The sequence below is a fragment of the Podarcis muralis genome, chromosome 16 (assembly GCF_964188315.1).
Source record: "Podarcis muralis chromosome 16, rPodMur119.hap1.1, whole genome shotgun sequence".
In the NCBI taxonomy this organism is placed as follows: Eukaryota; Metazoa; Chordata; class Lepidosauria; order Squamata; family Lacertidae; genus Podarcis; species Podarcis muralis.
This window is the reverse complement of record NC_135670.1, coordinates 21081854-21226032: the sequence shown is the minus strand read 5'-3', so window position 1 is coordinate 21226032 and position 144179 is coordinate 21081854. Positions and strand designations below refer to the sequence as shown.

Sequence of the window (144179 nt, the reverse complement as noted above, 5' to 3'; positions counted from 1 at the left end):
ACTTAAAGTACGTGATTGGCTCCATTATTATCAAATAATGGAGGTTTATAAACAAGATAGGAAAGTTGGCTTCCAGGTGGAGAAATCAAAATTAGAAACTGAATTGTTAGAACCCAATACTAAGAACTTGTCAAGAATGTACAATTTGCTGCTGAAATGGAATACGCAAGATGAAACAGTTAAATCGGCTATGATTAAGTGGGCACAGGACATCGGTCATAACATAATGTTTGCTGACTGGGAATGGTTGTGGAATACAGGTATAAAATTTACGGCCTGTAATGCTTTAAAGGAAAATATTATGAAAATGATCTATAGGTGGTATATGACCCCAGTCAAGCTAGCAAAAATTTATCATTTGCCTGACAATAAGTGTTGGAAATGTAAAGAAACTGAAGGTACCTTCTACCACCTTTGGTGGACGTGCCCGAAGATTAAGGCTTTCTGGGATATGATATATAATGAAATGAAAAAGGTACTTAAATGTACTTTTCCTAAAAAATCAGAGGCCTTTCTTTTGGGCATTGTCGGCCAATTGGTGTCAAAGAAAGATAGAATTTTCTTTATGTATGCTACGACAGCAGCAAGAATACTCATCGCAAAGTACTGGAAGACACAAGATCTACCCACTCTGGAAGAGTGGCAAATGAAAGTGATGGACTATATGACACTGGCTGAGATGACTGGCAGAATCCGCGATCAGGGGAAGGAGACAGCGGAAGAAGAGTGGAAGAAATTTAAAATTTATCTTAAGGACTATTATAAACTTGATGAATGCTAGAATGTTGAGGTTATGAGAAAGAAAGGGTGACAGTGATATAAGATTAGACTGAAGGAAAGATTAAAAGGACAGAGGCTTGACAGAAATATTTAGAAGTTGCTAAAAAACTTTGGACATTGGGATGCAGAAAGGGGAGGTATGGGGGAGTCTGTGAAATAAGGTTTAGGAAAAAAAGGTTACGAAATTATACATGTTTGTATGTCTTTTTATATGTTTGTTTTGTTTTAAAAAATACTGTAAAACCAATAAAAAATTTTATAAAAAAAAAAAAAAAGAATTTCCCACCTTTCCCTATTTTCATTGGAGGAATGTTGGAGGATATGGAGTGATCCGACCCCCGAGGTGTCTGAAGGCAATCCTCCATAGGGAAGGTTTTTTAAAATGTTTTATTATGTTTTCATATACTGTATTTTTCGCTCTATAAGACGCACCAAACCATAAGACGCACCTAGTTTTTGGAGGAGGAAAACAAGAAAAAATAATATTCTGAATCTCAGAAGCCAGAACAGCAAGAGGGATCGCTGCACAGTGATCCCTCTTGCTGTTCTGACTTCTGGGATAGTTGCGCAGCCTGTATTCGCTCCAGAGGACGCACACACATTTCCCCTTACTTTTTGGGAGGGAAAAAGTGAGTCTTATAGAGCAAAAAATATGGTATGTTGGAAGCTGCCCAGAGTGGCTGGAGGAACTCAGTAAGACATGTGGTTTAAGACCAGGGGTCAGCAAACTTTTTCAGCAAGGGGCCGGTCCACTGTCCCTCAGACCTTGTGGGGGGCCAGACTATATTTTCTCGGGGGAAATGAATGAATTCCTATGCCCCACAAATAACCCAGAGATGCATTTTAAATAAAAGGACACATTCTATTCAAGTAAAAACACATTGATTCCTAGACTGTCTGTGGGCCAGACTGAGAAGGCGATTGGGCCTGATCCAGCCCCCGGGTCTTAGTTTACCTACCCATGTATAAGACTATGTTATTCCAAGATCATGTTCAAAATTAGGGGTCATCTTATACATGGGTAGTGCAATGTGGGGCCCTGGGATAGGTTGCTGCTGCGAGTTGGAGATTGTTATTGGTGGCTGCTGCAAGGACTGTTGTTGATTGGCTGTTGTTGCGGCAATTGGACGTTCAATATGCTGCTTTTTTCGGCGATGGGATAGAGGATAGGCTGCTCTGGAGACAGGCATTGTTGGTCTGGCAGGTGAGCGTTTTTTGGCATTTCCACCCCCCCAAGATAAAGCTCAACAATTCTGTGCAATCCTCCCCCAACAAAGCTCAACAACTTTGGGGGATCTCCCCCCCCCCATTTTCCTAATTTTGAGTCCCCCAAAATAGGGGACATGTTATACATGGGGGTGTGTTATACATGGAAAAGTACATTAGTAAAATTATCATTATGGAATGGGATGTCCCTTTTTATTGGAGAAATGTTGGAGGCCTCTATGAATTGACAACAGAGACGTTGTCTGTACGTGTGTTAATTATGGAAATCCTTCAATAAAAAGAAGACTCTGGCTTAACATTAGGAAGAAAAAACTGAAAGCAAGAACTATTTGATAGTGGGACTCTTATTCATTGGGTTTTTAAACAGAGGTTGGAAGCGATTCTTTAGCTGTGAATCCTGCATTGCAAGGGGTTTGATTAGATAACCCTCGGAGGTAACTTCCCTAGAAGCCAACTCCTAGGGCTTCAACCCCCCAATAAAATATTTGAGCCCCCCCCCCCAATGGATGGGCAATGCCATTCAAACACTGTTTGTGCACCATGTCATGTGATCGATTATGTAGGGTGGGGATTACCTGCCCCCCCCCCAATATTTTATTCAAGTTTGCACCCCTGGCACATTCTGAGCTTACGGTTCTATGAAACACAACCATCTTTTCTTTTCTTTGTTGGGATTTTAAAAGAGTTATAGATTTATTTTCTTATTTTTAAATGTTTTTTATTTGGTTTCACAAATTCATTCACGCTCAAAATCACAAATAATAAAAATTACCCAAGATTCTTCCGAATCTCTAGACTTCCCTCCTGCCCTCCATGGGTTCTTTAGTTAATCTTTCCAGCTGCATACATTACTATAAATCCTCCTAATTTTTCAGTCCTCCATTGTGTCCAAAGTCTATGCAACATTACAAGAGTTATTTAAGACCTGCCAAAGAGTTCAAATGTTTACAGTGGTCTCTCAAATATAATATAAATTTCTCCCATTCTTCATTGAAGTTTTGATCCTCCTGGTTTCTGATTTTCCCAGTTGTTTTTTCCATCTCTGCATAGTCCATTAGTTTAATCTGCTAGTCCACTCTGGTAGGGATCTTATCTTCTTTCCAACTCTGGGCAAGCAACATCCTTGCAGCTGTTGTAGCATACATAAACAGTCTTTTCTGTTCCTTCAAAGGCTACATTTTTCTGAATTCTGCAACACAGTTCTGCGATCCTGTAACTGGAAAATGGCAGAAACTGGCAGAAGCCGCAATTGGCAAGTAGGCCTAGTCCTAGTGACAGATGAGACCCTCCTTTCCTGAGGTTCTGTTATTTATTCCCCAATTTCTGAATTCTGCAATGCAGTTCTGCAATCCTGTGACTGAAAAAATGACAAAAACCGCAATTGGCAGGTAGGCCCAGTCCTAGTGTCAGATGAGGAAAAGAGCTCCTCCACTCCTTCGCCTTCAGACCCAAGAAGATCCTTTCCTGAGGGTCTGTTATTTATTCCCCAATTTCTGAATTCTGCAATGCAGTTCTGCAATCCTGTGACTGGAAAAATGGCAAAAACCGCAATTGGCAGGTGGGCCCAGTCCTAGTGTCAGATGAGGAAAAGAGCTCCTCCACTCCTTCGCCTTCAGACCCAAGAAGATCCTTTCCTGAGGGTCTGCTATTTATTCCCCAATTTCTGAATTCTGCAATGCAGTTCTGCGATCCTGTGACTGGAAAAATGGCAGAAACTGGCAGAAATCGCAATTGGAAGGTAGGCCTAGCCCTAGTGTCAGATGAGGAAAAGAGCTCCTCCACTCCTTCGCCTTCAGACCCAAGAAGATCCTTTCTTGAGGGTCTGTTATTTATTCTCCAATACGTATGCCCCCCCAACACACACTCTAGAAGTGACACAGCATCTCCCTTCTTCCCAGTTAATCCTGCTGGGGTCGATTTCCTTCACTCAGGTGGTTCTCCTGACCTGGGATTCCCTGAACAATCTCCGCCAGCCTGATTAAAGAGAGCAGAGGGAAAGGGCTTTTGCCACACGTAATGGCTGCCCCTTCACCATGTGCCTGCAGGAGAGGAGCCCAGGGCAGCCGTTCGCCCGCCTCCGTCCCCGCCTGTGTGATTTTGAACACACAGCTGGGTGGAGAAATTGCAGGCTCCCAGGCACGCTTTGCAGAAGCCGGCCGAGGGGGAAGGGGAAGTGAAGCCTGGATCGAACTCTTCCTGATTTGCACCTTTTCAACAGAAATCTGGTGTTTTACCACCCCCTAAAAAAAAAGGAAAGGTGGATAGCAAGAGAACAGCATTTCTCCAAACACTGAGAGCTGAAAGGCATTGTCCCCTTCCACTGAATGAAATTTGAAGGCACCCTCTCCACTTACTCGGAGCTGTTCTGCGTAGGGATGTAGGAAGCTGCTTTATACAGAGTCAGACCACTGGTCCATTTAGCTCAATATTGTCTCCACTGACTGGCAGCAGCTCTCCAGGATTTCAGGCAAAAAGGATCCCAGCTAGAGATGCTGGGGATTGAACCAGGGACCTTCTGCATGGAAAGCAGAGGTTCTACCACTGAGCTACAGCCCTTCCCTTAAGCCAAAGGAACACAGAAGGTTGCCTTATACAGATTCAGATCATTGGTCCTGCTTGCTAATACAGTGGTACCTCGGGTTACATACGGTTCAGGTTACAGACTCCACTACCCAGAAATAATACCTTGGGTTAAGAACTTTGCTTCAGGATGAGAACGGAAATTGTTCAGCGGCAGTGCAATGGCAGTGGGAGGCCCCATTAGCTAAAGTGGTGCTTCAGGTTAAGAACAGTTTCAGGTTAAGAATGGACCTCCAGAACGAATTAAGTTCTTAACCCGAGGTTCCACTGTATAATCATAATCATATTGCTTGCTCAATATTATCTACACTGACTGGTTCTCCAGAGTTCTCAGTCCTACCTGGAGATGCTGGGGATTGAATCCAGGACCTTCTGCAGGTAAATCTGATGCCCTAACACTGAGCTACAGATCTTCTATTAAGATAGGAATTGCTGCCTTTTGCTCAGTACTGGCTACACGTTCCCAGCCCTATCTGGAGATGCTGGGGATTGAACCAGGGACCTTCTGCATGCAAGGCAGAGGCTCTCCCCTTGAGCTACAACCATACCATGCAGGAGGACTTCTATAAGGGCATACATAGCTAGGCTCTCAGCAATTTAGGAACAGAGGAAGCTGCTTTACACTGAGTCAGACCATAGCTAACTTCTGTTTATGCTGGCCGGTAGTAACTCTCCAGAAGTGCTCCTACCTAGAGGATGTTTGGGACTGAGCCCAGGATCTTCTGATGCACAACCACTGAGCTACAATGGCTGAGAATATGTCTGCACAAGAGTTCTTCAGGTTTCTCTCACAGCATTCCTCCCAAGTCTCTAGATATTAACTCTTCCTCTCTCTGTCTACATGTCTTAAGAGTATGTATGCTTTATTTCCAGCACCCAGGGCTGGCTCCAAAGGGTGGCAAGGTTGACCATTTGCTAGGGTCCCAGGAGCAACAGTGTGCCCACTCCCCTGATAGTGCAACCATTATCGCTTTGCACAGAGTGTCCAAGAAGATTGGATGCAGCCAAAGAGAATTTCAAGGAGGACGTGGACCAACTGAAACACACCTACAGGAGGTGATATCATAGTGTCATCATACAAATCTATGGTGCGGCTGCATTTGGAATTATGTGTACAGTTCTGGTCAGCTCACCTAAAAAAAAAGAGAAAAGATACTGTAGAGTTGGGGAAAGTTCATAAATGTCATGGACTGGTTGGATGCAGAAGAATGGTGGGGGTAGCCAGCTGGGGAACCACCAAAGGAAGAAGGCTCAGAGCCAGGGGAGTGGTAGTGGGACAACGATGAGTTGTTAGAGGGTGAAGAGGGAGAAGATTGGGAAGAGGAGGTGTTGGAAGGTGAGGAGGTAACAGGGCGTAGTGAACGGGGAGAGTCTGTGCCAGAGGGAAGTCCAGAATCGGGGGCAGAAGCTGAAGCAGGAGGGTGAGAGGTGGGAGGCCAAGAGCCAGAGATGAGTCAGGCTGGTGAAGAGTCTAGGTGTCTCCCCTTCCTGCTACCATAAGCTCCCCTCCCCACTTCTCTCCCAGAATCAGAAGAGGCATGAAAAGGGGAGAGGAGAGACGTGCAGACGCAGCCTCTGATTGCTGGGCGGGAAGCCTAGAGAGGAGAGAATGTAGGCAACTGTGGGGAGGAGAGGACCTTTGGTCTCAGCAACTGTTTTGTGGGAGCAAGACCTACTAGAGATGGATTTCTGTGCTCATCGGGCATGAAACTCCTGTACTGATCGTGTTTTTGCTAACAAAGAGTTAACTCCATGTTGCATGGTGTGATTTACTGCTGGCTCGCTCCTGGCAATATAAGAGCAACCAAAATGATCAAGCGGGTGGAGTGACTGAGAACAAGATGGAGGGGAGGTCACAGCCCTGCGGGGCTCATCTTATGTTCTTATAAGTAACCGCAAAGGTGGGTGAGGCTGCTGCTTTCATGCCCAGCCTGTGAGCTTCCTGGAGCCATTTGACCGGCTGCTGAAGGATTCAAGACGTTGGACTGCAAGACGGGTCTTTGGCCTGATGCATCAGGGCTTATATATTCTTATCCCAGACCATCGGCCATGCTGGCCGGGAGTCCAACTGTTGGTGGCCCAGCACCAACTGCAAGTGGAACCAACCCAGTCTATAGTTTTGCCCTTCTCCCCCACCCTGCCCCTACAAGCAGCAACACTGAGACATGGCAGGAGGAGCAAGCAGGTGGGCAGGGCCACCTTCTAGACTGGTTGCACAGAAGAAGGCAAGCAGGTGGGGACTGGCTGATGGCAGCCTGAGGTTGGTGGATCTGTGCCCTTTTGCCCCAATGCACCAGCCTCTCATGTGTGTGTGCATGTGCATGTGTGTGTAAAAGAGATACAGTGGTACCTTGGGTTACATACACTTCAGGTTACATATGCTTCAGGTTACAGACTCCGCTAACCCAGAAATAGTACCTCGGGTTAAGAACTTTGCTTCAGGATGAGAACAGAAATTGTGCTCCAGCGGCGCAGCAGCAGTGGGAGGCCCCATTAGCTAAAGTGGTGATTCAGGTTAAAAGCAGTTTCAGGTTAAGAACGGACCTCCAGAATGAATTAAATACTTAACCCGAGGTACCACTGTATTACCATACTTACTGGATAATGTGTGGGGGTCCTGCAACAAAATGTTGCAGCAGTGAGAGCTCCCTGTTCAGGAGCCTCCCCTGCTGAGTTCTGCAAGGGCAACACTGAGGAAGTGGGAGAAGCTGATGGGCAGAGACACCACCCTCTGGGTTGTTGTACAGAGGAAAGGCAGGCTAGCAGGTGGGGGCTGTCTGCAGGCAAACTGAGGTTGATGGGGCAGCGCCCTTTTGGCCCTGGCGGACCAGCCTCCCTTGGATCATGTCCTGGGTAATAGCTTTGTCGCTATCTTGACCTGCCTGCAGGCCTGTGACCCTCTGCTCCATCAATTTCCTAAGGAGTATAAGAGGCGGTTTATTGCAGCTACAGAAACCCACTCCCCCCATCCCCCGCAACCTTCCTCCTGCTTCTCCCACCTCCCATACAACCCCGAGTCCAGCCTTGTTAAGTTTATGGCCCCCTCCAAAGGCCATAAAAACCCACACTCAGCGAAACCCACAGCTCCTCAGGCTGCCGGTTTCCACCATGGGTAAAGGGAAGGGGACACACACACACACACACACACACACACACACCGACGCGCACGCCCCGGCGCGCGCGCACCCTCCCCCTTCCCCCCTCTGCCAGATCAATACGGAGAGCACGAAGCTGACACTGAGTCTCATTAGGGGTTAGTTTTCATCTCTCTGCTCCCTGGCAGCCTTCACATTATCCCATAAAATTTATTTACTATTTCATGAATACATAAGCAGCAGGCAAACGCTGGCTTTTTATATATTTACACTGTATATATTTCACCGGAGAGTTATGTATGTCTCTGAGGCAGAGCAGAGGGAGGAGGCAGGGAACTCAAGCAGACGGGGAGAACAGCTGTGAGAGAGAGGGAAAGGAGAGAGAGAGAAAATGGGGAGGGAGGGGAAAGGTAAGAGATGGGTATCTGGGCACGTTGGTCCAGTGTCCTACCTCAGCGTGGAGAAATGGCCAAATTCGTGGAGAAGGAGGCTATCAGGTGCTACTGGCCATGGTGGCTGTGCTCTGCCTCCATGGTTGGAAATTTCAATTTCCTGGAAATTGCAGGTGGGGAGAGGGCTCTTGTGCTTGGATTCTGTTTGCAGGTTTCCCATAGGCATCTCAGTGACCACAGGATCCTGTCCTAGATGGGTCACTGGCCTGATCCAGCAGGCTCTCCTTATGTACCTTCCAAGACCTTCTGACCACATTTGTCCATGTCCTTGGTGCCAGCATGCACCATGACCTCTGACTACTGTAAAAAGGTAACATTTGCATGTCATTGCTCCACCCACTTTCCCCTCTGGCCCTGCCTATCACTGGCATGTGGCCTTGGAAGGTTGCTTAGAAGGGAACGTGCCCCCCAACCCTGGGCTAAATAAAGTTCCTTCTTCTCCTGAGCTTTAATAGAAGCTCAGGCATCCAGCAAGGCTGCAGATTACAGACCATCTGAAAGATGGCTTGCAGCATGAAAGGAAGACACACATAGACATCTCTTGGCTATCTCCAAGGTGCGGCAAATGCAACAAAACAGAGGCACATTGTCCTTCATGCTGGAGGTAGTGATAAGCCATTGGTAGCTCTTTCCTCCTTGAATTGGCTGAACCCTCTTTGAAAGACATCCAAGTTGGTGGCTCCATGAAAGCTCCTTTATCATTTCTGGACACAATTCCTTTCCTTGTCAATGAATGGAGAAGATTCATGGGAGGGGTTTTCAGCCCACCCCTGGTAGACAGAGAGGAGCAAAGAGCTCTGGCGATCTTCTTGATGGAACCCAAGAATGCTGAATTGCTTTTGTCTTTGCATCGGGAGAGCAGGGCCAGACGCCACTGGCCACTTCTTCCTCCTAACCGGAGGTCTTGCCATTAAACCATCAGCCTGATGGAACGACACAGGCTTTGTGGTGAAGGGCTGTAGCTCAGTGGGAGAACATCTGCTTTGCTTGCAGAAGGTCTCAGGTTCAATCCCCAATGACATCTCCTGGCAGGGTTGGGAGAGACTTGCAGAACCACTGCCAGGTAGTGTAAACCATGTTGAGCTATGGGCCAGCAGTCTGACTCAGGATAAGGCTCCCTGCCTCCCTAGTGGCACGTTCTTCCCATGACCCATCAACTGTATCTCACCTGCAAGCCTGCTATCTTCTCCACTCGCTGAAATCAGTCTGGTCCCCTTCCAGATTGTATCTATCCTGCCTGCTCTTCATCTGCAGTCCCTGCTTCTCTTCCCAGGCCTGCCTGCCTCTCTCTCTGCTTTGCTAACCCAGCCATCGTCCATCCATCAGCCTTCTGGGCCAGCCACATCTTTTATCAATCAACGTCTTCCTCCTTCCAGGGAAAACGGATGGCTGTGTGTAAGCTACATAAAAGCATTGGCCCACATGGAGCAATGTATGTCTGAAAGGAAGCAGAGGAACTTGCCTTACACTGGCTATTTGCCCAGTATTGTTTAGAAGGGACGTATCTCAGTCTGCTTTGCAAACAGAAGGTTCCAGGTTCAATCCCTAGCATCATTCCCAGGTAGGATTGGGAATGTACCTTTTTGGACCTTCTGGAGAGCTACAGTCATTGTGGACAATACTGATCTAGCTGGAGCAATGGCCTGAATCAATATAAGGTAGCTTACCTGTGTCTTATGTCTATTGGCAGTGGATCTCCAGAGTCACCTGCTAAAAGATCCCTTAAACTGGAAATGCCAAGAATGGAACCTTCTGCATGCCAAACACATCCTTTAGCTAGCTACCTGAGCTGTGGCTCTTCCCCATGAGCTCCAACACAGTTGGGAATCGGGTTGGGATGGAGGACTGCACTTGAGAGTGTCAGCAGAATCCAGGGAGCAGGTGTGCCTTGGGGGGGCATGGGTGGGGATGCAAGGTCAAAGAGGCAAGAGGATGGAACAACTTGCCTCTGAGGAAAAGTATGCAGTGTTTGGGGCTTTTTAGTTTAGGGGAAAGGTGAGTCAGGGATGGTATGATACAAGTCTATAGAATCATACCTGGCACAGAAAAAGTGGATGCAGAAATGTCCCCCCCCCCCTCTCATAACACTATAACATGTGGACATTCAATGAAGTTGAGTGTTAGAAGACTCAAGAAGGGCTTCTTTACACAGCCCATCGTTCAACTATGGAACTCCCTCCTGCAGGGGAGGCAATGATGGACACCAATTTGGATGGCTTTAAAAGAGGACTGGACAAATTCACAGAGGATAAAGCTATCAACGGCTATGCTCTGCCTCCTTGGTTGGAAGCAGGAATGTTTCTGAATACCAATTGCTAGAAGTTGCAGGAGGGGAAATTGCTCTCATGCTTAGATCCTGCTTGCTGGCTTCCCATTGGGGTATCTGGTTGGCCACTTTGAGAACAGGATGCTGGACTAGATGGGCCACTGGCCTGATCCAGCAGGCTCTTCTTATGTTCTAGGAGGGTGGCCGGCAGGACGACCAACAACCAGAGGCAGAATATGGCCAATTGAAGACCAAAGAGTGGCCATTGCCCAAGCCTGACTTGGAAACATTATAGTTCAGCCAGGTCAGGTAGAAACAATGTGCTCTCTGGAGAGTGTCCCTATGGTGTATCAATCACCATATTTTTCGCTCTATAAGATGCACCAGACCACAAGACGCACCTAGTTTTTGGAGGAGGGAAACAAGAAAAAAAATATTCTGAATCTCAGAAGCCAGAACAGCAAGAGGGATCGCTGCGCAGTGAAAGCAGCAATCCCTCTTGCTGTTCTGGCTTCTGGGATAGCTGTGCAGCCTGCATTCGCTCCATAAGACGCCCACACATTTCCCTTACTTTTTAGGAGGGAAAAAGTGAGTCTTATAGAGCAAAAAATATGGTAGTTTTCTTTCTTTTATATTCCACCTGTCAGGGAACTGCCATCAGTGCCGGAGGGAGAGAGCAAAATCCAGAGGGATTCCAGAGAGCGTCCCGGGATTGGGAGAGGCAGCCCATCTTCTGGGGAAGAGAACCAGCGTAGCACCAGTGGAGAAGGGGGGCAGATGGGGGAAGCAGTGAGGTGGTCCCAGGACTCCTTGCCGGGGACCAGCGGGGAGAGTAGAGGTCCTCCGCTGCCTACGCCCTCCTTGCGCAGAAGGCTTTCGCGCAGAGAGAGTAGGAGGAGACTAGGCGTCAAAGAGCTTCTTTGCTGGAAGAAGTTTAAGAAACGCCCACTGACGGATTCTGCCAGCGATTGAGACAGCCACGGGAGAGTGGCTTTCCGGACAGAAAAGGTTCACTCAGGCAACCCAGCCAGGTGTTTGCACCGGCTTATGCACAAGCAACCCCTAGAACCACTACACCACCTTCTTCCATTGTCAAACTCAAGGCTGTATACATGTGGTCTCCAGGCAGTCACCCATTTTTCCACTGACCAGGTCCAGAGCTATTTTGCTTCAGTAAATTTCCATTTGTTGCTCTGCTCCCTTTCTACCTCTGGCATTGTTCACCACTCACTCCCGCATGGCCCCTGGGAGAATGCCCAGAAGGGAATGAGACCCTCAGGTTGAAAAAAAACAGCATCTTTCTTGGATCATGTCTGCACCATACATTTAAAGCCCATGGCACCCCCTCCAATGAATCTTGGGAGCTGTAGTTTATGCCCCATACAGCTGGAATTATCAGCACCCTTAAAAAACTACCACTCCCAGGATTCCCATGGGGGAAGCCATGTGGGTGATGTGGATGTGACCTTAGAGCCACCGTACCTGATCACCATTATGGTGCAGCAGTGAACCTTAAGAAAATAGTAAGACTCCAGCAATCTCACGGGTAGGGCATGGAGGCAAAAGCCCTCCTTTACTGAACATAAGTAGAGCCTTGCTGCTGGGTCAGGCCAAAGGCCCATCCAGTATCCTGTTCCCACAGTGGCCAACCAGTGGGAAGCCCACAAGCAGAACCTGAGCATAAGAGCCTTCTCCCCTCCAGTTGCTTAAGACCATCACATAAGAGCAAAAAGAGAGCCTGCTGGATCATGCCAATGGTCCATCTATTCCAGCATCCTGTTCTCACGGGGTCAGCCAGATGTGCCAAAATTGCCTTGATTGAGGAGGAGGAGGAGGAGAGAGAGAGAGATGCTCAGGGACCACCAGTGAGGAGCATCCTGCCTCCTGCCCCTCTGAGCACCGGCCGTTTGACACTCGAGCCGCTCGGCAGTTTGATGGACGAGGAAGTGCTGATACAGCCAGCACTGTCTTCCGACTAACATCGCTCGATACTTTGCCGAATGCATCCATTTATACGCCGTGATATATAAGGCTATCAAGCGGGTGCAGTAATAGCTCCTGCGAGGATTGGGTTGGGCTCCCCTCCCCTCCCTTCCCGCGGTCCAGGGAGGAGGCGTAAATTTAGCAAAACAGCTTCACTAACCTTTGCCTGTCTATTATGCCCAAGCCTCTGGGGCCTGGTTGGAAATTCACATGTTGCCTAGGCTGGCCAAGAGTAGAGATGTTGGGGCCTCTGCCTGGCTGTAGCCAGCACCACATTGCATGGAGGACTGGTCTGCTAGGAAGAATGAGGCACTGCCCGCACCAACCTCACTCTGCGCTCAGCCAGCCTCCACCTGCCTGCCTTCTTACACAAGCAGTCCAGAGGGCGGCCCTAGCTATTAGCACCCTCCCCTTTCCATGCCCTTGTAGAACTCAGCATGGAGGAGGGGGAAACTAGAATTGGCTCTGCCTGTCATTGCCTCTGGCGCCACCTACTGTTGGCCTCCTGCCTTGCACCCTGCTTTTCCCAATGGATGCCAGGCCATGGCCTTCACTGGCCCTACTGTGCACCCTCCTTGAGTGTCTTTGGCTTGCTGGTTGTGTCCTTGAGCTCTGGTCTTGCCTCCTGCTTGTGTGAGAGTGTGCCTAGAAACCAGTCTGCTGTCTTTCTCGCTCCGCCCACTTTTGCCCTGTGACTGGCATGTGGCCCCCTGAAGGTTGCCCAGAAAGGAATGCGGCCCTCAGCATGACAACTGTCCTCCACTTCTGCCCTTTGTCAAAGGTAGAATCTAGTTCCACACCATCATCCTTTCTGCTGAGTAAGTTGCTAAGGCTCTTCTGGAGAGATGGCTCTGTATTGTTGCACCAAGCTGGCTCTCAGTCCATTCAATCAGTCAATGACTCAGTTCAATGACAGGCGCGGGGGGGGGGGGAGAGATTAATTGGACTTTTTAGTGTCAAGAAAAGGCAAGTAGAGTCTTAATCTCAGGGGGGGGGGTGTTCGAGCCCCACATTGGGTGAAATATTCCTGCATTGCAGCGGGTGGGCTAGATCAGCCTTTCTCAACCTGTGGGTCCCCAGATGTTGTGGAACTACAACTCCCATCACCCCTAGCTAGTAAAGCCAGAGCTCAGGGATGATGGGAGTTGTAGTCCAACAACATCTGGGGACCCACAGGTTGAGAACCACTATGCTAGATGGTCCTTGTGGTCCCTAACAACTCTGCAGTTTATGACTGTAAAATTATGCATGAAGAAGAGTTTGGAAGAAGAAGAGTTTGGACTTGATATCCCGCCTTTCACTCCCCTTAAGGAATCTCCAAGTGGCTAACAAGCTCCTTTCCCTTCCTCCCCCACAACAAACACTCTGTGAGCTGAGTGAGGCTAGGAGACTTCAGAGAAGTGTGACTAGCCCAAGGTCACCCAGCAGCTGCATGTGGAGGCGCGGGGAAGCGAACCCGGTTCACCAGATTACGAGTCCACTGCTCTTAACAACTGCACCACGCATGGTGCAGAGAAAATGGATAGAGCAAAGTTTTTGCTCTTTCTCTCAAAACACTGGGACTGAAAATTGGAACAGTCAGGACAAATAAAAGAAAGAACTTATTCAGGCAGCACAGAGTTAACTCACTCCCACTGGAGGCATCTATGGTCATCAACCTGGGTGGTTTTAAAAGAGGATTGGGCAAATCTGGTGGGGAATAAGGCTATCCATGCTGGCTATGCATTGCTTCCACAGTTGTGGAGATTATGCATCTGATGACCAGTTGCTGGAGCCCTCAGGAGGGGAGAGTGGCTCTTGTGCTCATGACCTGCTTGCAAGATGGGGACGCTTCCCACAGTCGTCAGGGTGGCCACCATGAGAATAGGATACTGGACATGTGGATAGCTCAGTTGGGTAGAGCGTGGTGTTGATAACGCCAAGGTCACAGGTTCGATTCCCTTATGGGACAGCTGCATATCCCTGCACTGCAGGGGGCTGGACCAGATGGTCCTCAGGGTCCCTTCCAACTCTATGATTCTGAGTGCACTAGATGGTTCCTAAGTTGTTGGACTATACGGAAATGGCAAAAATGACCAGGAAAATCAGGAGGACCAAAACTTCAGCAAAGGATGAAGGAGATTTATATTATATTTGGGAGACCACTGTAAACAGTAGAACTCTTTAAAGGTAAAGGTAAAGGTACCCCTGCCCCTACGGGCCAGTCTTGCCAGACTCTAGGGTTGTGCGCTCATCTCACTCTATAGGCCGGGAGCCAGTGCTGTCCGCAGACACTTCCGGGTCACGTGGCCAGCGTGACAAGCTGCATCTGGCGAGCCAGCACAGCACACGGAACGCCGTTTACCTTCCCGCTGGTAAGCGGTCCCTATTTATCTACTTGCACCCGGGGGTGCTTTCGAACTGCTAGGTTGGCAGGCGCTGGGACCGAACAACGGGAGCGCACCCCGCCGTGGGGATTCGAACCGCCGACCTTTCGATCGGCAAACCCTAGGCGCTGAGGCTTTTACCCACAGCGCCACCCGCGTCCCAGCGCAGGTCTTAAATAACTCTTGTAATGAAACAAAGACTTTGGACATAATGGAGAACTGGAAAATTAAAGTGACTTATAGTATGCAGTTGAAAAGGTTAAGTAAAGAACCTACGGAGGGGAGGAAGGGAGGCTAGAGATTCGGAAGAATATGGTGCATTTGTTATTATTTGTGATTTTGAATGTGAATATTAATTTGTAAAACCAAACAAAAACTATTAAAAAAGAAGAAGGATGGGCCACTCTTCTTATGCATATTAGTCGGTTTAATGATTAACCACCTAAAGCCCTTGACTGGCCAACAGTCCTCACTTTGACAGATGAGTTAAACCACAACCCTTCTGGTTTCTAATTGGCTCGCAAAATTGGCAGAGAGGCACGGCTTAACCTGGCCTTTGTGGACACCTCCCTTTCAGGCACAGATTACCCTGCGGATGTAGTCAAGAGTTTCCCCTGTTTAACCAGCCCGGCCACCGTGGCTTTTTTTTTTTGTGATAGGCGTATAACGTCGGCGGCTCCATCTCATCCTCCTTGCGCGAGAGCAGATAACATTCTGGGGTCAGTTTGCCCGGTGGGGTGTTTTCCTTGGGGACAGTCTTCGCCGGCTGCCAATATTGTTCTTCTCTTCCAGAAGTGAAGCTTCCCTCCGCCCCCAACCTTTGAAGTCCCCAAGGTGGTGGTGGTGGGACGGTGGGAGGGAGGGAGGGAGGTGTGATTCCAGAATCAAATATTCTGATTGTTTTGCGGGGAGACGATGCCATGCCACCCCTGTCCGAAACAAAAGAGGAAATCACCATAAAGTGGGGGTGGGGTGGGGGTTGCACACAGCTGAGATTAAAATGCAGCAAATGACTCGGGTCCCTCTCAGCTGTGGGGCAGGCCGAGTGGGATTAGATCTGATTCACAAAGGAAGGAGATTGTTTTATCGGGGGCGGGGGGGGGGGAGAAGGAAGCAGGGCCAGGAAGGGTCTGCTCAGAACACATGTCAAAACCCATCTTTACATTCCAGTGTCAAACCGTTTTGCTGAGAGAGAGAGAGAGAGAGAGAGAGAGACGGCAAGGCGAATGGCATTTACCGTAACTGCCTGGTGAGAAGAAGGAAGAGGCATTTCGAAATCAGCTGCATTTGGGGAGCTGGGAAGAAGGCAATGCAACAGCGAGAAGGCAGTAGCTGAGTTACTTGAAAGGCTATGTAACCCCACCATGCAGGCGGGTCAGGATTGGTGGTGGTCCTACTCCAGGAGCCCTAGCTCGAGGAAATTCAGGAAGTATCCTCTAGGAACTAGGCTTTTCCACAATTCCTTACTAGTAATACATACCCTCCAACATTGCTCTGATGAAAGTAGGGGTTAATAATAATAATAACAACAACAACAATAATACCCTGTCCATCTGACTGGGTTGCCCCAGACACTCTGAGTGGCTTCCAACATATATAAAAGCATAATAAAACATTAAACATTAAAAAAAACACCACCTTCCCTATACAGGGCTGCCTTCAGATAACTCGGGGGCTGGATAACTCCACACCCTAATGATAAGAGACGCGTCCTAAGGAAAAATGGGACATTCTGGGATCAAATCAGAAACTGGGACAGCTTCTGTAAATCTGGGGGTGTCCGTGGAAAATAGGGACACTTGGAGGGTCTGGCCATATCAATATACCTCCCTCAGCACACCTACATTCCACTTCTATTCAGCTGACATTCTGTGACATCACAGCAGCTCAGCGAATTGGTTTTGAGCATGGGAGGAACTTGCCAATATCTGCTAGATGGCAAACATTTTCAAAGCGCGCTCTCTCTCTCTTACCCACTCTCTCACAATATCATAGCTCAGTAATAAGAGCACCTACTTTGCATGCACAAGGTCCCAGGTTCTAGGTAGGGTTAGGAGATACTCCTGCCCGAAACCTTTGGACAGCTGCTGCCACTCAGCGTGGGCAAGACTGAGCTGGATGGACCAATGGCCTGACTCTGTACAAGGCAGCTTCCTCACATCTGTGTTAAAAAAAGGCTTCTGAGTCTCACGGCACAAGGCAGAAATTGGAAACATCTGAAATGTATGGACGAGCGTGGAGAATATCTGGCCGGGGTTCCATGGCGAAGAGCTTAAGAACAATACAGGACAAAACTGCCTGTGTCTCTTTGCAATTGGATGTGCAGCTAAACAGGCCCCTGCAATTCTAGCTCCTTGCCTCCCGCTAGCTCAGATGGAGAAGTTTGCTCAGGCGGCCTGACGCTGTGCACCTCAGGATGCGCAAGGCTGTTAAACAGCTGCCCAGCGTCCTCCAGGCCACGTGCCCTGCAGGCAGCAAGCCTGCGCCTGCGACAGCTTTGCAGTTTTATCAAGTGCCCAATTAAAATACTCTCACTCTGGTCGGAAGACAGCTGTGTCCTGCAAAGGCTGGGGTGACTTGACGTGTCCAGTCCAGCCTCTCACACTCTCCCATTTGCAGTAACAGGGGCTGCCCTGTTCCGAGACGAGGGTCCCCTCCTTCCTTCTTTCCCGCCCTGCTGAGTTTTCAGCTTTGCACATCAGGTACCATTTTTGTCTGAACTGCATGCGGCCGTGACGATCGAGGCTGGAGGTTTCGCTCCGCGGGATCATCGCCGACCATTTACATAGCCCCTTTCCCCCCACCCTCCAGATCATTGCTGCATCTCCCCTGAAGTAGAAAATGAAGCCCTGCAGAGGCAAACCAGCCTTCTGATATATTGGAAAATATTCCAGCAAAATTGCAAGAAGGGAATATAAGAAAGAGCTCTGCTGGATCAGAGCAACGGCCCATCTAGTCCAGCATCCTGTTCTCACAGCAGCCAACCAGATTGCTCTCCCTTATTGTGGCTTCCAGCAATGATCAAAACCTGTCCTGCTTTCATCAGACTACCAAGCCCATAATGCAGTGCGATTGTGAAGGACAGACCCCCCCTACTGCAAGAAACTGCTCAAGCACTGTACCTGCACACATGCCATACATTTCAAGCACATGGCTTCTCCCAGAGAATCCTGGGAACTGTAGTTCACCCTTCGTAGAGCTACAAACCTCAGCTCCCTTAACAAGCTACAGCTCCCAGGAGTCTTTGAGGTAAGTCATGTGCTTGAAATGTATGGCAGGCGCATGGCCTTAGATAATCATCTGAGGCTCTGCTCCAGATCTTTTCTTCCCCACTGTCTGAGATTAGATTCCTGGTAAGCAAAGGCAGTGTCAGGAGTCCAGCCTACACTCGAGTAGGACTCTGGCAGAGACACATGCCCGACTGGCATGTTCCCTCCCTCCTGGTCGATCGTTTGGGAGCTTCAAAAGCTTTCTTCAGCCTGAACATCACAGCAACTGATGCCAACTGACACTGGCACACTTAAGGATCTGCAGAGTTTGCGCATCTTGCGTGACAGACCTCAGAAACTCAGCTTATTGGCTGATCTACTTTATTTACATATAAACACACACGGAGCACTGCAACATGGCTCCCTCTCTCTCTAGCATCAGACAGCAAAGAGAAAAACAAAAACAAAACAAAGGACAATAGTCCCACTTCACAGAACACAGCAACACAAACATCCTGTCTCTGTCACTTCCCACTCCGTCGTGTGAAAGACAAAAATCCCATGACTGCAATCATAGATCAGGAATTCTAACAGGCAGGGCCTCCTCAGAGGTGGCACCATGCTTATGGAATGCCCTTCCCAGGGAGACTTGGCTAGTGCCAACTGCGTTATGATTCTGGCACCAGGAGAAAAACGTTTTTATTTGCTCTGGATTTCCAGCATGCAACGTTTACTGGTTTAAATGACTGTTCTATCCACCTTGCTGAATTTTTATCTGATCTGCAGTATTCTTTTAATAGTGATTTTTATCTATATTGGAAGAGTGTGTCCTCTTAGCAGATGGCACTTTTTCTTATACAGAGTGTGCAGTGTTTAGCTAGGGAATCTTGTCTAGAGAGCAGACTTTAGTTGTTACAAGCACACAAACACTCAGAGACGCTTGTAGGTAAGAAAATAATAAAGTCGTCTGTTGTAGGAAGTGCAAGTTGGATAGAAAAGTTTCTAGTTCTCACCGAACTAATCTAGAGAAGGACAGGGAGCCATGCTTGTGCCTTTGTTCTCTCAGATGATAGCTCCTGAGTGACCTCTCATCCTGAGATTCAAGAAGAAGTTGTAAAATAAGATGCCTCCTAAGACCTATCAGTCTAAACAACAAAGAGACAGAGAGAGAAGTCAGCATAGAGATCAAGATACGGAATTAGGCTAGAAATCTGGAGGTTCCTCACCTTCTCTGTCTTAACTCCATGCATTCCCCTCTTTTGAAAGGTGAGTTACACCCTAATTTCTAACCATCTACCTATTATTCATTCATTCTGTTGCTTTCTCTGTTTTTAATTCCCCAAGTGCTGTGCCGTGGAGCTCCTGATATAGCTCGATCTCTGAGCAAATATTGAAGAGTCCTGTTAGTCTTCCTCCATGTTACGGAGGCCTGGCTGGCCCCATCTACGTCAGGCATGTAGTGTTGCTGGTGTTATAAGAATTCTAAGGTCCCAAATATAAAATAAATGTTCATAAATGTACAAGGCAAACACATACATAAGTATATAAACCACAAGTGTCTGAAATAGAACAGGAGAGCAATCCTGAAGCTATTTTTACTCTTCCAGTGACCTCAAATATTTCTCTGTAAGGAGGAAGGAAATGGGAAACCCTCCTCATTGTCTATTGCTTACCCGTCTAAAAGGCATATGTGTGTGTGAATAGGGTGATCCTGTGACCTGGATTCAGGAATTAGAGTATTTACCATCACAAAAGAATTGCCAGGCTGCCCAGGTAAAGCAATCAGTGACCATCATCAAGTATCCTGGCAAACAGGATTTCTGCTGGAGACCACCTCTTTCTGTGATGTATGTATGATGTTTCGGAGGGTGGTCTTGAGTTACAGGGTGGCAATTTCAAGTCTACATAAGGGCTTGCACTCTATTGTTCTGGGTCCCTCCTGCCTCCCGTGTGAGGTAGTGAGCACCCTGCTGCAACAGTTAATAAAGATCAGGCTTACTAGCTGCATTGCTTCTCAATATTCTCTGGTTGGCCTCTGTTATTTTCTCCTTCTGATAGGGGACCTACTTATGAACTCTATACAGGCTCCTGGATACCCCATAAGGGGAAAGGAGCAGTATTTTCTTATAACATTGGTCTCATGCGATGGAATGCTCTCCCAGCAGAGATTCAGCAGGCACCCTTGCTTCTGACTCCCAAGAGACTTATTTTTATGTTGATCTATCCAGTCTTCCTCTCCCCAGTCTTATGGGTCCACTCTTTTGTGGATTTGCTTATTTCGTTTATTTATACTCACTCGTGAGAAAGGCTTCAGGAGCAAACCCTGAGGGGAAGTCCCAACCCATTGCCTTGCAGAAATCTTCGGGAGAGTAGAGTCCCTAAGGCGGTTGCACACCTCCTTCCAGCAACTCCTGCAGCCAAGCTGGTGCCAGATGTATTGCTCTGCTTTCCTTTGGACCAAATCTGTGAGGCTGAGAGGCGACAACCCAGGGCCTCCATGCACACTGCCCAGGCTTGCACCCCAGAGAGGTCATTTTTGGTGCTGATGATGCAGGAAAAACAATGCAGGAGGCAGCAGTGACGAGTTACTGGTCTCTGCAGCCACAGCAGGCGCTGTGATTCTCCAGCAGTTTGAGTTCACCCCGGAGATGCACTCAATTGTCTCTCAAGACAGATGGACACCAACATCACCACCAACAATGTATTTGTGAAATATTGTTGTACACTGCCTTGATGTTATGCATGAGATGGGGGTCTATAAATATTTTACAAATAAATAAATTTGATAACAAAAACCAACAGCCTTGCCGATTCTAAGGGGGGAGAAGTCCGGTAGTTTTGAGATTTTTTTGGGGGGGGATGTTTGGAGGAGGTGGTGCAACCTTGGGACCCCCTGTGTACATCATCCAGTGTTCCATATGTGAAATATTTATTTCCTGAATTTTATATTCTGCTTGATTGTAAAACGACGAAATTATCAGTAAAAACGGTGAAAAATATATTTTTTTTTATAAAAAAAAATCATTCAATTTTTAAATGAATAAACTGAAATTCAGATTAAAATATTTGGAGAGGCTTGTGTAAACAAAAATAAGAACAGAAGAACAGCCTCCTAGATCAGGCCAATAATCCACTTAGACCAGCATCCTGTTCTCACAGTGGCCAACCAGCTGCCCTTAATAGGAAACCAGTAAGCATAATTTGAGCACAAGAGCACCCTCCCCTATGTGGTTTCCAGCAGTTGGTATTCAGAAGCATTGTTGCCTCCAGCTATGGAGGGTGGAGCATAGCCATCGTGGCTACGAGCAACTCATGGTCTTCTCCACCATGAATTTGTCCAATCCTCTTTTAAAGTCATCCAAGTTGGTGACCATCACTGCCTCCTGTGGCAGTTCAATAGTTTAACTATGTGCGGTTTGAAGAAGTGCTTTCTCTTGGGCAGAGAGAGAGGTTTGGAAGAGATTCTTACTCTCTGGTGAGAGCCAGTGTGGTCTAGTGGTTCAGAGCGGTAGACTCGTAATCTGGTGAACCTGGTTCGCTTCCCTGCTCCTCCACATGCAGCTGCTGGGTGACCTTGGCCTAGTCACACTCAGTCTCTCAGCCTCGCTCACCTCACAGAGTGTTTGTTGTGGGGGAGGAAGGGAAAGGAGAATGTTAGCCGCTTTGAGACTCCTTCGGGTAGTGATAAAGCGGGATATCAAATCCAAACTCTTCTTCTTCTTTACTTGCTCATAGCAGAGTTAGCCCAATGGCAATTCCTCCGAGCACATTAAAAATTGGTTAGATTTTCATCTGTCCTCATCCACCTTTAAACAAATATTCAACACCAAAACATTTAGGTTAGAATAAATCACAGGCATTTAGCTTTGTAAACAGGTGAACTTTTTCACTTCCAAAAGTTTCAGAAGCTACAGCAACCAAATCTCCATCCATTGGCCGTAAAATAAGAAAAGGGGTTCCAAGTGACTTAAAAACAAAGGATTTAGTTTCTTTACAAAAAATTAAAAATAAATCATGCAGTTGTTGCAAATGCAGACAGTAAAAATATCATTTTAGAAAGATTCATTCACTTGTCTTTTCTCTACAGCTGGGAGCCATGCTGCAGCTCCAGCTTCTTTGAGGAAGCTCAGAGAAAGGGAGGAAGTAAAGCCTGCTGGAAGCCTGCTAAGTCTCACCCACTGGCTACTTGAGCTCAAGGCTCAGGTTAACCCTTTCATGAATATGAGCTAATAACTAGCTGTTACAACATTCCTCCCCACCAGGTGCCAAAAAGAGTAAAGTGAAGACACCTGCCTGGCGTCAACAGGCAGGGAGTGGGTCAACAGACAAGTGTGGGTGCTGCCACCCTAAAATCTTGATTTCATTATATATATGTAACATCACTAACAACAGAAAGTGTGGGTCTTTGCTCTGAGGAGCTTGCAATCCAAATGTATACAGTAAAGGAAACCAGAGAAGAAGGTGACAGGTAAGAAGGATCAGAATATTTTTCATTTCTGTGGGGGGAAATTTTGCAGATCCGTTTTTGCCTGAAGGCTGCTTTTATACTTCAAATACATCTGAATGACAAAAATCTCAAACGAAAAATCTTATTTGAATGTGTTTGCATAAAAATTGACGCTGTATATAACACGTTCTTTCTCTGAAAGTTTTTGATATTCCTATTATAGGTATCATTGGGTTTAACAGTTTTAGGAAAAGAACTGCATCTTCTGCAACTGAATATGTTAAATATCATTGCCTTAAATCTCAGCACCTAACCTCACCAAGATAAATTACAAGAGCAAAACTTGGAAGAGTCATAAAGTTGGAAGGGAGCCCCTAAGAACCATCTAGTCTAATTCCCTGCAATGCAGGAATCACAGCTAAATAATCCCTGTTTAAAAAACTCTAAAGTTTAGGTAGTTAATTTAAAAAAAAATCCGGATGAGGGATAAGGAAATATTTTGAGAGGCATTTCAAATTTCATATTTCATATTTTGAAAGACACACACACCACTCATAGGAGAATTGAAACTGACCATGTGGAGAAACTTTACGCACCGTATTGCTGATGCGAAACTTCATTCAAAAAATCAACCATGAATCAGACCATTTCAACAAACTTCTCATCTTATTTCAGCTCATTTCTCAACCTGCCTTTGGTGCTGTGGGTAAATATATGTCCCTGAAGTTCAGATTTTTGGGTTTGTTTGTTGGGTCACATAATCAAGAAACTGGGTTCTTGGCTAGCAAACAATAAACCTCCAGTGTTCGGCTCTCGGTTTCACTGTTTGGATTGTGTGTCCTGGTGAATCAGTGAAAGAGACTCCAGTGGAAGTTTGCTAGTTTAGACCACTGGTCTTCAACTAGTAGGTCAGAATCCTCTCCTGGGTCACGGCCTGATCCAAGGTGGGTCACAACAGGAGCACTACCACCAAGCAGATACAGTGGAACCTCGGTTTTTGAGTGTCTCAGAAGCCGAATGATTCGGAACCCAAATGCTGAAAACCCGGAAGTGAATGCTTCCATTTTCAAACGCGCCTTGGAAGTCAAACAGCTTCCGAGGCGCATTTCTCCATTTTCTCAATGGACTTTGCCAACCGCCCATTGCGCCTCAGTTGTCAAACGTTTCGGAAGCCAAATGGTCTTCCAGAACGGATTACGTTCAACAACCAAGGCTCCACTGTATAGGGCAAAAGAATAAGGAATGAGTCCCCAAATGCATAACTGGGTTTAAGGCAGGTCCTTGGTCTGAAATGGTTCAAGTCTAATGGTTTAGACTACCTTTGAATCTGGATCAGGGTTTGATTTGACCCCTCCCCAGAGGTTTAAACTCCAAAACCCACAGCTGGACAACACCTTTGTTGTTTAGTATGCAGACCCTCAAAGTGTCCCTATTTTCCAGGGACAGTCCTTGATTTACAGAAGCCGTCCCAGTTTCTAATTTGACGCAGGGGCATGCATACCCCAAACATTTTGTGAATCTTTGTACTTTTGTCCAGTTACTGTATTTATTTCCCCCGATTTGAACTATAAAGTGGTGATTTTCTTTTCTTTCTTTCTTTTTTTTATATTAATATTTATTCATTTTCACAAACAGTTTTATACAGCCAATCGCATTTTATCACACATTCTTTTTTTTTTACTTCCCTCAGTTTCTCTGCCAATCTTCTGTTTACATTTATAGTTTTAACACATTTCTAAACTTAATATTGGCTTTAAATATCTCCTCTCCATCTTACTCTCTTTTTTACAATATTCCTTGTTTTTTCACAGAGTCTCTTGAAAACCAACAAGCGTTATCTGTTCATCACTTATACTAAAGTGGTGATTTTCTTGAGTCAAAATGAGAGTACCCCTTAACATTTTTTTAAAGACAAAAAAGCACTGGATGTCCCTATTTTCATCCAAGAAAAGTTGGAGGGTATGGAGTTATGTGACCCCTGAGCCATAGGTAACTATACAACCTTTAGTAACTCTGTCCTCCAAGGAGATAAGTACTGGTAACTATACAACCTTTAGAAGACATCTGAAGGCAGCCCTGTACAGGGAAGTTTATTTTAATGTTTTGTGTTTTACAGTGGTACCTCAGGTTACAAACACTTCAGGTGACAGACTCCGCTAACCCGGAAGTAGTACCTCGGGTTAAGAACTTTACCTCAGGATGAGAACAGAAATTGTGCTGCGGCGGCGTGGCAGCAGCAGGAGGCCCCATTAGCTAAAGTGGTACCTCAGGTTAAGAACGGTTATAGGTTAAGAACGGACCTCCGGAACAAATTAAGTTCGTAACCAGAGGTACCACTCTATTATGTTTTTATATGTGTTGGAAGTTGCCCAACACATATAAAAACATAGTAGCCACGGTTGGAGGTAGCAATGCTGGTATTCAGGGGGAAACCAGGGAAGGGGACTCTTCAGCATCAATTTGGTCGCTGTGAGAACAGGATGCTGGAATAGATGGACCATTGGCTGGATCCAGGAGGAATCTTCTCATGTAGAGACATTCTAGGAGGGTGAAGGCAGGACAACCCACAAAGTCTTGATCGAGGGTGCAAGGGGCTGGTCACCTGAGAGCAGGATGCTGGGACATATGGGCCGTTGGCCTGATCTCGCAGGCCCTTCGTGTGCGCTCATGCATTCCCATGTATGGGCTCGCGGTCCTTCACCCCAAGATATTCACAGCCTCTCCCCCGCCATAGCCCCAGATGGAACCATCGCCCGGAATGGAGAGGTCACTGGAAATGGCAGGCAAGGCAGGCCAGAAGTAATCAACCCGCCGGGCGACCCTTCACCCCTTCCTCGGCGTTACACATGCCCGGGCTAATACACTTGAGTCCAGCTGCTTGAGCAGCTGACCCCCCTCCCTCCCCCCCCAAAGGCCCCCTTGCTGACAAAAGGCCTATCTTCTCTCCACCTAAATGATTTAAATTCTAATCAAACATCATTTATAGTACATCTCGCAGCCGTCTCCTGGGAACGGCTCCCACGTGAGCTGTTGCCAGGGCAACCAGGGGGTCTCATTTCAGAAATGTCAGATTGCATTATTGTCTTCACACTTCTCTGATAACCTGGTGTCTCTCTCTCCTCCTCTCCACCATCCCTGTGGTTTTCACTGTCTCCCCCCCCTTCAACTCCTCCCCGCACCAATCCGCCGCCCCCCCCCCTTTGCAAACCCCTGCATCCCAGGAGAAAATTACCAGCTCTATTTCATTACCTGCTCTAGCCTCCATCATCACCCCTCCTCTTACACACACACACACACACACACACACACTTCTCCCCTTTGGGGCTTGACTGTGTGGTCTGGTGTCATTTCATTTCACTAGATATGAAAATGAGACATGGATTTTGTGTGTGCGCGCGCACTGGCGATGATAGCACAAGCACAGTTGTTCCTGCAAATCTCCCTGGAATCGGGCTGGTTTTTGGTGGTGGGAGGCTACAGGTTCTAGACCTAGTCCCTGTCACCCACGGCTATGAGACCCAGGAGAAATCTGGGGCTATAGGAGCAAGGTGCCTGCCACAGGCCTCTCACGTGGCTTTTAAAGATCCTTTCAAAAGAGAAAACATATTTTCAGCAAGGAACAGGGCTGTTCCTTGTACACCAAGGCTGTGCATGTGTCATAAAACACACATATTTCAAAGACTCCAGGGAACTGTAGTTCATTAAAAGTGCTGGCAATTGCTGCTCCATGAGGGGTAAACTATAGTTCCCATGGTTTTTTTGGGTGTATGTGTGTGTGGAATGTGCTTTAAATTTGCAAAAGAGTAGTCTCTGTATAGGAGTAAGACCTCAGAGCAAAAGAGCAGTCTCGTCTTGGAGAAAGACCAGTCAGTCCCTCACTTTGATTTAGTCTGACACCTCATTGCATGGGACTGTCCTTTGGTTTGAGGGAGCCCAGAGCAAAATGCCCTCTGCTGAACGCCTCCTACATCAATGAAACAGCAGTGGGTGCCCAATTTTGCCTCACCAAAGAAGGATGCACAGATTTGAATGTGCTATTTCCCCCCCCCCCAGATGCAAATTTAGAAAAAACTCCCCCAAATTTAAATAGAAATACAGTTCAGCTTGCTGTGCTGAGGAAGGTTGTGGGTCCCTCCAGATGTCCTTCATTTGTGATGATTTGTGCTCACAGCAGACACACACGAACCTGCTTTCTTTTCTTTATAATTTTTTCAACATATCATTTTCAACAATAATTAAACGTACTTTTACATCTTATACATTTTTTTTACTTCCATCGAGTCACATCTGAAAATTTTCCAGTCTATTCTCTTAATTCACATTTCTTATTTTCACTATTACAATTAAATCTCATAACTAATATCTCTCTTCTTTGCAATATTTCATATATTTCTCCTTACAAAACTTCTTGTAGTCCTACTAGCGTAATTTGTTGATTACAGTTGCTCTTTAAATAATTCGTATATTTCTTCCAATCTTCTGTGAATCTCTGGTCCTGCAGGTTTCGAATCCTTCCTGTCATTTTATCCAATTCTGCGTAGTCCATTAATTTTGTATGCCATTCTTCTTTCATCGGTATTTCTTCTTGCTTCCATTTCTGAGCCAACAATACTCTTGCCGCTCACACGCGGACCTGCTTTCAACACCGTTGGTGCCCACAAAAGTTTGCACACCCCATTGCTTCTTGCTGAAATCCGGTAACTTTTTAACACCACAAATGTTCCAGTTATTATTGATGACACTGATATCCTGCCATTCCTCTAAGTTGCTCAAGGAGCTCTCCTCTTCCTCCCCCTTTTAATCATTATGACGACCCTGAGAGGTAAGCTTAGACTGAGAGACAGTGACTAGCCTAAGCTCAGCTGGTGAGTTTTGTGGCTGAGCAGGGATTTGACCCCTAGTCTCCTAAGTCCTAGCCTGACACTCTTAACCACTATACAACACTGCCTTTCTCTTGTTGCACTGGGGCACCAGGGTGTCGCTCCAGACAGCAAGAATGTGGTAACGCTGGAGAAGCGTGGCAGAAGAATGTGCAGCAAATCTTGCATAAATTCACACTGAGGCATTCTTATTGCATCTATGACATGTTTCATGCTACACCTGCAAAATACAGTGGACGCTCGGGTTGCGAACATGATCTGTGTGGGATGCATGTTTGCAATTTGCAGTGTTCGCAACCCGTGTCTGCATGTCTGCGCATGCGTGGGTTGCGATTCGGTGCTTCTGCGCATGCGCAAAGAGCGATTTAGCACTTCTGCGCATGTGCGACCGCCAAAACCTGGAAGTAACCCATTCCAGTACTTCCGGGTTTCGGTGGTCCGTAACCCGAAAAAACGCAACCTGAAGTGGCTGTAACCCGAGGTATGACTGTAATCATAATGATACCATTCTTCAGGGTCCTATGACCAGGAGGTCTATGGCCCCATTCACAGCTTGCATTTAAAATGCTATGATATCACTTTAACAGTCATGGCTTCCCCCAAAGGATTCTGGGAGACTTAGTTTGTTAAGGGTGCTGACAGTTGTTAGCAGGCACACACACCCCATTCCAATCACAGAGGTAAAATTCCCATAGTTCCCCGGGAAGAGGGATTGATTGTTAAACCACTCTGGGAATTGTAGCTCTGTGAGGGGAACAGGGGGCTCCTCACAATTCTCAGCACCCTTGCCAAACTACAGTTCTCAGGCTGTTTTGAGAGAAGCCATGTTTAAAGTGTAACGATTCTGCTTTGGATGCATAGTGTGGATGGGGCATTAAAGATCAACTTTGTTGGACTGGTCATGTTGTTCGGATGTCTGATTATCATCTTCGAAAGCAACTACTCCATTCCAAACTTTAAAATGGAAAGCGTAATGCTGGTGGTCAACAAAAGAGGTTTAAAGACTCTCTCAAGGCAAATCTAACAAAATCTATAAACACCAACAATTGGGAAACACTGGCCTTTGAGTGCTCCAACTGGAGAACAGCCTTTACCAAAGGTGTCATGGGCTTTGAAGATACTCGAACTCAGGACACAAGGGAGAAACATGCTAAGAGGAAGGCACGCTTGGCAAATCCACACCGTGATCAACTCCCACCCGGAAACCTATGTCCCCACTGTGGAAGGACGTGTGGATTCAGAATTGGCCTCCACAGTCACTTATGGGCTCACTGTTAAACCCGTGTTTATTGAAGACAATCTTACTCGGCTACGAGTGATCGCCAAAGAAGAAGAAAGATTTATAAAATGCCATTGCAGGGCTTGAAGTTGCCCACCCACAGGTAGCACCTTTATAGCAGATCAGGCACACAGGTCATCATCTTCTCCAGGATGGGGAGATATTCCATGTTTTTATTGCCTCCCCCCCACCAGCCATTATTTCTAAATTTGCATCTATACTTACACTCTAAAAATTTTGGGCACACACACATAGCATATTCCACAGAAAGCCAATCCTTTGCCCTTCAAAATTTAGGAAATGTTCCCTGAGAAAATTACACATTATTTTAGCACATAGAACGATCCCATCTGTGGGCTCTCTTAATTACTCTAAATATTTCCTCTACAGAAGGAAATATCTTGGAGACCCCTTTCCCAATAGTTCTTTCCCTTACAAACCCTACAAATCCTAAGGGTGTGTGAATAGGGTATGCCTGTGACCTGGATTCAAGAACCGAAGTATTTGCCATCTCAAAAGAATGGCCAGGCTGCCCAGGTAATACAATCAGTAAAACCTTATCAGGTATCTTGACAGACAGGAGAGAAGCTACACTCTCAAATTTCTGTGATAGACCGCCTATTTCTGTGATGTATGTATGATGCTTTTAGGGTGGTCTTTGGTTAAGGGGTTGGGCAATGTCTAAAGCTTTTAAAAAGACTTGCAAGGTGGGAGTGGAGGGTGGGAACTCTGTTGTGCAACAGAAAAATAAAGACCTGCCTTGCTTTTTCTGGATCCTGCCTCCATTTATTCTTCTCTGACCAATCATGGACGTAGGGGACTCAGAGTCCCTTGGTGAGTTGAGCAGCAAAAGCCATCCCCTCAGTTTTTCTACAACACATATACATTAGATTTTGTGCAGCTTTCCTGCAAACTGGTCTCCTTTTACTTAGTGAGGCATAAGCGGCCAACCTGTTTAAAGGGCATCCCATTTATATCTTCCCCAGGGACAAAATAAAGACACTGTTTAATCAGGGGCAGGGACCAGGGATTGTCCTTGGTTAGGGATGGGGGCAGAAATTAGATCCGGTTTGCATTCAAAGGCAAGCCTTCCTGATTTGCACATTCCAGAGCAAAGCGAAACCGCAGCCCACCTTCAAAATTTGCCTTTCTCCAAATTCTGCAAGGAAGTTCCTCCAGCTAAGTAAAGTGTGCAAAGTTGCATGGGTGCAAAAGTGTGCGTAAAAAGGCATGCATTTGTGAAAAACGAAATGCAAAAATTCATTGCATTGGGAAAACTGCTTTGCAATTTTGCAAAGTGTGTATTAGGCAGAAACCACACACAAAAAGGGTCTGTTTTCAGCACAGTGAACACTACAATTCTGATGATTTTTCAAAAGGACTGTTTTTATATATTTTAAAAATTTCAAACTGCTTGAAAATGTGGTGAAGTGAGCTTAAGTGTGGGTAAATGAGCTGCTGAAGGAAACTTGGTAAATAGGATGCCTGGATTTTGGGCAACCCCCCTGTTCTTTGGTTGCCCTTGATATCCAGCTCCTTCATTGACAACCCTTTCCTCCTCCCTCCTCTTTCCTTTACCTTGTGTGTCATGTGCTTTAAAATGTTGTCCCAAAGGGCAGGGCCCTTATTTACACATTGTGTGTGTGTGTGTGTGTGTGTGTGTGTGTGTGTGTGTGTGTTAAGAAGAGTTTGGATTTGATATCCTGTTTTATCACTACCCGAAGGAGTCTCAAAGTGGCTAACATTCTCCTTTCCCTTCCTCCCCCACAACAAACACTCTGTGAGGTGAGTGGGGCTGAGAGACTTCAGAGAAGTGTGACTAGCCCAAGGTCAGGGAAGCGAACCCGGTTCACCAGATTATGAGTCTACCGCTCTTAACCACTACACCACACTGGCCCCCTGAGAATCTTTTTGGCAAAGGGGTGTGGGGCATTATTATTACTTTTTTAATGCCACTAATACAACACATGCCCCCTTAAAATCCCCCAATGCTTTTGGTTCCTGCCTGGCACCTGTGTGCGCCTGGGCACATTAGAAGGGAACACGTCCACTCGCAGACTGGCACTGCCAAGTCAGAGTGGGTGGGCTCTCTCTGATGAATGTGTGCGCCTGTAATGAACCTTCTCTGCGAAGAATAAACCCGCCCTGGCCCAGGCGGTTAATATTTAACTGAATCAAGAGCCATAAATATGGAAAATGGGACTTTTAATTAAATAAGCAGCTTTTAAAAAGACCCTTGGGCCGGAGAGGCTTTTGTTTAAATATGATTGATTGGTCTCCTTTTCTCGTCTGCTTGTTAAAAGTCCAACGAGAGGGGCTGCTCGGTCCCTGTCACACTCCAGAGGCCTGGCTGCTTACAGGGATGTCTTCCAGGTGGGCCGGGCACAGGGGGGCAGTTTCTGAAAGAAGGAGGGTTTCGTATTTTAGTGGGGAAAGGCCTTAGCTTGTTGGTTGGAGAATCTCCTTTGCGGGCAGAAGGTTCACAGGTTCAATCTCCAACATCTGCAGGTGGGGCTGGGAATATCACCTGCCTAAAATCCCAGACAGCAGCTGCCAGTCAGTGCAGATGATACTGGCCTGAATGGACCAATGTTCAGACTGATATATGAGAGCCTCCTATGTTCCTATTTAATTCAGCACTTCGTTTATAACACTGAGGACTAGAACCTCATTTTTTTTCCTTTAGAGGAAGGGCTGCAACTAATTTCATTTCACTTTTAATTTGTATACAACCTTTCTATATTACTAAAAAAGGTAAAAGGGTAAAGGACCCCTGGATGGTTAAGTCCATTCAAAGGTGACTATGGGGTTGCGGCGCTCATCTCGCTTTCAGGCCAAAGGATCTGGTGTTTGTCTACAGACAGCTTTCTGGGCCATGTGGTTTACAAGCTGAAGAAATGACAAAATATACAACCATCACACACCTTACAACAATATGATCCAATGCAAATAACAACAACAACAATGTAACTTTAACAACTTATATCAAAGTAATATTCAATAATCCATTAGAATATAATTCAGCGGTACCTTGGTTTCTGAACGTAATCTGTTCTGGAAGAGTTAGTTTTTTGAATGTTTCTGCTTCCGAAACATTCAAAAACTGAAGCATTTTCTTCTGGAAGCATTTACTTACGGAAAACTCAATGCAGAAGCCACTTGGCACATTCGACTTCTGAAAAGCGTTCAAAAACCAAAGCAGTTACTTCTGGGTTTCCAGCGTTCGAAAACTGAAATGTTCAACTTCGGAGACGTTCAGAAACTGAGGTACCACTGTAGTATGCAAAAAACAAATAATAATTAGGCATAAAATCACTCTTAAGAATTACAGCAATTAATTACTAAATGATTAGCAATGTAAATAACAGCAATAAAAATAATGCAATAAATAGAACAATACAGGGAAACCACATTAAAGGATCAAATTGAGAAACAAAGAGACATAACTTGCAAAATTAATGCTTTTTTTCAATCCCTGAACTCCTCCTCTCTCTCTTCCCAGCTGAACCAATGAACTTAGGATCCATCTTGGTTTGAATTATGCACACAATAAATTTTGTTGGGTCAAAGTTAGGACTCATTTTCCAGAGGTACGACCATACAAAGTTTGACTTCCAAAGCAACTAATTTTGGATCTCAGAAGTACACTGGTACCTCGGGTTAAGTACTTAATTCTTAACCTGAAACTGTTCTTAACCTGAAGCACCACTTTAGCCAATGGGGCCTCCTGCTGCTGCCGTGCTGCCGGAGCACAATTTCTGTTCTCATCCTGAAGCAAAGTTCTTAACCTGAGGTACTATTTCTGAGTTAGTGGAATCTGTAACCTGAAGCGTATGTAACCCGAGGTACCACTGTATCTCTTAGTCAAATGACCAGGACCAGCCCAACACATTTTGCTGCCTGAGGCAAAGGTCAATATATCCCCTCTCTCCTGTTTCCATGTGCAAAAGCCATCCAGTTTGGCAGCTGCATCTTACTTTGGCACTGTAACTGGGTCAGGATCCCCTGCTGCACCTGAGAGACGCTGGCTAGATTAGGGCTGTCCATGTGACATATGCTTAAATGTCTCCCTATTAACTTGTCAGCTATTACACCTGAGCTCAGACAACTGCACTGGTCATCGTTTTGCTACCAGGATGAGCTCAAGGTGTTACTATTAGTATGTAAAGCTCTCAACATTATGAGACCAGTTTACCAGCAAGATCACCTTGCCCACTTCAATCAGGATACAGGTCCCACATAACACCATCTTTTGGTATAGCAACACCTACAACTTTGGAACTTCTTGCTTGTTGACGTGAGGCAGACACCTTCACCATATTCTTTTTGGAACCTGCGCAAAGCATTCTTGTTTAGACAAGACTACCCAGATGTTTACAAAACTCATGCGAGTTTTATTCTGTTTTTAGTCTATTGCCATTTTAACTTTTCATTATTGCTCATTTTTCTTAGGTACAGTCATACTTTGGTTTTCAAACAGCTCAGGTCTCTAATATTTCGGCTCCCGAACGCTGCAACCCTGGAAGTGAGTGTTTTGGTCTGCGAACTATTTTTGGAAGCCAAACATCCGACAGGGCTTCTGTGGCTTCTGATTGGCTGCAGGAGCTTCCCGCAGCCAATCAGAAGCTGTGTTTTGGTTTTTGAATGTTTTGGAAGTCGAACGGATTCCGTTCAACTTCCAAGGTACGAGTGTGTGTGTGTGTGTGTGTGTGTGTGTGTGTGTGTGTAAACCGCTTTGAGGTTTGTTTTCTGCAGTCAAGCGGTGTATCCCTTTTATGATATAAAACAAATTGCTGCCCACCCTGCAAATTATGAGGCACCCATTGAAACCACCCAAATAGTCACAGACAGTAAGCTGCCTTGTGATTGTGCTCAGGTCCTTCCTATTGTGTGCCCTGGGGAGACTAGGACAAACCCCTTCGCCGCATGAATCATTTTGAAGCGGACAGTGCCCTCCAGATGTGAAAAGGAAACTCATGTCAAGTTCAAATGGCTTGATGAGGAGTAATTGCCTCCAGCTGTTTTAGGAATAACAGAACTGATAGCACAGAGGATGGAACTTGCGGGTTTGATTGGTTGGGTGGGTGGATGGATAGACAGATACACAACTAAGTTCTACTTAGCAGAAGTGTACCTAGGACGCGGATAGCGCTGTTGTCTAAACCACTGAGCCCCTTGGGCTTGCCAATCCGAAGGTCGGCAGTTCGAATCCCTGTGACGGAGTGAGCTCCTGTTGCTCGGTCCTAGCTTCTGCCAACCTAGCAGTTCGAAAGCACACCAGTGCAAGTAGATAAATCGGTACCGCTGCGACGGGAAGGTAAACGGCGTTTCTGTGCCCTCTGGTTTCTGTCACGGTGTTCTGTTGTGCCAGAAGCGGTTTGGTCATGCTGGCCACATCACCCAGAAAGCTGTCTGTAAGCAAACGCCGGCTCCCTCGGCCTGAAGTGAGATAGGCGCTGCAATCCCATAGTCGCCTTTGAGTGGACTTAACCGTCATGGGGTCTTTTACCTTTTTCCTGGGGTCCCTTGCACCCTTTGGCAAGGAGGTGTATCCGCACACCCCCCCAAATCACTTTGCTTGAATAGACGCATTAGAAATTCCTACATTTTACACAACCCAAGGGGAGCGGAGGAGGAAGGGCGGGAAAAATTCACACACCTTTGTGTCACAGTACAAGGAGGACATGAAGCTTCTTTTGCGGTGGAATCTACACACATATAAAAAACTGTTCCAAAAATGCTTTTTTTTAAAGCGTTTTTAAAAATACATTGAATTTTCCATAAGGCTCACCATCGCCATCTAGTGCCACATTGTATATTGCACTAAAAACACACTATAAACATTTTATTTGCGGCTGTATAGCTGAGTCCACATGGGTCTGATCCCGCTGAGATAGCAGGCTGTTTTGTCATGCAGTCCTGCGTCATACACTCCATAGGTGATTTTGGAGTCCCTCCCTTTGGCGTGCACCCGCAGCAGGGGCCGGTTTCGCTGATCCCTACGCACAACTCTGCTACTCAGAGTAAATCTGAAGGAACCTCAGCTCATCACATCCATTATTTTTTATGGATATGCTCTGAGCGGGATTAACGTTGGATACAAATCCAGGTGAGGGTGAACTATTGATAGCCAACAGCCATTCCCAACGAAACCTCCACACAGGTAGGAAACTTTAAGGTCACATTCACGCCTGTGATGCCACTTCAAACAGTCTCAGCTTCCCTCAAAGAATTCTGGGTGCTGTGATTTGCTAAGGGTGCTGAGCATTTTTAGGTGACCCCCTTATTCCTCTCAGAGAGCTACAATTCCCAGAGTTTCCTGGGAAGATGGATTGATTGTTAAACCACTCTAGGAACTGCACAAGGCAGTGGTTCCTAATGAGCGAAGTTCTTCAAAAGCCAAGGCTTTTGAAACTATTGACATTTCTACAGTAGTTTTTGTTATGTGAATGGTGCCATGGAACACAAACTGGGAACCACCGGTATATGGTACAGTGGTGCCTCGGGTTAAGTACTTAATTCGTTCCTGAGGTCCGTTCTTAACCTGAAACTGTTCTTAACCTGAAGCACCACTTTAGCTAATGGGGCCTCCCGCTGCCACCGCACCGCTGGAGCACGATTTCTGTTCTCATCCTGAAGCAAAGTTCTTAACCCGAGGTACAATTTCTTGGTTAGCGGAGTCTGTAACCTGAAGCGTATGTAACCTGAAGCGTATGTAACCTGCGGTACCACTGTATAAGGTTAGCTTCCTATGTCTTAAAAGAAGGACTGGAGAGCCTCTCTTCTATGTGCAGAAGGTCCCAGGTTCAAATCCCCAGCATCTCCAGGTAGGCCTGGGAGACACTCCTGCCTGAAACCCTGGAGAGCATCTGCCAGTCAGTGTAGGCAATATTGAGCTCGATGGACCAAGGGTCTTACTTGGGATAAGCCAGCTTCTTTTTGCTCCCTTTTCAATCAACCTTTTGTTCAGAACAATGAGGGCTAGAATCTTGCATTATTTTTGAAGATTTTGCATATCCGTATCAGAGCTTTGTGTGCAGAAAGTCCCAGGTTCAGTCCCCAGGTAGGGCTGTGAGAGACTCCCTGCCTGAAACCACTACCTGTCAGTGTAGACACTGCTAGTCTAGATGGACCAAGGGCTAGGCTCAGTAAAAAGCAGCTTCCGAGGTTTCCTCTTGGGCAGCCGATGTGATGGAGGTGACTGTAAGTTGCCTCTGGCTCAGCTAAGGTGGCTGGTCTTGCTGCAGCTGTGTGTGTGTGTGGAGTGACATTGGAGCTTAGATGCGAGACGGTTACACACACACACATACACACACACCCTCCGTGGCCCCCTCCTCACACACTGCTCATCTGTGGTGGTTCGCAGCTACCTGAGCTGAGAAAAAAGAGATAAGAGGGGGGGAGAGAGGCAACTCATCATCCGAGGGGTCCAGCTACTCGCCCCGTTGCCATGGCAGCAGCTGTGGCTTGGCGGAGGCAGGCATGAGTGATGGCGCAAGGATGTGCCCCAAGGCTCTCTCCATAAAGCCGGGATACGGCAGCTGTAAATCGCCCTCCTCGGAGCCGGTGGGCCTGGAGGAGGAGGCAGCCTCGGCCATTCCTGCCAGGAAAGAAAAGAGGGAAGAAAAGCGAAAAAGAAAGGGATGGGGGGAGAACGCAGCGAGGAAATATTGAAGGCTGTCTGGGCCCTTTTGATGGAAGGCACATGCCATCCCTGAGCATCTTTGGGGTGTCCAGGTGCACGCATGGATTGTGCAACAGACTGAACGCTGGCCTTGGATCTGGGAAGGAGGGGCATTGTTAGATTGCAGCTCTCTCTTCTGCCAGGAATCAATTGTCTTCACTTTCCCCCTCCTCTTCCTCTTCCTCATCCAATTTCTTATTTCTTTCTCTTCATATGTGGCCATCAAAACTGGGCTATTATCGTCCCTCCCTCCCTCCCTCCCTCCCTCCCTCCCTCCCTTCCTTCCTTCCTTCCTGCCTTCCTGCCTTCCTGCCTTCCTGCCTTCCTTCCTCTCCTTCTCTATCCCTCCCTCCCTCTGTTTCTGCTTCCTTCCTTCCTTCCTTCCTTCCTTCCTTCCTTCCTTCCTTCCTTCCTTCCTTCCTTCTGCCCATGCTGTTTCCAAAGACCAATCCAACCCTTCAAATCTCAAATTGTGGGACGAGCCCTGGCTCAGTGGCAGAGCATCTGCTCTGCATGCAGAAAGCCCCAGGTTCAATCCTCAGCATCTCCAGTAGGCCTGGGTATCTCCTCTGCCCAGAAACAAAAGCGATTTGTTGGTCAAAAGGTTCATCAACCTAAAGCAGTAAAATGAATAACCGATGGGGTAATGGTGGATTCGTGGAAGCTCAGGTCATCTCAATTGCAGATAAAAGTGAAACTGAAAGTGTTAACCATGGGCTGCCTCTGAAGCAGACACACTGAAATCGACAGAGAGGATTAATTTTGGCCCATTGATTTCAATCAATCGGCCAAAACTAGATGACGCCTTGTGTGTCTCCTTCCAGCAACTCCTGCAGCCAAGCTGGTGCCAAATGTCTTGCTCTGCTTTCCTTTGGACCAAATCCGTGAGGCCGACAGAGGGAGCGTTGTCATCGGGGCAGCCCAGGACCTCCATACACACTGCCCAGGCTTGCACCCTGGGGAGGTCACTTTAGTGCTGCTAGTGCAGCGGTTTGGCCTCACCCCTGGAGGTGCACTCCATTGTCTCTTGAGGCAGATGGGTGCCTAGAACAACAACTTCTGAGTAGAACTTAGGCTACAGCCCTCTGTCTGCTATAGGACCAGATCACGTTTCAAACCATCCTCCAGTTGATTTGCAACAACCGGATGGCCCAGTTCAGTCTTTCAGCCTAACCTACCTCACAGGGCTGTTGTGAGGATAAAATGAGGAGAATTGTGTGCACCAACTTGAGCACCTTGGAGGAAAGCTGGGGTATAAATGTAATAATCATAATAATACAGAAGGTCACAGATTCAATCCCTGCAATCTCCTGGTAGTGCAGGGAATCTTCTCTATCTGAAACCCCAGAGTACTGCTGCTCAGTCAGTATAGCTGGCGGCTCATAGAATCATAGAACTGTAGAGTTGGAAGGGACCCCACAGGCCATCTAGTCCAGCCCTCTGCAACGCAGGAATCTCAACTAAGGGAAAGGGATCCCTGACCGTTAGGTCCACTCGTGGCCGACTCTGGGGTTGCGGCGCTCATCTCGCTTTATTGGCCGAGCGAGCCAGTGTACAGCTTCCGGGTCATGTGGCTAGCATGACTAAGCCGCTTCTGGTGAACCAGAGTAGCACATGGAAACACAGTTTACCTTCCCGCCGGAGTGGTACCTATTTATCTACTTGCACTTTGACATGCTTTCGAACTGCTAGGTTGGCAGGAGCAGGGACCAAGCAACGGGAGCTCACCCCATCGCGGGGATTCGAACCGCCGATCTTGTGATCAGCAAGTCCTAGGCTCTGTGGTTTAACCCACAGCGCCACCTGTGTCCCAATCTCAACTAAAGCATCCGTTATATGCATACTGCTACCCTATGACTCAGATTTTCAGGAGCTTCAGTGTGACCAGTCTTCCCTATTCCGTAGAATTAGGAGACTGTTGGAGAGGCACCTTTCAGGGGAGGCAGAGCTTGCTACTGGAATACAACTTACCCAGGGATTGGTCCGAGTGTGTGATTGTTGCTGAAACTTGCCCTCTGTTAGTATTCAGCCTGAACCTTGCGAAAGGTTGCCTCGCCAGAGAGCAGAAGGGAGGGGGGGGGAGAGATCTTTGCCTTTCATTCCATAGATTTATTCTGCATTCTCACTCCCGCATCGTGAACCCAAGGCATCCTCAACAGACTGACTCAGTAGAGAGCAGCTTCCAGGGTAAACTCATGATCCACAGATTGTGGTGCTAGTGCTTTTTGCTCTAGTGGTTTCCCTTCGGTCAAGGCACCATCCTGAGCTTCCTGGTTTATTTATTTTTTCCGTTTGTTGTGTTTTAGTGGGGTTTTAGGATGGTGCTCATACAAAGTGCTTTTTTTCCTAAATAAAAATGTTTAGGGGTACTCACTTTTTCCTACTCATATTGAAATGCTGCCCCTCATTGAGGCCAAACTTAGATTCAGGAAATATTTAGGGGTCTGCGTCCCTCTCCCCCAGAAATAAAACACTTCTTGTTCCTTTGCCTCTTGGCTCTGATTCTCTGTGGCACAGCTCCTGGCTCCCCTGTGCCTGAAGGCTCATGCCTGATGGACAAAAAACAAGCAAACAAGCAGAATCTATCCCAGCTGCTGGAGTAAACCTGCCCCCCCCCAAAGGTACTCCAAATCACTGGGAAGAACTGCAAGGGGAACAACCTCCTGCACACGCCCCCCCCCCCCCAATCTCTAGGTTAAGGAAGAGGAACAGAAACGGCACCCTCTGGTGGCGAGAGAGAATACTGCTAGACGTTCCTAGGAAGTGGCGGCTCCATATTCTCCAGTTAATGTCCCATTGCTTAGCCAACTCTAAATTATCACCTCTTCCTGTTGCCACAGGGAACTCCAATAAGAAGGCAGCGGACACAACCATTCCACCTCATATATGCCGCTTACTTTTTCTTTTTTCTTTTTTGTAAAAAAAGAGGACTTAATAGCTCTGGCATTGTTTGACATTTGGGTTTTACTCACTGTAGAAAGCAGCACTAATTACTTCTGCGTCTCACTGCAGCGGCAGCAAGCTCAAGGCTTTTTATGGAGTGCCAGAGACAGCTGTGGCAAAGTCCTACCTGCCGCCTGGCGTGGAACTGGCGAGATCCACATGCACCCCGATCCTACATCTCTTGTGCTATCAATACTTCAATCAGCCCAGAGGTAGTGTGGTGTAGCGGTTAGTGTGTCGGACTATGACCTGGGAGACCAGAGTTCAAATCCCCACTGGGTGACCTTGCCCCAGTCACCTCCTCTCAGCCCAGCCAACCTCACAGGGTTGTTATGAGGACGAACAGCTCTGGCAGTAAGTCAGAGGGGAGCGGTCTCCTGCAGGAGGCTGTGGGCTCTCCTTCCTTGGAGGTTTTTAAGCAGAGGTTGGAGGGGCCACCTGTCATGGATGCTTTAGCTGAGATCCCTGCATTGCAGGGGGTTGGACTAGATGACCTTTGGGGATCCCCTTCCAACTCTACAATTCTATGATTCTATGAAATGGGGCAGAGAACCATGTACACCACCTTGAGTTCCCTGGGCAAGTAGGCGGCACATAGATGTGATAAATGTTGTTGTTTAGTCGTTTAGTTGTGTCCGACTCTTTGTGACCCCATGGACCAGAGCACGCCAGGCACTCCTGTCTTCCACTGCCTCCCGCAGTTTGGTTAAACTCATGCTGGTAGCTTCGAGAACACTGTCCAACCATCTCATCCTCTGCCATCCCCTTCTCCTTGTGCCCTCCATCTTTCCCAACATCAGGGTCTTTTCCAGGGACTCTTCTCTTCTCATGAGGTGGCCAAAGTATTGGAGCCTCAGCTTCAGGATCTGTCCTTCCAGTGAGCACTCAGGGCTGATTTCCTTAAGAATGGAGAGGTTTGATCTTCTTGCAGTCCATAGGACTCTGAAGAGTCTCCTCCAGCACCATAATTCAAAAGCATCAATTCTTCGGCGATCAGCCTTCTTTATGGTCCACCTCTCACTTCCATACATCACTACTGGGAAAACCATAGCTTTAACTATATGGACCTTTGTTGGCAAGGTGATGTCTCTGCTTTTTAAGGTGCTGTCTAGGTTTGTCATTGCTTTTCTCCCAAGAAGCAGGCGTCTTTTAATTTCGTGGCTGCTGTCATCATCTGCAGTGATCATGGAACCCAAGAAAGTAAAATCTCTCACTGCCTCCATTTCTTCCCCTTCTATTTGCCAGGAGGTGATGGGACCAGTGGCCATGATCTTTGTTTTTTTGATGTTGAGCTTCAATAAAAACACATCTCAAGTAGGGGGCTGGGGAGGAATAAAAGATTGAAATATTTAGGGCAGGGATGGGGAGCCTGAGAGCTGGGGAGCAATGTGGCACTTCAGATCTCTTTGGCCCTTGGGAATCCCCTCAGATCACACTCTTCAACATCCCTTCTTTCACCTGGGTGGAATGTGCCATTGAACTCTGATGGAGGGTAGAGGGGGCCCTGCTGAACCAAGGGTCATGGTTTTGAGCCCCGCTTTGGGGAAATATTTCTGTATTGCAGGGGGTTGGATTAGATGACTCTCACAGCCCCTTCCAACTCTTGAATTCTATGATTCTATGACCTGGCAGCTGGATCAAGCCAATAGCCCATCTAGTCCAAGACCCTGTTCTCCCTTTTTGCATGCCACAACTGCAGCTATAATTTTGTTGGCCAAAAATTGGAAATCACAAGAAGTACCAACAGTGGAGGAATGGCAGATGAAGATGATGGACTTTAGGGAGCTAGCCAACCTGACCACAGAAGAATCTGCAACCAGAAGGAGGAGTACCAGGAGGAATGGATAAAATTTAAAGGCTACTTAGCTAAATATGCTAAGATAATTTAAATAGAAACACTTGCAAGTACCAGATTGGCTTAGGATTTAAATATGTGAAGTTATAGAATAATATATCTAAAGTTAAAATGAAAAGAAAGAAAGATGTTAATTGAGTAAGTAAATTTTATGAGAAATTAGTTTTGGAAAACTGTTACAATGATATACATAGAAACTCAGCCAGGGGGATTTGAGGAAGTCACCTAACAATGTTAACAAAAGTGGAATTATTATAGTTAGGATTTATGTTTGTTTGTTTGTTGATGTTTGTTATAAATTTGGAAAATCAATAATTTTTTTGAAAAAGAAAAAGATCCTGTTCTCCCAGCAGCCAACCAGATGCTGCAATGGGAAGCCCCACAAGTAGGACCCAAGTGCAAGAGCTTCTCTCCCCTCCTGAGGTTTCCAGATTCAGAAGTATTGGTGATTCTGGCAGTAGCCACTGACTTGTAGCCACTGATCAAAGGCAACAGGGTGAGTCAGTGGTCCCCCAACAAGGAAGCCTCACCAGCATCAGCGGCCTGCTCAGGAGGACAGCTGAATGGACTTGATGGGCCACTGGCCTGATCCACCAGACTCCTCTTATGTTCTCATGTTTAATTACAACTCCCGTCAGCTTTGGCCCCTGGCCATGCATGCTAGGGCTGATGGGGTTTGTAGTTCCGCAACATCTGGAAAGCCAGAAGTTCCCCCACTTTTGTCCTACAACAACAACAACAATTTGTTACTTATACCCCACCCATCTGGCCGGGCCTCCCCAGCCACTCTGGGCGGCTTCCAACAAAATATTAAAATACAGTAATGCATCAAACATTAAAAACTTCCCTAAACAGGGCTGCCTTCAGATGTTTTCTGAAAGTCTGGTAATTGTTGTTCTCTTTGACATCTGGTGGGAGGGCGTTCCACAGAGCGGGTGCCACTACAGAGAAGGCCCTCTGCCTGGTTCCCTGTAACTTGGCTTACGCAGTGAGGGAACTGCCAGAAGGCCCTTGGAGCTGGACCTCAGTGTCCGGGCAGAATGATGAGGGTGGAGACGCTCCTTTAGATATACCGGACCAAGGCCGTTTAGGGCTTTAAAGGTGAGCACCAACACTTTGAATTGTTTGGGACCTATGCCAATTGCATTCTTGATGCATTCTGCGGGCTGCAGAAGGACTCCCGACCTCCTCACTCCTTGTAAGATGCCTCCCTCCTCCGGCTCCTCCTTTCCCCAGCCAGGAAGCCGACAATGAAAATTCACACCTCCGGAGGAAATTATCTCCTCCTTGCTTAATTCTCAGGGCCGCAAGAGCTGCCTGGACAAGCCTGTGCAAGAGAGAGCGGTGGCAAACCATCCCCCGCTTCTTCTTCTTCTTCTTCTTCTTCTTTCTTTTTTTTTTTTAAAAAAAAGGAGGGGAGGGAGCGAATCTTTCAAGGAGAAAATCCCCCACTGGCTCCACAAGGCAGAGGTGGGAATGAGATGCAGCTGTCTCTGGTGGGGCCCAGTGAGAGCTGCCGATTTCACGCTTCTGGATGCAGTAACTGGATTCGAAAGACGGCCAAGCGGATGCTCAAACGCCTCTCCTCTCCCAGCCCCTCGGCGGCTCAAAGAGTGCTATCAAATGGGGAGCAGCCTCTCCTCCCCACACCGCAAGGAGTGAAGGGCACCCATTGCAGCTGGACCACAGCCAAGAAGCCACAGCCAGCTTCCAGCAGAGATGAGCTAAGCTGTCCGTTTTTGTTCGTATCAATTATTATTATTATTATTATTATTATTATTATTATTATTATTATTATTATTATTATATCCCAAGGTGGTGCACACAATTCTTCTACTCATTTTATCCTCACCACAACCCTGTGAGGTAGGCTAGGCTGAGAGAAGGTGACTGGCCCAAGGACGCCCACTGAGCTTCATGCCCAAGTAGGGCTTGAACCCTGGTCTCCCAAGTCCTAGTCCAGCACTCTAACTCAGGCTTCCTCAACCTCAGCCCTCCAGATGTTTTTGGCCTACAACTCCTATGATCGCTAGCTAGCAGGACCAGTGGTCAGGGATGATGGGAACTGTAGTCTCAAAACATCTGGAGGGCTGAGGTTGAGGTAGCCTGCTCTAACCACTACACCACACGGGCTCCTGTTAATGCAGGTGGTGGTGGTGGGGAATGTTTTGCCCTTCGGACGTTGTGGAACCTTTGGCCCGCCATGCTTGCTAAGGGGTTTCTGGGAGTTGTAGTTCCACAACATTCAGAGCCAACGATTCTCTACACCTGCATCAGCGCCAGACATTTACAGCTCTCTTATCCCATAGTCACAGATTCCCACAGAGAATCCTGGGAGATGTAGTTTGTGAGGGATTCTTGAGATCTGTTAGGAGACCCATATTCCCCTAACAGAGGCACCATTTCCAGAGTTCCCTGGCAAGAGGGACGGACTGTCAAATCACTCTAATATTGTGTGTGTGCTTTCCACACATTTCTGTGAAATGCAGAAACAGGATACTGAACTGAGTGAGCCACTGGCTTCATCCAGGAAGGCTTGTCTTGCCTATCTTTGGGTGAATTTCTCCAGCTGGGCCCGTCTCCCATTTTGGACTCTTCTGCAGGGAGACTTTCCGTGATGGAAGGTTGCAGCATTTGGGACTTTTGAGTTCAGAGGAAAAGCAAGGGAGAGGTGACCTGGTTAGACAGCAATAAAATTATGCATACTATGGAAAAAGTGGATGGAGAACAGTTTCCTTTCTTTCTCTCCTAATGCTAGAACTCATAGATAACCCATGAAGATGAATGTTGGAAGAACGTTGGAGCAATTTCTTCACGCAGCACATAGCTAAACTGTGGAACTCCCTCCCACAGGATACAGTGATGGTCACCGGTAGATGGCTTTAAGAGAGGACTGGACAGATGCATGGAGGAGAAGGCTGTTGATGGCTACTATCCCAGATGGCTATGCTCTACCTCCACAGCTGGAAATAGTAAAGTGCTTCTGAACACCACTTGCTGGAAACCACAGGAGGGGAGAGGGCTCTTGAGTTCAGGTCCTGCTTGTGGGTTACCCAAAGGCATCTGGTTGGACCCCGCGAGAGAACAGGATGTTGGACTAGATGGGCCATTGGCCTGATCCAGCAGGTTCTTCTTAATGTTTTGATCTATTCTGGTGCCCCACACAACTCTGGTGCTTCAAACCCTACCAGGATTCCTATTTTTGCTCTTACATCCCTGGCTGCAAATGCTGGGAAACTGGTGGGAGAGTAAAATAATTGAATAGTGAACACTAGTTGGGAGTAAGACAGAGAAACCAGGCAGTGGGAACAAAGGATAGGTTGTTTTATATTAGGACATGTTCCTTAGAAATAAGTTATGTACACCTTTTCTCTCTTTCAAAACTATACAAGTTATTAAGGAAGGACAAAAACTGAACTGCTGATAATCTTTTTCTTCCTTTTGCTGGTTCATCAAGCCGAGTTGTTGCTTTTCCTAGCCAGGAAACGGCAGGCGAATGAAAGTGATGAGTGCCATCGCTTCGAAGCTGCTTGTTCAAAGGACTCTCCTCTTCGGGGTTCACGGGACAGATCCACTTGGCTTCGAGGAGGGGCCAGGACCCCCTTGTTGTTCTCTCGGCCGTGACTCAGTTCTGAACTGGGGCTGGCGGGGGAGAGAAAAGATACAGAGTGTTACGTAGGTGGCTTGATCCTTGGAAGGGAGCATTCTGCCCAGCAGAACTTGAGCACCAGGGAAGGACCTGAGGAAGATCACATAATTAGGACATGCCAACTCAATACTGCAGAGGAGGCTGGTTCATGTTGGCAAATGGGGGCGCTGCCCCTCCAATTTCACGCTGCCCCCAGGCAGCCCCACCTTGCCTGCCTTCTTATTTACAGCTATTCCAAGGGCTGGCACTGCTTGCCTCCTGCTCTTCCGTCTTAGGCCTCATTCACACCAAATGTTTAAAGCAGTGCGATACCACTTTGAACAGCCATGGCTCCCTCCATAGAATCTTGGGAGCTATCCAGGGTGCTGAAAGTTGCTAGGGGACCTCCACACTACCATTCCCCTTCCAGAGCTACGCTTTCCAGAATTCTCTGGGAACAGGGAATGAAGGTGAAGCCAGACTGTTAAGGGGTCACATAACAAGCACCCTTAAGCCTCTATCCCTCTTCCCAGGGAACTCTGGGAACTGTGGCTCTGGGAGAGGAATAGGGGTCTTCCAACAACTCAGCATCCTTGACAACCCCCAGTTTCCCCAATGGTATGGCAAGAATGTGGCTTTAGTGCTGCCCCTTGTAAGGAGGAGGAGGGAGACGAAGCTGGAATTTGTTGGCTCCGCCCTTCAATGGCTCAGGCTCCGCCTACAGTGTGGGCTCCCCACGTTCTGCCCCACTGGACTCGATGGGCACCTGTCGCCTCTGAAGCACACTGCAGCCGATAAGGTTCGGACAGACAGAGAAAGCAGTTCTGCAGATGCAGATCTAGGTGCTTGCAAACTATAAATGCGAAATAATTGGTTTGAGGGCCATTGGCTCTGCAATGGCATCCGGCAGAGCCCACCACCCCACAACTCTCCCCCCCTCCCCACCCAGCAAGAATTGAAGAGCTTGGGGAGGGAAGAAAGTAAAGAAGGAAAGAGGGGAATGCAATCCCATCTGGGCAATGCATCACGCTGAAAACGGCGCCCCGCATTAAAAATTCACCAGCCAGTGAATTTTCAAGGGATTTGTAGTAATTAGATGACAAAATGCTGGCAAATCTCAAGCTTGCCGAAGATGTTACTGAGGGGTCAAAGACTCGACACTTTTGGCTGGGTAATTTGTAAGTGTCAATCACGCTCAGCCATCAGAGGGAGAGGCAAAGCTCTGGCGGCTGAATTCCAACTAAGTCCAAGGCTCCCAGCCCTTTAGTCACCCTCTCCCCTCCACTCTGCCTCCTCCCCGAATAATCTCAGAGGCCTGCATGCAAATGCAGAGGCTTCTCCTTCCCCTCTCAGACTTAATTCATTTATTTATACCCAGCGCCTCCAGAAGGAGAGAGTGCAAATTCCCTGTCTACATGTACCAACGATGCGCGCATGCATATTCTGCAGGGATTCGCTCCCGCAAAAGGCTCACCAACTTGGGAGAGGATTAGCACAGGTTCATGGGGGGGTAGGGCTACCAATGGCTGCCGGCCATGATGGCTGTCTTTTACCCCCGCTGTCACGAGGCAGTTTGGTTCCGAATGCAATAAATAAAGCAGGGATTGGAAATCTCTGACCCTCCAGACGTTGTTGGCCTCCCAACTCCCATCAGCTCCAGCCAGCGTGACCAATGGCCAGAGATGGTGGGAGCTGTGATCCAACAGCGTCACTGGTTCCACAACCCAGTCTTACATTCTTAGGCATCCAGACTAGACTACTGCAATGTGCTCTGTGTGGGGCTGCCTTTGAAGACTGTTTTTGAAACTGCCAATGGCCATGGATGATGGAAGATATGTTCTGCAACATATCTGGGAATAGAGGTTCTCTACCAGCCAGCTAAATCTTTGAGCTTTTCTTCTTTTTTAAAAAAAAGTACGGCCAAAATAAATTGAGGGTAGCTTGCATGGTACTCTGAAGGTTGTCCATGAGGAGTGCATTCCCAGTTAATGCCAAGTTTCCCACTTAATGCCGAGGTGTGGCACCTATGCTTGATTCTTCTTCTGGTCTGGGCCTCTTCCCACTGTCTGAGATTGCTGGGTATGCTGGCTGGAGTTGATGAGAGTTGGGATCCACCAACACCAAGAGAGCCACCAGTTCCTTATCCTTGCCTTAAGTCAGGGGGATAGGTAACACTGGGGTCTTCCCAGTAGTGATGTATGGAAGTGAGAGCTGGACCATAAAGAAGGCTGATCGCCAAAGAATTGATGCTTTTGAATTATGGTGCTGGAGGAGACTCTTGAGAGTCCCATGGACTGCAAGAAGATCAAACCTATCCATTCTTAAGGAAATCAGCCCTGAGTGCTCACTGGAAGGTCAGATTCTGAAGCTGAGGCTCCAATACTTTGGCCACCTCATTAGAAGACTCCCTGGAAAAGACCCTGATGTTGGGTAAGATTGAGGGCACAAGGAGAAGGGAACAACAGAGGACGAGATGGTTGAACAGTGTTCTTGAAGCTACTAATATGAGCTTGACCAAACTGTGGGAGGCAGTGGGAGACAGGAGTGCCTGGCGTGCTCTGGTCCATGGGGTTACGAAGAGTTGGACACAACTAAATGACTAAACAACAACCTTATACTGAGTCAGGCCACTGGCCTATCCAGGTCAGTATTACCTGCACCTCAGAAGGTGGCAGGCTCTTCTTCATCAGAGGCTTTTAAACCGAGGTTGGATGGCCATCGGTTGGGGATTTTTCAGTTGCAATTCCTGCTACTGCAGGGGGTTGGACAAGATGAGCCTTGGAGATACCTTCCACCTCTACAGTTCTGTGATTCTGTGAGAGCGGACGTTGCTGTGACTCAGCTGAGCAGGCAGCGGAGAGAGCCAGGAAGAAGTTAACCAGGGCCCCAGGCGCCAAATGGGAAGCCCCCGCCAAGGCTGCTAAGCTGTCAGCCTGCCAGCCTTGCTCTCTCCTCCGTCTGCTAACAGAGATGCCTATTATTTTGCTGGCACCCTGGCCCTGGTTTGCATATTTCACTGATTCAGGTCACATCGCCGTACACACACATGCCACAGCCAACGTCTGTTGATATTCTCGGTCTCTCGCCCAGCTCCAGTTTGAGGTGAAAGCCTTCCTTATTAGCCAATTTGGATACCCATTTACTGTGAATTGCTCAGCCTGATTATTATTCATGAATGGATAAATCTGAAATCTCAGCTCCCTGCTACGCCATTTCTCCCTCTCCCGAATGAATACTCTTGGAGGGGGAAAACAGGGAGGCAGAAGTGCCGCTCGTTCTCCGGGGCGCAAGGGAGGAGGATGGCTTCTTCCCCGCAGCCCCAAATGGGGGGGGGCATTAAACCATATGGGATCCGATGCCCCCCCCCCACTGAGAAACACATGGATTTTTAACCCCCACCCCCAAATGTAAAGGGAAGCGGCATGGCAAAATGCATGTTTGCTCCTAACTTGGCAGCAAGGGCAAAGGAGCTTCCTGGATATATAACCCGAGGTTTGGAAATGAAGGTACTGTCTCTGTGCACCTGGTGCCTCCCTGCAGGAAGCACAGGCAGCTGGCCTGTAATCCAATTAACACAGCCCCTTGTTTAAACTTCCCGCTTCTCCCCCCCCCCCTTATTTTTTTTGAAAGGACAACCTAAGACATGGCCATCCTCAAAAGGACCACCTGAGGCGCCTCGGAGCTCCCATCGCAGAGATTGTGTGTGATCCATGCTGTGCCTGCCCTCTGATTTTTCGAGTCAAGGCGTTGGTGTTAACTTTCCAAATACCAGGAAGGGGATCCTCAGGCCTTTTACAGTCATATCTTGAATCCTGAACACTTTGCAAGTTGAACGTTTTGGCTCCTGAATGCCGCAAACCCGGAAGTGAGTGTTCCGGTTTGCGAATGTTCTTTGGAACCCCGATGTTCGATGCGGGTTCCATGGCTTCCAATTGGCTGCAGGAGCTTCTTGCAGCCAATCAGAAGCCACGCTTTTGTTTCTGAACGTTTTGGAAGTTGAATGGACTTCCGGAATGGATTCCATTCGACTTCCAAGGTATGACTGTTGTTTTTGTTGCTGCTGCTGCTGCTGCTGTTATGCCTGAACAGGACTCAAGGCACTAACAGGTAAAATAGGGACAGCTAAAACGGGGGGGGGGGGGGAGCAAACATTTTAAAAAACCTAAACATTAATAAAGTCAGAACTCTCTCTTGCTCTCTCTCTGATCTATTAAAACATAGATAATTACAATAAAAACAACACAGCACCGACCCTTTCCTTAGAAGATCAAGTCCCCCAAAGCCTGCTGCAATAAAAAAAGTCCTCACCTGGCAGCAGAAGGACAAGGAGGGAGCCAGTCTGACTTCCCTAGAGAGGGAGTTCCACAGTCTGGGAGCAGTCACCCTGAAGGCCCTGTCCTGCAGACACCTTGAGCCTGCCTGTGATGGTGGCAGGATACAGCCATCCAGGCCTCTCTAACTGGCTACTGGAACTCTCCCCAGTACATACCCCACCTCCCCACACCACATACATTTTCCCAGCCTTGCTTTCTATCCCCTGTTAGTAAGAAGGTAAGAAGAGCCTGCTGGATGAGGCCAATGGCTCAACAAGTCCAGCATCCTGCTCTCTCTGTGGGCCCAGAAAATGCCCACAAGCAGGACCCAAGCCCAAGAGCATTCTCCCCTTCCTGTGGTTTCCAGCAACAGGTGTTCATAAACCTCTGGCCACGAAGGCCGAGCACAGCCTTGTTCTCTATGAGCTTGTCCTATCCTCTTTAAAACCATCCAAGTGGGTACTCCTGTGGGAGTGAGTTCCGCAGATTAACTCTGCATGAAGCAGTCCTTCCTTTTCTCTGTCCTGAACCTTCCAACACTCAGCTTAATCAGATGTCCACGAGTTCTACTGTTATGAGAGAGGGAGAGAAAAACTTTTTCTCTGCCATTTTTTCCAACCTTGCTGGGTTGTGTCCTGGCTTATCTGGACGGAGAATGGAGAGAGAGAGAGGAATGTCTACAGAAGCCAGTCAACTGCGCAAAGGGGGCAGCATGCGCATTATTTGCTTTGCGCACTTTTGCCTATGGCTATGCCCACCAATGCAGGCGCCTTGCCACCTACCGTATTTTTCGCTCTATAAGACGCACCAGACCACAAGACGCACCTCATTTTTGGAGGAGGAAAACAAGAAAAAAAATATTCTGAATCTCAGAAGCCAGAACTGCGCAGTGAAAGCAGCAATCCCTCTTGCTGTTCTGGCTTCTGGGATAGCTGCGCAGCCTGCATTCGCTCCATAAGACGCACACATATTTCCCCTTACTTTTTAGGAGGGAAAAAGTGAGTCTTATAGAGCAAAAAATACGGTACTTGAGCTACTGACCTTCCCCACTGATCCCCAAAAGATCAGTCAGGCGTAAGACAAGCCCTGCAGGATCAGGCCCAAGGCTCATCTGGTTCCAGCATCCTCTTCTCACTGTGCCCAACCAGATGCCCTTGGGGAAACCCTTGAGCAGGATCCGGGAGCAACAGCGCTCTCCCCACTTGCGACCTCCAGCAACTGCTGCTCAGAGGCATGCAGGCTCTCTCGCTGGATGCAGAACATAGCGGATGGGGCTAGTAGTCATCATAGATAGCCTCCTCCTCTATGAATTTGTCTAATCCTGTTTCAAAGCCACTCAAGTTGATGGCCATCACTGTCTCCCCTGGAGTTTCATTGTCCACAAGTCCTTGTGTTATGCAAGAGGGAGGAAAGCCTTTTTTGCCCTATCCCGCTTTCTCTGCACCAGGCACCATGGGATTAAAGACCATCTGAAGATGGTTCAAAACTTCAGCACATTTAGACAGCCCAGTTGCTCACTGGACATGCTTGGACTGCAATGATATTGCCCCTAATCAACAACTGCCATCATCCAATAATCACAAGTCCTTCCCTGGCTGACGAACAAAAAAAGTTAACTCCTCGACCTCCACCACATCTTTCCCACCTCTGGAACCCAGACATCGGAAGGCGTCCCTGCGGAGGAAAGTTTTTAATGTCTGGTGTTTCATGGTTTCATGGCGCTTTTATGTTTTGCTGGAAGCTGCCCAGAGTGGCTGGGGCAAGCCAGTCAGATGGGCAGTGTATAAATAATGAAATAATAATAATAATAATAATAATAATAATCCATCTTCCATTATGTTTTACCTTCCTGCTCGTCTCACTGAAAACAGGAGGGAGGATTTTTAATAATTCCAAAGGTCCGTTAATGACAGGCAGATATAAGTCTAAAAAACTCCTTTATTCTGGATTGCCTCAAGCAGGTGTGGGGAACCTTTAGCTCTCCAGATATCTCTTCCGAACGTAGCAATAACCCTTCTCTTTCGAGTAATTAATAACAACAACAACAATCACTGAAACAAACAAGCCAACTGGAGTGAAAAATGTGAAGGGGCAAGATTCAGCCTTCCAGATATATAAAAGTGAATTACTACTACTACTACTACTACTACTACTACTACTACATTAATAACAACAACCTGCACTGCCTCAGTGTTATCTTCAATACAAGAAGAAAAACAGCCAACCAGCCAGTGCTCTACTACTTAAAAACTCTTAATTAAGATTGAAGTTTCACCCACTCTGGTGTAATTAATGAATTAACTTGCAATTCCCTCCCTCACCACTAAATTCAGTGTGATTAGAATATTTCAGAGGAGGAAGAGCAGGAGCAGAATTTATTTATTTATTTAACCCCCCCCCCCAAACTCATCACGGAGGCCAGAGTCTCCTTTTGACGGAGAAACTGTCAACAAGTGGTCCTTGCAGCTGTGTGTGCAATTGTCCATCAGAAGAGATTCCTTTTATACTCGTAACATTATTAGGACAAAACAAAACACTTTTTTAAAAAAGCCCCAAACAAATCCCTGGTGAAAGGAGATAAGCATCATTATTGAGGGGTGTGTGTGTGTGGTTTGAGATATTAAAAGTCTTCATCAAGGCTGGAAAAGGGGGTGTGTGGAAACAAAAACAAACCCAATCGCGTGCTGCGGGTGGGGAGGGGGAAATCAAACGGTTAAATTGATTTTCATAAAAATGCAAACTTCAGAAAGCACTCTCTGTTCTCTTCAACCCCTCCCTCCTCGCCCCCCCCCCATCCCAACCTCTGGTGCCTTTGAACATCTGACTGGCAAGCATTTCATATTTCAATCTCAGCAGAACAAATTGAATTAGATGTTGAGACCAAGCTCGCCTCTGTACGCGAAAGCCTACCTGCTCTGCCTGCACTAATCCTTTGCCTTGGTACTGCAGGGGAGTGCAGGGGAGGCAGCTGGGGGGGGGGAGGAATCCACCCTGCTATGGAAGACGGTATGGGGAGGGGAGATACATGCTGCCTGTGGCTGAACACTTTTGCTGCATGCTTGTTAGGGGTGTCCGTCTCGCTCGTTATTATCTGTGAGCAGCTGGGAGTGCTGGAGTGGGAGGCTGGGAGGCCAACAGTAGGTGGCGCCAGAGCCAATGACAGGCAGAGCCAACTCAACCCTACATGGGTTGACTGCATTTGTATCTCCAAGGTAGTGCACATGGTTCTCTCCCCCCTCCTCATTTAAACCCCACAACAAGCCTGTGGGGTTGGTTAGGCTGAGAGGCAGGCAGGGACTGGCCCCCTCCCCAAGGTCCCCTAAGAAGAAGAAGAAGAAGAAGAAGAAGAAGAAGAAGAAGAAGAAGAAGAAGAAGAAGAAGAGGAGGAGTTTGGATTTGATATCCTGTTTTATCACTACCCGAAGGAGTCTCAAAGCGGCTAACATTCTCCTTTCCCTTCCTCCCCCACAACAAACACTCTGTGAGGTGAGTGAGGCTGAGAGACTTCAGAGAAGTGTGACTAGCCCAAGGTCACCCAGCAGCTGCATGTGGAGGAGTGGAGACATGAACCCAGTTCCCCAGATTACAAGTCTACCGCTCTTAACCACTACACCACACTGGCTCTCCAGTGTGAGCTTCGTGGCCAAGAGGGGATTTGAACTGCTCTCCGAGGCACTAATAGACCACTCACCACGATCCGCAATATATTGCCAGGTCAAAAATTATGAAACCAGTATCACAATATGGACTTGAAACTTTTTTTGAACTATCTATTGATAACATCGCCCAGCCCTAAGGGGTGCATTCATTTCAGTACACGATTCTCAGTGAAGAATTGCCACCAACACCAGCTGAAGATTGACTTACGTTACATAGTGTGTTGACCAGAGTTGGCCACCGTGGCCCCCCCCAGATGACTCCAACTCCTATCATCCTTGACCATTAGGGCTCATGGGAGCTAGAGTCCAATGACACTTGGAAGGCACCATGTTGGCTGCTCCTGGTGTAAACCCAGAGGGAGGGAGGTCAACAGTAGGTGGCGCCAGAGCCAATGACAGGCACAGAGAATGAAATTCTAGTTTTGTCCCCATCCACCTGCTCCTCCTCCTCCCTGCTGAATTATACACCTCCTGGACTGCTTGCAAGTAAGAAGGCAGGCAGGTGGGGGCTGTCTGAGAGCAGACTACTAGCCATGATGGGTACATTCTGCGTCCAATGCCAGTTGCTGGAGGGAAGGAATTGTTCTCATGCTCAGGTCCTGTTTGCAGGTTTCCCAGGAGCATCTGGGCTAGATGGACCAGATCCAGCAGGGCTCTCCTTGAGATGTTCTTGAGACAGAGCTTGGTGGAACAGTGGTCCAGGAGCCCAAATGGACCAATCATCTCCACCGCTTACAAGGGCCAGAGGCTTGTGACTCAACTTCCTCTGGTGTTTTCTCTTGAAATTTAGCGTGGTGCAAAATTAGCAGTGCCTACTGATGTACAGAAATGGCTGTCAGCGTATGTGGGTGGTTGTTGTTGTTCTAAAACAGGGATGTCCAACCGGTCGACCATGATCAACAGCTCAATCCCCTGGTGATAGCAGTTGATCGTGGTCTCATTTTCCTCCACCGGGGAAAAAAGAGCACGATTGCATTCGTGCATGATTGCAAAAACGGAAGACGGAGTCAACAACTTTGGGTCATTCCCTCCCCCCCCCCAATGGGTTGATCACTGCTAGTTTTTCCCCCCAGGAGTAGATCACAGTCTCTTGGGAACTGGACGTCCCTGTTCTAAAACAAGGAAAAACATTTTGTCCCCAGAAGTGGAAATAATTATCCCAGCTATTTGGGGGAGGAAAAGATCTTTTACATACACTTGGCAAACAAAGCAGGCTTCGCTGAGAAGCGAGCAAACTCTGCCCTTAAGAAACAAGAAGGTTAAGGATCGTAATGCATGTTGGTGCAGAAACGGCTTTAGACCCGGTCTTTAGGGGAATGTTTAGGGGACGCGGGTGGCGCTGTGGGTTAAACCACAGAGCCTAGGGCTTGCTGACCAGAGGGTCGGTGGTTCGAATACTGTGACGGGGTGAGCTCCCGTTGTTCGGTCCCAGCTCCTGCCAACCTAGCAGTTCGAAAGCGCGTCAAGTGCAAGTAGATAAATAGGTACCACTCCAGTGGGAAGGTAAACGGCGTTTTCGTGCGCTGCTCTGGTTCGCCAGAAGTGGCTTAGTCATGCTGGCCACATGACCCGGAAGCTGTACGCCGGCTCCCACGGCCAATAAAGCGAGATGAGTGCCGCAACCCCAGAGTCGGTCACAACTGGACCTAATGGTCAGGGGTACCTTTACCTTTAGGGGAATGTTGGATCAGCCTACATCACCCCATCCATAAGTACATAAGCAGAGCTCTGCTGGATCAGGCCAATGGCCCATCTAGTCTGGCATCCTCTTCTCACAGTGGCCAACCAGACGCTTGTTGCAGGACCTGAGCACAAGAGCTCCTCTCCCCTCCTGTGCTTTCCAGCAAGTTGCGTTCAGAAGCATCGCTGCTTCTGACTCCTGCTTTCTATGGCTGCCGTCAGGGCATCTCTCCCTCTGCGATGGTTCAGAGTTTCCCCACCTCTCCCCCTTTGAGCAGCAGAGGTGCCATCACTGATCTGCATGGAAGACAGTCGCAGACAACCTGCAATGGTGTGAGGAGCCCCCCAGCCAGCACCCCAATAACCTGAGAACACGTGCCCTCCCTCCTGCTCCTGGCCTATTTCTGCGTGGCACTCTTGCTGACGGGCCAAGCAGTGGGGTGGCCACAACTCACTCCCCACCCCCCGGCAGATTACTGGGCTTTTTTGTGTGTGTGTGGAGACCCCTCGGCGGCGGGGAAGCCTCTCGAGTGGCGGCTCAGGGCTCCATCTGGCCAACAATTGCCTCTCGAATACACCTGCCTCCTTGGTGGGAGGCATCGGGGGGCTCTCGTGATGAAAGGGAAGCTGCCGGCTAATCCCCGCCAGGTTAAGTCGCAGCCACCTTCCCACTGCGCTTCTGGAATAAGCACAGGGCCTCTGGAAGAGCTCTTAATTTCAGGGTGCCTCTGGATGCCTCTGACTCTGACATCTTCCTCTGGAGAGCACAGCTTGGATTCGAAGAGGGGGGGTGGGAAGAGAGTGGAGGGAGGGCAGCAGCCAATCTTGATGAGGGCCAGCGCTCAATGCCAGCAGCAGCAGCAGCAGCAGCCAGAGGGAAGGCTTGGGGAACGTCCAGGGTGGCCAAAGATCTGAGAGCAAAACACTGCCTTCTGGCCTGTGAGGAGGCTTCAGTGAATGAAGGCAGGCCTTTCACCATGTGCCCAATCAGTGGCCCAGATTATGAGGCTCGCCCACATGGGCGTAGCCAGGGGATGCAGCTGCACCACCTCCAAATCAAGTACAGTGGTACCTTGGGTTACAGACACTTCAGGTTACAGACGCTTCAGGTTACAGACTCCGCTAACCCAGAAATAGTACCTCAGGTTAAGAACTTTGCTTCAGGATGAGAACAGAAATCGCATAGCGGCATCAGCGGGAGGCCCCATTAGCTAAAGTGGTACCTCGGGTTAAGAACAGTTTCAGGTTAAGAACGGACCTCCAGAACAAATTAAGTTCTTAACCTGAGGTACCACTGTTAATCAATAAAAATACTTAACTAACTGACCAATAAAGCCGCAGATAGCTCGGTTCTGCCCCCCCCCCAAAGTCCTGCCCTCCCCTATCATATATCCTGGCTATGCCCATGCTTGCCCACATGTCATGGTTCTGCAGCAGTCCAGGATGAAATGGCAAGATTTGGGACAGGCAAAAGCAGGAATTTCTTCATGCACTGCACAGTTAAACTGTGGAACTCACTCCCACAGGAGGCAGTGACAACCAACACTTTGCAGGGCTCTGCTCTGCCTCCACCGTCGGAGGCAGCCATACTTCTGAATGCCAGATGCTGGAAACCACAGGAGGGGAGGGACTCTTGTGCTCGGATCCTGCTTGCTGGTTTCCCAGAAAAGGCATCTGGTTGGCCACTGTGAGAACAGGATGCTGGACTTGATGGGTTGCTGCTCTGATCCAGCAGAGACTTCTTTTGTTCAATATTTATTGAATTTACACCCTGCCCTTCCGCCCCAAGGAGGCAAACAGGCACACAATTCAAAAGCAACCTGAAACAGCTAAGACGTTATAACTTAAGACATCTAAATATGGTAGAGGAGGACAGCGCTCCCCCAACTTTGCAGTCCCCCTCAGGGTGGGGTGGGGGCATGAGGGAAAACAGCAAGCATGACTTCCAGAATCCAGGCCCTTAGTTTTAGAGAGAAGGAATGGTTTCTTCTGCTTTCTTCAATTGTCGATCAGAGGAGCTTGGCCCACTAGGGGGAAATTGGACAATGCCCCACCACGTTCAGACTGTCCTCAACCAGCCCCCACTTGCCTGCCTTCTTAACTGCAACCAGTCCTGGGGGCAGGCTTATTATTTTTTGAATTTATATACCACCCTATACCTGGAGGTCTCAAGGCGGTTCCGGAGGTCTCAAGGCTGTTAGCTTCATCCTCCTCCTCCTTAATCTCCAAATTCTCCTTTTTTAATTTAGCAGGGAGAAGGATATGCGGACAAAACTAGGACCTGCTTGTTATGGGCTCTGGCTATTGTTGGCTCTAGCCCCACCTACTGGTGGCCTTCCTCCCTTCTGCCCAATCGGAACCATCCGCCATTGCCTGTAAGTCTGGGATGCCCTACTTTAAGCTGAAGCCTTGTTGCTCCAGGTCAAACACATCCTTCCAAACATGCCTGGCTCACGGGACTCTCTCCTCTGCCATCCTTTGTACTTGCCCACATCCACTTTCGCCCCCGGTCCTGTCCCCCTCCCAAAAGGTTGCCCACAGGGGAACACAGCCCTTAGGCTTCAAAAAGACTGTTGACCTATTAGCAACATTATCTCCCACGTTCCCTCCACGAGCTTAATCTGACGTTCAAGATTCCTCTCCCTTGCATCTTTATATTTCACAACGACCCTACGAGCTAGGTTAGGCTGAGGGGCTGAGACTGTGGCCCCCAGGTCACCCAGCATGCTTCACGGCTGAGCGGGGACTTGAACGCTAGTCTTCCAAGGTCCTAGTCCAGTGCTGTGACAACTACACCTTACTACACCCACCCGGCCTTAGCGGAACAATAGGAACAAAAGAGGTTTACAACTGGATGGAGGATCCTCTTACGTCTTCTTTCAAATAACCTTCCCTGTTATCAAGTTAACAGTAGAGAGGAAGAAAGAGAGATCCCTCCCCTTACCTCATCGTTCTGGGCCCAGTGGCATTAGCTGCTTTCCTCACCCCCTTCATCCTCCAGCTTCTCCAGGATTTCTTCCAGAACAGCTGATCGCTTTGTTTTCTTCGCTGTCGGGGAATCTGCAAAGGGCCAAGCGAGAAAAAGTTGAGGTTGTAGCAGGCAGCTGTCTCTTTGTGCTCCCAGAAGCCAATCGGCATGAAGACATTCCAGGTAGGTGTGATGGCCTGGGAATCCAATTCAGAGGATGAAGCGGAGGAATCCCAGCCTGCACAGGAGGCCCCGCCTCCAGGGCCAGCTGAACTGGGGCAGGGCCTTGATTCTGAGGTGCCTGCACCTGTGCCGGATCCTCAGGAGCAGGCACCAGGTGAATCCATTCTGGCTCCAGAGGTAGTTGAGGACTCAGTGCCTACAGGTGAGTCTCCCCCTGGGCCCAGTAACCCTTCAGCCTCTCCTGAACTGCAGAGGCTCAGGGCAGAGAGGCGAAGGGAACTGGTTTCTCCCAGGAGGAGTGCTCGCCTTAAGGCCAGGAGAGGCGGGTCTCCTGGGGGCCAGGACCGCCCCTGGCCTCAGAGAAGATAAAGGCCAGTCAGTCTGGTCCCAGGTTGCGGGAGCAATGTCGTCGTTGAGTACCTGCTCCTGTCCGGACCCAGACCTGACCCTCCAGTGTTCCTGTCCCCGCTCGGCTTCCTGCTTCGGACCTCGCCCCGCTCCTTGCAAACTGTTTCCAGGCTAGTGACCCAGGACCAGACTTCGACTACGTCAACGGTAACCTTCCCCCCGGGACCAGCACAGTAGGACTGGGAATGTGTCCCACCTGAAACCTTGTTCTCTAGCAACACAAAGTTGGGTGGGACAATTGCCTGGCTCACTAGAAGACAGCTTCCTTTCCATATGCTCTGCCAACGAGCTGCGGCTCTTCCCAATGGGGCACAACCCACCAGAATATTCTCCTGCGAAGATCCCCACATCTGTTATGGATGTTTGGCAACTGTGACGTATGTAACATGACCTCTGGAGCTTTTTATTCATTGAGGAGGTCATGATATGCTAACTGGTCCTAACCCCAACCCCAACCTTTTCTGTGTTTTATATTCTATGGATTTTCTAGCAAGAATCTCCAGAAGAGCACACATGATTGTTTTCTCTGTCTCCCCCTCCCCCAGTGTGAACAAATGAATCAATTTATTTCGTCCGCTGACCAGAGTTTTCTCCCAATGAAGCTCTCGGCAATCGCTTCTTGCTGCAAGGGCAGCAAGGCGATGCCGCTGCACAAAGACCGCCAGAAACCGAACCTGCCGCGGCGTAATGAGAGCACGGCGGCGGCAGCTGATGGCAGTGGTGGGGAGAATGGGGAGCTGGTGTGCAGATGCAGGGAAACCCCCAGGCAAGCGAGCCAGGCTGTGGCTCTAAATGCGGGAGAGGAAGCAGCTCCCCCCCCCCCCCCGATTCAGGTGGGGGTGGTGTCGGTAACATGGCAGGAACTGAGGCAGAAGGGTCACTGAGGCTGGTCCCCTCCTGCCGCGGCTCTCTCCGCAAGGCTGCTCCAGCCAGCAATCAGAAAAGACCCTCCAGGCAGTAACAGATGCTGGCGCCGCAGCCCAAATGTGGCCACCTCTGGGGCTGCGGAAGGGCAAGGCAGGGTGGCAGCAGCTAAGGATGTAAGGAAGGTCCCCGTGGGGTCAGGCCAGAGGCCCACCTAGCTGGTGCCCTGCCCACCAAGTGCCATGCGGGAGCTTGCAAACAGGCCACAAGGGCAAAGAGTTTATCCTGCAGAGATGGTGGCGTTCAGAGCTGCACTCTGCTTTTTCCTGACTGTGACGGCTATGCCCTGTTGGAGGCAGCAAATGGTTCTGAATACCAGCTGCTGGAGACCGCAGGAGGGGAGAGGGCTCTTGGGCTTGGGGGTCCTGCTTGGCGGCTTGCTGCAGGCATCTGGTTAGCCACTGTGAGAACCGGATGCTGAATAAGATGGGCCACTGGTCTGATGCAGCAGGCTTGTGCAATTCCGCTGCAGAGCCGCACCAGGATTTCCCTGGCTATGGCCTCGCGGTCCTGCCTTTATCTTTAGGTGGCTTTGCCAACTGTCTCACAGCAGCCCATGAGGAGCGTTTAAGATGCAGGAGGAAATAATTGCTCCCCGCTCTGACTGCTCACTGCTATGAACTTGAAATATTTTGCGGGCACCATGCACACTTTTCTCAAAGGGGTGGAACGGGACCTTTCAAAATCACCACTTTCCGGAGGGGAAACTGAGGAAGGAGCTGACGAACCGGCTGGGTCGTAAAGCGGAAAAGAAGAGGAGGTGTATTATTCCTGCTCCCCCACCTGACCAACAGCCATTAGCACCACAACCACATTGCAGAATAGCAAGGTAGAGCCCCACTAAGTATAATTAACGCCCAAAGGAGGGCCTTCTGGCAGTTCCCTCACTGCGAGAAGTGAAGTTACAAGGAACCAGGCAGAGGGCCTTCTCGGTAGTGGCGCCCGCCCTGTGGAATGCCCTTCCATCAGATGTCAAGGGAATAAGCAACTACCTGACGTTTAGAGGACATCTGAAGGCAGCCCTGTTTAGGGAAGTTTTTAATGACTGATGTTTTAATGTATTTTTAATCTTTGGTTGGAAGCCTCCCAGAGTGGCTCGGGAAACCCAGCCAGATGGGCGGGGTAGAAATAAATTATTATTATTATTATTATTATTATTATTATTATTATTATTATTATTATTATCATCATCATCATCATCATCATCATCCTCCTCTTAGCATCTCTTGCCTCACTGTGACGCCTCTGGCTTTCTTGTCTTCTACCCCCGCCGTACTTTCCTCTGCTCACTCCGTCTCCATTTCCGTTTGTTTCTCAGCAGATTTTTCTTTACCCCTCTTCTCTACCAACACCTTAGAGCTTCTTCCTGCCTCTTGACTCTGAGAGCCGCCCCCTCCCTGCCCAACATTTATTGCATGCTTTGCCCACATTCCATGACTGGCCCTTCCCCTGGAGAATGTTCGTCAGCATTCCGTGACCTCACACTATTTCAACCAATCCTGGGTGCTAATGGACAGAATAGGGGGAAATGAAGTCTCCCCACTCCCTCACCAAACTACCGTAAGTTTGGTTTAACTTCTGCAGGGCAAGTGTCAGTCATGGAATGTGGAAAGAGCATGCAAGAGGTGGCAAACAGGCTTCTTTTGGGGGAAACCCTAGGGAAAGAAAGAAAAACTAAGCAGTTGGCAGAGGAGTAAAGGGGAAAACACAAAGCCATATATACATTTTTATATAGATATCTCCTTTACTATTTCCCAAACTCAGAGAAGGATCAAGTGAACAGCAGAGGCTCACTGTGAACATTCCTTGCAAAACACGCCCCCCCTTCTGCACTTCCTCCGCAATTTTAGAAAGCAGCTCTCCATGTGGGGAACAGCTGTTCAAAGCCCGATCTCAGCCATCAAAACACCCATCTCAAACAAACAAATAAAATGTACTTGCAGGACTCGGGGAGAGGGTGTAAAATAAACACATAGGACAAGCCGCTGCATTTTCTTTTAGCATTACAGCTGCTTCCGAAGATAAACAACAAGTAAATGTCACAAAACATCAATACGGGAGAAATTAACCTGACAAAAGCCGTGCTTTCCCCTGCTCCGTCCTCGACCAAACAATTTTGCATTTCTGGAGTCCCCCCATCTAATGATTTTTTTTTATTTTTCCAATTAATTCCTTGACAGAATGCCAGGACCAAGTTGTACTTCTGCTCTTGTACTTTTTACGAACGTTGCGGGAGATGGAATAGGCGGCGGGTGGGGGTGGGTGGGGAGAGTGACAGGAGCCCTTCCTATCCCACCAACGACTTGACGTAGCTTTGTCCAAGCGTCAGAGCTGAGAGCCAGGGAAGGCGTCATTTGGAGACAGGTGCCCACACCTGTTTCGAGGCTGGGACAAGATTACGATTTGGCTGCATGCATTTATTTATTTTTTTAATGGAAGTAAAAGTAATGTCTTGTCTCTACAGATTTGCTAACTCGCTAAAAAATAAAAATCTGATTGGGGGGCTAGGTGGGTGGATTTTCATTTTAACAAAAGAACATAAGATGAGTATGCTGGATCAGGCCAGTGGCCCATCTAGTCCTTCTTTCTTCTTTGGCGATCACTTGTAGCCGAGTAAGATTGTCTTCCATAAACACGGTTTTAACAATGAGTCCATAAGTGACTTTGGAGGCCAATTCTTCTTCCTCCTAGCATGTTTCTCCCTTGCGTCCTGAGTTCAAGTGTCTTCAAAGTCCATGACACCTTTGGTAAAGGCTGTTCTCCAACTGAGGCGCTCGCAGGCCAGTGTTTCCCAGTTGTCAGTGTTTATACTACATTTTTAAAGATTTGCCTTGAGACAGTCTTTAAACCTCTTTTGTTGACCACCAGTATTACACTTTCCATTTTTAAGTTCGGAATAGAGTAGTTGCTTTGGAAGACGATCAACAGGCATCCACACAACATGACCAGTCCAACGATGTTGAAGACTCATTGCTTCAACACTGGTGATCTTTGCCAGCATCCTGTTCTCATGGTGGCCAACCATAAGATGCTCGTAGAGAACCTGCAAGCAGGATATGAGCCCAACAGCACTCTGCCCACCTGAGATTCTTGGCCTAGCGCCTCTGACAGTGGAGGCAGAACATAGCCATTGTGGCTCATAAAGGTAAAGGGACCCCTGACCATTAGGTCCAGTCGTGACCGACTCTGGGGTTGCGGCACTCATCTCGCTTTATTGGCCGAGGGAGCCGGCGTACAGCTTCCAGGTCATGTGGCCAGCATGAGTAAGCGGCTTCTGGCGAACCAGAGCAGCACATGGAAACACCGTTTACCTTCCTGCCAAAGCGGTACCTTTTTATCTACTTGCACTTTGATGTGCTTTTGAACTGCTAGGTTGGCAGGAGCAGGGACCAAGCAACGGGAGCTCACCCCGTCGCGGGGATTCGAACCGCCGACCTTCTGATCGGCAAGTCCTAGGCTCTGTGGTTTAACCCACAGCGCCACCTGCGTCCCTATTGTGGCTCATAGCCTTGTCCTCAATGCATTTGTCTATTCCTAAGCCATCCAAGTTGGTGGCCATCACTGCCTCTTGTGGGAGTTACGTTTCCATAGCTTAACTACGAGCTGCATGAAGAAGTCCTTTTGTTCTATCTGTCCTGATTCTTCCAGCATTCAGCTTCATGGGACACCCACGATTTCTAGCATTATGAGGAAAAACTTTTCTCTACCCACTTTCTCTGGGTTATAAACTTTTCACATGCCTCCTTTTACTTGCCTTGTCCCTAAACGAGAAAGTCCCAAGCGCTCAGGGGCCCAGTTATGTCACCCCTTGCTTGCAGAGCTGGAAGCCTCTCGCCCTTTTTCAAACACCCTGCCTTGTGGAGTGTTCCCTCAGTCTCCTCTCACCTCTCCTTGAGAGTCATCTGAGCAGCTGCCACCCCTGGTCTCTTGAGCTGCCCCCTTCCACCCCAAAGAGAGGTGCCTCCTTACACTGCCCCACAGAGGCCTGGGAAGCCCTCCCTGGCCAGCCCCAGAGGCACCATTCACCTGCAGAGCTTGTAGCCAGGGCCGCTGCAACAAACAGCTGTGTAAGCCCTTGGGAGGGAGAGGCAGAAGAGGGCATCAGAGGAGGGAGGGAAGGAAAGAGGGACAGAGGCCAGTGTTGCCCAAGGCACCCCTGACCATTATTCAAGGCACCCGAGGGTGCCATGGCACACAGGTTGAAAACCACTGCTTTATGGTTTAGATTTTTTGATTGTTTGCTTTCTTTCTCTTGTTTTGCACTTTTTGCTGTTGTTAACAAATCAATAACTTTAAAAAAGAAGTTTCTTAACAACTCTTTGTGCAAATTACGTACACGGCGAAAAATGAAAACAGGGGACTCACTGCAAGTTACAAAACTTTCTGGTTAACCTTCTATCACCTTCCTATACCCATGATCCGGGATAAGAACTTGTGCTATTTGATTGATGCATTGCCTAAACACCGGCTTCTGGGTTACAGTTATTTATCTGCAGGGTGGGTTTGTTTGTTTTTTAGCTGAGTTCCCTTACTTTAAAAAAAATAAAAAATAAACTTTTTTTGTCTGGGTGTGCTGGAACGGATATACGCCCAACGGCTCAACCAAAAATCCACCTATATCTGTAATCAATAAAGTTGTGGACGTTGCTACTCCAGATCATTGTCTGCTTACGTTTATTAATCACATCTTACATTTAACCACTGCCTGGTAGGGTGCTGTGGCACTGTGACTGGGCCCGCAATAAACTAACTTCCTTTTTGGTGAGTTCCCCCGCCTTTTTTCCAGAAAAAGCATTGTTTATCTGTATGATGTTGCTATATGTCAAAAGAATTTAATAAAAATGGGAGGGGGGGAGAGAGAAAAGAAACAACACAACACAACCAGGCTTGGATGAAGCACTTCTGGCTAAATCTGCTCTCATCATTTCAGCGCCAGACATATGAAACAGAGACACCCCCGCCTCCCCACATCCTGGACCCCCACGACCTCCCAAGCTTTCCATTTGCGTCTCGTCCCGCCCCCCTCCGTCCAAGGCGTGCTCGCTTCCCCCCCACCCTCCATCCCAAGCCTCAGCCGGGCCTGAAAATTTCCCCTCCTGTCAGTTTAATTCTTTGATCGATGGGGAAGAGCAGGATGCTTGGCCTCGCGCAGCTGGCCTCCCAAGTTACCCCTGGCAGGAGACCGCCGGCCCTGCTGGTGACGGCTGAGTGAAATGTTTGTGGAGCGCACGGAACACAAGTCAATAGTAATTTAGCGGGATTGGGAGCGGGCACCTCCTCCGCACGAACCGCGGCTCCCGAGAGGGGGGAAGTGTGCACAGGATTATTACTGACTCACTCGGAAATATTTCCAAAACAAGCCTCCGATTAAAGGGGGTGGGGGGGGGAGGAAGGGGGGGGCCACAGGAGCTGGCGGCTGCCGTGCTCGGCACTAAAATGTCTCGCAAACCCATCACGGAGCTCGCAAGCGGAGAGAGGAAAATTCAGGCAGTCACGAAGGAAGCTGGTTGCTCAGCTTGGGAGCAGAAGGAATGGGCGAGGCCCAGGATTTGAAGGAAGCCTTGCTGGGTTCTGGAAGGGATAGCGGTGCTCTTGAGAGGCCTTGCAATCCGGAATATGGACGGTAAGGCTGTCTGGGATCACTAGGTACAATGGCTACGTTCTCCCTCCTGTGTCAGAGGTAAGATGTCTCCAAATACCAGCTACTGTGGTACCTCTGGATGCGAACGGGATCCGTTCTGGAGCCCTGTTCGCATCATGAGCAGAATGCAACCCGCGTCTGCGCATGCGTAGGTCGTGATTCACTGCTTCTGCACATGCGGGTGACATCATTCTGAGCGTCTGCGCATGCGGCAAAACCAGGAAGTAACCCGCTCTGTTTTTTCCTGTTCGCCGCGGGACGCAACCTGAAAAGACGTAACCTGAACCAAACGTAACAAGAGGTATGACTGTACAGTGGTACCTCGGGTTAAGTACTTAATTTGTTCCAGAGGTCTGTTCTTAACCTGAAACTGTTCTTAACCTGAAGCACCACTTTAGTTAATGGGGCCTCCTGCTGCTGCCACGCCGCCGGAGCACGATTTCTGTTCTCATCCTGAAGCAAAGTTCTTAACCTGAAGCACTATTTCTGGGTTAACGGAGTCTGTCACCTGAAGCATATGTAACCTGAAGCGTATGTAACCTGAAGCGTATGTAACCTGAGGTACCACTGTACTGGGAATTGCAATTGTGTTGCTCAGGTTCTGAAGCTCACTGGGTGACCACTGCCACCAGCCATTGGCTCTCAGTGCAACCTGCCTCAGAGGGTTGTTGTGGTGATTAAATGGGCGGCGGTGGGGGGGGGGGACCACACACACCACCTTGAGCTCCTTGGAGAAAAGGTGGGTTATAAATGCAATAAATAAATAGACGAAAAAAGCAAAGTTCCCATGCGTAAGATCAAGGAGACGCAGCAAACTGAGCTCTTGCAATGCCAACGTTCAACAGAAGTCAGGTTACGCCAGTGAGGCCAACGAACGGTACTTGGGGATGTCACTTTTAGAAAGCTTGGGGGGACACAAGATGCTCCAAGGCAAGATTAAGAGACATCGAAGCCAGTGCCTGCAACACAATGAGAGGAACTTGACACCGACTTCAACGACAGACAGGTACGGCTCAGGAGGACTGGTGTGTCTCGTGCGTGTAAGGATTTGCCAGTATTTTGTTTAAGAATATATCCCCCACTTTAGTATTAAAGAAAAATGCTTAAGTGGCATACAAAACTCGGTGCATAAAATCAGCAGTGCAAAAATATTGATTGCCACATCATTATAGCAGCGGATAAAACACAAAGCCCAAAACTGCTAAGCATGGGAGCCCAGCTTCAGTGACCAGATTCAGCACCTTGGGGGCAGGAGAAAGCCTGGGCAAATAGAAAAGTATTTAAAAGACAATCCAAAGCAAATTAATAGAGGGGGAACCCTGTATGGCGGAACAGAGAAAGCACAGGGAAAGTCAGCCAGGGAAAAGGAGTCAAGTTTTTACAGGATAACCGCATATTCAGATAACACAGTCGGGATATATATCAAGTTCATTGGAAAGGCAGAGGAAAACGACAATGGCTGCTCTGAAGCTGAGGTTGCCAAGGAGGTCCACAGGGGCACAATTTCTCTCTTGAGAGTCTACATCCTCTGAGCATCCCCCAACCCATTCACTGCCACCTTCGTCAACACCCAAAAGAAATGCAAAAGCTGCAAAGTGGATTCCGCCAAATTAGGGTTGTCATGATGTGGACAGTTCATGGCTTATCTGCATCAGAGGTGGAGAACCTCAGGCCTGGGGTTCTGGCCAGGCTTTGGAATGGTACCCAGGCCACACATCCTCCTGAGGCTACACCCCATCACTGTCCCTGCTTCGCACTCTGATGCTTTTAACTGGTTAGAATGACTCCTTGTCCTGTCCTGTGTGAGTGTCTGGAGGAGGTTGGAGGATGGATAGCGGCTAACAGATTGAGGTTGAATCCTGACAAGACAGAAGTACTGTTTTGGCGGGACAGGGAACGGGTGGGGGTGGAGGACTCCCTGGTCCTGAATGGGGCAACTGTGCCCCTGAAGGACCAGGTGTGCAGCCTGGGAGTCGTTTTGGACTCACAGCTGCCCATGGAGGTGCAGGTCAATTCTGTGTCCAGGGCAGCTGTCTACCAGTTCCATCTGGTACACAGGCTGAGACCCTACCTGCCCGCAGACTATCTCACCAGAGTGATGCATGCTCTAGTTATCTCCTGCTTGGACTACTGCAATGCGCTCTACGTGGGGCTACCTTTGAAGGTGACACGGAAACTGCAACTAATCCAGAATGTGGCAGCTAGACTGGTGACTGGGAGTGGCCACCGAGACCATATGACACTGGTCCTGAAAAACCTACATTGACTCCCAGTACGTTTCCGAGCACAATTCAAAGTGTTGGTGCTGACCTTTAAAGCCCTAAACGGCCTCGGTCCAGTATACCTGAAGGAGCGTCTCCACCCCCATCGTTCAGCCTGGACACTGAGGTCCAGCTCCGAGGGCCTTCTGGTGGTTCCCTCACTGCGAGAAGTGAAGTTACAGGGAACCAGGCAAAGGGCCTTCTTGGTAGTGGCGTCCCCCCTGTGGAATGCCCTCCCACCAGATGTCAAGGAAATAAACAACTACCTGCTGCTTAGAAGACATCTGAAGGCAGCCCTGTATAGGGAAGTATTTAATGTTTGATGTTTTATTGTGGTTTTAATATTCTGTTGGGAGCCACCCAGAGTGGCTGGGGAAACCCGGCCAGATGGGCGGGGTATAAATATTATTATTATTATTATACTTGAACCGTGGTGGTGCCTCTTGCGAACTGGGGTTAAGATGGGTCACATCTGCTTTTGCCACAGCCACTGTTGGCACGCGGACCCCAGAAAGCCACGTGTGAGAAAACACGGCCCTTGGGCTGGGGGCGGAAATCCCTCACTCCAGATAAACCCTGGGGAGAGAGCTATGGTTCCAGAGACCCTGCCTATGTGCTGCCCACTCCAGTAAGACAATCCTCAGCCTCAAGGAAAGCAGATTGGGGCTGGCTCCCTTTTTGCCCAGGGAAGCCAGCCCTTCAGGGATAAGTGGCACGCTGCCAGCTGCAGAGGTCGCAGCGTCCAAGGTGAGTGGATAAGTGCACTGACCTTCTGCATGGAGTGGTCTGCCAGCAACAAAAGGGACCGGCGATGGAAGGAGGGGGCCAGAGAGGAAAGGCAGAGAGGAGCATGTAGCCAAATACTAAAACCCATTTCCTCCGACCCGAGAGAACAGCAAACAAAGATTTTTCGAGCAGATACCTCCGGCACCATTATGCTCTGTCCAACGGGTTTCTAGGTACTGCAGCCGGGAAATGGGGGCTGAAAGCCTCTCTCTGCTGCGGGCCTGCTGTTTGAAATGCCCTCTGGATGAATAGCACACAGCTAGCAGCGTTCGCTCTCTGCCCCCGCTTGCACTTGGCTTTTCTGCCAGCATCTTTCTCTCCCCCCCCCTCAAAAAAACCCCCAAACAAACACATCCCCAGAAGCATGTTCCCTCTTTGCTGGCTTGGAGAAGTGAGGGACAGACACGAGAAATAAAAATAAATAGTAGTCTAGGCTTTGGCAGAGGGGGAAAAGGCGATGCATACAATTAGTTGTTTGCAAATGTGTAAAACCTCATCAGGAAAGGGGGTGACTTGTTTCCTGCCTTTCAAAATCAAAAGCACTGGTTTCCGAAATGCATTTAGCACTCCATAGTCTGTGGGGGTTTGCTTCCGTTGCTCTATGCATACCTCAAGGCCGGCCCTACCATTGGGGGAACATTAGTGGGGGACATTTGGCCCATCAAATGTTGCTGAACTACAATGCCCAACATTGCTGGCCACTGGCCATGCTTGGTAGAGCCGACAGAAATGGCCATTCATACGGAGGACCAAAGGCTCCCCACTCCTGCGTTAGGAAAAGTGAGGTGGCTGCCTCAGGTACGATATGCTGAGGGGTCGGGGTGGGCAGGGAGTGGTGGTGCAGTGTCAGAGAACAGAGCTCTGGGCACCGTGCATGAGTTGGCCTGTCCACCCTAAGCCGGTTTGCTGTCTTCAGGTATGGTGTAGTGTGCTGCCCGATTGTAATGACGTCAGGTGTTTGAAAGGATTGTCCAACCTACCTGTCAAAGTCAGTCCATAGGGCTAGCAGGGTAGAAGGAAGATAGCGACTAAGCAGGATTGAGCTCTCTGCCCATCAGCTGATGTGCAGGTAGTTCAATCCTGCTTTCTGCAAGGTGCAAGTGCGCTAGTGAGTTTGCTGCAGGGAACTTGCTCGTGTACCTGAAACAAACAGGACTGAATTGTACACCCGCCATCTTTTGAACAGGGAGTTCCAGCCTGATTTCCGCAGGGATTGTGTAGGCGATGTGTGGTTTGGGGGGAAAGGCTCTGTGGGCCATGTAGAGAGGCGTGGTGAGCCAAATCTGACCTGCAGGGGAGAGGTTCTCAACCCCTGGCATTGGATAAACTGATTCTGAGTGACCCCCCCTAGGCCTCATCTATCCAAGATCCTGATTCCATATCAACACCTTCCTCGATCTTGTGCGTATTCTCTCAACCTCAAGTCTGCAGTGGTGGGGTCCCAACGTTTACAACAACATGTGTGGATCCCTTTTTCAGCCCGAGGGCCACATTCCCCTTTGGGCAAACTCCCAAGGGCCGTGTGTTGGTGGTGGGTGGGGCCAGAGGCAAAAGTGGGTGGAGCAAGAAACACAAAATGTTATCTTTGCGGTTTCAGCGCAGGCCCCTCTGCATCCTCCCTCCAGACAAGCAAGGGACTTGACATCAGCTCTTTTCCGAGAAGTGCAAAGTGGGCAGGGGGAAATTGAGCCAAAGGAAGACCATTGATCTACGTCTTATTCCCTGTGCTAGGTTGGGGGGGACAGGGGACGAGAGCCTTACACTAATATTTGCCAACCAGTACATTTGCACCTGTCAATGCTTGTCGATAGCTGCGTCGGACAGCAGTTTCCGTCTCTGGCCCTGTCAATGCTGGGACTCTGATCCAAAGAGACTAATCCACTGTTCCTCAGAGGAGACTTCTCCCTTTCAGTAGGACTGCACATCCCTGTCAACAGAGGCAGCACAGCAGAAGCAGCAGCTAACTGGAGGGAGCTATGTGGGGCTTTGTGAATCCAGGTTTCAGGGCCCTCTTTAGGAAGAGAAGGGAGAACTTGGTGGTGTAGCGGTCAAAGCATGGGTAGGCAAACTAAGGCCCGGGGGCTGGATCCGGCCCAATCGCCTTCTAAATCCGGCCCACAGACGGTCTGGGAATCAGTGTGTTTTTACATGAGTAGAATGTGTCCTTTTATTTAAAATGCAGCTCTGGGTTATTTGTGGGGCATAGGAATTCATTCATTATTATTTTCTCAAAATATAGTCTGGCCCCCCACAAGGTCTGAGGGACAGTGCACCGGCCCCCTGCTGAAAAAGTTTGCTGACCCCTAGGTTAGAGTGTTGGACTAGGATCTGGGAGAGACAAGGGTTCAAATCCCCACTTGGCCAAGAAGTTCGCTGGGTGTGACCGTGGCCCAGTCCCTGCCTCTCTCAGCATAACCTACTGTCAAGGGTGCCTCAGGTCCCAGCTCACAAAGGACCAACGCCAGTGTCTCTTTATATACAAAAGTCTTTATTGAAGTTCATTGTTGGTTTTACATCCGTGGCGCGCATCCCTACGTCTGTAACTCTAGACCGTCGAAGCTCCGTCTGACTCTTCCCCTCCCCTACACCAGTTTAACACCCGAGCTTTGCTCCACCTCTTCCTCTGCTCTTTTCTCCTCTGGGTCCTCCTGCCCCCTGGGGTCCCACCCTTCCTGGACTCTTCGGAGGCAGATTCCTCTGACTCCTCCCCCTGTCTCCGGCGGGCTTTGGGACCTGGCTCCCAATCCGGATTTTCTGCTGACCCGCGCGCCTGCACATTTGAACTTGGCGCGCGCGCCCAGCCGGCCACTTTCCTCCTAACGGCTACACTGCTCCTGTCACTGCTTCCCCCTTCGGGGGGGCTGGCTGGAACTGACCTCCGCTCCGCCCCTCCACTCTCCGACGGAGGCGTGGTCAGTTCTGACTCACTCTCTCTCCCTGCTGGAGAGGACGCTGGTTCTAATCTGTGGGCTTCTTCCCCCCCGCTACGCTCTGGTGGGGAAGCTGGCCCTGATCTCCAGCTGCCGCTTGGGGACTCACCGCTGGCCCCCCTTGCCCTGACCCTGGGTGCCTCTTTCTGGGAATCTTCTGATTCGCTGGAGAGACTCATGGAATCTCCCGGGTCACTGTCATACCCTCCCAAGCTCCCCTCAGATCCTTCCTCTTCGCTCTCCAACTCCTCTTTCCCCTGTGGCTCTGCCTCTGAGCCCCTGACACCTACCTCACAGGGCTGTTGTGGGGATGGGATGAGATGGGGAGAAGCCTCCTTGAGATGAGATGATTACATGGGAGAGTACAACTGCAGCCGTTGGCAGGCAAAATGAGGCCAGTGAATGGGACCCATCTGCTACAAATACAGTCATACCTTGGAAGTCGAACGGAATCCGTTCCGGAAGTCCGTTCGACTTCCAAAATGTTCGAAAACCAAATCGCGGATTCTGGTTGGCTGCAGGAAGCTCCTACAGCCAACCAGAAGCCCCAGAAGCCCCGTCCGATGTCCAAAAGAATGTTCATAAGCCGGAACAATCACTTCCGGGTTTGCAGCATTCGGGAGCCAAAATGTCCGAGTTCCAGGGCGTTCGGGATCGAAGGTACGACTGTACTAGAAGCCTGACACAGGAATGCAGGAGGCTGCCTTATACTGAATCAGGCCAACGACCCACACTGACAAGCAGCAACTCTCCGGGGTTATACTGAGTCATACCCTTGGTCCATCTAGCTCACTATAGTCTGCACTGACCGGCAGTAGCTCTGCCTGCCTGGTTTTAGAGGTCACTCCCGAAATGAAGATGTTGGGGACTGAACCTAGGACCACCAAGCTACAGCCATCCCCCCCCCCCCGAATATCCACGTGCACAACCTAATTTGAGCTACGGCAAAAGGGCAATAGGGTCGGGTCAAAGCTTGAACAAGTTGAGAGAAGAACCATTCCTTATGAAGAACAGTCGAGGGAGCTGGGTATGTTTAGCCTGGAGAAGAGAAGACTGAGAGGTGATATGATAGGTCTGAAGGTCTATCCCTTGGGAGATGCAGCAAGCCTGTGTTCTGCTGCTCCAGGAAGTAGGGCCCAAATCAAGTTACAAGAAAGGCAATTTCGACAATACACTAGGGAGAACTGTCTGACAGTAAGAACTGTTCAACAGTGGGACAGGCAGCCTCAGAAGGTGGTAGGATTCTCTGTCAGTGGAGGTTTTCAAGCTGAGGTTGGGTGGCCTTCTGCCAGGGATTCCTTAGCTATGATCCCTGCATTGCAGAGGGCTGGACCCGATGACCCCCATGGGTTTCCTTCCAATTCTACAATTCTGTGATTTCATTATTCTAGGTGCAACAATCTATTGCCACAGCTCGGCCCTGACAGACAATGGCTTGCAGGTTACAAAAAAAGCGGTATACAAATTCCACTAAATAATAATAATAATCAGTGGGAGCAAAATCAACAGAAATGACAACTGAAATAGTACATATGTGCTACAGTACCGTGAAAGTGCTCCGCCGTTTTCCGCCTGAGGGCCTCCACTGTTTCCTCCGAGTCAGCCCATTCCAAGACCAGCCTCCTGCCGTACAAATGAGTGCTGTGGCAGAGGGCGTTGAAGGCTCTCTGTGGAAAAAGGAAGCAGGAAGGACGCTGTTCAGCTGGTTTTAAATAAAAGTTGTCACCACTGCACCTCTCTCGTTCTGCCCTCCCCACAAATGCAGAGGTCGATGGAGCCCCGGTGTGCACCGAGTTTCCTCGGTAGGGGAACCGAATTGGTTCGGCTGGGCTTCCTGGTAAAGGAGCATTTTCAGAGAGACGAGATCCATCACAAACTGAGCCATGTGAAAGATAAAGGGGGTGCATTTTTTCCTAAAAGGGAGTTTTCTGATAGCATCTTCCCCCAAAAGTAAATGTACGTGGTTGGAAGATAGGGAGAGAGGCTGGAAAGCTAGCTGCTCCATGCACAATATAAAGCTTGCCGCTTGAGACACAAGGAAAAGCTAGCTGCTCAAGATGCAACAGAAAGCCACCCACTGCCAATACAATAGATATCTGCATTGATGTCTGAGATGTGAGCTAGATGTCTGCATTGAGTGACAGTGGCTCTCTGGGGTTTCAGACAGGGGTCTCTCTCAGCTCTGGCAATGCCTTGGACTGAACCTGGGACCTTCTGCATGCAAAGCAGATGTTCTAAACCAGGTACAGGCAAACTCGGCCCTCCAGATGTTTTGGGACTACAACTCCCATCACCCCTAGCTAACAGGATCAGTGATGATGGAAGTTGTAGTCCCAAAACATCTGGAGGGCCGAGTTTGCCTCTGCCTGTTCTAACCACTGAGCTATGGCCCTCTCACTAGGATACACCTCATCCTGGTGGACAACATAAGGAATTGCCTTGGACCACCCAGCTTAGTAGCGTCTGCACTGACTGGCAGCAGCTCTCCAGTGTTTCAGACTGGGGACATTCCTGGCCCTACCTGGAGATGCCACCTGGGACTTCTGGGACCCAAGGCAGGTGCTCTACCACTGAGCTACGGCCCTGGTCCTTCCCTTGGGCAGAGAGGATTCCTGCTTTTCTGCTGGAAGTTCTCCCGAGCCCAAGGGTGGAAGAGTCTTTGATGGGAGAGCTGCCACTGGAACATCCATCTCAGAGGCGGCCAGGCCTCACATTGTGTCATCAGGAAGATGGTGGAGTTTATCACAGAAGTGATGGGGTGATTTGAGTCATTTCTTGCAGACAACATGACTATAGGTGGGCAGAAAAGGAGCTAGCTGGGGCTTGAAGGAAGAGGCCTTTCCTGGAAATGGAAACTGTAGAGAAGGCCTTCCCTGGGCATTGGAAAGGGTGCCTTTCCTTGACACTAGCTGTGTCCTCTTCCGGAGAATGAAAATACTTTTTTTTATTTGCTTAAGGTTACCTTCTCCTGCGGTTGACATCCCTTGCAATGCCGCAAGCTTACGGTTGTTTTTATTTGCTGCTGCTGTTGTGTGCGTGTTTCTAAATGCCCATTTTCACACCGAAATGTTACCCAATTAGCAGCGCAATGTGTTGGCTTAAATAAACACCGCTGTGGGGTGGAGGGAGAGGAGAGGAGAGGAGAGGAGAGGAGGAGGAGCCAGCTGCAGGGAGTTGCAATAGCTGTTTATGTTGGCAGAAACCGTCGTCGTCCCAGCCCTGGCAAGCAACTGTGGCTCTAATTGTAGACTCTCGTCTACTAATTTGTACTTTTTAATTTCACACTTCCCAGCGTCGCGTGCGAGAGGGAGAGCACGCGAGGTTGCGTTGCGCAAACCTGCATGCACATGAAGCCTCGACAGCTGGGCGCCACCAGATTCTTGAGGTCTCACCCAGGCGGAGTGTCATGTCAGTTCCAAAGCCCTACCAGTTTCCATTCAGCTTTTCACAGCCTTAAGGACAGGTGGTAGGAATGCTCTTGGAACCATATTGCACCAGTGGTGGTGTAATGGTTAGCATGTTGGACTAGGGCCTGCGGGAGCAGGGTTCAAATCCCCACTCGGCCACGAAGCTCACTGGGTGAACTAATAATATGTGTGACTCCATATTTAGCGAGAGCGAGAGCTAAACGGAGCTTCATGATGCCTCTATATTTCCATCCCTACTTGCAGAAAGGCGACAAACTTCTGAGAAATGATACATGATGAATTTTAAAAAGATGTTTAAAATAGCCAAGGGTCCTGAAGCATTTCTTCTGGGGATTATAGGGGCAGAGATTCCAAAAGATGTTTAGGTATGCTCCTACCGTAGCCAGTATTCTGTATGTGCAGAGGTGGAAGGAAGTCTCAATGAAAGAAGAATGGATTTTAAAGTTAATGAACTGGGCGGAGATGGCAAAGTTGACAGCAAAAATAAGGGACCAAGAGGATGAGAACTTTGTCAAAGAGTGGAGGTCCTTTTCAGACTACAGTGCTACCTCGGGTTACAGACGCTTCAGGTTACAGACTCCGCTAACCCAGAAACAGTACCTCGGGTTAAGAACTTTGCTTCAGGATGAGAACAGAAATCGTGCGGCAGCGGTGCGGCGGCAGCAGGAGGCCCCATTAGCTAAAGTGGTACCTCAGGTTAAGAACAGTTTCAGGTTAAGAACAGACCTCCAGAATGAATTAAGTTTTTAACCCGAGGTACCACTGTATTTGAGAAAAGAACTTCAGAAATGAAATCGCGAGCAGGATATTTGAATAATAGGCAAGGGAAGGAGAATAAATAAATGATTTTAATACAAGCTATAATACACAATAGAAAATAAATGGCCGTTGTGGCAGCAGATAAAGGAATGCAACAGGAACATCACAGAGCATAGCTGTCAACTTTTTCCTTTTTTTGCGAGGAATCCTATTCGGAATAAGGGAATTTCCCTTTTAAAAAGGGAAATATTGACAGCTATATCACAGAGGGGGAAGCCAAAATGTAAGAAATTATTATATTGAAAGGGAATTAAGGAATATCAAACTTTGTGTAACCCCCCCCCTAAATAAATTAGTATTAAAAAATGAATTTCCATTCCTGGGGGGGGGGTGTACTTTGCTTAATGTGCACATGTATTGGGTGTCAATCTACATGCAGTGCCATATCTGGCTTACTGTTGGTGCTGAACATGCTTCATTTTTAAAAATGAAATATACGAAGCATCTGTAAACATGGGTGTACAAGCAAATCTCCACCTGTCAGCCTGTTCTGTCTGTAAGGTAAAGGGACCCCTGACCATCAGGTCCAGTCGTGACCGACTCTGGGGTTGTGGCGCTCATTTCGCTTTATTGGCCGAGGGAGCCAGCGTACAGCTTCCGAGTCATGTGGCCAGCATGACTAAGCTGCTTCTGGCGAACCAGAGCAGCGCACGGAAACGCCATTTACCTTCCCACCGGTGCAGTACCTATTTATCTACTTGCACTTTGAGGTGCTTTTGAACTGCTAGGTTGGCAGGAGCAGGGACCAAGCAACGGGAGCTAACCCCGTCACGGGGATTCGAACCACCGACCTTCTGATCGGCAAGTCCTAGGCTCTGTGGTTTAACCCACAGTGCCACCCATGTTCCTCTGTCTGTATTGGGGCTTAAATCCCACACACCTTGGGAGTCTTGTTGGCATGACTGTACATATAGCTCACAGATGCAAGGAGGGAGGGAGGGAGGGAGGGAGGGAGGGAGGCAAGTGTCTGGGTTCCAGAGCTGCCATAGATCAAGGAAGCAGGCCGCCCGAGTTCACCTCCCAGGGGGACAACAGCTCACCAGATCTAAATGCTCTTAATTTGGGGGACAGGGCCACTCTGCCTCTCAGCTCCCCGTTGCCCTATTAAATGCTCAGCCCAAAGAGCCTGGAGGCAAAGACCATTAGCAGGACACAAAAGGCAGACAACATTAGGCTGTTGATAGATTTCCCATTCTTCCTAAAAAACAAAGGCTCATCAGCGCTCGGGTGGAGGACGTTCCCTGCAGTGCCAGCTGAGCTCCTCCTGCTGCTGCTGCTGCTGCGAGAGGTCTGTGCCTCACTCCTAAATGGGAGGTTTCTTGGTCCTTCGGAGCAGCTGAATTTTTAATACTGCCAGCGCCAGGCCTCCGCTCTGGGCAGCCACACAGACTAGGGCCAGGGAAAAGAGGAACGCTTTGCAAAGATGATGCCGAAACAGATCCCATATTGATATCTTTTCCTGGGGTAGCCAAAGCAGTGCCCTCCAGATGTTTTAGATCAGGCCCGTCCAACTCCCAAGAGAATGAGATCTACTCCCAGTATAAAAAAAAACTGGCAGTGTTCTACCCATTGTCAATGAGGATTGACCAGAGTTGCTGAGCTGTTTGGGGGGATATCAGAGTTGTTGAGTTTCTTTTGGGGAGGATTAAAAAGAGTTGCGGGATGTGGGTGGCGCTGTGGGTTAAACCACAGAGCCTAGGGCTTGCCGATCAGAAGGTCGGAGGTTTGAATCCCCATGTCGGGGTGAGCTCCCGTTGCTCGGTCCCTGCTCCTGCCAACCTAGCAGTTCAAAAGCACATCAAAGTGCAAGTAGATAAATAGGTACCGCTCTGACGGGAAGGTAAACGGCATTTCCGTGCGCTGCTCTGGTTCACCAGAAGTGGCTTAGTCATGCTGGCCACATGACCTGGAAGCTGTACGCCGGCTCTCTCAGCCAATAAAGCAAGATGAGCGCAGCAACCCCAGAGTCAGTCACGAATGGACCTAATGGCCAGGGGTCCCTTTACCTTTACCTAAAAAGAGTTGCATAGCTATTTTTAAGGGCAAATGACATACATCGCTCATATCAAACTCCAAAAACCGCCGAACAGCAACCACTTTAAGTACTGGAGGGACAGAGCCATGGGGGAGGATAAGGATCCCGCAATTGACTCAGAAACCCAGGGAATCTACCTGTCAATCATGGCTGACCAGTTGAACATCTCTGTTTTAGATTATAACTACCATCCTCCTGGACCATGGGCCATGCAGTCTGAGACTGAGGTTGTAGTCCAAAACTTTTAGATCAGTGATGTCTCAAAATGGAAAGAACCATTCTCTGGGGGAGGGGGGGGGAGCAGTGGCATTACCCAGGCAGAGAGCCAAGAGGCAAAGGGGGAAGCACAATATATGAACAGGTTGCTTACAGATGTAGACTTTGTTCAGACATTTAGAACGAGCTTATATAGAATATAGTAGGTTATTATCAAACATACACGTATTAGGACAATAATATTATAGTCATAACTTGGAAGTCGAACAGAATCTGTTCCAGAAGTCCGTTTGACTTCTGAAACAAATGACTTCCAAAGTATGGCTTCTGATTGGTTGCTCCTGGAGCCAATCGGAAGCCCCGTCAGACGTTCGGCTTCCAAAAGAACGTTCAAAAACCGGAACACTCACTTCCGGTTTTCGATCATTCGGGAGCAGGAACATTCGACTCCCAAGACGTTTGGGAGCCGAGGTATGACTGTATTCATATTTCTATATAACAATGTATGGAAATGTAACTGATTCTATTTGGTGTATTATACTATATCTTTCTTAATGTATTTTTAAAAACTTTCTTCTCTTATTTATTTTTCTTTCATCACTTTATTCTCTATAACTTGAATTCTTTTAATAAAATATTAATTTCTTTTTTTAAAAAAAAGAGGGAAGGGGGCAGCAGGGGGAGCCTAGAGGTGTAAATGACTATCAGACTTTAAAAAGGCTGGTATCGCTGGCTCATGTTCATCTGTTTTGTTGAATTAATTAAACTGAGTAGTTTTTATTGGATTCTGAATAAATGTGCAAATAATTGTTCCTGTTTTGAATGTTTACTGCGTTGCTACCTTCCTTAGAGGCTCTTGCATACCACTCTTCCGAATAATGCTTTTTATAGAGTAGGGAATTCTGGGGGTGAGTTTATAGAGCCAAGGGGGCGGTGGCCTAAAAAGATGGTTTGGGAGCTACTGATCCAGAAGGCACCAAATTGGCTACCCTGGTGTTATAGGGTTAAGAACGTAAGTACAGAAGACGACCATGCTGGCTATCAGGCCAATGGCCCATCAAGTCCAGCATCCTGTTCTCAAAGCAACCAACCAGATCAGGGGCCAGCAAACTTTTTCAGCAGGGGGCCGGTCCACTGTCCCTCAGACCTTGAGGGGGGCCAGACTATATTTTTTTTTGGGGGGGGGGATGATGCAAGAGCACCACGAGCCCTGGTGGCTGCTTACCTGTGTCTTGCGAGTGGCAGAGGCTGGCGGCGGCGGCAGCAGCAGTGGGACAATGAGAGGTGCGCAAAGGGCTCTGGAGAGGGGCTGCTTAAAATGACGGCTGCTTGAGCGCTGCTGCTGGCACCAATAAAACCCCCTTCCTCCTCTAGGCAGGGCGGGGAGAAGCCAGGAGGAGGGAGGGAGGAGGCACCGCTGTGTGAGGGAGAGGGAAAGAACACACACATGCTGACGATCCACGTGGCCATTCCTGGACCCTCCGTGGGCTGGATCCAGAAGGCAATTGGGCCTCATCTGGCCTGCGGACCTTAGTTTGCCGACCCATGAGATACCCCAACGGGATGCCCCAAAGCAGCACCTGTGTGCAGGAGAACCTCTCCCCGCTTTTGACTCCTAGCACTGGTACTCACAGGCATGCTGCCTCCATCAATGGAGAGAGAACAAAGCCATCATGGCTAGCCACCGATAGTCTTATCCTCTGTAACAAACTGCTTACTGAAAGTACCGTATTTTTCGCTCTATAAGATGCACCAGACCATAAGACGCACCTAGTTTTTGGAGGAGGAAAACAAGTAAAAAAATATTCTGGATCCCAGAAGCCAGAACAGCAAGAGGGATCGCTGTGCAGTGAAAGCAGCGATCCCTCTTGCTGTTCTGGCTTCTGGGATAGCTGCGCAGCCTGCATTCGCTCCATAAGACGCACACGCATTTCCCCTTACTTTTTAGGAGGGAAAAAGTGAGTCTTATACAGCAAAAAAATACAGTAATTCGCTCCGATTCGTTGGGAGGTGGATTAGGCAACTCTAGCTTTAGGCCTGATTCGTTTGCAGGGGAGGTTAGGCGATGCTGCGCCAAAACAAGTGTGACCCCCACACTTTCTAGGGAATTTCCCCGTTGCCTTCCTTAATTGTCACGCAAGAGCGCCAAATCAGCTTTAAATGCACAGGTAGGATTTGCCGGCACGTGACTGAATCTCACCCCAAGATCAGGCACAGACCGGAAGTGCCTCTCACTGCTCACCTTAGCGTCCTGCTTTGTGAGGAAGTCCACGAAACCGAAACCACGGTGCTTTCCTGTTCCAGCCATTTTCTTCGGCAGGCGAACGGTTTTCAGTTCTCCAAAGGTACTAAAGGCAGGGGATTGGGGAGCAAGGGAGAGAACAAGAACAATAAATAAATCAAAAGCAATAAATAATCAAGAGCATAAAGGGGGGGGGGGTTACCTCCCTTTCAACACATGCTCATAGGCAGCATTAGAAATTCAGGATATATAATCTAATCGCCAAATGGCACCTTAAGCCTAGGTGTCCAGGCGCATTTTTTGTTGTTATTTTCATTTCTATACCGCTTCATATTTCAAAGAACAAATCTCAAAACAGTTTACAACACACTGAAACATCAAATAAAACCATCCAGAACAAAACAAATTCAAGCTTGAAGGAAAATATTTCAGATCCTTCTCTAAGTGACGTTTTGCTTCCTGTAGTCGCCGCCGTCCTGGCATCCAGAGATTCCCATGAAACGTTAGGAAGGACTTTCTAATGGTAAGAGTGGTTAGACAGCGGAACTGACTCCCTCGGAAGGTGGGGGGTTTCTCCTTCACCGGAGGTTTCTAAACATGGATTGGACGGCCGCCTGTCTGTGATTCCTTGGCTGTGATTCCTACATTGTAGGTGGTTGGACTAGTAGAGTCTTGAGGTCACTTCACACTCTACAATTCTATGATTCTAATGCAGGGGTCAGCAACCTTTTTCAGCCGTGGGCTGGTCCACCGTCCCTCAGACCACGTGGTGGGCTGGACTATATTTTTTGGGGGGAAATATATGAACGAATTCCTATGCCCCACAAATAACCCAGAGATGCATTTTAAATAAAAGGACACATTCTAATCATGTAAAACACGCTTAGGTTGCCAAACCCCTGTTCTACTGCATGGACAACCCACCTATCTACTAGAGCAATTACCTTCCTTACAGTGGACAAAGAATGTTGGATATGTGACCCACAGGCTGAAAAAAGACCCCCCAGCCCCACTTGGTAGGGAAGCGAATTCTTTCTTTGTAGACCTATAAAGCCCTAGCTCAAGCTTTTTGAATCCACGGCTCCCTTGACCATCTACATTCTTTCTGCAGCACCCCTGTGGGGCTCAGGAGTCTGGTTATGTCGCCCCTTGCCTGCAGAGCTGGCAGCCTCTCACCCTTTTTCGAACACCCTCCCTTGTGGAGCGTTCCCTCAGCCTCCTCTCCTCTCCCCTCTCCTTGGGAGTCCTCTGGGCAGCTGCTGCTGCCCCTGGTCTCTGAGCTGCCCGCTTCTGCCCCAAAGAGGGGTGCCTCCTCACACTGCCCCACAGGGGCCTTGGAAGAGGATGCTCCTAGCTTTAGTGGCCCAACGGAGCCTGGCCAAAGGTGAACATGTGGCCAACACCTTACTTTGGGAGGCAGCAGTGGGCGCTGCTGGGCCTGCATGGTGGAAAGGCTCCCCTTCAGCACTGGGCACTCAACTCCCAGTCAGACCTTGTACACAGCAAGCACAAGAAAGGCCAGTGCCCGGCCTCCCACTTGCCCGTCCATTGCCAACAGCAAGGGTTGGTGAGCTGACTGACTGGGCTCCCTCGCCCGCTTGCTTGCTTATTCTGATGCTGCCTCAGCTCCTGGCAACCAGCACCCCCTGGCCAGCCCCAGAAGCACCATGCACTTGTAGAGCTTGTAGCCAGGGCTGCTGCTGCAACAAACAGCTGTGCAAGCCTTTGGGAGGCAGAGACTTGAGAGGGCATCAGAGGAGGGAGGGAAGGAAAGAGGGACAGAGGCCAGTGCTGACCGCAGCACCCCTGATCATCATTCACGGCACCCCAGGGTGCCACAGAACACTGTTTGAAAACCCTTGCCCTATACGGTTTGGGCCCAAAACTATTGTTTTGAACTGGTTTGTTTTTATTGCTTTGCATTTTGTAATGTGGTTTGCAAATGCTGGGTGCCGCCTTGAGTCCCAGCTTGGGAGAAAAGCAAGGTATAAATGCATAAATAGAGCCCAATGAATTATATACGCCTCGCTTTACGATCCAGTGTGTGCATGTGGTGCCGAGGGGGGGGGCAGCAGCCTACCTGTCCCATAGATTTTAACTGCCCCCCTGCCCCACCTTGAAATTCCACTGTGATGTTCCCCCCTCCCCAAAGAACTAGTCGCTTCTTCGCCAGGTCTGCTTATCAACACCTATGCACAAATTGGGAACCATGAATATTTAATGCATGGGCTCCAGAATAAGGAGGGAGGGGGGATATTTTTCTCCAGCAATCTCCACGCTAGCGGGGCGGGGTTGGGGGGGGCGGCAGTTGGCTGGGCCAGTGCACCGGCTGGGAATAAACGCGGTAAAGTGCCGTAAACGCTCTCATGAAATGATAGAAGCTAAATCCGGGGAGTTAACCTGCTGCACTGCCAGCATGACCAGGCATCCATCTGCCGAATTTCCTCGGGATGCGCCGTGTGTAAGTAGGGCATTATGAAGCCTCAAAATGAATCTGCACGTCTCCCTCCTCCTCCGAGCCTCCCCGCTCTCCCTGCCTCCCTCCCTCTTTTTCTTTGAAAGCAGCATTAACGAAAACACAAAACAAACTAAAACAAGGGAGAGGCAGCGGCGGCCTCGGAGAATCAGCAGCGCTGTCGGGAGGCTAAAGCAGCGGGAACCTTGCGCGTAATCTTCCAGGAGTCAGGGAAGGAAGGAAGTAAACAAGAAGCCCAGGGCCTTTGTTGTTAAGCGGGTCATTGTTGGCTGCAAAGTTGAGACTCCTACAACACCCCTTCGGGCGTTCTGCCGGCATGGAAGGACAGCGCATGATTGACTTCGGAGCCCTTGACAGATCTCTCACCCACAGTTTCATATGATCTGCCTCTGAAGCCATCTTCGAGTGTGGCAGCACCGAGCCGTTGGAACTCCCTGCCTGTTGGCACCCATTTAAAACATTTGTGTTACCTGTCTACCAGCCACAGAGAATGTTTAGGTAAAGGTAAAGGTACCCCTGCCCGTACGGGCCAGTCTTGCCAGACTCTAGGGTTGTGCGCCCATCTCACTCAAGAGGCCGGGGGCCAGCGCTGTCCGGAGACACTTCCGGGTCACGTGGCCAGCGTGACATCGCTGCTCTGGCGAGCCAGAGCCACACACGAAAACGCCATTTACCTTCCCGCTAGTAAGCGGTCCCTATTTATCTACTTGCACCCGGGGGTGCTTTCGAACTGCTAGGTTGGCAGGCGCTGGGACCGAACAACGGGAGCGCACCCCGCCGCGGGGATTCGAACCGCCGACCTTTCGATTGGCAAGCCCTAGGCGCTGAGGCTTTTACCCACAGCGCCACCCGCGTCCCAGTTTACATATGTTTTAATCTCTCTCTTTTTAGCTTATGGGTTATTTTCATTATCCTTTGAATGTTTTTTACGTACTGTGGTACCTCGGGTTAAGAACTTAATTCATTCCGGAGGTCTGTTCTTAACCTGAAGCTAATGGGGCCTCCCGCTGCCGCCACCGCACGATTTCTGTTCTCATCCTGAAGCAAAGTTCTTAACCCGAGGTACCACAGTATGTCTGGGTTAACAGAGTCTGTAACCTGAAATGTCTGTAACCCGAGGTACCACTGTATTTAACTGTTTTTACTGATAAGGGCCAGTACAGTATACAGTGGAACTTTGGAAGCCGAACGCTTTTGAACTCAAACGTTTTGGCTCCCGAACGATCGAAAACCGGAATGATTTTCAGAAGCCAAATGTCTGGCGTGGCTTCCGATTAGTTGCAGGATGCTCCTGTAGCCAATCGGAAGCCGTGCCTTGGTTTTCTAACTGTTTCGGGAGTCGAACGGACTCCTGGAATGGATTAAATTTGAAAAGGAAGGTAAGACTAGTGCTTAAGCATTTTGGACTAGGACCTGGGAGACCAGGGTTCAAATCTGTACTCTGCCCACGAAACTCATTGGGTGACCTTGGGCCATTCACTGTCTCTCAGCCTAATCTACTCCCTCACAGGGCTGTTGTGGAGAATAACTGATGAGGGAGCAAGGAGAACCATGTATACCACCTGGACTTTCTGGAAGAAGAAAATCTAGGATATATATATGGATGGCTCAGTTGGTTAGAGCGTGGTGCCGATAACACCAAGGTTGCAGGCTTGATTCCCATATGGGGCAGATGCATTCCTCCATTGCAGGGGGTTGGACTAGATGATCCTCGGGGTCCCTTCCAACTCTACCATTCTATAATTCCACGAAATAAATAAGGAAAATAAAAATAAATTTTAACACCTTTTTCTTTTATAAACGGCTTTGAGGTTTTAATACAACTAAGCAGTATATAAATAAGTAACACAGAAACAAATACATTTAAGCTAGCAGTCATTACCCCATCTTGGGGCGGTGAGTTCCAAAAGCTAATTCCGCATCATATAAGGAACCGATTCCCTTTTTCTGCCCCGTATCAAGGGCTCCTAAGTCACTCGTGGAGTATTTGACCAGTGCATGAAATGACCCCACGTATGCAGTAATGCAGAAGCAAAGCTTCTTCATACATTAGTTAAACAATGAGGAGAGTATAGATGCTGTGAGCCACAATGGAGGGGGTAGCCAGGACTGCTTTCTGCGGTCCCCCACCCCTCCTTACAAGGAAGGGCCGTTGTCTCTTGTCTGAACCACTCTACAATGAAGCTGGTGAGGTTAAGAACCTGGACCTGAACGCTTATTGCTCTCGCTAAACTTTGCCTGCAGAGAAATGACCTGGGGTCCCTTAGACCCTTGGGCAAGGAGCTGCATTTGGGGGACCCCCCCAAAAAAAATCCACTTTACTGCATGCCTTTGTGCAGCAGTGTGAGAATGACAGGAAGCTTCTCCTGCCTTTGATCTCGCAGAGATAGCGGCAGCGCATCACCACAAGCATATATGTCACACATCCCACAGTCTGACAGATTATTTTTGTGTGCAAACACACACACGGGTCTGCACCCCCAGTGGGGGCCAGTTTTGCCAACCCCTAGGCACGCCCCTATTTGTCTGAATCAAGCCCTTTTGGGTCTCATCCAAGAATGTAGCCACACTAATCTCTAGTGGCAAAACAGAGAGGCCTCATCCTGACATGCTGTCAATTCTCCTCTGCTGCGGCCACAAGATTGTAAGCTTTCACTTTCGACTTAAAGCAACCGGGTTTTGGTGACATCCGAACCCAGATGTAAACCGTGGTGAGCCTTAAACTTATGATTTAGGTTAGTGAAACAAAGACAGCTTCTAAACGATGGTTAACGACCCTGGCTCATTTCTTCCAGGGTCCGTGAAAGGAATTTAATGGGCACATGGCAGAATTTATTTTATTTTACTTCATCCTAGGTTTTTTTTTGCGGGGGGGGGGGGGTTAGGCTGGCAGAAACAATACGAAGACAAGATAGTGCTATAAAACTACGCCCAAATTGTCTTCACCTGAGAAGGGAGTACACCGGTAAGACTATAAACCCTCAAAAGGAATACACAATTCCTGTATGTTTGAGCAAAATTGCCCTAAATCATAGTTATAAAACTAACCTCTGGTTTGGGTTAGTTAAAAACAGCATCCTCTTCCCCAAGATTCTACTATTCTAAGTTGCAATGGATTTTTCTTTCTATGAACAGAAGAGTGTTCAAATTATGACAGCTCCTGCTTGCAATTTGAAGCAGTACAGTCCTGACCCAAGTTGATGACCTCAGTGAGAATAAGGCTGCAGTTATAACCCAAAAGTATATATGGGGGGAGCGAGGGCTGTATATAAGAGAGAGAGAGAGAAGGGGGGAGGTTTTTGGGAATCAACTGTTTTCTAGGGAGCCCCAGGAAGGAGAGAAGATTCCAGCAGGCTTCCTTACTCACCGAGCCAGGGGGAACAATGGGGTAACCAAGGACTCCTTGTCCAGGGACACCCCCCTCCCTCCCCCACTGTGTTGATAATTAGAATCCATAACATGGCCATTGACATCCCCAAGCTGTGAAAAAAACGGAGGGGAGGGGGGAATGCTTTAATGCCCCCCTTCCTCTCCAAGCCCAAGCAAGCCGCTAACACCTCTCTTTTCCAATTACGATGTTCACCTTTTGAGGAGTGGGAGAAGGCACCAATTACCCTCTCCAGAGCACAATGTGCCCTGCCTGTGAAGAATAATTTATGTTTTGATCAACAAGAAGAGTTCTCACGTTCCTAATTTGTTTTGTGGCATGGGATGGGGTTGGGGGTCTGTGCGCACATGAGTAGAAAGGGTGTGCGCTGGGGGGGGGGAGCCTTCCCCCCCCCCCCAGAACCCAGGAATAATTATGGGTCTCTTGAGCTCTGGCAGCTAAAATGTGCACAAGCCCCTGTTTGTATGCAGATGCGCGGAGGTGGCAACAGGGAGGAGGTGCGCTTGGATACAGTGTGTGTGTGTGTGTGTGTGTGTGTGTGTGCGCGCGCGCGCGTGTGCAAGGCTGGACAGTAATCTGTTAAAGGCTCCTAGCACTGCACATGTGACTAAATGCATTCAACGGCATGCGCCACAACAACCCTGGCACAGCAGAGATGCAGTGTGGTGGGGTGGCGAGAGCGTCGGACTAGAACCAGGGTTTGAATCCCCAGCACTGAAGCTCACTGGGTGCGACCTTGGGCCAGTCCCTGCCACTCAGCCAAACCTACCGCACATGGTTGTCGTAGGGAATAGAGGAGAGGGAGCCATGTACGCCATCTCGAGCTCCTTGGGAGGAAAAATGCGGGATATGAATGCAATAAACAAAAAAAATAAAATGTGCGAATACTGTATTTTTTGCTCTATAAGACTCACTTTTTCCCTCCTAAAAAGTAAGGGGAAATGTGTGTGCGTCTTATGGAGCGAATGCAGGCTGCGCAGCTATCCCAGAAGCCAGAACAGCAAGAGGGATTGCTGCTTTCACTGCACAGCGATTCCTCTTGCTGTTCTGGCTTCTGAGATTCAGAATATTTTTTTCTTGTTTTCCTCCTCCAAAAACTAGGTGCGTCTTGTGGTCTGGTGCGTCTTATAGAGCAAAAAATACGGTAATTTGTTTATTTTTTAAAAGTGCGGGCTTCCTGTATGCAACTTAGAAGGATACAACAACCCCCCAAGGATTTTATCTGCACTGGGGAGGTGTGGGGGAACCTCTTCCAGTCTGAGCGATGTGCTCCTCAGAGGGCAAGCTGCCGGGGGGCTGCATGCCAGGGGCAAAAGTGGGTGTGGCCAGAGGCAAAAGAGGTGTGTTCTGAAGACCAGAACAGAGTGGAAAGGAGGGTCACATTTGACCCCTGGACCCAAGGTTCTCCTGCACCTCTGACTCATACCTATTAATAGGCATTATCCAATATGCATTGTGAGAGGCACAAGAAGTATGCTGCATTATACAAGGGAAGGCCCTTGGGCCCAGCTAGCCCAGAATGGTTTCTTTTTTTCCTGACAGGCAAGTGGATCTGAGGGGAGAGAGAGATTTTGTGCTGGCCACCATGGCTTCTTCCACTTGCCTTAGCCCTAAGAGCCTTTCCTAGACCATGACTTTGAGAAAATCAGGAGCAGCTGGGAAGAGCAGCAGGGGTTATCTTAAAAAAAATAATTTTAAAAGCTGTGCGTCCCTGTTACTCAAGCTGACCCTTTTACATGGATTTGTATGCTTTGTGGTATTTTATGCATTGTGACTTGCCATTATTTTATGGATTATAGCTGAGTAATTCTTTATTCTAACTGTTAGGTGTAAACTCTTTAATTACTATTATTTGTTGATATTTAATTTTACTGTTTGCTTTTATATTCTAATGGATTGTTGAATGTTTCTTTATTTGATATGAGTTGTTTATTTGGTATAAGTTGTTGATTTGATCAAAGCCGTTTTATTTATTTATTTATTTTATGTAAGCTATTTATTTGATACAAGTTGTTGGTTTTAAAGTTACGTTTTTATTGCGACTTTTTTTTTGCATTGGATCAGATCGTTATTGGGTATGTGATCTTTTGCTGACAATTTTGTTGTTTCTTCAGCTTCTAAACCACCTTGTGTATAGTATAGAATATAGAAAAAGGGTGTGCAAATCAAAAGCAAAACAAAATGAAATCTGCAAGGTGAGTTGCTCACCCAGTCTTGCAAATGCATGCATTTATTTAAGAAAATTGCACTTAACTGCAATAAAGCCTCAAGAGAGATTTACAAGCGCGCACACACAAAATCACCTTTTTTTAAAAAAAACGACAACGGGTCAACATATAAACATAGGAAGAACTGCTGGATCAGGCCAATGACCCATCTAGTCCAGCATCCTGTTCTTACAGTGGCCAACTAGAAGCCCCAATGGGAAACACACAAATGGGACCTGAGTTCCAGAACACTATCACCCACCCAGCAGTTTGCTGGAACTGGTAATTCAGAGGCATTCACAGCCACCAGCTGTGAAGGAAGAGAAAGGGCATCAGGCTAGTAGCTGTAATGGCCTCTTCCTCTAGGGATACAGTGGTACCCCGGGTTACATACACTTCAGGTTACATACGCTTCAGGTTACAGCCTCCGCTAACCCAGAAATAGTACCTCGGGTTAAGAACTTTGCTTTAGGATGAGAACAGAAATTGTGCTCTGGCGGCGCGGCGGCAGCAGGAGGCCCCATTAGCTAAAGTGGTGCTTCAGGTTAAGAACAGTTTCAGGTTAAGAACAGACCTCCGGAATGAATTAAGTACTTGACCCGAGATACCACTGTATATCCAACCACACAGCTTTATTGCAGTCCATAAACCCCAAATACATGGATATATATGTCCAACCTTCTCTTAAAACCACCCAAGTCGGTGGCCATCACTGCCTCCTGTGAGAGTGGCAGAGTTTAAATTATGTCCTGGCATGAAGAAATACTTTTATTTTTGCTGTCCTTAATCTTCTCCCTCCCTCTCTCTCTCTCTCTCTCTCTCACACACACACACACACACACCCCACAGTTTTATTGGATGGCCCAACAACCCACGGCTGCCGTGGCTGGGCCTTGTTCTCCAATCTCCCTTCTCCTGCATCTGCCATCTTCCAAAAAGGCAATCCAAAGCAAGAACAACAGGATGGAGCCAGGGAGGGGGAAAGAAAGTTTCCAGCCAGCTCTGGAGGATTTAAAAGGCAATCCAGGAGTCACAGATGGCAAACGAGCCATTGGAACAGATTTGCTCAGCAATTCCACTTCCCCAACCTGCCCACCTCCCCCCGCCCCAGTCTCCGTGGCACATTTTGCGTTCACAACAGCGTGCATGGGACTTCACAAGTAAAAAAACAACAACAGAAAAAAGCAGAAATGAAAAGTACAAACACATTCCGACGACACCGAGCGCTCCCCTCCATAAATCTTTATTATTAACCTGATTATCTGCAAAGCATTCTCTTCCGATGTGGCACAGAACAAGCTGGTTTTTTCCACAACGGGAAGAAGCAGCCCATTCAATTTGTGTGTGTGTGTCTTCAAGCTTAGCAAAGGATGGTCGGAGCTGCCTTGGGAAGGGTCTTAAATAGGCTCCTTTCCTCATTCACACCCTCCCAAACCAGCCATGGCCTTCCCTGAAGGCAGTGGCAGGGCAGCTGCAAGTTGCCACTTTAAAACCCAGTGTGGCAAAGTGGTTAGTGTGCTGGACTAGGACCTGGGGGACCAGGGTTTGAATACCAACTCAGTCCTGAAGCTCACCGGGTAATTGGGCCAGTTATTTCCTCTCAGCCAAACCTACCTCACAGGGTTGTTGTGAAGACGAACTGGGGGGGGGGCAATAAGCATATACACCATATCAAGCTCTTTGGTGGAAAAGGTGGGATATAAATGCAACAAACAAACAAACAAAAGCATTTCCAAACCACTTAAAAATCTAACCACCAACTGGCTTGGCACCAGCAGCCGTATTCTATTTACTTGCTTATTCACTCACTCACTCATTCATTCATTCCTGCAGGGATAGCTCTGTCGGCAGAGCATGAGACTCTTCATCTAAGGGTCGTGGGTTTGAACCCCATATTGGGCCAAAAATTCCTGCATTGCAGAGGGTTGGACTAGATGACCCTTGGGGTCCCTTCCAACTCTACCATTTGTTCATTTGTTTGTTTGTTTGCAGATTTAACAAAATAAGACATGGAAATAAAGATTATTATTATTATTAATAAATGAATAATACTAATAGTGACCAACCCCCTCCCCCAAACTCATCACCCATTTATATTACAGATACAGATACTCTCGGTACACACATTGTAAGCTCAAGTTAATATAAGCCCCCAGCACATCCCATAGGTTATTAACACGGAGCTGATGTCTACATGAATTTTGTTCAGACGTAGCCCGGGCAGCGAGACCCTGAGACCGTGCTAAGTCTCTGTTTGAGAGGCCTATGAGATCGGACGGATTAGAGCGGAAATGCAGTGTTAATGTTAGATTTCAAGAAGGGAGAAAAATAAAGATATTGTGGCGATGCTGAGAATTAAATACAGTGGTACCTTGGGTTACATATGCTTCAGGTTACAGATGCTTGAGGTTACAGACTCCGCTAACCCAGAATTAGTGCTTCAGGTTAAGAACTTTGCTTCAGGATGAGAACAGAAATCGTGTTCCGGTGGCGCGGCAGCAGAGGAAGGCCCCATTAGCTAAAGTGGTGCTTCAGGTTAAGAACAGTTTCAGGTTAAGAACAGACCTCGGGAACAAATTACAGTGGTACCTTGGGTTACATAAGCTTCAGGTTACAGACTCCGCTAACCCAGAAATAGTGCTTCAGGTTAAGAACTTTGCTTCAGGATGAGAACAGAAATTGTGCTCTGGCGGCTAAGGGGTGCTTCAGGTTAAGAACAGTTTCAGGTTAAGAACAGACCTCCGGAACGAATTAAGTACTTAACCCGAGGTACCACTGTAAGTTCTTAACCTGAAGTACCACTGTACTGGCTTTAAAAAAACAAAAAGAAAAGAAAAGACTCCTTTATTTCAAACAAAGCCCAGGGAAAAAGCAAGTTTCGGTTCTACGGCTGGCAGAGGCTTTGTGGGCCTGTATGAGCCGCGAATCGCAATCCTGCAGCCCCACCCACCCCCTGTCCCTGGCGTGGGGGTGAAGATGAGCTTCATCTCTGCAAAATGCATCCCATTGCCACAAAATCTCTCTCGTTTTTTAACCACTGCAAAACAGCACCACCCGCCCCTCTGCAAACTATCTTTAAACATCTCTTGCTTTGCACCAATTGGACGATTAGAGAGGGATAATAGCTGCTTTTCTCCATCCTATCTCATCCCTTTCTTCTCAGAAGGAAGGAATGAGTGTTCTGCCCAATAGGGCGAGCTTTTTTTCTCAGCCAAGGTTCCCATCCACGGTCAGTACCAGCCCCTTGGCGTAAGACGGTTAAATGAAACATGCAAGGCAGAAAATGCGCTCTCTCCCCACCCCTACCCCCCCCAAAAAGCCCCCCTCCCCGCCATCCCACCCTTCGCTCTTCAGATGACTCCAGTTCAGCTAATCCCATTACAAGAAAATAACGTGGATAATTCAAGCTAATGAAATCATTACAAGGATGCAGGCAGCCAGAGGTGGACATTGAGAGCTAATTTAAACACTCTTTCTCCAGCGTCGGCGCAGGAAATATCTGTAGGTGGAGGAGAAAGGAAGGAGGGGAGGGGGAACCCCCTAAAAAAAAGGCAGCCCTCCTCTCTCATTATTGCAGAGATCTGGGCAGCAAATTCAAGGGGAAATGGTCTGAACCATTTCTCCCCCCCCCCCTTTCCCATATTACTATGATCACGGTCATCAATAACGTCTCCTTGGTAACCTGGGGGGGGGGGAATAATGAATGAACGATGTGCAAAAAGGAAAGGATGGGAATATACCTCCTGACACGCTACAGCAAGCCTGTTCCCCGTCTGCAGGAGGAAAGAGCGGAAGCTTTTCGACACAGTCAGACATAAGAACCGAAGAGGCTGCTGGGATCAGGCCAGGGGCCCATCTTAGCCCAGCATCCTGGTCTCACAGGGGCCAGAGCCAGATGCCTGGACGGAGACCTCAAGCAGAAAGTGGGATTCAGAAGCACTGCTGCCCAATTGCGCAGGCAGAGCATAGCCCATCACGGCCAAAAGCCATTGACAGCCTCATCCTTCATGAATTTCTCCCATCCTCTTTTAAAGTCAGCCAGGTTGACGGCCGTCACTGCCTCCTGCGGAAGGGAGTTCCGCAGTTTAACGAGGCGCAGAGTGAAGAAGTCCGTCTTCAATCTTCCAGCGTTTGGCTTCAATGGATGCCCACGAGTTCTCATTTTGTGAGAGAAGGAGAAAAACCTTTCTCTATCTGCTCTCTCCGTGCCATGCCTGGTTATATAGTCCACCTAAGTCAGGCATAAGCCAACTCGGCCCTCCGGATGTTTTGAGACTACAATTCCCATCATCCTTGACCACTGGTCCTGTTAGCTAGGGATGATGGGAGCTGTAGTCCCAAAACATCTGGAGGGCCGAGTCTGCCTATGCCTGGTCTAAATCCACTGAAATCCACAGCAGAAGCCTTCTCAGGTGGAAGGATGCGCAGTGGTTTATGATGAACACACAACTCTCATCCATCTGCAACTACTAACATAAGAAGCTGCCTTATATTGAGTTGGGCCCGTGGCCTATGCGGTTCAGTATTGTCTACACTGACTTGCAGCAGCTCTCCAGGGTTTCCAGGGGAGAGGCTCTTTCTGTCCTACATGGAGATGCTGGAGATTGAACCCAGGACCTTTGGCAGGTGAAGCTGATGCCCTCTCACTGGGCTACAGCCCTTCTCTGAGAGTGGCTGGATTTCACAGTGGTTGTGGCTGGGTTTTCCTGGCGTGGGTTTGAGTGTAAGATGACTCTGATGTTATCCCCTCTACCCTTGAAATGTTACAGATGCTACCAGTTCTGCCAGACAGAGGATGCAGGAATGAACCAGAGGAAGTGCTATTAAAATGCACTGAGTATAGCATTTCAAGAGTCTCAACTTTTAATTTAAAACAAAATACAACAAAACCAAGATGCTAGTCCTTATCACTGAGAAGATATTCTGGAATGCGGATCAGTACAGTCTGCTTAACAAACCTCAAACTGGAAGGAGCAAGCCCTTGTGAAGCAGTTCTCAAACAGCTGCCTCGGAAAAAGGCGTGGAACAACAACAACAACAAGAAGAAGCCCACTGGTTTGCAAGATATCCCTTTAAAAATTTGAATAAAGTTTCGTCATGTCAGAAAATAGCAGAACTCTGAAGAGTTGGGGAATTTAAGTTATCTAAATCCACCCAGCTTGCACATTGCATATTGCCAATGAATCCAGGATGAAAGTGTACTGAATAAATAAAATCTGTGCATTCTAGGTGTGTGGTTATTTTGCAAATCCTTTAATGCTTTTCTGCTCTCAGAATTCCCACCCACCCCATTCCACCAAGCTGCAGCGCTGGAGTAACAAGATGCCAGACAGAGAAACCAGCACCATTTGGTTCCTCCAGTGTTTGAAACTCCCATTGTTCTAGGCGCATTTTGCGACAGGGAATTTCATCAGCGCGTGCAGTTTCTGAGCTCTGGGCACAGTACTGCACCTAAGATTTCAGATTAAGACTGCAGAGTGGAAAGAAAGGAGGACCCTTTTCTGCCTCCTCACTTCCAGCTACTCTCTGAAGACTGGAGACCCTCTTAAGAATATTAGGGGAGTGGGCAGGGGAAGGAGTAGACCATGTGAAAAATGAACATAATATTTTAGCTGCAGTTCATTCATTTTCAGCTTTGTATTCTCGTTATTAAAAAAAGCGTGTCTAGACATTCCGTTGTTGCGCCCATAACCTAAGTTTAATGTGCCATTTAGCTCCTAGCTTTCATATCTCAGTTTCTAACACTGGGCTCCTCCTCTCTTTGAACTGTTTCTATTCCAGCTGGTTATACAAGAACCTTGCACCTAAGAATTAGTGCCCATGCTTACTTTTTTCCTCCTCCCTCCAAACCCGTTTTCCTCTTCTGCCAACCTGAGGGGAGGGACTGCCTTGCTAATGAAGCTTCAGAGTTAACAATGCTTTAAATAAATGTAATTCAGTTTCTTTAAATGGCGCAAACTATTTAAACCTTTCACCCTCAGAGAAGGGCATTCATACCCACTTTGTTCCTTGATCTGTTGTGGGACCCTAACTCCCATCATCCCTGATGGGCCATGTTGGGCTGGGGAAGATGGGAGTTAGCTGACTGCCTTGTAAGTAGCTCTTCTGTGTCAGTTGGTAAAAACATGGCATTGATAACGCCAAAGTTGCAGGTTCGATCCCCAAAAGAGACAGCGGCATATTCTTGCTTTGCAGCGGGCTGAACTAATATCAGGGGTCAGCAAACTTTTTCAGCAGGTGGCCGGACCACTGTCCCTCAGACCTTGTGGGGGGCCGGACTATTTTTTTGGGGGGGGGGGGGCGGGGAATGAACAAATTCCTATGCCCCACAAATAACCCAGAGATGCATTTTAAATAAAAGGACACATTCTACTCATGTAAAAACACGCTCATTCCTGGACCATCCACGGGCTGGATTTAGAAGGCGATTGGGCAGGATCCGGTCCCCAAGCCTTAGTTTGCTTACCCATGGACTAGATGATCCTCAGGGTCCCTTCCAACTCTACCATTCTATAATTCCAAACCTTCTCCAGTTCTGCTTTTTGCCAAAAAATGCTCCCCGCTCTTTCATGATTAGTTTAAGGAATTTCTCAGCCACCTTCAAAGTGCAAACATCTTCCCAGCGTGGCAATCAGTATTTAAACATTTTGAGGCAAACATCAAAAATTCACCATTAAAACAAGCAAACAGAATCAAAACAAGCCAGACACACACACACACACACACACACACACAAACACACACAATTACAAAACGCTAACTCACACTTAATGAAAACAACGGTGAAGCTTTTCCAGCTCAAGGGCCACATTCCCATCTAGGAAGACTTCCAGGGCCACATGGTTAGGGTGGCCAGAGGCAAAAGTGGCCAGAGCAGTGGATGAAAATGTTACCTTTGTACAGCAGGCCAGTTTCTACACACAGCCTTCTATACTCCCATAACAGCACGCAAGAGAGTCACACCACTGGGGTTTAAGAATGCGTCCCAGTCAGGCAAAAAATCTGGGAGAGTATGAAGAAGGTTCCGACAAGGGGTGTGGCCCGAGGAGAGTCCCAAGGGCCAGATATGGAAACAGGGAGAGCTCCATTTGGCCCTCAGGGCTGAGATTCCCCACCCCTGACATACAGCAACGCAAATGAATGAAAAGCAGGTTCGCTTCTTGAAAATCTTCAAATCACAGCTGAAAGAAAACAAGGAGGGAGTCCGAGCGTACCTCTGAGGAGGGAGTTTCACAAATACGGAGCCACCATTAAGAAGGCCCTGCCCCTTGCAGACACCATCCTAACGCCCCGTTGCTTCTACTCAGAAGGGGAACATAAGCAATCATGCCTTTTTGACTGGGTTGTTTGCAAAAGCTTAGTGGCCAAGCGCCTGATATTTAAGGTTTTCAAAGTGCGTGGCTGTGTTTTTGCTTTTTGGAGGTTTTATTGCTTCGTCTGGTATTGTAGGTTTTTTCTTTCTTTCGAGATATCTTTATCTCTGCCTATATATACTGTATTTAGACACTCTTTAATAAACCATTTACCATATTTTTCGCTCTATAAGACGCACCAGACCACAAGACGCACCTAGTTTTTGGAGGAGAAAATCAAGAAAAAAAATATTCTGAATCTCAGAAGCCAGAACAGCAAGAGGGATCGCTGCGCAGTGAAAGCAGCAATCCCTCTTGCTGTTCTGGCTTCTGGGATAGCTGCGCAGCCTGCATTCGCTCCATAAGACGCACACACATTTCCCCTTACTTTTTAGGAGGGAAAAAGTGAGCCTTATGGAGCAAAAAATACGGTATTTATTTTTGTTAGTCACTTTTCAGGGACACATTGTGGCAGAGACTCATTCATCCATTTTAGAGACTGTTATGGTATAAAGCAGTCTTTCTCTTTTCTCCCTCTATCCCTCTCTCTGTGAATGAAATGAACAGCCCCTACCACTGCCACAGCTACCACAGGGGTGATGGGGGAAAAGAAAGAGTGGCACGCTTAGCATGAGTGCTGCCTTTAAAAATCCCCCTCCAGTAGAACCTTCTGTTTCTGCCTCCCTCCCTCCCACTTTCAACCCGTTTTTCATTCATCCTGCAACACACGTCCCCCGAAACTGGCGAGGTGTCACAAGGCAAGCAAGGATCGGGCAGCCTCTGAATAAAATAACCAAAAAAAGGCAGCCGTGAGATATCATAATTAGAACGGTCATTAGCGGCACACTCAGCAGAGGGTCTTGCAAATGAAGTGTAGATTCGGGTCTCTTTTCAACCTACCGGGAATATGAACAATCAGTCGGATTAGTTAATGGGACCAGTTGCCAGGGGTGGCAGGAAACGAAAAATGACACTTTTTGCCGACAAGTTTTTTTCTTTTTTCTAACATGCTGCTAAGAAAGCAGGTGACATCGGAGAAAGAGAGAGGAGCTACTCTCTCATCTTCAATTCAAGCCCCAGACCAAATGATTCTGTCCTTATTTATCACATTTAGATTATTTCTCTCCAAAATAGAGAGCACTCCCCACCCTGTTTTATCTTCACAACAACCCTGTGAGGTAGGCTGTGTGTGTGTGTGTGTGTGTGTGAGAGAGAGAGAGAGAGAGAGAGAGAGAGAGAGAGAGAGAACATGAGGCAGTGATAAGTAGGCCTGATACGAGGGCCAGAGAGCAATGGTGCCTCACTCAGAGGTATATTGTGGGTGAGGCATTTCTGTTCATTGCTTTCTCTACTGCCTCCTTCCTCCCTGTGCCGGACGCTGGTGGTGAAGGGAACTGAGGCCGGGCGGTCAATGCTGCTTGTTCCTCCCTCTGCTTTTCAACATCACAGCATATTATCACTATACAGTGGTACCTCGGGTTAAGTACTTAATTCGTTCCGGAGGTCCGTACTTAACCTGAAACTGTTCTTAACCTGAAGCACCACTTTAGTTAATGGGGCCTCCAGCTGCCGGAGCACGATTTCTGTTCTCATCCTGAAGCAAAGTTCTTAACCTGAGGTAATATTTCTGGGTTAGCGGAGTCTGTAACCTGAAGCATATGTAACCTGAAGCATATGTAACCTGAGATACCACTGTATTGCAATATTTGGCTAGTGATACATCGTGATGTCGAAAAGCTAACATCGCCCAGCCCTAGCGATGAAAACAGAATGCTGAGCTAGATAGGCCTTTGGGCTGATGCAGGAGGGATTTTGTTGCTTCTTATTATTGGGGGGGGGGCAATGTGTGTTTGTTCACAGCAAATGTCAGAATCTGGGTTAAAATCTGCTGGTTCAGGCCAGTGGCCAATCTAGTCCAGCATCCTGTTCTCACAGTGGCCAACAACAGCGGGAAGCACACAAGAAGGGCCCGAGCCACAAGAGCGATTCTTCCTGACTGTGGTTTCTAGCAATTGGTTCTTCTGAAGCATGACTTCCTCCAATGGCTTTCAAGGAGGATTGGACAAATTCACGGAGGATAAGGCTATCAATGGCTACTAGCCATGATGAGGATGCTGTGCTTTGCATCTGTGTTTGGGAGACAGTTATGCTTCTGGATACCAGCTGCAGGAAGCCACCAGAGAGGAAAGTGCTCTTGCGCTCATGTCCTGCTTGAGACTTTGCCATGGGCATCTGGTTGGCCACTGTGGGAACAGGATGCTGGACTAGATGGACCACTGGCCTGAACCAGCAAAGCCGTCAAGGGGCCTGGTAGGAATTTTTCCATTTGGCAGATTGGCACCAGCCACTTGGTTTTCGCCTACCTCGTGGCAAACCGGCACAACTTCGCGGTATTGGCGGTTAGGCATTGGCAGAGGTATTGTTCTATTGTTATGCAGATGATGGGGGGGGGGAGGAAGTGCCATCACCTTCCCCAAAAACTTAAGGGTAGTCCGATAAAGGATTCTGGGGGGCGTGGCCTTGCCCTAAGCCTATGGAGGTGTGGGCCCACGGCACGCCCCCAAGCGGTAACTCCGGGGGGGAGCTCCTAGTTGACATGCCTCAGCAGGACTCCCCCTACTGGTGGTTAACCCTTACCAGTCTTCAAGCAAGCGGGCTGAAGCCGGTTAGTTGTTAGGGCCAATGCCTAATCCAATACCGCTCAATTCCTGTAATCAATAAAGTTGTGGCCTAATTTGACCCATTAACCCGAATTCTTGTGTCTCGTGTCTTTATTTTTGAGGAGGGAGCCGGGAACTCGCCACGCAACTAATTCTGCAGCGTTACAGAGAGAGGGGGGGAGCAAGAGAACCTGTGGATGGGGAAAGGGGGTTAACAGATCTGAGGTGGTGTTGCAGAAAGAATACACGAACACACACACCCAAGTGATGACATGCATAAGTGAATGTGTAATCGCAGATCCACCACCACTGGCAAAGCTGTCACACTGCCTCTCCTCAGCAAAAAGTGTGATATCTCTCTGGTGGAGCCAGTTCACACATAGGCAGCTGCCAGTCATCAGCTGAGAGCCAGTCGGACCGAGACTGGGGAGAACCTATGTTCAAATCTCCCCACATGTCATGCATTTTGCTGGATTGACCATCCAGACTTCAGAGGGACAGTTATCCTGGGGAGGGGAGGGGGCTGTGATTCAACAGCTGATCTGGTGTCTGGGTAAGCAGTCAAAGGCAGATGCAAATGTTGCTCTGGGAATGTGGGCAACTGGAGGGCATGGGTTGGGCTGGGTGCAATAGTTAGATCAGGTCTGAGGTTGCTAGCCCCCTTGCAATCCACTGGCAGCTCACATTGTGAATTGTGTGCTTGGGTGTTTATTTAGGGAAGGGCAGGAGCTATGTGGTAGAGCATTGCACACCAAAGGCTTTAGGTTCAACCCCCAGCCTCTGCGGGTTGCTTTAGAAGCCTCCTGCCTGAAAGCCCAGAGAACAGCTGCCCATCACTGCAGAGCAGGCAAGGGGACAGAAATGCAGTGGTACGCTTGCGATGGTCACAGCAACACCCCTTCTAATATTATACGGCAAACTTATGGTTACAGAATAACAGAATTTAAGGATGCATTGCAATGTTCCGGGGCCACCGCACGCATAAGTGAAATCGCGTAAAGTGGGGAGCATCGCGTAAAGGCACCTCCCACCTGTGCCACCTTCCCTCACTTGGGCAGCACTCCCAAGCAGCTTCCGGGCAGCAGTCACAAGAAAGAGAAAGCCTATTTATTTATTTATTTATACGCGATTGCACACGGAATGGGATGCCTGTTCAGATCTCCATGTGTTGCCTTTCAGCTAGATCGACTCTTTTCTGGATCGTGAACCTGGAGAAATGATTTAGAGTGCTCCAATATCTGCTTTCAGAGTAACTTACTGTATTTTTCGTCCCATAGGATGCTCCGTCCCATAGGACGCACCTAGTTTTTTTGGGGGGAAATAAAGGGGAAAAAATTTCCCTTTATTTCCCCCCAAAAAACAGGTCGGGGAAACCGAACCAGGTCGAGGAACAGCGAGATGGCGGCGCTGCACCTCCCTGCTGTCCCCCGAGCTTGTGGGGCTGGCCGATGCCTGCCCGGCGCGAGGGGCGCTCTGCTTCAGGGCGCCCTGCCCACCGGGCGGCAGGCTGCTATCCGCAGCGTGGGGAGCCCTGCGGGGAACTTCCGCAGGGCTGCCTAGGCTGCGGAGGTGTTCCCGAAGCGCCGGGCGCTCTGCTTTCAGGGCGCCCGACGCTCCGGGAAGCAGGCTGCTATCCGCAGCCTAGACAGCCCTGCAGGACCTCCCGCAGGGCTGCCTAGGCTGCGGATGTGTTCCCGAAGCGCCGGGTGCTCTGCTTTCAGGGCGCCCGACGCTCCGGGAAGCAGGCTGCTATCCACAGCCTAGACAGCCCTGCAGGACCTCCCGCAGGGCTGCCTAGGCTGCGGATGTGTTCCCGAAGCGCCGGGCGCTCTGCTTTCAGGGCGCCCGACGCTCCGGGAAGCAGGCTGCTATCCGCAGCCTAGACAGCCCTGTAGGACCTCCCGCAGGGCTGCCTAGGCTGCGGATGTCTTCCTGAAGCCTGGAGAGCGAGAGGGGTCGGTGCGCACCGACCCCTCTCACTCTCCAAGCTTCAGCGAAAGCCTGCATTCGCCCCATAAGACGCACCCAGATTTCCCCTTCATTTTTGGAGGGGGGAAAGTGTGTCCTATAGGGCGAAAAATACAGTAAGCTGTGCTTTCCTTGACGTCCCATTGTACGTAACAGAACTTGCACCCCTTTCTCTTGACACTGGACGCCTTGTGCTTTCAGTGCCCCTTAAGGCTTAGCTTTGGAGCATACCTCCCCCAGACTGGTCCTAGGAGCCCACCCTCAGCAGCTGACTCTCCTCCTTTCACTCTGATTGGCTGCAATCAGCTCGAAGGGTGAGAAGGCTTCTTCTCAGTGACTAAGAAATGTTCCCCTTCCATGCTGATTGGGTGGCTCTGGAATGCTGGATACAGGGACTCTGCTGCAGAAATAGTGATGGGTCTTCCACCAACACCTCCCTCCCGGCAGCCCTGGACCACTATATGGGGAAGCTTTGGCCCACTGGATGTTGCTCAACAACAGGGCATAGGCAAACTCGGCCCTCCAGATGTTTTGGAACTCCCATCATCCCTAGCTAATCAGTGGTCAAGGATGATGGGAGTTGTAGTCCCAAAACATCTGGAGGGCCGAGTTTGCCTATGCCTGCTCAACAACTCCCATCACCCCTGGTTGCTTGTTAGGGATGATGGGAGTTGTAGTTCAGCAACATCTGGAGGGACGGAAAGTGTCCCACGCTTGGTGAAGACAATGCCGAGATAAGACGGACCAATGCTCAGATTCAATATAAGGCAGCTTCCTAAGACTTAATAACCTGGGCCAATTTTCTCAAAATTGGAATCCGTGCTGCATTGTCTCAGCTCCCGGCCAGCCCCTGCCTGCCCGCCACCCTCTCCAACAGCCCACTCCCCGAATGATTACTTCTTGACAGCTTCTCAGCCGCAGCTGGAGCGGAGAATGACAGGCAGAGACAGGTACGTCTGCGTTGCTACAACTGTCACAGTAATTTAGCACTCCAGAGCGGCTCCCACGGAATAATTTAACCAAGGAGGAGGTGGGCGAATGGGTAGGGGTGGGTGCTGCTTGGTGGTGTTGCCCAAGGGATCTCAGTTGTCCTGCTAGCACAAGACTCTCTTCCCTCCGCCCCTGTGCCCATATCTAAGGAAAGGGGTAGATTTTGGAGGCCCTGCGCTTAATTGTGACGGCCTGGGACTCAGGCTCGGAACCAGAGGAGTCTCAGTCCACACCGGATCCTTTGCCTCAGGCGGCATCTGAACCAAGTCTGGGGCCTGATTCCGAAGAGCCTCAGTCTGCACACGTTGCCTTCAGCTGGGCAATTACTTGCAGCTGCTCCACTACCAGTTGGGTCAGGGGAGGCTGAGGCGGCTTCTGGGTCTAGTAACCCACCGACATCTCCCGAGCTGCAGAGACTAAGGTCTGAGAGAAAGAGAGACCTGAGTACTCGCAGGAGGAGTGCTCGCCTTCGGGCAAAACAGGGAGGTGAGTCACCGGGGGATCAGGACCGGCCGTTACCCCGACAAAGATAAAGGGCTGTCGGACCCCGCCCCAGGTTGCAGGAGCAACATTGCTGTTTGCTAGTACCTGCCTGAGACCCTGTGCCTGACCTTGCCTGGTCTCCTGCCTCATGTCCTGCCTTGGCCCTGTCAGACTGACTCCTCGCGGAACCCCTGGATTTGGGACTGGATCTGGACCACGTTGCTCGGGTTACCCCCGGGCTCAGCACATTAATAACCAGAGAAATGAAGGCATTATTAAGAATACAAACAGGCGGCCAAGGCGAATCAAACCTGAACTGGGCCCGGATTGGGTGGGGAGGGGGGACAGGAGGGGGCGTGGCCACAGGCCCCTCCATCACCAACTGAACTGTCAACCGTGGCACCATCAACACAGCTGGTGGCGCCGCCCTCACCTTTGCCGTCCCCTTCATCAACCATCATCGGAGGGGGATGAGTCTCTGCCCCACCACGGGTGGGGAATTCTGGTCTTCAGGAATCGTGGGAGGGGGCTGCTGTAAGATTGATGGCGATGAGCTACACGTTGGCGAGGGCTCCCGAGGTGGCATGGCAGGGGAGCCAGCCAGAAGGTCTCCCCACCCAGGGCCAAGGAGGGTGTCCCGGCTGGTAGTGGTCTATGCCAGGCTGCATAAAGTGGCAAAGACATGGAAGCTGCCCGTGGATATTGAGCTGGGACCACTTAGTCCTGTAGCTGGGATGTGGGCTGGGATGCTGGGATCCAGGGATGTAAGACTACCCCTGCCATGACAAGGATCCAAGAGCTTTAGAGGTGGAAGTAATCTAGTCCAATGTCCTGCAATGCAGTTATCATAGGCTCATCGCCTCTGGATGGGCAACTGGGGCTCATATTTAATTGAATAACTCACCCTGGAAAACAGTTTAGGAGTCATCGTACTAGTTATTACAGGAGCAGTTTCTGGGGAATTTCAGCAGCGAGTAATTGTTCAGACACAATGCAACAGGTTACTTACGCCTATCCACACCTGATTTGTTCATTGAAACTGAAGACGAGTTTTACAGAAGCCAGGTGGCCACATGGGGGTCACAATAGTGACCAAACTGCAAAAGAATGAATCTAGGAGGGAGGTGTCCTTATCAAAAATTAAATGATGCTTTCTTTTTTCTTTAAACTAAGTAGACTTTGAAGAACTTTACTTTGTATAATTCCAGAAAACGACTTTGGCTAGATTAATTATTTTAATGAGGGGAATGGGGAAAACGTGCACAGAAGATCAAATAAATGCAAATCCACTAAGGTTGTGGGGATTCTCATTAAGCATTTCCATTAAAGAAATGGCAAGATCTTGGAATGTGAAATAATTCTCCAAAAGAAAAGGAAGAGGTTGCTCGCTCTCTCCTTCAGGGCTTCAAAGCCAGGAAAATGGGCACAGAAAACTGAACTGGAGCCAGAAAGATCTGGCACAACCTTAGAAGAGAAATGAAAAAATTCTCTGTCGTTAGCTCATCTGCCACGGAGAAAATCGTTCTTAATGGGGTTTTCCGAGTCACGTCTACTACATATTTTGGAAAGTTGTTTGCTTGCTCTGCATTTGGACAGCTCTCGAGATATCATAGCCAAATCTGCCGTGGCAGTTCCTAAGATCAAGGAGCAGGGTTTCCCCCCCTAATGTTTCTATACAACTGGGTGCCGTTTTAAATAAAGATGGCAGACTTAAACTTTGAAACTGGGTGCCGTTTTAAATAAATATGGCAGACTTAAACTTTGAAAACGCCACTGATTATATAACGAAATCCTGGGAGAAAAGAGAAGGTTTCCATCTATGTTGCATTACAACTGGACGCCATTTTGAACCAAGATTGCGAATCGAACCTTCGAAACTGCACTGATTCTGTGGTTTCTCAAAATTCTTAAACAGCGCCAAGTACATTGACTGTAACCTTCTTAACAGATAAAATAAACGGAACCACTTATAGAATAATACAGATGTTAGAATGATCTATTATATTGTTAGTTGACAGATGTTTTTTTAAAAAATGCACTCTACATTATTCTACAGTTTTTATAATATGGTACTAAAAAGGGACCACGCCTTTCCTTGTGCCTATATAGGAGTAATTCCTATTAATTTTGACTTTTCTGCAATTAACCTGCATTAATTTACAAAGCCCTGAACAACTTAGGTCTGGGGCACTGTAGGGACCATCTGTACCCTTATATCCCGTTTGATGACTGAGATCATCTGTAGGAACACTGTTGTCCATTCCCTGAGTTAGCGAGGCTCATTTGATAGCAACAAGAAACCGAGCCTTTATTGCCATTGGCCCAATCCTATGGAATACTCTATATCAATAGAGATTCAGCAGGCACCTTCTGTTTCAACTTTCAAAAGCCAGCTGAAAACTTTGCTATGGCATCAGGCTTATTTATGCAGGCGATTAAGAATACTTCTTTCCACAACAGCTGATTTCTGATCTTAAAATTTGTATGGCTTTATGCATGGCTGTTGCAAACCACCCTGATTTCTTTAATGAATAGGTAACTCCTTGGCCACTGTGAGAACAGGGAGCTGAGGTAGATGGGCCTTTGGACTGATCCAGGAGGATTAGACAAATCCATGTGGGGCTACCTTTGAAGGTGACTCGGAAACTACAACTAATCCAGGATGCGGCAGCTAGACTGGTGACAGGGAGCAGCCACCGGGACCATACCACACCAGCCCTGAAAGACCAACATTGGCTCCCAGTATGTTTCCGAGCACAATTCAAAGTGCTGGTGCTGACCTTTAAAGCACTAAACAGCCTCAGCCCTGTATACCTGAAGGAGCATCTCCACTCCCATCATTCAGCCCGGACCCTGAGGTCCAGCACTGAGGGCCTTCTGGTAGTTCCCTCACTGCAAGAAGTGAAGCTACAGGGAACCAGGCAGAGGGCCTTTTCAGTAGTGGCGCCTGCCCTGTTAGAATGTCAGGTGTCAAGGAGATGAGTAACTATATAACCTTTAGAAGACACCTGAAGGTAGTCCTATATAAGGAAACTTGTGAATATTTAATGTTTTATGGTGTTTCTATATATGTTGGAAGCCTCCCACAGCGGATGGGGCAACCCAGTCAGGTGTGTGGGATACAAATCATCAACATCATCATGACAGCTTTGTTCACCACCTGCTTTGAGGCCTTAACAATTTTTTGTCACTGTGAGAACAGGATGCCTGGCAAGATGGGCCATCAGCCTGATCCAGCCGCAAATCTCTTCTTAGCTTCACTGTCCATGCTGGCTAGGAACACTGGGACTTGTATTCCGCTATGTTGGCTATATCTATCAGAGTCTCAACTCCGCCACCCCAAAATCAATGATGTGAAAAGACTATCCAGGGGCCATTAGCACACACCCTTTTGTTTATTTCTTCTCTGGGCCCCAGCGCTTAGAGAAATACAAACAGCCCTAGCGGCCTTTGAAACAGTTTAAGATGGTGGTGTTGCAAGGCGCTTGTTTGGGGTGGGGAGCACCTACTTCGCCTCCTCCCCTCCGCCATTAATCAGATTTTAATCATATTCAGCATGATGCCAGAGGTGTCTGCAGCCAATAAGAGGTGATGGCAGCCAGCTGCACTTTACTGACAGAAGCTGTCAAAACAGCCTTGCAAACAGGAGCTGGAGAAGGAGGGGGGAGAGCTCGATGATAGTGCGAAAATGAGATACAAAACAAGGGGGCATGGGGAAAGGTGTGGGGATGTAGCTGCTCACCCCCCCCCCCAATTTGAGTAGCTTAGGGATAAAAAGGAAATATCCAAGCAAATGTTAAAGATGCGGCATAAACACTTAATCGTCGGTGGAGGTGGACACACACAAACACAAAGGGGTACCAGGTGGAGGAAGAGTGGTGGCCGCCACGGGGAGATAGTTGAAGACATTGCATCGGTGCTCCAAACATCCCTGCAGAAGAGATCAACTCTTGTTTCCATTATGCAGGTGGGGGAATCAAAGCTTTGAGAGGTCGTGGCTTACCAAATGAGGCTTGATTCTGAGCTTTGTTGTGGACAAATCCAGCCCGTAAGAAGCCCAGAGCAGCCCTCCTAGCTCAGACCAAAGGACTATTTAGTCCAGCATCTTCGTCTCTCACAGTGGCCAACCAGGTGCCCCAATGGGAAGCCCACAAGCAGGTGGTGAGGGTGGGGCAAAAGTTCTATCCGACTGCTGAAGACCAGCAGCTGGTCTTCAGAACCATACTGGCTTGGTCAGGAAAGGTAGAACACAGCCATTGTGGTGGTGGTGGTGGTTCTTTAGTCGTGTCTGACTCTCCATGACTCCATGGACCAGAGCACGCCAGGCACTCCTGTTTTCCACTGCCTCCTGCAGTTTGGTCAAACTCATGTTGGTAGCTTCGAGAATACTGTCCAACATCTCGTTCTCTGTTGTCCCCTTCTCCTTGTGCCCTCCATCTTTCCCAGCATCAGGGTCTTTTCCAGGGAGTCTTCTCTTCTCATGAGGTGGCCAAAGTATTGGAGCCTCAGCTTCACGATCTGTCCTTCCAGTGAGCACTCAGGGCGGATTTCCTTAAGAATGGACATGTTTGATCTTCTTGCAGCCCATGGGACTCTCAAGAGTCTCCTCCAGCACCATAATTCAAAAGCGTCAATTCTTCGGCAATCAGCCTTCTTTATGATTCAGCTCTCACTTCCATACATCACTACTGGGAAAACCATAACTTTAACTACACGGACCTTTGTCAGCAAGGTGATGTCTCTGCTTTTTAAGATGCTGTCTATGTTTGTCTTGGCTGTCATCACTACCTCTTGTGGAAGTGAGTTCCATAGTTCAACTATGCAGTGTGTGACAAATTTGCTTTCGTCTATCATGAATCTTCTAACATTCAGCTTCTTTGGGTCAAATTCAAAGCTGACCTTATTCATGTCTATCATCTACAACATCTTCCTCAATCATCTACATAATCATCAATAGATTTTGAAGTTTCTTTGTCTGTCCGTCTAATTCCTATGCATTCAGACAACTCATAATGATATCGTAACAAAATTTGGTGTGATGGTTCCTAAGACTGAGGAGCAGGTTATCTTCCATGTTCGGTTACAAATTGGATGCCATTTTGAATCAAAATGGCAGATCCGAACCTTTCAAAACTCCAATGCTTCTAAGAAAATTTGGCAGGATTGTATGCCATACCCAACAGCCTTAGAATGAAAATAGGTGTCATCGTCCCCCTGGCCTTAAGAAGTAGGGCTGGGCGATATCTGGTTTTCAATATCGTAATATATCATCAGCTAAACATAATGATATACCAATAGATCACAGTGTCTGAAATAAGGATGGAGCTATGTAGAGGCATTGTCTGGCTTCGCAGTTTCTCCCACACTGTGATTTTTGCATAGCATGCACACATCATGATTCACAATATATTGCCAGGTCAAACATTATGAAACCCATATCATGATATGGACTTGAAACCAGTTTTGGACGACACATCATGATTCGCAATATATTGCCATGTCAAAAAATATGAAACAGATATCAAGATATGAACTTCAAAACAGTTTTGGAAGATATATCGGCCAGCCCTATTAAGAAGCTATACAAATAATTATCCACGTATAAATCTCAGTGTTTTTTGGTTTCTAAGAATTCTTGCGCAATGCCAGGAAGTACTGTCAGCTAGCATATATAAAATACAAACACAGATATGGAAAAAGATTTAATCTTCTCCTTGATATGCTTGTTTTCTTCTCCTTAATATGCTTGTTTTATTCATACAGGAAGTTTTTGTTTACATAAAGGAAAGAAGATTTTATCTCCTACCTGTAGCCAAAACACAGGACAACCCAGTAAATGCTTAGGGACGAGAACATAAATAAATACATGCAGAAGAGGTAGGAAAATCGGACTGGTCTTTCTCTACACGAGGGCTAGCCAATACAATGGCAGCTTCAAGTTCCCATCAGCCTCAGCCAGCATGGGCAACAGTCAAGGATGGTTAGAGTTGCAGTCCCACATCCAGAGAGCAGCATGCTGACTACTCATTCTCCGTACAGCCATGTAGGCATGGTTCTAGTCCTCAGGGAACCATAGGTAAAATTGCAGTCTATAAAGGGGGAAGTTTTTAAGGGGTAGAAAGACCATACATAGCAGCTTATGAGGGCGGGTGTTATAGACTCCTACAGCATTGGTTCCCAAGTGCTGGTCCACAAACCACAGGGGGTCTGTGGCACCATTAACGTAACATAACAAAAACTACCACAGAGATATCAAAATTTTGAAAAGTAGTAAGAGCAGTAAGAATTTGCTGCCAAGACAGCAAAAAAAAAAAAAAAAAAAAAAAAGAAGTCTCCTTCTTTGGAGGTCTTTAAGCAGAGGCTTGACAACCATATGTCAGGAGTGCTCTGATGGTGTTTCCTGCTTGGCAGGGGGTTGGACTCGATGGCCCTTGTGGTGTATTCCAACTCTATGATTCTATTCTATGATTCTAGTGGGTCCATGGCTTGGATTTTGAAAAACAGGGGGCCCACAGAACTTTAGCCCATTGGGAACCACTGTCCCACAGGGTTCCTTACTCATCTCAGATAAATATATGGAGCTTGGTGTTACCTTGGTGTAGGAGGTTAAATGCAAGTACAGTGGTACCTCTGGTTAAGTACTTAATTCATTCCAGAGGTCTGTTCTTAACCTGAAACTGTTCTTAACCTGAAGCACCACTTTAACTAATGGGGCCTCCCGCTGCTGCCACGCCGCCGGAACACGATTTCTGTTCTCATCCTGAAGCAAAGCTCTTAACCTGAAGCACTATTTCTGGGTTAGCGGAGTCTGTAACCTGAAGCGTCTGTAACCTGAAGCGTATGTACCCTGAGGTACCACTGTAAAATACAACAGCACCTAATTTCTCAAGACGATACGCCTTCCCTGCAACCTGCCATGACATTTTGGAGTCACCAGTTGTGTAGCTAAGAGGGGGTGGGGGGAGAATTTGAAGGGAGAAGCGCAACACAAGGCACCCAATCCCACCAGCTTCCCAGGTTAAAGGTACTCAGGATGGGGAGGAAGCAAAATAAACAAATAAACCCCCCACCCCCTTTTAAACAGCCAAAGCTGCTCCTTCAAGAAAGAAAAAAAGAAAGAAAGAAAAAACCATCCATTTGGCAGGGAGGCCGTGTGCACCTTCCCCACCCAGCCCCTGCTAGGCTCCACTGGAACAGACACGATGCAGTCCTGCGTGACAGCACGAAATTAATACCATTTTGGGGAAAGCTGGCAGTGAATAATGAGAGTCTGAAATACCTTGTTTCCTCCGTTCGCCTCTTTTAACCCTTGCACTGCTGCAGCTCTCTAGCAGGGCCACGGCATGAACACCGCCAAGTTTGGGCAATTTGTGGGGAGCACAGGAGACGGTCCCAGGTTGTTGTTGGGAGTTGGTTGCGAGAATGGGGGTCATTGGGCAAGATGCTCTCTACCTGTGGGTCTCTTCTCCTTCCGAATGAACCTACCCTCTCTTCCTTCTGTTATCTCCACTGCCTTCTCACCTGCCCACTGCCTATGGACCCAACCAGCACACCTTCCGCAGAGAAAAGACGATGAGCAAATGAACGATGTCGCAGTGTTTTTAGTTTAGAGAAAAGGAGAGCCAAGAGGCAACGTGACAGAAGTTGATAAAATTCTGCAATGCGTAGAGAAAGTGGACAAAGTTATTCTCCTTTTCTCATGACACTAGAACTCCTAGATATCCAATGAAGATCAGTAATGTCATCTGCGGATTTGTGCGATGCTCTCCAGACTGGTGACTGGGAGTGGCCGCCAAGACCATATTACACCGGTCCTGAAAGACCTACATTGGCTCCCAGTATGTTTCCAAGCACAATTCAAAGTGTTGGTGCTGACCTTTAAAGCCCTAAACGGCCTCGGCCCAGTATACCTGAAGGAGCGTCTCCACCCCCATTGTTCTGCCCAGACTCTGAGGTCCAGCTCCGAGGGCCTTCTGGTGGTTCCCTCACTGTGAGAAGTTAGGTTACAGGGAACCAGACAGAGGGCCTTCTCGGTAGTGGCGCCTTCCCTGTGGAACGCCCTCCCATCAGATGTCAAGGAAATAAGCAACTATCTTACTTTTAAAAGACATCGAAGGCAGCCCTGTTTAGGGAATTTTTTAATGTTTAGTGCTGTATTGTGGTTTTAACATTCGGTTGGGAGCTGTCCAGAGTGGCTGGGGAAACCCAGCCAGATGGGTGGGGTATAAATAAATAAATTATTATTATTATTATTATTATTATTATTATTATTATTATTATTATTATTACACTGACTGGCAGCAGCTCCCTGGACTCTCAGGCAGGAGTTCTTCCTATCCCTAACCTAGGAGATGCCTGGAGCTGCATGCAAAGCAGAAGATTCAGGGAGGATAAAAAAAGGGACTTTTTCATGCAGCTCTTAGTTAAAACTATGGAACTCGCTTCTGCAGGAGGAAGCGACGGCCGCCAACTTAGATGGCTTTAAAAGAGGATTGGACAAATTCATGGAGGAGAGGGGTTATCAGTGGCCATGATGGCTGTCCTCTGCCTCCGTGGTCGAAAGCAGTGATGCACCTGAAAACCGGTTGCTGCAAACTGCAGGAGGGAAGAGGGCTCTTGTGTCAGGTCCTGCTTGGCAGGTTTCTCACGGGCATCTGGTTGGCCACTGTGAGAACAGGGTGTGGGTCTACATGGGCCCACTGGCCTAATCCAGAACCCTCTTCTTACTCTTCTTACTTTGCCAGCCTACCTTTGACAACATCACCTGCCTCTGATTCTTTTGACTCTGGTCTGTCCGTGCCAGATTGGGAACAGCTGGTGCCAGCTGTCTCAGAGCTTGGCTGAAGACACACACACACACACACACACACACACACACCACAAATATATATTAGGCATTTTAAGAACTCAGCCACCGTCTACCTGCATTTGCACCTAAAACTACCAGGGAGAGTTTTCAATTCTGCTGCCAGCTAGAAAAATCCTTTGCCCACTGCCATTTCGATTGCAGTCACCGCAGGAGGAGAAAAACTACTTCTGAGAAGTGTTCATTTCAGTGTGCGTGTGTTTTGCAGGAGGGAAACGAAGCCACTGCTGAGTTTTGTTTAGATGCTCTTCTGGAATATATATCTTTGCTCTAAAGCCCAGAGTGAAGGAGCTGCCCGGCACAAACAACTGACAGCAAGACTCCTTGTTCTCTGGAGCGAGGCTGTTATCTGTGGGTCTGGGCTCCTCTGTGCATGGAACAAAAAAGAGAAGGGGAAAAAACTAGCTGGCAGCCAGTGCACTCAGACCAGGTTTGGCGTTATATGCTCAAACTGCCTTGCCCCTGTGAGCAGCCTAGCTGCTGAATTCTGCACCAGCTGAAGTTTCCAAACGGTCCCCACATATCTCGCATTGTGGCAATCTAACCCAGAGGTTAGGCTATCCCTGTCCAGAAAGGGGTGCAGCTGGGTCACAGAGGCTACCTGAGCCTCAAGCGACAGAGATGGATCCAGCAGTAGCCCCAAGTTACGGACCCGCTCTTCAGAGGGTGTGCAACCGCATTAAGAGCAGCCCAGACACTGAGATCCAGCTCCGAGGGCCTTCTAGCGGTTCCCTCACTGCGAGAAGTGAGGTTACAGGGAACCAGGCAGTGAGGGCCTTCTCGGTAGTGGCACCCGCCCTGTGGAACATCCATCCGTCAGATGTCAAGGAGATAAGTAACTATACAAGCTTTAGAGGACATCTGAAGGCAGCCCTGTATCGGGAAGTTTTTAATGTTTAAAGTTTTACAGTGGTACCTCAGGTTACATATGCTTCAGGTTACAGACTCTGCTAACTCAGAAATAGTGCTTCAGGTTAAGAACTTTGCTTCAGGATGAGAACAGAAATCGTGCTCCGGCGGCGCGGCGGCAGCAGGAGGCCCCATTAGCTAAAGTGGTGCTTCAGGTTAAGAACTGTTTTAGGTTACGAATGGACCTCCGGAACGAATTAAGTACTTAACCCGAGGTACGACTGTATTATGTTTTTATATACGTTGGAAGCTACCCAGAGTGGCAACCCAATCAGATGGGCAGGATACGAATAATAAAATTATTAATATTATTATTAAGAGCAGGCAACGTCTCAGACACCTGGTGAAGGGAACTGCCCACTAACAGTGCCTCAGCCTTTTCTGGATTGAGCTTCACTTTATTGGCTCTCATCCAGCCCATTAACTAGGCCAGTCTAGCATCTTCCACACCTGCGGATGTCAACATAACCTTGAGGCTGGACTACTGCATACCCTCCAATATTCCTCTGATGAAAATAGGGACATCCCATTACATAATGATGATTTTACTATTTATATCCCCCACATCTTACTGGAAAATAGGGACACTTGGAGGGTCTGCTACTGCAATGGGCTGCCCTTGGGCCTGGTTCGGAAGCTCCAGCTGATACAGAACGTGGTGGCCAGACAGCTGATGGGGCACATAGCTGACCCCATTGCCAAAATATTTGCACAGGCTGCCCATCTACCACCAATACAGGTTCAAGGTCTTGTGTTACTACAAAGCCTGAACAACTTAGGTCCAGGGTACCTTAGGGATCAGCTTAACCCTTACATGTCAACTTGACCACTGAGATTATTGGCAGTCCTGTGGAATACTCTGCCAACAGTGTTTCTGCTTTAGTCTTTAAACTCCTGCTGAAAGCTTTTCTATCGCCAAGCTTATATGCACGGGCAATTCTGAAAACATCTGCACGTAACAGTTACTCGATATCTGATTTTAAATGTTTACATGGTTTTTCATGGTATAGATATACACCTCTGTCGTAATCGCTTCGATTTCTTTTCTGATGAACAGCGATCTTCAAGCATTTTAATAAATAAATAAGAATAAATATTTTGATGTTTTAAGCAAAATAATATTGGTCTAAGCTACGGCTACCTAAACCGCCAAACACAGCTGAGCAATTATTTGTTTAAGATACTTAGATGCTGTCCAATGACAAAAGATCTCTGGGTGTACTTCAGCAGAAGTTAAGAACACAATTAGGTAACAAAAGACATAGACCAGAGAATCGAAATTCAGCATGAAAGCCAGCAATCACAGATTGCATGCGCAGAGCTTAATAACAGTAAAAGGCAGAGGTTTTCATAAGAGTCAGAAATTTCCCAAATCCTTAAAACTCCAAATAAGCAAATAAAAGCAGAATAAATTACCAGTTGATATTACCTGGAGCTACGCACAAGCAAAAGAAAACCTGGTTCCCCACCCCCATACCAACAGAAACCCAGGATAATGGGAGTGAGATTTCCGGGGTCGCTGTGGCTAGGTCCCATACAAAATTCGCACATGCTCTCATCATGAAATCACATGAGAATATAGCTTCTATCAAGCCAGACCATTGATCCATCTAAGTTAGCAGTGTCTACACTGATGGGAAGTGGCGCTGCAAGGTTTCATCCTCTCCCAAGTTTTCAGGTTCCTAATCAAAGGGGTGATTTCCAGGCACATTGAGCTGAACATGGGTAGCATTGTCCTGCAGACCTACAAGCTCAACGTGCAAAGTTTCAAGGGGGGAGGGTGTGGCATGCAGGAGGGTCCCTGAGAATCACATACAGCTCCATCCATTTAGAGTCCTTGCTCCAGGAGTCATCCACGTTTTAGGTCAATGGGCACAGTTGGATTTTTGAGGTTGTACCACGGGGGTGCCACCCACTCTGGTAATTTCTCTCACTCGCTCCTATACACACACACGGACCCCACCCCTCGAGACAGAAAAGAGAGAGAAAGCGCCCACACAATTCACTTTTGTATGGATCTGAGCAAGAACCTCACCCGGAAGAGTTAACCTGAGCCTTGAAAAGCACATAGAGCTGAAAGATGAAGCGAGAAAGAGCGCCATTCTTCCACCTTCCTCCTTCAACGCTCTGCATTTTCCAAGTTTCGCTCTATTGTATTTCGAACCAATTATCTTTCCCCTCCCTTTATGTTGTTTGTATGCTGATAAATGATTTCCCTCCACCCACCCACCCCACGTAAAAATGCTCTGGGCCTATAATGAACCATTTAAAGCAACTGGAGATCCTCCTTTGTTCTTTAAACCAGGTAAGAGCACTTGTCAATCAAGCCGGGCATTGATAATTCTGACTGGCAGTGGCTCTCCAGAGTTTCAGCCAGAGAAGGGTCTTTTCCTGTCACCTGGTACCTGATCCTTTTCCCCTGAAGATGCCAAGAACTGAACTGGGGTCTACGTGCAGAGAAAGTGCTCTGACACTGAACTAGGACCCACTCCCCCTACCTAGTGGCTTTCCTCCCTGGCTCCTAAAATAACCTCTGATCCCAAAGACTACATTTTCCTACCTCATTCATTTCTCTCCATGCTATACCTGCACTAGAATCGTGCTGAGTTCCACAGTTCTAAATATGGGATGGGGACTGAATGAAGCTTCTGCTCCTGCCAACTTTGCTCTCTTGCCTTTGACTGTCCCTTACTCAATGGGGGAGGGAGAGGCACTCTGTACATGCTCAGAGGAGCCTTTTTTTGCACACAGACTAACTGGTGGTTAGCCAAGGGAGCAAGCAAGGAAGCAGCCCCCACCCCCTGGTTCTTCTAAAATGGGACACTGGCCAAGCGCTCTTTAACTCCTCATTGCCCATTCCCAATGTTTCTTCCCACACACGCACACACACACACACACACACACACACTGCAAGACTACTACTAACTTCTGTCCACAAGCAGATACGCAAAGCAAAAAAAGGGATGGGTATATGCAACTGTCATGCAAAAGGGAAGGTCTCCACCGATGCCCCTCACGGCTCATTGCACCTGGGAGCCTTCTCCCCCGTCTTTCAGAGCAGGCAGATCAGTCAAAGGGCAAAGCAACCATCACCAGTCCTTCGACCCTCACTTAGTTCAAAATGCAGCAGTCATTGCAAAAGAGACAGAAATAGTCACCCGCTAGGAAATAAAGGGACACAGGTGGCGCTGTGGGTAAAAGCCTCAGCGCCTAGGGCTTGCCGATCGAAAGGTCAGCGGTTCGAATCCCCACGGCGGGGTGTGCTCCCGTTGTTCGGTCCCAGCGCCTGCCAACCTAGCAGTTCGAAAGCACCCCCGGGTGCGAGTAGATAAATAGGGACCGCTTACCAGCGGGAAGGTAAACGGCGTTTCCGTGTGCTGCGCTGGCTCACCAGATGCAGCTTTGTCACGCTGCCCACGTAACCCGGAAAGTGTCTCCGGACAGCGCTGGCCCCCGGCCTCTTGAGTGAGATGGGCGCACAACCCTAGAGTCTGTCAAGACTGGCCCGTACGGGCAGGGGTACCTTTACCTTTACCTTTAGGAAATACAAGAGAGAGATTTGACACCAGTCCTGAATTTTCCTGGGTTTCACATCTGCTGAGACAAGAAGCCTGAGGCAGGGGGCAAGGGGTGCTGGTCTTTGTATTCTGGCATGTACTCAGAAGGTCCCCGAACAAAATCAAAACCAAACCATTGGGTAAATTCTAAGTCTTCAGCCTTTACACACTGTCAGCACAGGAACAACAACCCAAAACTAAAAAAAAAAAAATGTTCTGGAGGGTGAGAAAATGGCACATGCGTTTTTTGGGTCCACTGAGATGCTCTGAGCCACGCTTGTGGCTTCTGAGAAAGGTACAAAGGCGAGGGGCACCCTTTTGGCTCCGAGCTGGGGAGCAAAATCCTCTGTGCGTTTTGTGCTTCCTCTCCCTCGGCCATCTCCCCTCCTCCCCCCCCCCCCCGCTAATTTGTAAGCTTGCAAATCCTGGTGGGGCAATGAGCGTTTCCTCCAGCTCATATGGAAGGGGAAAAAATAGTGACTGGCCACAGAGGAGAGGAAATGTCTCTCCAGCCATTCCCATCATCAATGCAGGGGGGAGCATCCCTGGCCCAGGCCAACAACCATTTCTAAGGATGCAGGTTAAGGCAACAGACGCCAGCTTCCGCACACACACAAGAACCTTGGTTTCTCCCACCTCCACCTGACCAGAGCCTTTAACCTCCACCGGCAGCTATCATTGCCTAGCAAAGAGCCTTCCAGGGAGAGCTTGAGCTCTCCTCTCCAGCAAAGGCTAAGAGTGCCCCCTGGCGGTCCGGCAAAGGAAGAGCAGTTGGTACCCACACAACCCTTCTATTCACAGGGGTGTAAACAGAATAGAACCGTGGTGATACCAGGGTTCCCCGTTAAAGGGGTCTTGGCCATATGCCGAGAGGTTGTCATTGCTCTCCCCTCCAACGGTGGCGAAACCGGGGGCGGGCTCTCTGCTTGAACACACGTTCTCCAGAGCCAGCACAATCCCCAAACATTCTGGATAACCCTGAAGTCTCCCAGATCCCCACCTGGGGACTGGGAAGGATAAACACCCAATGCCTAAGCCAAGGTCTCCCTACATCTGAAACTTAATAAAGTTGTGGCCAATTTTAATCCCATAGCACATTGTCTTGAGTCATTATTCTGCTTGGGGGTCGCCTGGGGTTGGGGGACTCTGCCTATCCACGCAATGAGTGCTCCCATGTCAAATGGGGGCACCTTTTGCATGGTCACATGCGGCCCCCCGGATCCCAGTGCGGCTCCTGGTAGTTCGGGCTGGCTTCATCCTCCCCAGGCTGGATACCTGGAGGTCTCTGCCTACCCCAGCCAATTGCCCAGTCCTGCCTGGCCAGGTAAGGGGGCAGGCTTGTTAAGAGTAGGGAGGGGTCCCTCAAAGGTCATCCAGCCGAACCCCCTTGCAATGCAGGAATCACAACCTGCGGCAGCTGGTGCGCACGGGGACCGGTGGGGCAGGAGGCAGGGAGATGTTAGCTTTGTCTCCATCCTCCTCCCTGCTCAGTTCCGGAAGGGCATAATCGAGGGGAGGAAGATGCCCTGAATTAGGCCAAAAGGTCCATCTCTCTCAATATTGTCGACACTGATCGGCAACAGCACCCAAGGACATCAGATGGGTGGCAGGGAGAGTGGGGCCTCTCTTTTCCAACCCAACAATAGGGTCTCTTCCAGACTGTTGTAAGGGAGAGACAGAAAACCAGGGGGTGCAGAGGTGGAACGGCGTATCACTGAAGAGATTGTGGCGGGTAGGAACCCTGAATGAGAGCACTCGATTCCACAACAGGCAGTTGTAGATCACTCCCATCCCACCACCCAGTTAAAGGCAACCCCCTTTTTTGTTTTCAGCCAGTTCAACTTGGCTAACGAAAGCCACAGCTCGTGCCCTTTGCTAGTCCAGGGTGCCGCAAAAGCCAGTGAAATAACACAGACTGGAGTCCGGAGAGAGGAAAGACGATCGTGATAGCACTGTACTGAGCCAATTGAACAAGAACAGCATATAACTTGAGGGGGAAATAAGAAGACAGGGGTGTAAGTCTGTCTCACTCCAGGCCTTGTTCATAGCAGGAATACATTCAACGAAATGTATAAAGACAAAACTCCCTCAGAACGACGCAGCCAATCAGAGCACACCATGTGAGGATCATGCCGCAGTGACTGGTTGCTAAGCAACACCTGCCCTTGTCCCGCTCTGGGCTAGGTGACTTGAAAATGAACAGAATCAACAAATCCCTACTGTTGCACTTCCAAGACACGGGACATTGAATGTGGCTACAAGAAATACCTCCTTACCTGAAAAGCTCTCTGATTTCTTTCACGGTTGCCTGGAAGGGGATATTTCGCACTAAGATCTTGGAGCTCTTTTGCTTCTTGCTGGTTTGCTTCTTCCGGGCCGAGACCGCAGCTGACCTGGTGGATCAAAAGAGACAGGGGTGAGCTCATCCCTCCATCACCCCCAGGATCTGCCTCCTCCCCAACTAACAGGAGTTTTTGTCAATGTCGGCACTGCTAAGTTTCCTCGGGGTGCAAGGATGTATAGCTTTGCTCCAGACCAAGATCACCACCCTGGGGTGAAATGGCAGCATAGATGCCAAAGCCAGCTGGCAAAAGATGCCTAACTCCACATGTCCATCAAATAGGGGAATCCATTGAAAAGTTTCGGCTCTTGGGAACTCCTGACGTGGATGGTGGCGGCTGCCGGAACCTCAACTGCCCCCAAACGCAAAAAGCTTACTGGACTTTCAGCTTTCAAGTTCTTATAAAAATATGTGGAGTTATAATTGTAGTAATAATAATGATGATGATTAATAATAATAATAATAATAATAATAATAATAAATTATTTATACCCCATCCATCTGACTGGGTTTACCCAGCTACTCTGGGCAGCTCCCAACTGAATGTTTAAAAAAAATACAGCATTAAACATTAAAAACTTCCCTAAACAGGGCTGCCTTCAGATGTCTTTTAAAAGTAAGCTAGTTGTTTATTTCCTTGACATCTGATGGGAGGACATTCCACGCGGAGGGTGCCACTACCGAGAAGGCCCTCTGCCTGGTTCCCTGTAACCTCACTTCTCGCAGGGAGGGAACCACCAGGAGGCCCTCGGAGGTGGACCTCAGTGTCCGGGCTGAACGATGGGGGTGAAGACGCTCCTTCAGGTATACTTAGCTGAGGCCGTTTAGGGCTTTAAAGGTCAGCAGCAACATTTTGAATTGTGCTCGGAAACGTACTGGGAGCCAATGTAGGTCTTTCAGGACTGGTATTACATGGTCTTGGCAGCCACTCCCAGTCACCAGTCTAGCCGCTGCATTCTGGATTAGTTGTAGTTTCCAAGTCACCTTCAAAGGTAGCCCCACGTACAGAGTATTGCAGTAGTCCAAGCGGGAGATAACTAGAGTATGCACCACTCTGGCGAGTTCAGCACTAGCTGACAAAACAACAAAAAAAGCCTGCAAGAACTGGGGTGGGGGGTGGGGGAATATATACTCACAGACAGACAGGACTCCCGGATACACTGCACTGCTGAGGGTTTTTTTGCACCTCTGTTATGTTTATTGTATTGATTTGCTCAATTTACTTCAATAAAATTGGGTTGGTTTGTTTTTGTTTTTAAAGCAGGAGCTTTAGTTTGGGCAAGGCTAGGAGCAGGTTTCGATTCCTGCACTGCGGGGGGTTGGGCTGGATGACCCCTGGGGTCCCTTTCCAACTTGACAATTCTAGGTACAACTCCCAAGTCAGGAACTTACTTGACAGCTCTTTCGGAGATCTTCACTTCCAGCTGATGACCATCCACAGAGCAACCCTGTAAGAAAGCAAAGACTGCTAAGGGGGAATGCAAGAAACCTCCAAGTATAAGACACCCAAAGCCACCTTATATCTAGAATCAGACCACTGGTCCATCTAGTTCAGTATTGTCTACACTGACCGGCAGTGGCCCTACAGGCTTTCAAGGCAAGGGCCCTATCTGGAGAGGCCAGGGATTGAACCTGGGACTTTCTGCATGCAAAGCAGATGATCTACCACTGCACTATGGACCTTCCCCAACTTAAGAAGTGGACTTACACCAGGTCAGACCATTTGTCCATCTACTCCAGTACTGCCTACTCTGACTGGCAGCAGCTCTCTCAGGCAGAGAATGGTCCTTTTTTGCCGCCTGCTGCCTGGTCCCTTAAAACTGGAGGGGCCAAGAATTGAACTCAGGACCTTTAGCACACCAAGCACACACTCTTAACAAGCTACAGTCTCCACTCTCTGCATGTGGAAGAGAAGAGGCGTTCGGCCATTACCTGTAGCTGTTTGAGGGCTTTCTGAGCATGCTCTGGTTTCTTGTATTCCACAAATCCAAACCCCATGGAAAGGAGCGCTCCTGGAAAAGAAGTGCAAAAAGCGTTGGGGGCGCTGGAGGGGAGAGAAAACATTACCTACCGGGTTTAGAGGGACAGAAATATCGGAAGCTGTCTAGGTGAGAGACCACGGTGACATGATGACTGGTGTTTGCTGATAGGGCAGAAAGCAGGGAGGCCAACAGTAGGTGGCGCCAGAGGCAACGGCAGGCTAAGCCAATTAATTCTTGGTTTGTTCCCATCCTCCTGCTTGCTCAGTTCCACAACGGCAAAACAGAGAGGAGGAAGTTGTCAGCAGGGTCCATCCCATGGGCTGGTTTTTACGTAAAAAGGCAGGCAGGTGGGGCAGTGCCCCACTCGCTCCAACAGACCAGCCTCCACTGCACTGGCCCAACGAGCTGAAACTTTGCTGGTGGTGCTGCCACTGGGGTTGGCATTGAGCCATGACAGGGTCTCCCCCTTTGTGCGATGCCCTCCCTGGCAAGGTGCATCTATCTCCCTCACTGTTGACTTTCAGGAAGAATCTCAAAAACATCCCTGTTTACCGACGCATTTGACAGCAAAAATATCTTGTTCCTGGCAACCCTGTGGACCAATGTCTTTATAACGCTTTTAACCGTTTCTAGATTTTTAATTTTACCTCAAGGAATGTTTCATTCTTGGTTTGTTTGCTGCCCTGGGCTCCTTCAGGATGAAGGGCCATACACACACTGAAATGCTAATAATAAGCATCATCATTGTTTATATTTTTCTACAGTCGTACTTCGGAAGCCGAACTCCTTGTGAGTCAAACATTTTGGCTCCCGAACGCCGCAAACCCAGAAGTGAGTGTTCCGGTTTGTGAACGTTCTTTGGAACCCAAACGTCTGACGCAGGTTCTGATTGGCTGCAGGAGCTTCCTGCAACCAACTGAAAGCCGTGCCTTGGTTTCCGAAGTCGAACGGACTTCCAGTACAGATTCCGTTTGACTTTCAAGGTATGACTGTATTGTTGTTTTATGTTTTTATATTGATGCAAACTGCTGTAACAGGAATCTTATAACACAATGATATTTTATTTATAATTTTAGGGGGGAATACATAAGTCAGTACTTGCTGGTACCAAATAATGTTGACTTTTTCTGCTGCTCATGGCATCCATCCTGCTATAGCAACCCTTTGACCAAGATATGAGTTCCAGCACCTGTTTTTTTCACCACAAAAACGGGGGGAAACGCACCCTAGAGCAGTTTTTGCCAACCTGGACTACAGCTGCCACCAGCCCCTCCCAGCACAGCCATTTTGTACCTCAGCTCCCACTAGGTCCCAGCCAACGTAGCCATTTTGGACTACAACTCCCACCAGTCCCACCTAGCTCATCTTTGCTAGGGGGATGATGGGAGTTGTAGTCCAAAGCACACAGAGGGTGACCGGTTTGGCACAGGCTGCCCTAGAGGGTGACAGAACACCAAGAGATAATTAATCGGACAAGAGGACGTACCAGCTTTATCTTTCTTCTTTGAGATGGCGCAACTCTTCACAGCTCCCACCTTGGAAAAAACCTGGAAGGAAAAAGTTGTGCGCTTCTTAGTTTAACCCCAGAGGAGGGAAAAAATAACAACAATTTGCAAGCCACCCAGAAACAAATGCTAAACTTGCGCCACATTCCAGTACATTTCTGGAAGCGGCTTTTACTTCACGTAAAAAAAAGCTCAGATATAACGCAGACAACTAACAGTTAGGAAAACTGCAGAAAAACAGAACAGACTGTCGTGTGAATGCAAAATAAAAGTTGAAGTTCCTGCCTTCGGCCAGAGGCCCGAGGAACAAACACAATGCACTCAGCCATTAGACACGCACCTCTTGTAGAGTCTCCTCTTTGGTGACAAAGTTGAGGTTCTTTATGAAGAGCGTGCACCCAGGAATGCTTTCCTCCTCTTCTTCATCCTCCTCCTCTATTTCGGCTTCCACTGGCTGCGTCTGAGCTCCTTGGCTTCCACAATCACCTGCAAAATATCAGGCAGGATCACAGCCATCGCCACCTAGCAGCCAGTCACAGATTTAGTTTGGATTCCCACCCTTCCTAAAAAGAGGGGACATTATAACAACCTGGTGGTAAGTCAGCATTGCAGTTTTCCCACTTTTTCAGGGACTCAAAACAGGCAGGTGGCACAACTGAGCGTTGACACTCCTGAATGTTAAAGAGGATTCCGGACAGGCAAAAGAACGTACTTCCTTCACACGCCACAATTGCGGAATTTATTCCCATGTGATGTTGTGACGGCCACCAGCTTGGATGGCTTTGAAAGAGGATCAGACACATTTGCGGAGGGTAAGACTAGACAGGGTGCTACCAGACAGGGGTGGCAGTGTTCTGCCTCCACTGTCGGAGGAAGCATTTATTTATTTTATTTGTTTCATAAAATTCACATGCCGCTGGATTTGTGAAAAGAAAACGCCCAAAGCGGTTTGCAAGAGGAAGGGGAAAAAATGAAATTATCAGTTGTTGTTTTTAAATCTATCTAAAACCTGGAAAAAAATTAAAATCAAGGATAAGTGGATGAAAACACATGTAACTACATGTCTGGATAGGTTCGTCTAAACAAAAACATTTTAAACGGGTGCAAAAAAGAGCACAGGGAAGGCGATGGCCTGATTTCAAGAGGCAGGGAGTTCCAAAGTGTAGGTGAAATACCGATTTCTTACATATGTGGAATGGGTGTCATGTTGCACCTGGTACAATGCCAGCTCTTCAGACAGAAGAGATCCCAAAGGTAAACTGCCCCCAAGTTGTTAAGGGCTTTATATACTAATAATAACACCTTGAACTTGGCCCAGTAGCAAACTGGCAACCAGGGCAGGTCTGTAATATGCTGACAGTCTCTCACTCCTGTCAGCAATTGTGCACTAACTGCAGCTTCCAGATCAAGTAATATAATATAATAATAATAATAATAATAATAATAATAATAATAATAATGTACAAGGAAAACGCCACATAAGTTTTGGAGCGAGGTGGAGAAGCACACTGGGGACAAGGGGAACACGACAAAACCCTTCTTCCTCTACACCAGCCATATTTGGCCTTCAGTCCTCCAGATATTTCTGAATTACACTTCCCAGCATCTTTGACCACTGGACTATGCTGGCCGGAGACAACGTCTGGGGGCGTGAGGCTGAAGAAGCCCGCTCTACACACTTCTGACCTGACACATCCAGGCTGAACATTTGCAGAGAGCTTCTCTCTATGTATTTAGCCCCAAATCGGGGAACCTCAGACCCAGCTCCCCCCACCCACCCGATGAGAGATATTTCAAAATGCAGTCAAACCAACGATTCATGTCTTGCTAGATAGGCACATGGTAGGTGCTGATGCTCACAGAGTTTTCTTGCAAGTTTGCTAGAGAGAGACTTTGTGAAAGACACTCTCACCGTGCCCTGACAGTGGGAGGGCATAGCTATACGTAGTTTCCTACCTGCCTGGGCACAATCTCTTTCTCGGCTCTTTCCACCAAGCCAGAAATGTGAAAACATCTGCACTGGAGCTCAGGCTCCATCTCAAACAAGACTAAAGCATGTTTTTGTAAACAAATTGCTGTTTTTAGGCTACCTGAACAATGCAGCAGTTCTTTTTCTTCAACAAATATTCTGAGTCAGTAAACGTTATTTTCACCTTTTTCAAGACTGTTTATGTCAATACTATTTTGTGTGGATACCAGGAGAATCCAGTCTGCCTTAAGGCATCCTGGATTATTTAAAACTAAAAGGCTAAAACTAGCCTATCTAAGCTTCCTCTTAAGCTGCAAAAGGGATGCCACTCTGCTGAACTCGCAAACGTGAGGAAGGAAGGATAATATCTAATAAATATATCCTCTCCTAGAATCTATTCAAATTCCAACAGGAAATTTGTCCCTGAACTTTGATAATGCTTGAATGATGAAGGGTATGCAGCTATGTAGAAACAAGCCTACTGCACAAACGAGGGGGGTGGGGTTTCATTTGTTGCTCCACCCACTTTTGACTCTGGCCCCGCCCACTGCTGGAATGTGGCCCCCCAGGAGGTCTCCCAGAAGGAAATGCGGACCTCAGTCTGGGGGGGGGAAGAGGCCCCTCCCCCCACCGCCTTGTTTAAAGCCAGGCAAAAATTCCTATTACAGGCCTTTTCTAAAGGGGGGGGGCACACAACCCTAGAGAGGCAGCGAATTAGCAAACATAGACATTCACTTTGTTGATTCTCTGGAAAAGAAACCAGATTAGAGCTGTGGGGAATGACGACACCCCCCCCCCTTTCCCCCCAATCTACCATTTCCACAATAATAATAAAACGAAGTCAGCCTCATGGAGCTCTTTTGTAATCAGACGGAGGAATTTACTGCCACTTTCCCCCTGGGTGCCAGAGGCTGGCAGCGGAGACCCTTATCGGCCGCGAGCAGATTTCTGAGGGCCGCAGTGCTAAAAGCCCTTTATCTAGAGGTGAGGGTCCTGCTGTGGGAAAAGGGGAATTTGCTTGCTGGGGCTGGTGTGCAGAAAGGACATGTGGCTTTGCCTCCGTGCCTCCCTTCTCCTTTGGGAAGGAGTACATACAAGCAGGAGATGGTGGGTTTTTTAAAAATGTTTTTAAAATTAGTGGAGGGGAGCAAAACGCAAGTTGATAAATGAAAACAGAGGAGGGTTGTGTTGCCGAAATCAGGGCATCTGCAGCAGGGCTGGGAATTAAAAACCTAAGATCCCTGCTGGATCAAGCCAGTAGCCCAACTGGTCCAGCATCCTGTTCCTGGACCTGTGGGAAAACCTGCAAGCAGGATTCAAGAACAAGAGAAGACTCCTGTGGATTCTAGCAAGTGGTATTCAGAAGCATTGCTGCCTCAGACTGTGGAGGCAGAGCTTCGCCATCAGGGCTGGCAGCCCTTTCCTCCACAAATTTGTCTAATCCTCTTTCTCAAGCCATCCAAGCTGGCGCATCCTGTGGCAGGGAGTTCCATAGTTTAATTACGTGCTGCATGAAGAAGTACTTTTAACGCACAAAGAGGGCCTGCCAACCACAGATTTTCTCCTCCTTCTGCCCTCTCTGGCAGAGTCACCCAGGAGGTGATCAACAAGCCTGGGTTGTACCTGACCAAATTCTTTTCAGCAAAGCTGCACCGAAAATAATGGGCCTAAGTTAGGCCCTATCAGCAGCATTTTTTAGTTTCATTTATTAAATTTCTTCACTGCCCTTCATCGGAGGATCACAGGGCGGTTTCCATATAAAAACACAAAAATACGTAACATAGTAACAAACAAAAATGACACCCCCCCCCCCCACAAATTTAAAAGGCTATAAGTAAGCCTGCGAGGAGAGGAATATACCGTATTTTTCCGTGTATAAGACTAGGGTTTTTTTCCCCTAAAAATTAATGTCGAAAATTATGGGGCACCTTATACACGGATAGTGCTGAGGGTGGATTTTCTTAAATCTGAGTCCCCCCAAAACAGGGAGAGCCTTATACATGGGGGGGGGGGGTCTTATAGACGGAAAAATACAGTAATTGGGTCTGGCGCCTAATGATATGTAATGAAGGAGTCACATGAGTCTCCCTGGGGAGCCCGTTCTTGTGTTGCCCTTTTTCAGTCTTCCACACGAAGAAGGGCCTCAGATGATGACTGCATTACATGTACATTCATTTAAAGCTGCAGGATTGGACCCTGAGGAGCTTGGGCAAAGCATCTTTGAGAATTCCCTCTCCCTCTCTAGGAGGAGAGTGCTGCAGGATTCCAGCCCGCAATTTCTTCAGGAGGGAAAAGGTGACCGGCCACAGAGCAAGTGTGAAGTGGGGGTCTGGAGGCAAACCATTTAAAAAATAAAAAAACACCCACGCATACATTAAAAACAGACAGTGCATACCAGTTCCAGACTGTCCATCGCCTTCCTTCTTGCCTCCTGGAATCTTGGGTTCTATCTTTGCAGGGCCAGAGAAGACACCCATAGGTGCCCATTCTAGGTACAGCGGGATATTCTTGAACTGAGTGGTGGGGAGAAAAATATCAGTGTTTGTAAAAAAGAAAAGGTTCTGACCTCCTTTTTACTCCTTTGCCTAGTCCTCAGACCTTAGTTGGCACAAAAGAGTCTGTGAGAAAGAGTATTCTTGAAGAGTATTGCTGCTTTTATTCTTAAAAAGTCTTCTTCTCCAACCACGACCAACAGCTTTTACACACACACACCAAATGCAACCAGCTTTCTATCATCCAACCAACCCACACCCAACACTAACACTGACCACTCTATATATACAGGTACAATTTGGTGAAAGGTTGCATGAATCATTGTAGGCCGCTGACTCATGCTGACTTAGTTCTTTTAGCATTAAAGAAACAGCGGCCAATTTTTAGCCATGACAAAAAATTGCCATTAGTGCAAACAGCAGAAAAGAGAAGCCGCTGCTTTAAACTTCCTAGCATCAGGGCTTCTAAATTGTTATTTCAGTTTCTATTTTCATACACCCCACCTTTCCTCCAAAAAGCTCAACATGGCACACTCTTCTCCATATTTCTCTCACAACAATCCTGTGAGGTAGGTTAGGCTGTGAGGCGGTGGCTGCTGCCCAAGGTCACCCAGTAAGCTTAATGGCCGATTGGGGGGTCTGAACCTTGGTCTCCCAGATCCTAGTCCGACATTCTTAACCACTGCACCACACTGGCAGTCAGATTCATCCCAAAGGTTATTATTTCTTTACTGTTAATTTTTCTCGTAATCTAACCCACTCCATCTCCCATCTAAGAATTCTCAGACAATGGTGTGTGTTTTCCAGGACAAATGTCTACGTAGGTGCTCTCAGAAGCCAATCCCAATGGACTTCCTGCTCAGTTAATGGGTATCATCAGCAATGTCTAGGCAACACGATGACCATGTACATACGGAATAGACAATCTTTATAGAATTCCTTCAAACCGTAACAAGTACAAAATGAAATCTTTAGTCTCAAAGTCTCTCATTATTACATAAGCACTGTTCCACAGCATTTGATATTTTCATTTACATACATTCATTCGATATAAAATGGGTTTATGAAGCAATCCTATATCCTCCCACCACGCTGACGAAGAATTCTACGAAACGGTAGTCAATATCCGGAATCACTGTTCAGTGTTGGACATCATATTTGCTGAATATGCAAAGCTTCACAGCCTGTCTTTCAAAGTCTGGTACCTCGCTTCATTTAAAGATTTTCAGAGACTTTGAGACCAAAGATTTAATTTTGTACTTGTTATGGTTTGAAGGAATTCTATAAAGATTGTCTATTGCATATGTACACGGTCATCGTGTTGCTTAGACATTGCTGACGTTCTCTTTGCAACACAGGGGTTTGTCCCATTAATGGATATAACAGATATAAATAAGTAAGCAAACAGAATTAAATTAAATGTAGTCGGGGAAGGAGTTAAACGTCAGAGCTCCACGGAAACAGCCCTGCGGGCGCATAGTATTCCATGAGGCTACTTGGGAGGTGGGCAGCCACCTTGGCTGAGCCCAAACTGTGCACATTTATTCATTTATTTACTCAAGGAGCAAAAGGTGGTATGCGTGGTTCTCAAAACACACCCACCCCGGCCCTCCTCATTTCATCTGCATACAACAGCCCTGTGAGGTAGGCTAGGCTGAGAGATGGGGACTGTGGTCCAAGGTGACTGTGGTCACCCACTGTGGCCTTCATGGCTGAGCAGGGGATCTGAACTGTGGTCTCCCAGTCTCGCCTAGGCCAGCACTCTAACCACTACACCGCACATCCTCACCTTCGAGTAAGCCAGTTTCATGAACGCCCGCTTAGCTTCGGTGGGCTCCAGGAACTCCACAATGGCTGTCACCCCTCCTTCGGGGAGGAGCACCCGGCCAAGGCTGCCGTGGGCTCCGAAGGCCTTCTCTATCTCGGCCGCCTCTGTTCCAGCAGGCAGGTTCTTCACCAGAATCACGGTCTTGCTCCGCTCGCCGGCAGCCTGGAGGAAGAAGAGGGAAGATCGTGACTGCCCTACGAAGGAAGCTTTTGCAATGTTTGGGACTTCTTAGGCTGCAGGAAAGGCAAGTTAAGAGGCAACACAACAGGAGTTTACAAAAGCAGATAGACAAAAGTTTTCTTCCCTCTCTCATTGAGCCAGTACTCGTGGATGTCCTATGAAACTAAATGTTGTAAGATTCATGTAGTAATGTTAAAGCTTACTGGGAAATGATATACAATGAATTGAAAAGCATGTTCAAAATAACTTTTACTGTATATTAAAAACAGAAGCTTTTCTTTTGGGAATTATAAGGACAGAACTACCTAAATTGTATAGAAATTTATGCTGCTACAGCAGCAAGAATGTTACTTGCCCCAAAGTGGAAAGAAGCAGAAGTCTCAGGAAAAAAAGAATGGATACAAAAACTTATGGAATATGCAGAAATGGCAAAACTTACCAGAAGAATAAGAAATCAAGATAACAAACTGTTTATAAAAGAATGCGAATGGTTTGTTGGATATTTATAGTTGAATTGTAAACAGATAAAAACATTGGCAGGGTTACTGTAATAACCTGCAGTTTTATAAGAGTATATATTTACGGTAGACAGTTAAATGAGCAAGTTAAATGAATTTGGATATGCAGAAGACATTAAAAAATAAATTTAAGGGACCGCAGAAAGAGGGGGAAGGAAGTCAATTTTTGAAATGTTAAATGGATTGTAAAATTAATGAAATGTATAAACTTGAATGGTATAAATTAAAACTTTTTTTAAAAAAATGTTGGCAGTTTTGGGACAGGTAAAAAGAAAAGCCCTTTCTATGCAGTGCATAGTTAAACTATGGAACTTGCCCCTGCAGGAGGCAGGGATAGCCACCAACCTGAATGGTTTGAAAAGAGGATTAGACAAATTAATAGAGGTCTATCAAAGGCTACTGGGGATGCAGGTGGTGCTGTGGGTTAAACCACAGAGCCTAGGACTGCCGATCAGAAGTTCAGCGGTTCGAATCCCCACTACGAGGTAAGCTGCTGTTGCTCGGTCCCTGCTCCTGCCAACCTAGCAGTTCAAAACACGTCAAAGTGCAAGTAGATAAATAGGTACCACTCCGGCGGGAAGGTAAACGGCGTTTCCGTGTGCTGCTCTGGTTCGCTAGAAGCGGCTTTGTCAAGCTGGCCACATGACCTGGAAGCTGTTCCCCGGCTCCCTCTGCCAATAAAGCGAGAAGAGCGCCGCAACCCCAGAGTCGGTCACGACTGGACCTAATGGTCAGGGGTCCCCCCTTTATCAAAGGCTACTAGCCAGGATGGCTATGCTCTGCCCTTCATAGCTGGAGGCAGCAAGGCTTCTGAATCCCAGTTGCTGGAAAGAACAGGAGGGAATGCTCAAATCCTGCTTGCTTGTTTCCCGCGGGCTGTGGCCATTATGGGAACAGGATGCTGGACTAGATGAGCCATTGGCCTGATCCAGCAGGAATGGAAAGCAGGCGCTGGATTCATTTCCGACCGGGCTCCAAAATGCAGTCCACCTGGCCTCAAAGTTATCCAGCACTTTCTGGGGGAAGAAAATGCCTCTCCTCCCAAGTGAGACAAGCAGAGTGTGTGCCTCTCTACAGGAACATACTGGGTGAAGGCCATGGGCTTGGTGGGAGAGCATCTGCTTTGCATTTAGGTCCCCGGTTCGATCCCCAGCATCTCCAGTTAGGGCTGGAAGAGTCCCTTGTGTGACTCCCTGGAGAGCAGCTGCCCGTCCGTGTAAACAATTGCTAGCCTAAATTGACCGATGGTCTTCCTCTGTATAAGGCAGCTTCCTCTGTCTAAAGGGAAGGGCTGTAGGCTCAGTGGTTAGGATGCTTGCTTTGCCTATGTAACATCCCAGGTTCAACCCCCAACATCTCCAGGTAGGGCTGTATGTCCCTGCCGGAAACCCAGGAGAGCTGCTGCAATTCAGTGCTGACAATACTGAGCTAGATGGGGCAATGGTATGACAGTATAAAACAGTTTCTTATGCTCCTGTGTCTCGAAGGGGAGAAGCCATAGCTCAGTGGTTGAGAATTTGGCTTTGAATGCAGAAGGTCTCAGGTTCAATCCCCAACATCTCCTGCCAGGGCTGGGAAAGGCTCTTCTCCTGAAACCCTGGAGAGCTGCTGCCAGCCAGTGTGGTCAATAACGAGCCAGTGATTTAAGATTGCAAAGCCGATGCACATTTACAGGGAGGGAAATCCCAGTAGAGGGGCAATTCTGACGGGGGGGAGCTCCCTGCTTGAAACCCTGGACAGCTGCTGCCAGTCAGTGTACACAATATTGAGCTAGATGGACCAATGGTCTGACTCAGTAGAAGGCACACTTGCATGTTCCTCTCCCGGGGCACATGGTGTTTACCTGGCTGAAGGAATCCAGGCTGACGCCGTTGTCCAGCAGGAACTGTCGGACCTTCTGAACAAGCTCTGTTTCCCCCAGAGCCACTCTCACGGCCACGCTCCCCTTGCCTTCCTGCCAAGAGACAATAATATCATTTATTTATTTCATAAAATTTATATACACCACCCGATTTTTTTTAAAAAAACCAACAACCTCAAAACAATCTGCAAACAGACAAAAACAACTGCAACATCCAAAAGAATTAAAACCAGTAATAACCTAAATATGCATCAGCAGGTGCCCAAATGAGTACACAGTGATGGCGCCAGCCTGATGTCAATAGGTAGGGAGTTCCAAAGGGCATTGCACTAAATGAGCCTTGGGGTCCCTTCCAAGTCTACAATTCTGTGATTCTACATAGGCACCATGTTGCCCTTGTTCTTCAGGCAAGAGAGAATTTTAGATACGTAAATAGATATGGATATTGCCATTAACATAGCCGAAAGACGGGATAGAGGTTTTAAAAAACATTATATAATGAGTTGAAAAGGATGTTCAAAATAACATTATTTAAAAAAACAAAACAGAAGTTTTCTTTCGGGAATTATGGGGACAGAACTGTATAGAAATTTATATATGTATGCTACTACAGCAGCAAGAATTTTACTTGCCCCAAAGTGGAAAGTAGCAGAAGTCCCAGTAAGGGAAGAATGGATACAAAAACTTATGGAATATGCAGAAATGGCAAAGCTTACTGGAAGAATAAGAAATCAAGGTAACAAACTGTTTATAAAAGAATGGGAATGGTTTGTTGGATATTTATAGTTGAATTGTAAACAGATAAAAACATTAGCAGGGTCATTGTAACAACCTGCAGTTTTATATGAGTATATATTTACAGTAGATAATTAAATGAGCAAGTTAAACGAATTTGGATATGCGGAAGATACGGAAAAATAAATTTAAGGAACTGCAGAAAGAGGGGGAAGAAAGTCAAATTTTGAAATGTTAAATGGATCGTAAAATTGATGAAATGTATAAATTTTAAAAGTATAAATAAAAAACAATAAAAAAATGATTGTTTAAAGAAGTCTCACATCATCAAACACTTGGCTCTTCGTGGCATTGTACTTCTGCGCAACAGCATCAGCGACCGCATTCACTCCCATGAAGAGGGTGTTCCAGTTATGAGAGCTATATTCGGGGGGGGGGGGGGAGAGAAAAATAAAATAAATATTTATCCCATTCGGTGTCAGTTTTGGAACTGAACTGATTTTACGTATGCACTGTTTAAAACCTCTTATGAAATGATGCACGGCATTTCGCAAGGCTAGCACTCGTGAACACCCAGTGAAGCTGAATGCTGGAAGATTCAGCCCATCTTCACGCAATGGTGTCGTTAAACTATGGAACTCCCTGCCACAGGAGGCAGCAATGGCCACCAGCTTGGATGGCTTTCAAAGAGGACTAGACAAATCCATGCTGGACAAGGCTATTGACGGCTACTAGCCACGACAGCTATTAGGGCGGTTCATAAAAAACTTTTTTTAAAAAATGCCTGTTCCAAAGGTCTTCTCTTACTACACTAGGGATTATATAGCTGTACCTCGGGTTAAGTATTTAATTTGTTCTCCGGGTCTGTTCTTAACCTGAACCTGTTCTTAACCTGAGGTACCACTTTAGCTAATGGGGCCTCCCGCTGCCGCTGCGCCACCGCTGTGCGATTCTGTTCTCATCCTGAAGCAAAGTTCTTAACCCGAGGTACTATTTCTGGGTTAGCGGAGTCTGTAACCTGAAGCGTCTGTAACCCGAGGTACCACTGTATCTGAAATTCCATGCCTATCAGTTAATATCTTGACCCTCCTCCACAAAAATAGCTGTTTACATGGCCATTTTCCTATGTCGTAAAGGCTGAAATTTCAATTCAGTGGAGCAGGGTCAAGATATTAACTGATATGCATGAAATTTCAGATATAGCTATATAATCCCTAGTGTAGTAAGATAAGACCTTTGGAGCAGGCATTTTCAAAAAAAAGTTTTTTATGAACCGCCCTAATGGCTATGGTCTGAATCTACTGTCAGAGGCATTGTAACCTCTGAATAGCAGTTACCGGGAACCACAGGTGAGCTTGTGAGTTTTCCTTTGGGGCATCCGATTGGCCACTGTGAGAACAGGATGCTGGACTAGGTGGGCCATTGGCCTGATCCAGCAGGCTTGTGTTATGTCCTTATGCCACGTTTCTAATTGATTTTTTAAAAATTGTTTTTATGTATGCAATTCTTTTGATTGTTTAGGTAAAGGTCCAGGACCCCTGGACATCTCGCTTTCAGGCCAAAGGAGCTGGCGTTTGTCCACAGACAGCTTTCCAGGTCATGTGGCCAGCATGACTAAACCGCTTCTGGTGCAACAGAACAGTGTGACGGAAGCCAGAGCGCACGGAAACGCCGTTTACCTTCCCGTCGCAGCGGTACCTATTTATCTACTTGCACGGGCGTGCTTTCAAATTGCTAGGTTGGCAGGAGCTGGGACAGAGTGATGGGAGCTCACTCCGTCGTGGGGATTCGAACCACCGACCTTCTGATTGGCAAGCTCAAGAGGCTCACTAGTTTAGTCCACAGCGCCACCTGCACCCATATGTATGTTTCATAGAGATTCATTTGTAAATTTCTTCAGGGTGCCTTGTGGGAAGTGATTCATAAATAAAATAAATACAGTGGTACCTCGGGTTAAGTACTTAATTCGCTCCGGAGGTCTGTTCTTAACCTGAAACTGTACTTAACCTGAAGCACCACTTTAGATTACGGGACCTCTCGCTGCTGCTTCGCCACTGGAGCACAATTTCTGTTCTCATCCTGAAGCAAAGTTATTAACCCGAGGTACTATTTCTGGGTTAGTGGAGTCTGTAACCTGAAGCATATGTAACCTGAAGTGTATGTAACCTGAGGTACCACTGTACACAGTTAGTAAGATTAGTAATAAGTAGGCAGCGCTGGGGCTTAACGCACACACAAACAAACCTGGAACTGTTGGCTTTGTCCTTGGACGCCTTTTGCTTCTTGTAAGACGACGCCCCAGCAGCATCTGAGTCCTCCCCTTCTTCCTTCTTAATGGTGGAGGGCAAAACGTGCAGCATCCGGCCCTAGGAGAAAAGACAGCAACTCTGGAACTCCATGCCACATGAAAAAGACCGCTGAAAGAAAGAAACTCTGGCCCCACTTCAGCAGTGTCTTCCAAGCCATAAAATGTCTTGGGTGAACAGGAATGTTCTTAAATGACAACTACTGAATGAAGCACTTCACCAGGGAAGGCGTTTCATAAAGGGGGAGCCGCCACCAAGAAGGTCCCGTCATGGGTCAGCACCCAGCGGCAGAACCAAAACCAAAAGGAGCTTCCCTTCCAACCACAGAGCCTGAGATGGTTCCAGGCTGGGTCTTTCCCATTCCTTGCAACCTGATCCTTAAAAAAGAAAAATCGAGAAACCTGGGATGGAACTTGGGGACCCTGCTGCCCGCAAACCCAGTGGATTTCCTCACAAAGCGACAGCCCATTCCAAGTCAGTCGTACCTGGAAAACCTGCCCATCCACTTCTGCAAAGGCTTTCACGGCATGTTCCGGGATCATGTAGGTGATGAAAGCAAAACCTTTGGGTTTCTTGGTGAGACTGTCAATGGGGAAATGGATCTCAGAGAGGGGCCCTGGACAGAACGAAAAACAAACACACATTTCCACAAAGAAACCCTTGTGGCTGCAGAACGCAGCGGAAAAGAAGACACAATGCGGCGCTGAGGCAACAATCGCATCATAGATTTAAAGCGCTGCGATATCACTTTAAAAAACCTGTGGCTTCCCCCAAAGAATTCTGGGGGCTGTAGTTTGCGAAGGGTGCTGAGGGTTGCTAGGAGACTCCTGCTACAGTGGTACCTCTGGTTGCGAACAGGATCTGTTCCAAAGCCCCGTTCACAACATGAGCAGAACGCAACCCGCATCTGCGTGTGTGTGGGTTGTGATTCACCGCTTCTGTGAATGCGCGTGACATCATTTTGAGCGTCTGCGCATGCGCGAGCAGCAAAACCCGGAAGTAACCCTTTCCAGTACTTCTGGGTCGCCGCAGGACGCAACCTGAAAAGACGTAACCTGAACCGAACGTAACAAGAGGTGAGACTCCCTCACGGAGCTAGAACCCCAGAGTTCCCTGCGAAGAGCAATTTATTGTTCAACTGCCAAATGCCTACCATATTTGGAAAATATTGCTTCCAAGTCTTCTTCGGTGCTGGAGTAGGGAAGGTTCCTCACAAAGAGCCTCCCGGACTCAGAGAGGTCTTCCTCCTCTTCATCATCCTTCTTCGTCCTTTGCCAGACCTGGGCCAGGTGTTTTGAAGGGAGTTTCGCCTTCCCAGCGCTCTCTTCGGGAAACACCTCGATGTATCGCCCACCTGTGAAAACAAAGCACAGACGGAGGGGAGAAATAAATATGAAAAGACACAGCACAAAAGGAAAATAGAATGAGAGGGAAGAAGAAAAAGACAAACCTAGGTCCAAGTTCAAAGTCATCTGCAAAGCTCTGATTAGATTGTACCCAAATGGTACCCAAGTTTGCAATGTGTTTGTGACATTCACAAACTATAATTTTAGACATGTGTCTGAGTAATCAAGAAAGAAAAGCATCTTTGGCAAACCCAGACATTCAGAAACTAAATTGACTCTATTAAACCTCCTCGTGGATACATACCCATGTATTCGTGATTTCGTTTCAATGCTTTCTGCACCTCTTCCTCACTGTTAAAATCAACAAACACATAACCTGGGAGAGGGATGAAAACACACAGGGAAGAACGTTATGACATTTCATTCAGGTCTTACAAAGAGCAGATTTTGCGTCAGGGCAGAACAGGAAGCTGCCTTATACCAAGTGAGGTCATTGGTCCATTTAGCTCAGCACTGCATACACTGATTGGCAGAAGCTCTCTAGGGTGGCAGACGGGAGTCCTTCGCCACTCCTAACTGATGATGAACCCAGGACCTTCTGCATGCAATGAGCGGTGAGCCTTCGCCGCAAAAAAAAATTCCCCACACCAATAAAAATATAATTTTTTTAAAAAAAATTCCCCACAGCATAGGTCACTCATTGTGGTGCTTGGAGACCTTCAGGTGATGAGCAACTACGGGTAGTAAGTTTAATAAATGAAATGAATGTTACCTGTCTTATTCCCATGGGCGTTCCTTGCAATCCTGATCGCCACTGGCCGGAGAGGCACAAGAAACTCCTTGATATTTTGCTGTGGAGAGTAGAAGATCAAGTCACTTCACAGGGGAGTTGTTAGGCGGCCCCTATTCCCCACACTACAATTTTCAGAGTTTCTTGTGAAGAATAATTTGACTGTTCAGTCACATGAGGAACTGTAGTTCTGGGAGAGGAGTAGAGGTCCCCCAACTTCAACATCGTTATTATATTTATATCTCACCTATTTCCCAGGCCGGGACTCAAAGCAGCTTGCAAAAATTAAAACAACGGTCTGGCTTCTCTAGGGGGAAGAGTTCCAAAATCTGGGAGCAGACACCAAGAAGGCCCTGCAACCCCACCAAGCATGGTAGGAAGGCCTTCCCCAAAGATCTCAGAGCTCGGGCAGGTTTGCATAGGACAGGGGTCTGCAACCCGCAGCTCCGGAGCCGCATGTGGCTCTTTTACACCTTTGCCGCGGCTCCAGGGCAAGGAGCTAGGGGAGGAGGCGCATTGTGCGCCCCGACACTCCCCACTGTGGTGGTCGCTGTACTGGCTGTGACGTTGCATGGGGGCAGTGTGTGCGTTAGTCACGCACCGTCCTGACGTCCCCTTCCCACCCACTGTCAGATCAGAAGGCAGCGGCGCGCATGCTTTAAATGTCGCAATGGTTTTGCGGCTCCCAGGGGTTTTTTTCTTCAGAAACGGGTCCAAGTGGCTCTTTTTGTCTTAAAGGTTGCAGACCCCTGGCATAGGATAATGCATTCCCTCAGATAGCCCAGACCTAAGCCATATATAGCAAACTACAGCTCCCAGGATTCTCTGGGAGAAGTCAAGGCTGTTTAAAGTGGTATCACAACGTTTAAAATGAATGGAGCGATTGGAGCCCTAGATAAGCTCCTGCAAAGGGCACCTACCTCTGTGACATTGAATGGGGCGCCTCGCAGCTTCACCGTGTAGGGAGTGGTAGGCTCATTTGCACCGGCTGAAGTTTTTGCCTGTGCGAAGAAAGACACATGTCGTCAACGAAAGTCTAAAGAGGTACCGTATTTTTCGCTCTATAGGACGCACCGGACCATAGGAGGGGGAGAACAGGGGAAAAAATTCTCCCCCTCTCTGCTCAGCGCCCCTTCAGCGATGTGGCAGGAGAAACGGAGCCCCTTCCATTTCTCCTCCCGCTTCACTGAAGGGGCGCTGCGCAGAGAGGGAAAACTGTGCAGCACCTCTCCAGCGAAGTGAAGCCTGGAGAGCAAGAAGGATCAGTGTGCACCGACTCCTCTCACTCTCCAGGCTTCAGGCAGCTATCCGCAAGCCTTTGGAGCGCAGCGGGAACTCCTGCAGCGCTCAGAAGGCTTGCGGATAGCTGCCTGAAGCCCCCGGAGTGCAGCCTTTGAAGCCTCTGCAGAGCAGCGGGGTGTCTTCACCCCGCTGCCCTGTGGAGGCTTTGCGCAGCTAACCCCAAGCTAGAACAGCGAGACAGAGCGCTGCGCAGTGCTCCGTCTCCCTGTTCTGGCTTTGGGCTTAGCCGTGCAGCCTGCATTCGGACGCACACACATTTCCCCTTAATTTTTGAAGGGGGGGAAGTGCGTCCTGTAGAGCGAAAAATATGGTATTTCGTGATGCTTCCTTTATAACCTCTCTAGGCCAAGGCATGCTGGAACACAACACAAACTGCCTAATATCAGGTCAGACAATGCGTTCAACATACCTAACACCTGCCTGGTTTGCACATCAACAGTGAGTGTGGACTAAGACCTGGGAGGCCACAGTTCAAATCCCAACTCAGCCATGCAGCTTACTAGGTGACCTTGGGCCAGTTGCTGCCTCTCAGCCTAACCCGCCTCGCAGGGTTGTTGTGAAGGTAAAATGGAGAGGAAGAGAACTTTGTATGCCACCTTGAGTTCCTTGGAGGAAAAGTGGGATACAAATGTAATAAACAAAGAAACAGAAACTAGCCTACTGTACAAAAGATAAAATTTACATTTATTACTCTGCCTCCCCCTTTAGACTCTGGCCCCAACCACTGCGGCTATGTGGCCTCCAGAAGGTTGCTGAGAACGGAATGTGGCCCTCATCTTGAAAACTCTTCCCTTCCCTTAGACCAGGGTTTCCCAAACTTGGGTCTCCAGCTGTTTTTGGACTACAACTCCCATCACCCCTCGCTAGCAAGACCAGTGGTCAGGGATGATGGGAATTGTAGTCCAAATACAGCTGGAGACTCAAGTTTGGGAAACACTGGTTTACACTATAAGTAGAATGCCATCCAGGGTTGGGTTGGGGGCCTACCTGGGATGCAGCTTTCAGTTTCTTCTTCCCCTTCGTGACACTTCCCTGTCCCTTGATCGTTTCATCCAGCCCAGGTCCCGTTGCGAGGACAGCGCCTGGGGCTTGCTTCTGGTGGGGCTTCTCATCCTCTGCCTCCTCTTCTCCTCCATCAAAGTCCCTGCTGTCTAACTCCTCAGTCTCACTCTCCTCCCCAGACGAGGGCAAGGACCCATCGCCCTTCACCACTTTAGACCTCAGGTAGTCCATGTCAGAGAGCTCCTGCCTGGCCGCCATCTTGCCCTCAGAGGTTTTCTCTTTTCCTGCAAGTTGGGGACAAGGGGAAGGAACAGAGAGTCACCTCCTCGTGTGCTTTTTGGGGGGTCTACCTGGTAAGCAAAGGACTTGCTCATGGACCAAGATGGCTTCAGATTTAGAGAGGGGGACTCCCATTCACCTCCCAGAGCTACAATTCCCAGAGCTGCCTATGAAGAGGGACTGACTGTTAAACCACTCTGGGAATGGCAGCTCTGTGAGGGTAACAGAGAGCCTCTCCGAACAACTGTCATCACCCTTAAGGAATTACAGGTAAGGGTGCTGAGAGCTGAAGATCCCAACATCCCAGGGAACTCTAAGAATTGTAGTTCTCTGAAGGGAACTGTCCCCTGACCGCTTTTAGCACCCTATAAACAAAGTGCAGTTTCTAGAATTTTCTGGGCCTGTTTAAAGTGGTAGAGTAGCACTTTCAATGTGTGGTTTTAATATGGCCATAGAGCAGGCACAGGCAAACTCAGCCCGCCAGATGCTTGGGGACTACAACTCCCATCATCCCCGACCACTGGTCCTGTTAGCCAGGGATGATGGGAGCTGTAGTCCCAAAACATCTGGAGGGCCGAGTTTGCCTATGCCTGCCATAGAGGGAGCAAGTCTCACTATTAGTAAATACCTATAGTGGCAGGAGGAGAACTTTTTCCTCCCTATAAAGGTCTGCTAATCAAGCAGTCAGGGGCCTCGGCACATGGTGGATGGTGCCAGAGCCTGCTACAGGGCCCACCAACAAACGAAAACAGAAGCAAGTCACTCCAAAGAAAAAGAGACTTCTCAGTGGTGGCACCATGGCTGTTAAATGCTCTCCCTAGAGAGGCAACCCTGGCACCTTCCTGTGGTCTTTTCCAAACCTGTGAAATGTTTTATTATCCCAGTCTTCTTTTTTAAAAAACAAAAACAAACCAATTTTAACAAGTGCATAATTTAGCTTTAAATATATTTTACTTCCATGCAGTTTAAACATAGTTTATTCTATTTTTATGGGATCAATGGACTAATTCAATAAAATTCCATTGTGTTCCAGTGCCGTTAGTCCATTTGTGAGATGAGTACTTTTGAATCATCTGGTTTTCATCTTCCTTTCTTTTAGGAAAGCCTTTTATGCTGCAAACAGTGGCATTGTATTGTAAATATTCGTTTTGCATTCATATTACACAGACCCCTTCACTGCATTGTGTTCAACAACTGCTGGAAACCTTTCTGTTTAGACATGTAATTTTATTACGTCCGTAAATGTGTTTAAAAAATGTGCCGACTCTTATCTTGATAATTTTTTTGTGTCTACTTGTTATTAAAGTATGTTGACTCTATTGGTATATCCTTATTAATATTTTACATTGTTGTGACATAAAACAGTTGGAGGTATGTGGGTTTACACAAAAAAAGAATTAAAAATTGATATAAAATTGGTTAACTAAATAAACGTTTTCTATTGCTTTGTAAATATACATATATATTGTGCATACATATTTATTGGGCTACATCCAGTAGTTTGAGTAGACCCATTGAAAACAATGGACATGGGTAACTTAGGCCTATTAATTTCAACAGGTCTACTTTGAGTAGATCTTAAGTTGGCTATGCAACCTGTTATATATTTTAATTTCTGTTTTATGGGCTCCACCAAGAAATCAGCATTACTGGGCAAACTTTTAAGATATCAGTTTATATCCAGCTAAGCCGTATCCATGAGCAGAGTGGACCCATCGAAATCAGTGGGCCAAACTTAAGTCATGTCCATTAATCTCAGTGGGTTTCCTCTGAGTAGGACTAATATTGGTTAGGACTAATGAGATAATGAACTAAAATAAATAAAGCATCTTGCCCTATGAAAAAGGATTATACTGAAGGCAAATGAGCATATGGTCACAAATCCAATACATTCAGGCACAGTCCATAAGAAATCCGGTTGCAGCAGACTTGTAACTTACAAGAACTTATTATAAGACTAAACCTTAACGCTATAGCATACAGAACAGAGCACTAGAACAAAGAGGTAGACAGAAAAAGTAAGAAACCCAGGCTCCTCCTGGCCTGACTATAATAGTCAGCACGACCCTGGCAGAAAGGATAACAAAACCAGTTTAAACCAGCTGTACTCAGCTTCCCAGGAGAAATAACCCAAACTAGAGCCTTCTGCCTGTTTCTTTCACATAGAAAGAAAACTTCCTAGAACCCTCTTGAATTAAGCAAAACAAGAAAGATCTCTACTCATCAGATCAATACTTTCTGTACTAAGAAATGCAAACTGACAATTCTGTACTGAGGAGGCGTCGCAAAAACCAAGGAAATGACACTCGTCCTTCTTCCCCCTCCCCCCTCCAAAAACACAGGTAATTAAGGTGTTAAACCAGGGGTTGGAAACCTAAAGGCCCATGGGCCACAAGCAGCCCATGGGGGTCGTTTAACCAGCCCATGGACCCCCGCCGCCCGGCTCCTGTGCACCACACTAAACCGGTGCAGAGCAGAGCGGGGACTGCCTTCCACGATGCTGGACGGCTTCCCACTGGCTGCAGGAAGCTCCTGCAGCCAATGGGAAGTTGCGCACGCCTCCTCCGCACCGGAAATAGCATTTGTGCATGCATGCGTACTCCGGCCCACCACGGCGTCTGTGGGACCATGAAGTGCCCCAAGCCACAAAAACTTTGGCGACCCCCTGTGTTAAACCCTAATTAAACTGGGCACACCACAGCTCAAACAAGCCCTATGTCCAATTACCTTGGGTAATTCCCTCCTCTCGTTCCTCCTCTCCATCCTCGGCTTCCCTCTCGCTTAGGCTCTCCGACCCGTCAGAGTCAAAGTTCAGATAATCGTCCGTCTGCTTGGCTTTGCTCTTCTTGGGCTCCTCCACTTTGGCATCGTTGGACCACGTGGCCGCCTTAGACCGCTTCTGGTGCACTGCCAGGAAGTCTTGAAACGTCTCCTCTTCTTCCAGCTGTCAAAAAGAGGGAGAGACGGAAAAGGGGTCACCAAGGTAAGAGAGAACATCAAAAGCTGGCATGAAGGGACTTCCGAGCACTGTAGCAGAGTCCATCTTCCATGTGCAGAAGGTCCCTGGTTTCACCCCCGGCATTTCCCCTCTTTTTTTCCAAAATTTCAAAAACAAGTTTTTTACACATTTTTACCGTATGTTTCGCTCCATAAGACACACTTTTTTCCTCTTAAAACCTAAGGAGAAATGTCTGTGCGTCTTATGGAGCGAATGTGTGGTCCCTGGGGCTGGGAGGGGGAGAACCCGGGCTTCCCTCGCCAGCCCCACAAGCTCCCCAACCTGCTCTTTGGGGCTGGCGGTGGCTTTCTATTATTATTTTTTATCCTCTTGGTGCCTGATCTTCCTGGTTAGCCTTGCCATCTCCACATAGTCCATCATCTTCATTATCCATTCTTCTTTCAATGGGGCTCTTTCTTCTTTCCATCCCTGGGCAAATAGTATTCTAGCCATGGTCGTCACATACATAAATAGTACTTTCTTATCCTTCGGTAATTCCACCCCTGGCATTTTCAAGTTATTGCTGCATATGTAGCATGCTTTATGGGGAGTTGGAAGTGAATCTGGTCAGACTAGGACCTGGGAGACCAGGGTTCAAATCTCCACTCGGCCATGAAGTTTACTGGGTGATCTTCTGCCAGTCACTGTCTCTTAGCCCACAACCAACCTCCCAGGTTTGTTTTGGGGGGATTAAGTGAGATGAGGGAGAACCACATACACAACCTTAAACTCCTTTGAGAAAAAGGTGGGATATAAATGCAGCCAATAAATAAATAGCTTATGCTTGCCTCCTTTAACTCCGCCGGTCGATTCTTCTTTTTCTTTTTCTCCTGAAAAATACGGGTTTTTTAAATGGTTACTGTCAGGGAACTGACATCGGAGCCAGAGGCGGAGGCAAGGCTCCCAAGCGATGCTGGAGAAGGGCCCAGCAGGGAGAGAGGCAGCTCATCAGCTGGGGAAGGAAATGAGCGTAACACCAGGGATAAAGGGGGGCAGATGGGAGAATCGGTGAGGGGGCTGCAGGACTCCTCGCCGGAGACCAGCGAGGAGAGCACGGGTCCTCCGCTACCCACACCCTCTCTGCGCAGAAGACTTCCGCGCAGAGAGAGTAGGAGGAGACTTGGAGTCAAACAGCTTTTATGCTGGAAAAGGTTTAAGAAACGCCCACTGACGGATTCTGCTAGCGATTGAAACAGCCACGAAGTGAAGGGCTGTCCAGACAGAAAAGGCTTAACCAGGCACACTAGCCAGGAGTGGCGGCTACTTACGCACGAGCAACCCCTCTAATCATTACAGTTACTTTAAAATGACAGGAGACATTTAATACCAATTTGCAGACAGCTTTCAAGAGAAGGAAAGACAGAGCCAAGAAAACCAAACACTGGAGGTCTTTCCTTAAGATATTTTTGACAAAGTGAATTAAAAAATAATATTCTTACTTGTTTTGCTTCTTTATTACCAGAACTTTTTGTAAACTTTTCAGGAGCTTCCTTTAACACTGGGGGCTTGAGAGAGTGTTTGCTCCAGGCTCTGGGTTTCTGTGGGTCCCCAAAAGACTTACAAAATTCAACCTGCAAAAGTATAAAAAAATGGTTATGGTGCAGGTCTTTATGATTCGATGGCACCTTAGACTCGAGTAAATATGGTATATATGAACTTTCACACAACATAAAGGCTACTTCCAGGAATATAGTGCATGTTTAGTACTAATTTCTGTAGGGGGTTTTCTGGAAGCAAATCACAGAGACATTAACACTAAACTTGTGCTATATTACATTATATTTCTGGAAGTAAATGATGTGCAGATATAGGCAAGGAAACGACAGGGAAATGGAATAAGCCACTGTGTGAATGCAGTCTTAGCTGGATACAACCCACTCCATATTTTATTTTTATTTTTTTGTCTTCCTGATAGGCAGCTAGGTTCAGAGTAGTGCACAGCAATCCCGACTCTTTCTCCCCACCTGGTAAAAAAACAAAAAACCTCAACATCCTGCATCACTACTTGACATTATAGTGCATCTGAAAGACACCTCACCGTCACTCTGGCTGTGTCTATGAAGCTTTTGTTGAAATGGGCAAGGGCCACATTGGCTTCCTCTTCTGATTTAAAGCCAATAAACCCAAATTTGCGGAATTTGCCATCCTTGGTGAATTTCAAACTGCAGTCAGTCAGTGTGCCAAATGCAGCAAAGAGGTTCCGGAAGCGCTCTTCCTTCATCTAGAGGAAACAGATTTGTTCAAGCAGTGTTAAGAACACAACATGTCGGTAACGGGGAACTCAAAGCCCTTCAGGTCTTGCTGGACTAGAGCTCCCATCACAGGAAGGTGCCTTACACTGAGTCTGACCATTGGTCCACCTACCTTAGTACTGTCAACACTGACTCACAGTGGCTCTTCAGAATTACAGGCTAGGGTCTCTCCAAGCCGTACCAGGGATTGAACCTGAGACCTTCTGGAAGCAAAACAGATGTTCTGCCACTGAGCTGCGACCCTTTATCCCTAGCAATGGGGCTGATGGGAACTGGGATTCCAAAACTATCTGGAGGACCACAGGCTCCCCATCCCTGCAGCAGACAGTCTGCGGGCAGAAGGAGTCTTCAAGCCACTGTGGGAGGCTGGAAGTTGGGCTAGGTAGATTTTTGTTCTGATCCATTAGGCCTGTTTTTATAATGAAGTGGCAAACATCTGGGGCTAGCAGCAGTTCTCAACCTGTGGGTCCCCAGATGTTGTTGGACTACAACTCCCATCATCCCTGAGCTCTGGCCTTGCTAGCTAGGGGTGATGGGAGTTGTAGTTCAACAACATCTGGGGACCACAGGTTGAGAAAGGCTGGTTTAGAGAAAAGGTGAAGAGGAAGCAGCACAACAGAGATGTAAAGGATTATGCATGATGTAGAGAACATCCCCATCTCCCATAACGCTAGACATCCAATAAAACTGAGTGCTGAAGCATTCAAAATATAGAAAATAAATTTATCCCTGCAGCATAGTTAACAACAGACAGCGATGATCAACACCAACGCAGGTGGCTTTATAATATGCTTAGACAAATACTAGCCCCAATGGCTGTGTGCTAATTCCACTGCCAGAGGAAGTATGCCTCTGGAGACCAGTTGCTGGGAATCACAAGCAGTGGGGAGTGCTGCTGTGTTCACATTTGTGCCTTAAGCACATAAAAACATAAGATCCCCGCTAGATCAGGCCTATGGCCCATCTAGTCCAGCCTCCTGTGCTCACCCTGGCCAACCAGATGGCTGTGGGAAAGCAGGATTCGAGCCCAAGAACAACTCTCCCCACCTATGAATCCCCTCAGCTGGGAACCAGAGGCATAATGCCTCTAAGAGTGGAAATAAAGCATAGCCATTATGGCTAGTAGCACGCAGTTGCCGTGATCCAGCAGACTGTTACGCTCTTGGCCCCACGCGAGTCACGTCCACACCAGCCCAAAGTGCCTTCTGCACACCGCCTCTCACCCCGTTCGGCAGGTTTTTCACGATAAGTCGCGACATCTTGAAACAGCTGCGTTTTCTCCCCCTCTTTTAGGACCGGAATCTAGCGAGAACCGCTTCAAGGGAGAAACAACATTACTCCTGGCAGCCACGCCGCTCCCTGGGCGCCGCCATGTTGCGATGTAGCTCGAGGTCACGTGACAAGAGGCTCCACCAACCCCCCCCCCCCATTAAAACGCATGCGCGGCGGAGGAAAAGCTCCTCCTCTGTTAAAGCGGCTGAGGCTAGATTTGGGAAGTCACCCAAAGGGGATGCAGAGCAAAAAGACGCCTTGTCGCCACTTCCGGTTCTGAGTGGAGTTTCTGCGGGGGGAATCCTCGCACGGGAATAGGACCAGGGGACCATAGACATATAGAGTGACTTGCCTATTTTGCAATCATAGAGGCAAAACCAATCAAAATAGAAGAGACATATAACAGCTGATATCCTTTTGAAGGTGTTGTGCAAGCAGGGATTCTCGGTATCTTTCTGGGTACCGAAATTTTTTATTATAAATGCATAATAAAAAAACAAAAAATCAGAAAGATACCGAGAAAATATTATAGATAGATAGATAGATAGATAGATAGTTTTGGTGAACCGCACTGAGATCTAGGGATGAAAGGCAGCAAAGATATATTATAAATAAATTAATAAGAATAATAATTGGTAAGCAAATGAAAAGCCATACTGAGTGGCATGAGTCTCATTGAACGCCCCCTTTAAATGTTTATACACCTGTGCATTGTCATACTGTTGTATTATGAATATCTAGTGATCTTTGAGACTTGTGGGTGAAGGGCATAGTATAAATAGCAACATAACATTAACAGATGGAGAGGTCACGGACATGGTTATAAGGTGCTTTGGGATTGGCTGAGAATACTAATTTCCACCACCAGGGGGCATTAGAATATTATATATGATACTGTACTGTACTTCCTTTCCCATCAGTGGGATTTCTTACCTGCCGTATTTTGGAATCTGTGTAATCCACCAGAGAATAAACAGTCAAATATATACATATTTCAGGGAAGCAATTTTGTGTCAATTAAAGCTTCATTGTGTAATAATTGTGTACTATTTATGGCTGTAGAGATATAGCCTGCTCACTAAGCACACTTTTCCAATTTCTGTTATTTCTGCAGAATTTATTCTCAAATGTTTGCCATTTAGATTTTTTTATTTTTTATTTTATTTTAACTGATCTTGTTTGCCAAGCGGTTAGAGTG

At 48.0% G+C, this 144179-nt stretch overlaps 1 protein-coding gene across 2 annotated transcripts; it reads right to left on the bottom strand.

Annotated features, from left to right (window-relative positions):
- Positions 1–44353: 44353 nt before the first annotated feature.
- Positions 44354–143116, bottom strand: RBM19 (RNA binding motif protein 19). Of its 2 annotated transcripts, XM_028709729.2 has the most exons (25): positions 142933–143116; positions 141496–141678; positions 140897–141028; positions 140246–140287; positions 139187–139403; positions 136166–136464; positions 134797–134877; positions 133859–133937; positions 133391–133462; positions 132894–133094; positions 132226–132356; positions 131679–131800; positions 129758–129854; positions 128682–128792; positions 126102–126302; positions 124216–124333; positions 120192–120337; positions 119833–119893; positions 118297–118376; positions 117757–117812; positions 116300–116416; positions 79168–79273; positions 71974–72094; positions 57271–57386; positions 44354–44688 (listed from the first exon to the last, which is right to left on the bottom strand). In XM_028709729.2, exons 1-24 carry the CDS (start codon positions 142966–142968, stop codon positions 57295–57297), a joined length of 2901 nt encoding a protein of 966 aa, XP_028565562.2. In that variant the 5' UTR covers positions 142969–143116; the 3' UTR covers positions 44354–44688; positions 57271–57294. The 2 variants fall into 2 exon arrangements, 1 of the variants encoding a protein (XP_028565562.2); XR_013390937.1 differs by lacking the exons at positions 44354–44688; positions 57271–57386; positions 71974–72094; positions 79168–79273; positions 116300–116416 and having other exon boundaries at positions 119833–119892; positions 120190–120337.
- Positions 143117–144179: the final 1063 nt, after the last annotated feature.

Coding starts and splice junctions, on each gene's coding strand:
- RBM19 (XM_028709729.2), bottom strand. CDS start 142,968: ATGTCGCGACTTATCGTGAAAAACCTGCCGAACGGG. Junction 120,338..124,215: donor CGATGGACAGTCTGGAACTG/GTATGCACTGTC, acceptor GATATTTTGCAG/GTGATTGTGGAAGCCAAGGA. Junction 118,377..119,832: donor AAAGAAGAAAGATAAAGCTG/GTACGTCCTCTT, acceptor CTTCTTTTCCAG/GAGCGCTCCTTTCCATGGGG.